General features: G+C 45.5%; 1 protein-coding gene and 1 non-coding gene across 2 annotated transcripts; one reads left to right on the top strand and one right to left on the bottom strand.

Moving 5' to 3' along the window:
* The first annotated feature begins 38,390 nt into the window (after nucleotides 1-38,390).
* TRNAG-UCC (transfer RNA glycine (anticodon UCC)) lies at nucleotides 38,391-38,463 on the top strand. Its single transcript has one exon. It is a non-coding gene; the product is annotated as a tRNA-Gly (tRNA).
* Nucleotides 38,464-84,654: 46,191 nt separating this feature from the next.
* Nucleotides 84,655-130,365, bottom strand: CHMP4B (charged multivesicular body protein 4B). The gene is made up of 5 exons (XM_020902540.2): nucleotides 129,975-130,365; nucleotides 89,811-89,988; nucleotides 87,890-88,004; nucleotides 86,729-86,855; nucleotides 84,655-85,529 (listed from the first exon to the last, which is right to left on the bottom strand). The coding sequence occupies exons 1-5, from the start codon at nucleotides 130,162-130,164 to the stop codon at nucleotides 85,465-85,467; spliced, it is 675 nt and encodes a 224-aa protein (XP_020758199.1). The 5' UTR covers nucleotides 130,165-130,365; the 3' UTR covers nucleotides 84,655-85,464.
* Between the last annotated feature and the right edge of the window lie 9,314 nt (nucleotides 130,366-139,679).

Here is a 139,679-nt window from a genome sequence, read left to right as displayed (position 1 = left end):
TCTTGCTGGATATGCGAAGAATGCAAGGCACTGATTGCCCTCTACCCAGGATTTCTCAGGATTTTGTTTGTAGGAAGCAACCTTACAGAATGAAATAATATCTTCCCCAGACAGAGTTGACTCATTACTGTTGATGATAAAAGTGGTAGATTCTCGAAGCTCAGTAGTCTCTCCTGTAACACAACTTAGCTGTGTGTGCAGGCCCACCTGTATCACCTCCTTGGGCCTTGGGAGACATGGGGAATCAGAGTAAGCCTGACTGTCTGGCTACACTTTCTCTGTAAGGGGCTCTGCCTGAAGACTCTGTTTTCTGCTAGCACCTAGGAAGCAGGCTAGCTTCGCTGCTTGTAAGTAGGGTAAATTCATAGACCCTTCATGGCTCCTGACTTGAATCATCTCTCATGAATGTTAACTGTCCCAAAGCTCTACACAGGAATAAAGTTTGTGAACTCTTTCAGAGAGCAGGATCTCCCCCACCCAGGGCAACTTTTCAGCACCAACTTGGGAAAGAGAACTTCATAAATTCTCAAATGTAAAAGTTAGAAGGGACCATTGTGATCAGCAGAAAAGCTTAGCGCAGTGATTCCCAGAAGGTGGGATGAACCCTTATGGGTCACAAGATGATTTTAGATGATATGTGAAAGAGCATGATTTTAAATTTCAGAAGCACTTGTTTATAATATGCATAAGAAAAACACTTCGAAGTATTCCTCTTTAAAGGCATATTTAAACAAAAAAAATAGATTAACAGAAATATAAGTTGTTGTTCAGTCGTTAATTTGTGTCTGACTCTTTGTGACTCCATGCACTACAGCACACTAGGCTTCCCTGTCCTCCACTATCTTTTGGAGTTTGCTAAAATTTCTGTCCATTGAGTCAGTGATGTTATATAACTATCTCATCTTCTGCCACCCTCTTCTTTTGCCTTCAATCTTTCCCAGCACCAGGGTTAGGCAAGACTAAAAGTATGTTTAAGTTAGGCTGGGATTATTTAAAGGCTGGAATCAGTAAGGACTCTTGACCACAGCATCTACACATAGCTCTTCTACGTTGCTTGGGCTTCCTTATAGCGTGGCAGATTCAGGGTAGTCAGACACCTTGCACAGTGGCTCAGGGCTTCAAGAGCAACCCCTAGGAGAGGTCATTAGGATAAGTCCTAATTCAATATGACTGAAGTCCTTACAAGAAGAGGAGATTAAGACACAGGCTCACATATGTGAAGACACAGGAAGGCCATCTATGAGCCAAGGAGAGACTCCTCAAAAGAAATGAATCCTGCCAACACCTTGATTTCATACCTTTAGCCTCCGGAATTGTGAGTAAATTTCTGTTGTTTAAACCACTCAGTCTGTGATACTTTGTTGTGACAGCGCTATCAAACTAATACAGGAGTCTAGAGCAAAGCAAAGAGATCTTAGATGTGACACTAACAGCGTGATCCACAAAAGGTAAAATAGATAAATTGGACTTATTAAAAACTTGCTCTGGGAAAGACCTTGTTAAGAGGATGAAGGCACAAGCTACAGACTGGGAGAAAATTGGTGCAATTCACATATCTGAAAAGGGACTATGCAGAATACATAAGAATTTCAATACTCAACAGTGAAAAAAAATCCAATTAGGAAATGAAAAAAAGACATTAATAGACATTTCACCGAAGAAGATACACAGACTGCAAATAAGTACATGAGAGATGTTCAACATCATTAGCCATGGGGAATTGTAAGTCAAAATTATAATAGGACATGCCTATCAGAATAGCTAAAATGAAAAATAGTGGACTTCCCTGGGTGGTCCAGTAGTTAAGAATGTGCCAGCCAATGATGCAGGTTCAATCCCTGGTCTGGGAAGATTCCACATGCTGCAGGGCAACTAAGCCCATGGGTCACAACTACTGAGCCCACAACTACTGAAGTCCATGCGCCTACAGCCTGTGCTCCACAATAAGAGAAGCCACTGCAATGAGAAGTGCTCACACTGCAACTAGAAAGTAGTCCCCACTTACTGCAGCTAGAAAAAGCCCACGCATAGTGATGAAGACCCAGCAGAGCCAAAAATAAAAACTGAAAAAATAAAGATTAAAAAAAAGAAAAGTGACAATGGCAAATTCTGGTTAGAGTGCAGAGAAATCAGATCAACGTTGTTGGTAGAAATGTAAAACGGTACGGCTACTCTGAAAATTGTTTTGGTAGTTGCTTACAAAACTAAATATACAATTATCGTACAATCCAAACTGTTTGGAAGAGCCCCACAGTAGAAACAGCCCAGATGTCTTTCAGTGGGTGAATAGTCAAAAAAAAAGAAGCTGTGATGTGTCCATGTCATGGCATACTAGTCAGCGAAGGAAGAGGCTGTTGATGCACGCAACAACCAGGATGAACCTCTGGGAATCAGGCTGAGTTAAAAGGTTAACCCAAAAAGGTTACATACTTTATGATTCTATTTGTACAGCATTCTTCAAATGACAAAATTATAGATGTGTGAAACAGAATAGTGGTTGCCAGGAGCAAGGAAAGACGAGGAGGGGGAGGCGGTGTGGTTGTGAAAGGCAGCACACAAGAACCTTGTGTAGATGGAGCTGTTCCGCACATTGACTGCGTCAGTGTCCATATGCTGGTGGTCGTTTCACACCACAGTTTTGCAAGATGTTACCATTTGGGGAAACTGGATAAATGGTACATGGTATCTTTCAGGACTATTTCTTATACTCACATGTGAATCTATGAATATTTTGTGTTAAACGAGAGAGAGAATGGAAAAGATTTCTTTACTATTGTAATAAGATCTCCCTGTTAAGCAAAACAAAAAAAGGGTCAGAAGAGAGTGTTTGCTTGCATAGAGAAATCTGGGAGGATACCTACAAAACTAATTCAAGTGATTCCCTGAGGAATCCCCGAGGGTGGGGAGAGGTGGATGCAGAAGGGAGCAGGTGGGAGAAGTATATCCATTTTGATAATGTTGGCCTTTATAGCTTTTGAGCCATGTGAAAAACAAGAAAAACAAACAACAAAAAAAGATTCTTCTAGCTGTCGTATGGAGAGTAGATTTAGAGGGACCACGGGGAGACTTGAAAAGGCCAGAAAGACTTCACCTAGCTAGAGAATAGCAGAGTTCTTCAATAGCACACTCTTCAGTGCAGCATAATCTGCCTTTTGTGGGTTTTTCTTTTTTTTTTAATTTTATTTATTTATCTATTTTTGGTTGTGCTGGGTCTTCGTTGTGGTTCGAGGGCTTCTTATTATAGTGCTTTCTTTTGTTGTGGAACATGGGCTCCAGGGTGCGAAGGCTTCGGTAGTTGCAGCACTTGGGCTTAGTAATTGTGGCACACAGGCTTAGTTTCCCCATGGACTAGGGATCGAACTCATGTCCCCTGCATTGACAAACAGATTCTTACATGCTAGATCTCCAGGGAAGTCCCTATTATTATTACTTTTTAAAATCTTTTGGCTGCACAGCATGGCATGTGAGATTTTGTTTCCCCGACCAGGGATTGCACCTACACTCTCTGCGTTGGAAGCTCTGGAAGCTTGGAGTCTTAACCACTGGACCACCAGGGAAGTCCCATAACCTGCCTTTTAAAACAAATCTGTTGGCCCCCGCTTAGAAAGGTTTTTCACCCGCAGGATTAGGAACAGCAGCCCAGCATGACACTGAAGACATTTCACAATGTGATTCCCAGCTGATCTTCCCAGGCTCATCCTCTCTCGCCACCCCTTGAATCATGATGTTCTTTTTATCTGAACACTGGAAGTACAGTTACACCTCTGTGCCTTTGCCCATGCTGTTCCTTCTGTCTGGAATGCCCTTCCGGTATACAGCATCCTTACAATCTCCGACTCCTTAAGACCAAATTCAAGGTTCTCTGTCCTTGGAGGCTTTTCTGACCCATCCATCTCCTAAAGTCCCAAACACAATTCATTGCTCTCTGTTGACTAACTGCTATTTTATCCCTTGTGACATTGGCATACACTCAGGTGTGAGTTTAATTAATTGTTTTTATTTTTTTTTAATTTATTTGTTTATTTATTTTACTTTACAATATTGTATTGTACCCACCTCCCTCCCCATCCCATTTCTCTGGGTCATCCCAGTGCACCAGCCCTGAGCACCCTGTTTCATGCATCGAGACTGGACTGGCGATTCATTTCATATATGATAATTTACATGTTTCAATGCCATTCTCCCATATCATCCTGCCCTTAATTGTTTTTGAATAATTAATTGAATTGCTTAATATCCTTCTCCCCTGCTAGACTGCCAATTCCAGAAGGGTAGGGACCAGGTCTGTCAAATAATCTTACTGACTGAGGCAGTGTCTAGGACCCTGGAGCTTGCAGCTAAGGGGTTCTTGGGATCTTGAGCCCCCATTTTCTTTTTTTTTTTTTTTTTATACGCCCAATATCATTTTTTTTTTATTAGTTGGAGGCTAATTACTTTACATCATTACAGTAGTTTTTGTTATACATTGAAATGAATTAGCCATGGATTTACATGTATTCCCCATCCCAGTCCCCCCTCCCACCTCCCTCTCCACCCAATCCCTCTGGGTCTTCCCAGTGCACCAGGCCCTAGCACTTGTCTCATGTACCCAACCTGGGCTGGTTATCTGTTTCACCCTAGATAATATACATGTTTCAATGCTGTTCTCTTGAAACATCCCACCCTCGCCTTCTCCCAGAGTCCACAAGTCTGATCTATACATCTGAGTCTCTTTTTCTGTTTTGCATATAGAGTTATCATTACCATATTTCTAAAGTCCATATATATGTGTTAATATACTGTAATGGTCTTTATCTTTCTGGCTTATTTCGCTCTGTATAATGGGCTCCAGTTTCATCCATCTCATTAGAACTGATTCAAATGAATTCTTTTTAATGGCTGAGTAATATTCCATGGTGTATATGTACCACAGCTTCCTCATCCATTCGTCTGCTGATGGGCATCTGGGTTGCTTCCATGTCCTGGCTATTATAAACAGTGCTGCGATGAACATTGGGGTGCAGGTGTCTCTTTCAGATCTGGTTTCCTTGGTGTGTATGCCCAGAAGTGGGATTGCTGGGTCATATGGCAGTTCTATTTCCAGCTTTTTAAGAAATCTCCACACTGTTTTCCATAGTGAGCCCCCATTTTCTTTCTCTCTTTTTTTTTTTTTCAGCTGTGCCACCAGACATGAGGGATCTTAGTTCCCAAACCAGGGATCGAACCTGTGACCCCTGCAGTGGAAGCACACAGTGCTAACCACTGGACTTCCAGGGAACTCCCTTGAGCCCCCATTCTCTTAAAGAAGCAGCATTCTGAATGGTGATGCCCAGAGCATGTTCTAACTGGCACTGGAAAGGACTGAATTGGCACCTCCTTGTTCAGCTCATAGGCTCCAATCGAGCCTATGATTGGACCCCTAACTAGCTAGTCACTAATCTCCCTGTGCTTCTAACAGATGTAAGCGGTTAAACCCCTCCAGCAGGACTGAGAGTAGGTGGGGAAGCCTAGAACTGCATGTACCACACAGTAGCCACTAGCTGCAAATGAGTAAATTTAAACTAATTAAAATTAAATTCAATTAAAATTCAGATCTTTAATCAAGCTAGCCACATTTCAAATGCTCAACAGCCATCTGTGGCTAGTGGCCACTGTATCCAACACCACAGAATTAGAAAATATTTCCATCATCTTAGGAAGATCTACTGAGGGTCACAGTCTAGAGAATTACACTCCCTCTACTTTTCTTTTCGTTTTTTGTCTTGGTCACACAGCTTGAAGAATCTTATTTTCTTAACCAGGGATTGAACCCATGGCCATGGCAGTGAACGTGCCAAGTCTTAACCACTTGGACTACCATGGAACTCTCAAGAATCACCCTTTACTTCGTGCTCCACACAAAACAGAGCACTGTGTTAAAGCATCTCAAAGGGCGTGCTTAGGGGCCAGACTGCCTGGGTTTGAATCCGACTAGCTGTGTGGCCTTGAGCAAGTTATTTCACCTCTCTGAGCTTCATTTTCTTCGACTGTAAATTGAAAGTCATGATAGTATCTACCTCATGAGGTTGCTGTGAGAATTCAATGAGATCATACACGTAATACACTTGGAATATTACTGGCCCACAGTATTAACTGGCTCAGAGCATTAGCTCAGTACTTGGTTGGTTTATTGTCATTTTTTGTTTTTATTTAAATCTCACAACAGTCCTATTAAATAAATGCTATTATGATTCCCATTTGTGAAGGGAGAAATTGAGTCTCAAACAGCTGAAGCTACTTATGCAAATTCACATGGTGAGATAGTGGCAGAGCTGGTTTTGAACACCCAAGCCCCTCAGTTTTCTAGGATTCTTCCTTTTTGAGGGGTGGGGATGGATCTGCCCCGAGCTCCAACTGTAACTTGGTCTAGTTCCACAGTTCTCCTTGCCAAGAAGAGCTCCTGCCAACCTTCCTACGGGCTCCAAGCACTTGACTGATGCCCCAGCCCCATCAGCGGGGGGCCTCTGCCATCAGCTGGCATCCATCAGAAAGCCTTCTCCTTCCTGCTGCCCTCGATGAGATGCTGGACCCAGAGCGCTGTGCAAATAGAACATGAATTCTGCTGACAGGGTAATAACAAGGCTCCTAAATCAGCACTTGGACTTTTTGCTTTACATATATTACTCAAATTACATGTCAGGGATTAATATACATTATAAACCAGATGCGCCAGTTACATATTTCTCTCTGGAATGTCTCTTGGGTGCCTCCTGAAACTGCTACTGGTGTTAATCACACATTCTTCCCACCATGCCTGGGCCCTGGCGGGGCCACACTGACAGCAGGAGGGCCAAGGAGGGGTCAGGAAGGATGGGAGGCCTAGAGGAGCTACGAGGAACCAGAGGCTGATTTTCATACTTTGGAACCAGCCCAGGTGTGCTGGGTTTCACAACCACAGCTGTAGCTTTCTGCCGTGCAGGCTGTAGCAATCAGCCTGCTGTGTCCAGGGCTCGGTCAAGGTCTGGTCCACAGTACCTATTCTGAGGAGGTGGCGGAGGCTGCTGATTGCCTACCCGAGGTCTATTTTCTCCTTGTTTCCATGAACAGAACCCTGATATTGTTTGGGGCTGCAATGTATCAAGCTAAAAATATTCACCTTCATAATATCTTTGTGGCTAGATATGGGTATATGAGTCAGTTCTGGCCAACGAGACAGAAGAAGAAATATGCTGGCCATTTGTGGGAAATCCTTACATAAGGGCTGTCCCTTACTTCTTGACTCCTTTTCTCTCTGCCTGGAACACAGTCATGATGGCCACAGCTGCAGCCACCTTGCAGCCATGAGGTAACAAGCTTGAAAATGAAAGCCTACAAGCTGAGATGGAGGTGTGGAAAGGTGGAAGGAATCTGGAATCATGTGGCTGTATCTGAACCTTTCTACCAGCCCTGTTCTGCTGTTTTCAGACACATTTTTACATAAGATCAATAAGCTACCGTCTTAAGTTTGCAGTCACTGGAGTTTATCGCATTTCTGACACATTTGCCTTCAGTGTCTCTGTCATCCACAGAGAAGCAGCTCTTAGGGAACATCCTCAGTCCTTGCTTCTCTTCTCTGAAATGTGCTCATCACCACATGCTTGTCCACACATGCTTCTCAGAGAGTTCTCACCACATTCCCTGTTGGGTAAGCAGTGGACCATGGCCACAGTTGATGGAGTCAGTGGACTAAATCCAACCCAACCAGATTCTCTCCCTGAGAATTTCAACTGAGCCCAGAGATTTGTATTTAGAACACACACTGGCATCAACAGCCCATAATGACCCTGGGGTGGTTTTATTTTTCCTGTATAGTGTTTTTGTCCTTGTATAGTATGCTTTCCAGGTAGTGCCAGTGGTAAAGAACCCGCATGCAAATGCAGGAGACATAAGAGACTTGGGTTTGATCCATGGGTCAGGAAGATCTCCTGGAGGAGGGCATGGCAACCCACTCCAGTACTCTTGCCTGGAGAATCCCCATGGATGGAGGAGCCTGGTGGGATCACAAGGAGTTGGACACAACTGAAGCGACATAGCACGCATAGTGTTTTTGTTTTTTAATATCAGAAACATCGTTTCCAATAAAAATCTGGATCTCTGGCTTCTCTTGAAATAGTGGAAGTTTGGCATCACTGGGTTCACATTCCATGCAGCAATTAATGGCTGCTGGTAAGAAGGGGCAATTCCCTCTAGATGGACACGTCTTCCATATTCCATAGTCCTCACTTTGCCCCGATGTGTTATTGCACATTCATGCCACTTATTCCTGTTGCCTGCCTGGCTCCTTTTGGCACTGGAGTTTACAACATCTGCTCTAATTAGTCACCATAAGGCCTTTGAATCATGATAATGATAATAATGCTGCTGGTGAAGACAACAATAGCAACAATTATTGATGGCTATTATGAGCCAAGTAGTTTAGGGAGGGCTCTACATGTATTATCTTATTTAGTCCTCAAAACAAGAAGGCCCCTAATAGGATCACTGTGTGTGTGTTCAGTCGCTCTGTCGTGTCCAGCTCTTTGACTGTGCGGGCTGTAGCCCTTTAGACTCATCTGTCCGTGGAATTCTCCAGGCAAGAATACTGGAGTGGGTTGCTATTTCTTACTCCAGAGCATCTTCCCTGTACAAAAGAGGAAGTGCAGTGACTTGACCAAAGCCTCACAGTTAGAAAGCAATATATCTGGGATTCAAATCCAAGCATTCTGGCCTCAGAGTGGGTGCTTCCCAACCAATAGATTACAGCTACCTTCTCATGAATTAAGACAAAGAGATGGAGAAGGACACGGCAGATCTGCAGAGAGAGTGGAAGAAACAGATATCAGAGTGGGAGGCAGAGAATGGCTGCTGTGGACCCTGGCTGTTTTCTGGTTCCTTGTGAAGCTTGGATGCACTCCACACAAGGAAACTTCCACCAGTTGGAGTTCACATATGCAAGCAACAGAAACAAACTCTGGTAGATTTCAGCAGAAGAGGAACCAGTGAAATAGACACTGAAGAGTTCTCAGAATTGCTGGGAAGGCTGGAGAACGAGAATGGCCATCAGGGTGGCAGAAGCACGGGCTAGTCTGATAAGGACCCTGATGACCCAACCACAGAATGTCAGACCCTTTAGCCTCGCCTTCAACCCTGCTAAAAGTTCACCCCTGGTGCTAGGCACAGCCACTGGTCCTCCTGCCTGGGCTGCAGGAGACTGAATATTGCTGCCTCTATGGCCACTAACACCAGATTGGGCTTCTCCATTGCTTCTGTGTCTTCATGTCTCTGGCTCCTCAAACCAAATCTAGTGTGTCCCTCTAAATGCCAAACACTAGCTGCAGAGGAGACTGGGAAAGCAAGTAGCTAGCACTTCCACACTGTACATCAGGAAGGGAGCTCTACTTCCCACTAAGATTCATCATGGTGGGAAATTCTCCAGACATACATATGGGTCTCTGAGTCTGAGCAGCCAGAAGGGACAACTGTGTAAGAAAACTTTCTTTCCTTCCTTCCTTCCTTTTTTTCTTTCTTTCTATTTTGGCGGTGCTGGGTCTTCATGGTGGCATGCAGGCCTTCTCTAGTTGTGGCGCACTGACTTCTCTCATCGTGGAGCATGGGCTCTACATCATATGGGCTCAGTAGTTATGGATTCTCTAGTTGCAGCATGTGGTCTCAATTGCCCCATAGTATGTGGAATCTTAGGTCTCTGATCAGGGATCAACCCATACCACCTGCATTGGAAGGCGAATTCTTAACCACTGGACTGCCAGGGAAGTTCCAAAAGTCAATGCCTTTTGTTTCCAAAATGTAGAGTCTTTTCTGTGTGATCACAGGGATTCTCCTTTGCTGCAAGTGGAAACAGTTCTCCATGCTACTCCCCAAATCCTGTGTTGGTGACTCCCCTGGGATTTTTCCACATGGAGCCACTCGTCTTTCTAAGTTATAAAATGTCTGCCCAGATCTCAGTAGCTGCCTGGTTGGAGCTGTTTATTTACCCTTTAGTGCCTCGCACATTCCCATCTTCCTCTCACAACTTGATCCTCTAGCAAATTCCCATCCTGACTTCCCACCTTCTCTTCAAGTGCTCGTCTCTCTGTGATCCATATTTTAGTCTCTCTCTCCTGTTCCTGCGAAGAACAACATCACGTCTCTACCTTAATTACATTTTAGTGATTCCATTGCCAGCGTGGTTTTAAATTGTTCTTGCCTACGTTTCTGGTGGCAAAAGTCGAGTTTCTCCTTATTCTTTAAAGTTTTGAGTGGATGACCTAGACAAGTGAGCAATGACACTATGAAGACTGAACTCAAAGAAGTGATGTTTAGCACTGTGATCATATACTGGGCACAGTTAAGACAACACAGTAAATACATGATTACAAATGTTTGATGTATGCAATAACAAGCGACAATCATATTATTTTTAAAAAATTGCACCACAATTCTTGGGGAGATGTGGCCGTGTTGTGAACTCTGATATTCCACACAGAGAGCCCAACTATCTTGAGGAATGAAGGACTTATTCTACCAGCTACTGCAAGTACTTTTGGCAGGTGACCCTTAGCTGTGAGCCTTCTTTGAGAATTTCCTTGGCAGCTGTCTTTTCGAGGCAGCCTGCATACAATGATTGACCCACTTGAGAGTGAAGAGACCTGATCCTCTTGAAGATTTATCCCAGCTTTAGTGCAAAAGAGTTAGTTGCTCACTCATGTCCAACTCTTTTGACCCCATGGACTGTAGTCCGCGAGGTTCCTCTGTCCATGGAATTCTCCAGGCAAGAATACTGGAGTGGATAACCATTCCCTCCTCCAGGAGATCATCCCTCTGGGATCAAACCTGGGTGTCTTGCATTGCAGGTGGATTCTTTACCATCTTAGCCAGCCTTAGAGTCCACCATGGAATCGGAGGCTTATGTTCTGACATCGTGGTTTGACTTCTCCCTCCTATTCTTTCCTCTTTCTTCCACAGACCACTCCCCAAATAATTTCCTGCATGCTAATCTCCATCTCAGAGTTTACTTCCCAGAGAACTCAACCTGCAATCCTCCACGCACACACACAAACACACCCCTGTGTCCACGCTCATTGGAATGTGATTTTGCAGCTTCTCCAATCAAGAGACGGGGTCTGTTTCTCCACTCCTTGAATCTAGACTGGCCTCGTAACTTGTTTTGGTCAATAGAATGAGGCCAAAGTTATACTGTACCAGTTCTGAGCTGGAGCCTCCAGAAGCCTTGCATACTTCTGCTCTTACTCTTGGAGCCTGCCACTACCATAAGAATAAGCCTGGGCTTCCCCTGTGGCTCAGTGGTAGAGAATCTGCCTGCCGACGCTGGAGACACGGGTTCGATCCCTGGTCTGGGAGGATCCCACATGCCAAGGAGCAACTAAGCCCGTACACCACAACTATTGAGCTTGTGTTCTAGAGCCCATGCCCTGCAACAGAAGAGAAGCCACGGCAACGAGAAGCCTGTGTACTGCAACTATGGGTAGTCCCCACTCGCCGCAGCTAGAGAAAGCCCAGGTGCAGCAATGAAGACTCAGCACAGCCAAAAATAAGTAAATAAATAAAAGTATATTAAAAAAGAATAAACACAAGCTAGCTTGCTTGTGCTAGCTAAAAGACATGCGGCCGAATCGCAGCTATTCCCCAGCTAACAGCCAACCATCTTCCTGAAGCAAAGCCACCTAGCTGACCATGATGTATGAATGAACTTAGCCAAGGCTAGACATACTGCCTAGCTGAGCCTAACCCAAACTGTTGACCCAGAGAACCATGAGCTAATCAATAATGTTGTTTTAAGCCAGTTAAATTTTGGGTAGTTTTGTAGCAATTACTAATGGCTACAGGAGGGAACTATATTTGAGAAACCACCTTAAAAAGATAGAAAGTAAAACTGGGGTGAGAGCATCAGGCCCCAAGTGACACACGAGATGATTGAACAAGTTTCCATGAGAAAAATGGAAGGAATTTATTTTTTGCCCCACTGAAGCGGGTAGAGAGATGAGACTAGGGGTGGGGGCATAAAAAGTAGGTAAGGAGGAGGACAGAGTTGTTTGCACGGCGGTATGTAACTGGGAACAATACGGGTTGAAGCAATAGGTAGAATCCTCTAATGGGCATGGGTCTGTATGCATGGAGATGGGATGCCAGAAGTTCATTTAAGCACAGATGAGCCTAATAGTTACTTTGAATTCCTTTGCATTTCATTGATGTAATCACTTCTCTGTTTATTTGCAACCCATCTGATCTTCAGAAAAATCTTAAACAAAACAGGAATTCTTCCACTCTATGGGTGGAAAACCAGGACAGTTACTTTGGAAAGCATTTGGTAGTATTTATCTAGTGTAGTCCAAAATGCACATGCCCTTTGACGAGCAATTCCACTTCTAGATTTTTCTTTTTTTACTTTTTGGCTGCCCCATGCAGTATGTGGGATCCTAGTTCCCTCACCAGGGATCGAACACATGGCACCTGCTTTGGGAGCTTAGAGTCTTAACCGCTGGACTGCCAGGGAAGTCCCTCCACTCCTAGATTTTTATAGAGAAATCCTTGTGCATGTACACCAGGAAATGTGTACAAGAATGTTGCATTGTCTGTAATAGAGGAAATCTGGAAAAGCCTTAATTGTCTACAAGTAGAGCTTTAGATAGATAAATTTGTAAATATTCATATGATAAAACACTATATACGTAATTATGAATGAACTACATGTGTATTTATATCTAGCTTCAAAGACAGATCAAAAAATACATGATTGCATGAAAAAGCAAGTTGCAGAAAATAAAATATGATACCATTTTGTACATCTTAAAATTACACTAAATAGTGTTACAAGCATTTATGAATACAGTATATGCAGTGAAAATATGAAAACCATTTGGAAGGACAGACACCAGATTCCTCATGGTGAATTCTTCTGGGGAGAAAAATATACATGGGAGATTTCGCTTTTAACCTTACTAGATTTATAAAATCAGGGGCAAAAACTATAAAATAATAGCATTAAATTCTGACAGTTGGAGGACATGGGTATTTGTTAGATTACTCTCTCTTCTGTTCTGTATTTAAAAATTTTATCAACTGAGAAAGAAATTTAATTTTACCCACGGATGCTTTTTGTGATTTGGGTAGTTTATTTATCTGTGTGTGAGTTTCACATCTGGGTCACAGATTCGTGCCAGAACCAGTCCCCGGAGGCAGATGTTACTGAGACTGTGGACCCCTGGAGTGCCCGGATTCTTGAAGAGTGCTTCGTGGATGTATATAGACCATGGACCTGGAATTGGACTCCATCTTACTGAGATCACTCACAGCGAGAGACCCAAGGGTACATCTGGCTACTTGTATTAATTGTTACCCTGACAATAAGACCAGTGGTAAGCTGGTCTTATTGTATAAATTATATGAGCAGTGAAAAAAAAAAACTCTTTTCACTTAGCTAATGAGGGTTTCAGTTTCTCCCCATTCACCCCAACACTTATTAGCCATTTTTCCCTTCTTTTATAGCCCTTTTAGTAAGAACGAAGTAGTTTCTCATTGTGGTTTTGCTGTGTGTTTCCTAACAGCTAATGGTGTTGAGCATCTTTTCACGTGCTTCTTAGCAATTTGTATTTCTTCTTTGGAGAAATGTTTATTCAAATACTTTGCCTGTTTTTAATTAGGCTTTTAAATTTGTTGAGTTGTAGGAATTCTCTGCTATTGTTGGACTTCCCTATGGCTCAGCAGTAAAGAATCTGCCTGCCAAGACAGGAGATGGAGATTTGATCCCTTGGTTGGGAAGATCCTCTGGAGAAGGAAATGGCAACCCACTCCAGTATTCTTGCCTGGAGAATCCCAAGGACAGAGTAGCCTGGCAGGCTACAACCCATGGGGTAGCAAAGAGTTGGAGATAACTTAGTGACTAAACAACAACAACAAGAATTCTTTATATATTCTGGCTATTAGACTCAACAGATGTATGATTTACAAATATTTTTTTCCATTCTGTAGGTTGTTTTTCCCCTATTGTGGCACAAAAATTTGAACTAAGTCCAAGTTATCTACTTTTCTTTTTCTTGTTTGTCCTTTTGATGTTTTATATATATATATATATATATACAAACTACTGTTGAAATTAAAGTTACAAAGATTTTTACCTGTTTCCTTTCTAGAAGTTTTGTACTTATTAGCTCTTATGTTCAACTACCACACAGTTGCGCTCATCTCACATGTTAGTAAAGTGATGCTCAAAATTCTCCAAGCCAGGCTTCAGCAATACGTGAACCGAGAACTTCCAGATGTTCAAGCTGGTTTTAGAAAAAGCAGAGGAACCAGAGATCAAATTGCCAATATCTGCTGGATCATCAAAAAAGCAAGAGAGTTCCAGAAAAACATCTATTTCTGCTTTATTGACTGTGCCAAAGCCTTCGACTGTGTGGATCACAATAAATTTTGGAAAATTCTGAAGGAGATGGGAATATCAGACCACCTGACCTGCCTCTTGAGAAACCTGTATGCAGGTCAGGAAGCAACAGTTAGGACTGGACATGGAACAACAGACTGGTTCCAAATAGGAAAAGGAGTATGTCAAGGCTGTATATTGTCACCCTGCTTATTTAACTTATATGCAGAATACATCATGAGAAACTCTGAGCTGGAAGAAGCACAAGCTGGAATCAAGATTGCCAGGAGAAATATCAATAACTTCAGATATGCAGATGACACCACCCTTATGACTGAGAGTGAAGAGGAACTAAAAAGTCTCTTGATGAAAGTGAAAGAGGAGAGTGAAAAAGTTGGCTTAAAGTTCAACATTCAGAAAACTAAGATCATGGCATTCAGTCCCATCACTTCATGGCAGATAGATGGGGAAACAGTGAAAACAGTGACTGACTTTATTTTTCTGGGCTCCAAAATCACTGCAGATGGTGACTGCAGCTATGAAATTAAAAGATGCTTACTCCTTGGGAGGAAAGTTATGACCAACCTAGATAACATATTAAAAAGCAGAGACATTACTTTGCCAACAAAGGTCCATCTAGTCAAGGCTATGGTTTTTCCAGTGGTCATGTATAGATGTGAGAGTTGGACTCTAAAGAAAATTGAGTGCCAAAAAATTGATGCTTTTGAACTGTTGTGTTGGAGAAGACTCTTGAGAGTCCCTTGGACTGCAAGGAGATCCAACCAGTCCATCCTAAAGGAGATCAGTCCTGGGTGTTCATTGGAAGGACTGATGCTGAAGCTGAAACTCCAATACTTTGGCCACCTCATGCGAAGAGTTTACTCATTTGGAAAGGACCCTGATGCTGGGAGGGATTAGGGGCAGGAGGAGAAGGGGACAACAGAGGATGAGATGGTTGGATGGCATCACCGACTCGATGGGAATGAATCTGAGTAAACTCTGGGAGTTTGTGATGGACAGAGAAGCCTGGCGTGCTGCGATTCATGGGGTCGCAGAGTCGGACACAACTGAGCGACTGAACTGAACTCATATCTGTCCAATTTGTAGCCACTTGCTACATGGGGCTATTGAGCACTTGAGATGTATCTAGTGTGAACTGACATGTACTATAAGTTAAAATAGCTCTCCAGGTGGCACAATGGTAAAGAATCCCCCTACCAAGACACAAGAGATGTGAGTTACCAGGAAGATCCCCCTGCAGTAGGAAATGGCAACCCATTCCAGTGTTCTTGCTGGGAAAATTTCATGGACAGAGAAGTCTGGCAGACTACAGGTCATAAGGTTACAAAGAGTTGGACACAACTAAGTGACTAAGCATGCACACATTAGCTAAAATATACATTGGATTCAAAGACAGTACAAAATAAGAAATCACACAAATGAAAAATAAAAGACGGGGGAGGGAAGAATTAAGTGTATGAGTTTAACAGACACAAACTAATATATATAAAATAGATAAGCAACAAGGATTTACTGTATAATCAATAACCTGTAATGAAATACAATCTGCAAAAAAACTGAATCACTATGCTGTACACCTGAAACTAACACAATATTGTAAATCAACTATATTTGAATTAAAATAGTAAATAAAATAAATAAAAGATTTTAAATGTAAATTGTTTTTCATGACATACATCACATTCTACATTTAATAATATTAGATTGATAACATGTTGAAATTATTGTTTTATATAAGGTCACATAAAACATTATTAAATTAATACCTATTCCTTTGTATTTTTTTAATGTGGTTACTAGAAATTTTTTGTTTGTTTTGTTTCGGCCACAGTACACAGCTTGCAGGATCTTAGTTCCTCCACCAGGGATTGAACCCATGCTCCCTGCAATGGAGGCATGGAGTCCTAACCACTGGACCACCAAGGAATTCCCTAGAAAATTTTTAATTATATTTACAGCTTGCATTTGTCGCTCGTATTATGTCTCTACTTACTCCATATATTTCTAGAAATATATTTTATATTTCCAGTGTTGACCTAGACTTTAGAAACCCAAAAGGTCTGATATTCACCTGGCAGTGATGATGTTTAGGGGATTACTTTCTTCTCCTTCCCAAGGACACAGTGATTTGCTGGTAAATGTTTTCTTGACAGAAAACACACAAATTATGTCCCCACCAGGTCACTGTGCTAGGTAAATCTTCTGTGGGGCATGTCAGTGTATATCTACAAGTTCAAGGTATCAATTATCCTCATGACCTGATGTGTTCCTCGCCTCTCCTGATTTCATCTGTTTTTGGAACAAGGTCCCCAAGCTCTAATACCTCCTGGCTGGGTCTGCAGCTTCACTCTTAGGCAGCCTGCATCTGAGTAATAATTTATTCCCTGAACTGGCTCTTCAATCTTTGCAAAGGATGTGCCAAATACATCTCAAGATAAAGTCAGTTTCCCCTACCCCTTTGTCCTTCCCTTCTATCATTTTAGAATTTGTAAGATGATATAAGTTTCTCTTCCTCTTGTCCAAGATGAAAGTGTAAATGAATAATACGCACCGAAAAATGTAAACCTTGAGGACCGCAAAGCTTCTATTTGAGAAAAACTTCAAATATCTATTCCAGATCACACACAGGCCACCCAGAGGGAGGCATCCATCGTGAAATTCAATTACCAGACCTCAGTTCAGCTGCTCCCTGGAAGACCAATTAATTCCCCCCCTTTTCTGCATGTGGAGGCTCTTTATAAAGCTGCAATTAAGGATTTTCCAGAGGCAGAGCATGTTTTCCCTTTTAGGTAAATATAATGAACCAGAAACAAACCTTTATTCTTTTGGTATGGCAAGGGCTTCCAGGGGCAGAAACCCATGGGCAGAACCCTTCTTCCAAGTCTCTACCAAGCAGGTTTCCTGGGTCAGCCAGGCGAGTGGAAATCCTGACATGTTTTCTTTCTTCCACATTTGTAGAGGTTCTCCTCTGCCAGACGCTGGGGAAACCACGGAGAACAAAGTCCCTGGAAGCAGCAGCAAAACAAGGACTAACAACACATTAGCATCATGGGATTCTGTGAGTGTGAGGGAGAACTGTGTGATAGCAGTCAGATACCTCATCTGATTGTCCCTTTTTTCCCCTTTTATTTTACTGTAGTTTCTTTCCTTACAATTTTTTTTTTTCCACTACAGAACCCTTCCCGTGAAGCAAATCTCAGGAGAGAGAAGGATAAGTTGTAAAAGAGACATCAGTGAAACTGCTCCGGTTGAAGCAAGGATGGGTACAGCAAAGCCTCATAGAATAAAGCCTCCCCTTGCTACCTAAGGCAGACCCTCAATTTCCATCAGGTGCAGTTTAAAAACCACTGGGTTGACAGGACTTCCCTGGTAGTTAAGTGGTTAAGAATCCTCCTTCCAATGCAGGGGATGTGGGTTCAATCCCTGGTTGGGGAGCTAAGATCCTACATGCTTCAGGGCAACAATGTCCACATGGTGGAACTATCAAGTCCGAATACCACAGTTAGAGAGCCCGGTGTGTGGCAAGGAAAGATCGCGCATGACACAGATGAAATCCGGAATGCTATGCCGCATCTAAGACCCCAACACAGCCAAATAAATAAATATAAAAAGTATAAAATAATAAAAGAATCTGCCTACCAATGTGGGGGATGCAGGTTCTAAGACCTGCAGGGAACTAAGATTCCACATGCCTTAGGGAAACTAAGCCTGTGACACTTCTAGAGAAGCCTAAGAACCACAACTACCGTCTAGCTCCAAAGCAAGCTCGCTTAGCTTCCTAAAATTCAAAGTACCTTCAAGGTGAGGAGGCTGCTGTTGCCTAATGCCAGGAGGAAGGAAGTAAGCAAGTTTTTTCCAAGAGTTTGTCAGATTAATGAGGCAGTCACTGGCTCATCCAAGCAGCTAAATGCCATCTAAACATGTTACAGAAGCACTTAACAGAGGCTTCAGAGACGGTTCCCCTGAGTCTGGAGTTTAGCATCCACAAAGAGTGACAGGGCATGACGGGGAAGCTGTGAATTGGACATGGCACACAGCTTTCCCAACTAATAAACAACCTCTGCTAACTTCTTCTAAGTTCTGTGCTCAGGTGTTGACAAATACAGCCACAGGAATGAAAGGGCTTGGGGACTGGCCTGAAATAAACCCATGTTTCATTCCCAAGTTTAAAAGCCACAGTCTACCAGGAAATATCCAAGGTCTCTGCATGGGCTCCCAGAAAGGCCAGATGGGTCACAGGCTAAGCAATCCTCTCCAGAAGGACAGCTCTACTAAGGCTAGTGGGTCCGTTTCCAAGATGGCTCACCTGTGTGATTGGCAAGTTGGTGCTGGTTTCTTGCTCTTCTCCAGGTATGACTCTTCTCAAAGCTGCTTGGGCTTCCTCACAGCATGGCAGCAGGGTTTCAAGAAAGAGATTTCCAAGAGACAGAAAGTGGAGCCTGCCAGTTTCTTAAGTCCTCTGCCTGGAAATTGTACAACATCATTTCTACCATAGTCAGTGCTTAAGCATTCACAGAGCCCAGACCAAAGGGAAGGGGACATAGATCCCATCATTCACTAGCAGGAGAAGCAAAGAATCTTAGTGCTATATTTTTTTAAACTGCCAGCATGAGAACTTTCTCTTGTATCCTATTATCATAGGAAAAGCATGGCAGAAAGTTTATTTGGGGAGCTTCCCTAGTGATCCAGTGGTAAAGAATCTGCCTTGCAATGCAGGGGACGCCAGTTTGATCCCTGGTCTGGGAAGATCCCTGCGGAGCAACTAAGCCAGTGTGCCACAACTACTGAAGCTGGTGTGCCTACAACCCATGCTCTGCAACAAGAGAAGCCACTGCAACATTGAGACCCACTGGCCACAACAAGAGAAAAACCCACACACAGCAATGAAGACTCAACACAGCCAAAAAAATTTAAAAATCCAAAAATAAAGAAAAAAAATTTAAGTATTATTTTTGTCTTCCTTGGGAGCTAGCTAGACTACTGTACTGAGGATTCAGACATTGTCTTTAGCTTCCATAGGAAAGGAAGAAGGCATGATTGATTACTGACTCCGTGAACAAAGGGTGGAGAGTGGAAGCATATGTGCCAAATGTTTGCCATTCATCTCTCAAGTGGTGAGTCCAGATTCTGTCTCTGGAAGACTTTTCTCTGTCTTGTCTCTCCGTTGCTTCAGAAACTTATCTCATTTACTCATGCATGCATGCATGCATGCATGCATACGTTTCTTCATTCTCACATGGATTTAAGCAATATTTATTAAGTCGTTCTTCTGCTCTAAATACAGTATTGATGAATAAAGAAGATATGGAAACTGCACCCATGGAATGTATGTTCAACATACAACAAAAATATGTAATTAAAATGTGATAAAATGGGGATTTCCCTGGCAGTCCAGTGGCTAAGAACCTGCACACCCACTGCAGAAACTTGGATTTGATCCCTGGTCAGGAAACTAGGTCCCACAAGCTGCAGTGAAGATGGGAGATCCCTTAGGTCACAACTAAGACCTAGTGCAGCCAAATAGATAAATATTTTTAAAATAATAATAAGATAAAATGTGAGAAAATGCTATGAAGGAGCCCAAAGGGGCGCTACTGTGACCTGTGCAAGAACTCAGAAATATTCATCAGCTATGGACAAGCATCCCGGGGACTACACAGACTCATTCTTCAACAGATGCATCATGTGGTAGTGAGGAGCAATGGCTATAGTGAACTGATCAGGCTTCTTTCTAGTTCCTTCAACAGATGGAATTGGAACTTTACTGAAGCCTTAAGATCAAATTTTCCCCTAGGCTTTGAAAATCTAGGCATCAGGGGAGGCCTAAAAATGGAAGATTTGGAAAAAAAAAAAAAAGGAAGATTTGGGCCCTTCTATAAATATAGGCTTCCCTTGTGGCTCAGCTGGTAAAGAATCCACCTGCAATGTGGGAGACCTGGATTTGACCCCTGGGTTGGGAAGATCCCCTGGAAAAGGGAAAGACTACCCACTCCAGTATTCCAGCCTGGAGAATTTCATGGACTGTATAGTCCATGGGATCGCAAAGAACTGGACACGACTGAGCGACTTTTTCATTTTTATAAATATAGGCACATGAGGACTTGAATGAGTAAAAAAAAATTTATAAAGTAATCATATTTGTGCCACAAGCTGGCAAAGTGTGTCATTCTGATGATTCCAGTTTAAAAAATTTCAGGCACATGACTTGAACTGAGACCCTAGAGCTCAGTGAGTAGGGTTATACGCTAAAAAAGCTAAGCCGGCTATGGGATGGGAGAGAATGTGATGAGTGAGGAGTTTCACCCCCCAAAATGGAGGTTGATTTCAGTTTCATCAGATTCCTTGTGGACTATGGGACAGAATGTTCTCTCTGAAGAAACTGGGGTCTGAAAACTAGAAGAAGGATGAATGGATGTGGGGTCCATCTGTGAGCTCCAAGAAGACACTGTATTTGGAAGTGGGAATAGGACTGTCCTTAGGGTGCATAGGCCCTTGGTCAATATGTTTTAGGGAGCCCCTTACCTATGTAAGAGCTTTGTAGGTGCTGCTAGTGGTAGAGAACCCGCCTGCCAGTGCAGGAGACATAAGAGACAATCCCTGAGTTAGTAAGATCCCCTGGAGGAGGGCAGAGCAATCTACTCCAGGATTCTTGCTTGGAGAATCCTACGGACAGAGAAGCCTGGAGGGCTGTGGTCCATAGGGTCGCAAAGAGTCGGACACGACTGAAGTGACTTAGCATGCACGCCCTAACTATGTAAACAATTTGATTAGAATTATAGAATTCCTGGGCCCATGTGAGGTATAAGGATTTATTGAGAAGATTTAGAGTAATGGGTACAGAGAGGTCCTTATATGTTGATTGCTCAATCAGCACACATGAAGATTCCTTGTGGTACCCATCACTTCCTGTACTTTATGGTCTAATGTGCTGTTCTGGGCTAATGTCCTATCTCCCACGCTGAGAAAAAGGCAGTAACAGTTTATTGTTTACAATGCCATGTTCCTCACATTCTGTTTATATTGAAACAATATACATCTGCCTCTGCATTTCTCTAAGACCATTTATTTAATGCTGCCTACACCATTAGTCATGAGGCTGCATCATCTATCGTGCTGCCAGTGAATATTGGCTTTCGTTGACCCTCAAAGATCAAGCTTCCTTGATGATGACCACTGAAAGAGGTCTGTAAAGAAAGCTGAGCACTGAAGAATTGATGCTTTTGAACTGTGGTGTTGGAGAAGACTCTTGAGAGTCCCTTGGACTGCAAGGAGATCCAACAAGTTCATCCTAAAGGAAATCAGTCCTGAATATTCATTGGAAGGACTGATGCTGAAGCTGAAACTCCAATACTTTGGCCACTTGATGTGAAGAACTGATTCACTGGAAAAGACCCTGATGCTGGGAAAGATTGAAGGCAGGAAGAGAAGGGGAGGACAGAGGATGAGATGGTTGGATGGTATCAGCAACTCAATGCACATGAATTTGAGTAAACTCTGGGAGTTGGTGATGGACAGGGAGGCCTGGCACGCCGCAGTCCATGAGGCTGCAAAAAGTCCGACACGACTGAGTGACTGAACTGAACTGAGAGAGGTCTTACCCAGAGTATGGAGACCCTGTGAATGATCATTCATTTTCTGATCATGTTAAGTTTATCATTGGAACTTTTAGTGTAAATATAGAACAACATGAGCTTCCCTGTTGCCTCAGATGGTAAAGAATCTGCCTGCAATGTGGGAGACCCGGGTTCAAAACCTGGGTCAGGAAGATTCTCTGGAGAAGGGAGTGGCTACCCACTCCAGTATTCTTGCCTGGAGAATGTCATGGACAGAGGAGCCTGGCAGGCTATAACCCATGGGGTCACAAAGCGACTGACACACACACACATCTTCCATGTCTTCTCTTGAACACTTTGGGCCCCCATCACTGCCTTCCTAAAATGGGATCTGTTTGAATGCTAACCTCATTCCTGCCTACTATACCCCAAGACCAGTGGGGAGCATAGATGAGGAGCCATTGGAGCAAGAACGGTTCCGTACATGCAGAGATTGCTTGTCCCCATCCAGCATGGGCTTTCCTGATAGCTCAGTTGGTAAAGAATCCACCTGCAATGCAGGAGACCTGGTTCGATTCCTGGGTCAGGAAGATCCACTGAAGAAGGGATAGGCTACCCACTCCAGTATTCTTGGGTTTCCCTTGTGGCTCAGCTGGTAAACAATATTCCTGTAATGTGGGACACCTGGGTTTGATCCCTGGGTTGGGAAGATCCCCTGGAGAAGGGAAAGGCTACCTGTTCCAGTATTAGTGGGGTATTCATCCAGCATATTCCAGTGTTCATATCCAGTATTCATCCAGCATAGCTTAAGGTCAAAAGAGCAGGTCTTGCTTTATCACTCAGAGGCAAGAAAGAGCACTGATAGGCTTGTGGGCACAGCAGAACAATGAGTAGACACAGCCACCTCTAGAGGACTGACACCTGAACCAAGCCCTGCAGAGGGGTTGAGGTCCAGTGGCAGAAAGTGCCCAGGGAAAGAACACCTGTTGCCACCCAGCAACCGTGGGTGCTGCAGACTGGAAGTTGGTACTGTGGTCTGAACACAGACAGGTGAGAGCCACCCCAGGCCCAAGTATATGAATCAAGCCCAAGGGTCAGTTGTAGGCCATTAATAGACCGGAGCTCCATATCCCTCCTGTGTCTCCTGTCAGTCACTCAAAATCTGTGTGTGAGCATCATTCTAGTAACTCAATCTCAAGCACTACCACAAAAGAAATGCCAGACCAGCCAGAGGCAGTGTTCTGCTCCTGTGATACCCTCCTGAAGCAGGTCCCACCGCAAGGTCATAGGACCACCCCCACAGGCACAATCCTGGAGCTCCTCAGCTCATCTGGTCGACTCCACACATGGGGGAGAGGGTTAGAGACCACTTTCAAATGAGAGTAGGAACAGGAACCCACATGGACCCCAGTTCAGGCTCAGGGAGCCCCAAACACATGGCACTGCCCACCCTAGCCAGTCCTAGCCCCCAGAGGAACTCTTAGAAAATGTTCAGGTATGTTTCTGGCAACCAGGACTGAATATAGAACTGGGTCTGGGACTTCCCTGGTGGTATAGTCAGAAAGAATCCACCTGCCAGAGCAGGGGACATGGATTCAATCCCTGGTCTAGGAAGACCCCACAAGCCATGGAGCAACTAAGCTGTGTGCCACGACTACTGAAACCTGTGTGCCCTAAAGCCTGTGCTCTACAACAAGAGAAGTCACAGCAATGAGAAGCCCACACAACTGCAACTGGAAAGCAGCCCCTGCTCACCACAACCGGAGAAAGCTCTCGCAGCACTGCAACGAAGATGCAACACAATCAAAAACAAATAAATAATAGAAGAACAACAATGAAAAAAAATGTTTAAGGTTTTTTTTTTGTTTTATTGTTTTTTTTTACTTTTTAAAACCATTTTTAAATTAAAACATAGTTAATTTACATTGTTGTGCTTCATATGTACAGCAAAGTAATTCAGTTATCAGTTCAGTTCAGTTCAGTCGCTCAGTTGTGTCGACTCTTTGTGACCCCATGAACCGCAGCACGCCAGGCCTCCCTGTCCATCACCAACTCCTGGAGTCCACCCAAACCCATGTCCATCGGGTCGGTGATGCCATCCAACCATCTCATCCTTTGTCATCTCCTTCTCCTCCTGCCCTCAATCTTTCCCAGCATCAGGGTCTTTTCCAATGAGTCAGCTTTTCGCATGAGGTGGCCAAAGTATTGGAGTTTCAGCTTCAACATCAGTCCTTCCAATGAACACCCAGGACTGATTTCCTTTAGGATGGACTGGTTGGATCTCTTTGCAGTTCAAGGGACTCTGAAGAGTCTTCTCCAACACCACAGTTCAAAAGCATCAATTCTTCGGCGCTCAGCTTTATTTTTTTATTATATTTAAAAAAATTTTTTTGTTCCATTTATTTTTCTTAGTTGGAGGCTAATTACTTTACAATATTGTAGGGTTGTTTAAGGTTTAAAACAAAACAAAACAAAACCCACAACCAGATCTGGGCTTACAGCATCAGGCCTGAATATTACTGCCGGTCTCAGACCCAAAAGGAGACTTCCTTTGAGAAAGGCCTTCTAAAAAACAAACAGAAAAAAAGAGAAAGGCCCTCCAAAGTGCAGGGCCCTTGAGGTGTAAGCCTGGAGCAGGGCTTGTCTGGGTCTCAGAGCAGTATTGAGTGGGAGGTAGCCGAAAAACCAGATTCACAGTTCAGCTTGACATGTTCCCGTTCACAGAGCTCCTGCTAAGGGCCAGGTACTGGGTGGAGACAAATTAGAAATCTGAGAGGCCACAGTTCATTGCCTGTTAAGGTGCTCCTAGAGGAATTACTCCCAGATTGCATGGCATCACTCCACTCCCTTTCCAATAGATTCCAGATCACCTGAGATGGAGAGCAGCCCCCTGCATCCCAGGGCATGTTTACACCTCACTGCATCCACTATTTCATTCCATTCCAAAAGTATTAAATAACAGGAAACACCCCAGTTTATTCTGTGTATTTCGCGTTTGTTTACACCTCGTTAGTTTCCAGATAGAGCTCTTGGGTGGGGGGTAGGGAATGTGGAGACAGAGAGAAGCTAAAAGAGGTGCCTCCTGAGGAGCCCAACCCAAGACTGGGGAGTGTCAGTGGAGACCATTCTCTTTCTATCCTCCTTTCTCCTGGGATCCTTTCATACCTCATGTGTTAAAAAAGAACGTTGATTATAAGGGGCAAAAACAACTCAAAAAATGAGACTCACAAGGGCTCCTGTGAGGCGGCAAAGATAATCTCTAGTCAGATAACTATGGCACTTATGTTCAGCAGAGAAGAGGCTGAATAGCTTGAAAAAAGGGGAAATTCTCTTGAAATTCAGAGAATTATTGAGGAAGAGAAGGAAAGTTACAGGTGCAGTGTGGGAGGGTAGACACCAGGAATTCTCACTAGTGCTTGTTCTGTGATGTAAGAGGCAACTTTCTTCTCTGTCTCCCATGAAATCTTCAGTAAAACATCTTTCTCATTAATGTCCTGTGCCTTTCCAAAGCTCCTTCATTCCAAAGCTCTACCAATGCAAGGTTGTTGGAGACTGTATTTCTTCCCTAGGGTTGCCATAGAAAAATCACCATCAACTTGGTGCCTTAAAACAACAGAAATTTTTTCTGTCACAGGCCCAGAGACCAGAAGTCCAAAATCAAGATGTCATCAGGACCTTACTTCTCCTAAAGGCTATAGGGGAGCATCCTTCCTTACCTCTTCTGGCTTCTGGTGGCCCCAGGTGTTCTTGGCTTGTGGCCACATCACTCCAATCTCTGCCTCCATCTCCATCTCTATCTTCTTGCCTTCTCCTTTATGTTGTCTCTTCCGCTTCTGATAAAGATACTAATCATTGGATTTAGGTCTTGCCCCAATGATCCAGGATAATCTCATCTCAAAATCCTTAATTATACTTGCAAAAACCTTTTCCCCACTAGGTCACATGCACAGGGACTGTGGATTAGAAAGTGAGCATGTCTTTTTAGGGGAGCCACAGTTCAGCTCTTTTGCTGGGGTAACAACTGATACTGAAGATTTGGGAACTGTTTAAAAAAACAAAATTGAACTGAGTGAATTTTAAAGGTTTTATTGGTTTTATTTTATGGTTCATGAATCGGGCAGCATCCAATCTAACAGACAGAAAGGAACTCCGAGGAGCTGTACAAAATGAAAGAATTTTATAGGCAGAAGTGAGCAGGAGCAAGAAAGTTATAAGAGGCTGGGGCTTTCCTGGTGGCTCAATGGTGAAGAATCTGGTGAAGAAGCCCTGCTGATGCAGGGAGGTGTGCGTGCTCGTTTGCTTCAACCACATCCAACTCTTGGTGACCCTGTGGACTGTAGCCCGCCAGACTCCTCTGTCCATGGGATTCTCCAGGCAAAAATACTGGAGTGGGTTGCCATGCCCTGATGCAGGGGATACAGGTTCAATCCCTGATCTGGGAAGATCCCACATGCCGTGATCTAAAGAGAAGCCACTACAGTGAGAAGCCCAAGCATTGCAACGAAGCACAGCCCCCACTTTCGGCAACTAGAGAAAGCCTGGGCACAGCAACAAAGACCCAGCATAGCCAAAAATAAACAAATAAATAATTTTTAAAAGAAACCAAGTTATATGAGGCAAACAATGGGTTGATTATGGCAAGGTCACTGTGGTTTACAGGATGGCAGGCATCTATCAGGCAGGTTACCTAACTAGTGTTGATCAGGTGATTCTTAATTGACTCGGTTCAAAGATTCGTTCCTGGGAGAGTCAAAACTCTAAGTTAACTCTTGTTTTAACTCTTAGGTTCTTGGAGCTTAGCATAAGTGACTCCATTTTGTATTCTTTTTATTTGTTTTTTTTGTTTGTTTGTTTTTGTTTGTTTGGGTTTTTTTCAGGCTGTGCCTTGCAGCTTGCAGGATCTTAGTTCCCTGACCAGGGATCGAACCTGTGTCCCCTGCAGTGGAAGTATGGAGTCCTATCCACTGGACCACCAGGGAATTCCCTGTTGTCTTTTTACCAAAACAAAGAAAAGGAGGTGTCACCGCAGAATGAACAATGTGTTTAAGCCAAGCATTAGTTCCCCACCTGGGCACAACTTACTGGGTGCCTGACTCTGTTCGCCCGGCCTGTTGCCAAGTTATCTCTTCCCCATCTCTCCTTTGTATATTACTACAAAAATCTGTTAAAACAGTACTAAATAAAGGTTAATGATAAGGGAAAGATAAGAGGCAAATACGAAAGACAATACTTAGATAAAAGTTTGCTTAGTCACTAACAGCAGAACAACAAGGCTGGACTCTCAGCAGGAGTCCTTTGCATAAGCATAGGTCTCTTGAAATACTTTCCCAAGCCAAAGAGCAGTTCTCTTTCAAGGAAGAGCTCTAACATCTGTCTGTAGAGAATAGTAAGTGCAGACTGCTTATAAAATAACAAGTTTTTTCCCAGCACCTGAAAAACCTTGAAACTGGCTCCTACTGTTTCCTATGAATCTGATCAGACAGAGAACTTGGGCTTCCCTGGCTCCTTGTTCTGGAAGAGATATTGCAGAGACCAGGAGCATTCTCCATCCAGAGATTGTTCAGCTAGGCTTTGCCCATCTGTGTTTACTCTTGAGGCTTCCAAGTTGTTCCAAAGAAAAAAGCAACCCTGTCCTCTTTACGTCAGTTATTTTTGAGATTGGGGTTATGTGGGGAAGGGACATCCCCTCTCTGGGCTCCCTTTTTCTTTCACTAACTGTGACATTGTGATTTATAATAAGAAATATATATTTGGTCTTCATCCTTATTTCTGGCACAGAGCTCCTAAAATTTGAGGAATTTCCTAGTGAGAAGAGCTATAAAAGTGAAGGGAGTATCTTTTGATATCCACAACAAGCCCCTCTGAAGCACACCCAAGTTGAGTTTTTTTAGTTTTTTTTTTTTTTTTCAGCTATGCTGTGTCTTGCAGGATCTTAGTTTCCAGACCAGGGATCAAACCCCTATAGTGGAAGCACAGAGTCTTAAGCACTGGACTGCCAGGGAATTCTTAATTTTTTAAATTTAATATTTATAACTGTTTCCCCAAATACAGGAAATATATCAATGGTGGTAAATGAGATCATTTTAGGAAGGACAAAAAGTAGCTGTGTTTTATTTTTAATAGTTATGTATTTATCACAAGTATTTTTGGTTTTCATTTTTAGTGGTATATACAGTAATCTTTTATAATAAAAATTTTTAGGTTTATAAAATAAGAGTTGACTTAAAGTAAAATACTAACTAGATTAGTCATGGTGATACACACACACAGCAAATGTGAAAACAGCTCCCAAATGCCTGAGTCTGGGAAACGTTTGATTTGGAAATCCTTTGATTCTTTCCGACCATGAAATACTGCACAGTTTTCATGTGCCTGGAGAATCCACTCAGAGTTGTAAATAGAATGTTGATGGTGCTATGTGGAAGCCCCTCTGTATCCATCAACCAGTGCAGTGCTGCCTCGAGGAGCTCACAGAGCTGGAGGGAGCAGCCCACCAACCCCCAAGGCCCAGCCAGTGGCTCAGCACTCGCTCAGCACCCCAGAATAGGACTCCACTCCCTGCACCCTAATAGCGATGATTTTGCAAAAATGGCAGTTGTGTTTGTTTTTCCACTGAGAGCTGGGGAACCCATGTCCTGATATTCCTCATCCTGGCTACTTCCCTTATAGAAGAGAAGTCCTTTTTTTCTGGCCTCGCTGATGGCAACAAAAGAAAGGGTTTCCCTGGGTGGCCGCCTGCTGGTCAGGGGTGGGTGCCCAGGGTTCCCTCAGTGGCCTGGGCCCCCCTTGCCCATGGTCAGCTTCCTGCTGATGAATATGCTGTTTGTATTGTTTTAGGAAACCAGAGTGTTTTGTAAATAGAACAAATGCATGTTTATGTCACATACACACACACAAATTAATAAATTATTACTGGTAGTTTATGTCATAGGGTAATTTTTTTTCCTGAAAAATACATCTCACATTCCTTAATTTAAAAAATGAGAAGATTGGAACCAAATTCTGACACTGATTTTGCAAGTTACCTTTTAAAAATGCATCCCTGTGAAGTCTACCTGAACATGACTGTCCCCCCCCTACACCCCACCTCTCCTACTCTCATGGAACTATGTCCTGCTACTATTTCAATATGTCCACCCTGAATTTTAGTATGTTATCTTCCTGTCTATCTCCCCTTTGACCTGTGAACTCTTTGAAGTCTGGGAGTGTGTCTGAATTCTCGGAGGTCAAACAGGGCTTGAATCAAGCTTTAGGTACAATCAGTCTTTATTGAATAACCAATGAACTTGGGCTTGGAGTTTAATGGGCAGGGCAACAGGACAGCCCTGGCAAGTGGCCGGCACCAGGGTGTCCAACATGTGTGTCTACAGGGGGCCTGAAGTTGACAAGGTAGAGTTTTTGCAACATCCAAAATGGCAGGTGGAAGGCAGACTTAAATCCTAGAAAGATTAGTGTCTCAAATATCTATCACTATTTCACAAGCCACTCCATGCCTCTGTGGCTTAAGACAATTTTCTGTTTCTTACGATTTCAAGGGATGGCCAGGCACACCGGGGCAATTCTTCCATGGCATGTTTGCTGGGGTCACTCATGGATTCTGCTGGGGCTGGAACATTCTAGATGGCAGCTGCAGTGGCTGGGCCTCACTTCAGTAGGTTAGCTGGACTTCTTTCTCAGTGGCTCAGTGCTCCAAGAGAACAGAAGCTGTCAGGTCCCTTAAGGGCTAGGCAGGAAAGTAACACAGCAGGAGATCAAAGCCAAGTTACAAGGCCAGCCCAGATTCCAGGAAGGAGGCACAGCGCCGCCTCTTTTCAGGAAGAACAGTGCCCGTGTCCAAGGCTGGGAGGCATTGTTGGCAGCTGTCTTTTGTCCCACTGTTGGAAAGAAATTCTGGACCTCTTCTTCCAGGTGCCAGAGTTTATAGTCACTTTATCTAGATCTTAGGTAGGAGACTGATGGGAGAGGACGGGTGATTTGTGATGCCTATGGGAGAGGCCCAATGTTTGTAGGGAGAAATCTAGAGTGGTCAAGAACTGCCAAGGCCATCAAAAGGCAGGGGTGGGGGTGGGGGGGTATGTGCGCAGTTGAAGGGAATATAGAGGCATGGCAACAGTAGGAGGGTCAAGACTGAGGTTTAGGACCAGGCCCTGGATGGTGGAGGGGATTCTCCTTACATGTGTCAGAGATGAGCTGGTGTCTGTCATGTCAGAATCAACATCCACAATCTGATTTTAGTCAGGGGAGGGGAGAAGCAGCATCTGGGATATTCCCCACCAACCCTCCATTCTGACCTGTCACCCTCCCCCACCCCACAGAAATTACTCTGATCCACTAACCACCCCCAACCCCCCATCCCCCCCACACCCGCCCTGACATCATTTCTGAGCCCAGCTGCCCCATGATGTAAGGACAGATACTTCCTTAAGTTTCAGTTGACCTCAGTCATAGAATAAAGATATCTGTCTGGTCTCTCCTGCTAATAAATATTTGACCAGAGGTTTGTTAATTTTTCTTACTCTCTGCGACAGAGATTAATTGTTATTTTACATTACACTCAACTTCTATTAGTTTAGGATTTACTTCCTCAGTGATAGTGCTGGCGTTGAGCTTGAATAAAACACTTTAACCTAGACAAGCTCATTAAATTTTTGAAGGTGAGTGGACAGAAGGGAGGGAGAATCCAGCCTGGTTTTGCAGTTTTGAGGGTATCAATTTAAATCCACCTAGGGAGGAACGTAAATCCTTAGAGCTTTCATCACATGAAAAAAACCTTTTGTTTATCTTTTCCATTAAAAAATCTACACGAGATAATGAATGTGAACTAAATTTGTTGTGGCAATCATTTCACAATATATGTTAATTAAATCATTATGCTCTACACTTTAAAATTATACAGTGCCTTACATGAATTATGTCTTGGAAAACTGGGGAACAAATTTTTGAAATACATAATGATTCAAGAAAGTTGATGGTAAAAATAACAACAGTTAAAATACTAGAGCATCTATAGTCAATATGATAAGATATGAATGAAAGTGTCATTTGAGTAAAAATAATTGATTTTGATGGAAATAACTTCAGCGAATTAAAAGCAAAAGTGGATAAACTAGATTTTTCTTCACTGTGCTATCTTAAAAAAAATTGACCAAGGAATTAAAAAAATCTTATTATTACCTCTGAAAAATAAATTCTCAACAAATATTTTTACTCTTTCATATAATTCTGATTTCAAGGATTTAATAGGCAGAGATTCAGACTATTTTTGCAGTTAAAAAAATAGCTGAACCAAAGTCTCAGGTTAAATGGCTGAGACAAAATAGCAAGGTCAAAATAGAAGAGCAAAAAGAAAAAAGAGTAAAAGTTGCAAGACTAAATTTTCCTCTGTTCATTTCTTTGCATTTGTACTTTTTCAATAAAAATACTTTTTACTGATGTTAAAAAAAAAGTAAATAAATCCATCTAGGGAGTGTCAGGCAGGGTAGGGGCCGGGGAGAGCTGGATGGTGCAGGATGGAAGCCACTTTGAAGGACAATCCTGCTCAGGTCCTGTTAGCCTCCGGCCACCAGAACTAGCCCTTTCTCAGAGGTACCCCCACTTTCAAGTTGGCTTCTGACATCCTCAAAGTTTTCACAGGCTTGGTCCTAAACAGCTCATCCTGCCCCAAATAGGACTCCAATGCCCATTCTGTTTGTCATCCTACTTTCTGCCTATTGAATCAGATTTTTCAGGGCCTGATGTTATTCTCTGGACCTGATACTACCCTGCTGAGAGCTGTGAAGTTTCCTTCCCTATAAACAGGAGATGTAATGACAATGATCCCATTCACCATCAGAGTCACTGTATTTATTACGAGCTCCCTGACCCAAGGGCCAGAGCATGCTTTTGAGACGTCCCTCATCGCCTAGGGCACACTTCCTTTGTGACTCTATATTGAGCACTTCTCAACCACAGAAGCCAACTGCTCCCACCCACTTCTTTCAGATTCTAAACCCTACCCCTATTAGCTTCTATTCCTCTCTCCCTCTGCATGCAATGTGTTATAAACGTACTCATCCCACCAAACGTTGAGAAGTCTAATGAATTTCCATGAAAGCAAAGTGAACAGTGTCAGCTGCTCAGTCATGTCCAACTCTTTGTGACCTCATGGACTGTAGCCCGCCAGGTTCCTCTGTCCATGGGATTCTCCAGGCAACCCACTAATACCCAATGGTGGGTTGCCATTCCCTTCTCCAGGGGATCTTCCCAACCCAGGGATTGAACCTGGGTCTCCAGCATTGCGGGCGGATTCTTTGCCATATGAGACACCAGGGAGAAGGCCAGTGAATTTTTAAAGGGAGGTCCTAAGCCAAGGGGAAAACATGGGAACAGGTCTTTTCACTTTAAAGATCAAAAACTAAGCACCTCGCTAACATCAGCTTCTAACTGTGCTAGAACAAGTGCTCGTGTTGAAGACAGGTCACCAGTGTTGACTCCCTTCACAGTTACGGCCATTTTCCCTGTGTCTCTTTATGTCATTTCTTTCAGGAATTTCAACTGGACTCATCCCAGTCAACCAGAAAAGCTGTGATCATGTATTATCTCAAAAAGAAAGGGTGCAGGAGTCTTGATTCCTGACCCTCCATGTTAGCTTCTGGCTCACATGCAAATTTGCCCAATTCATACCCAGCTTCAGCTCTGAAAAATCAAGGGTCTACTTGGAGGGGCATGTTGACGAAGCCACGGAACGTACCCTGTGACACCTTTCCCAGGAGCAATAGGTATCAATTCACCATATTATTGCACATTTCAGAGGGAAGTTTCTGGAAGAGTCCAAGAGAATCTGCTGCATCTGGATAGGGAAGTGGCTAAATCATTTTGTGTTCCAGAACACCCAACATCCTAATTTACAAGGACAGTGAGGAGATCAAACCAGTCAAATCTAAAGGAAATCAACCCTGAATATTCATTGGAAGGACTGGTGCTAAAGCTGAAGCTCCAATACTTTGATCACCTGGTGTGAAGAGGAAAAGACCCTGATGCTGGGAAACATTGAGGGCAAGAGGAGAAGGGGGTGACAAGAGGATGAGGTGGTTGGATGACATCACTGACTCAATGGACATGAGTTTGAGCAAACTCTGGGAGATAGTGAAGGACAGGGAAGCCTGGTGTGCTGCAGTATACGGGGTCACAAAGTGTTGGACATGACTTAGAGAATGAACAACAGCAACTTGGAGAGCTATGGGTGAGAAATGCAGGGCAGCGCTCCCAGGGACGAAACTAGAGCCTGTAAAACACAGGAACCCCTTCCCTCTCTTAGGATCCAATCTTTCTCTCTCCCCAGTTTTCGCTGCTTCTTTTCCCTCATTAAGTGGGATCTTTGTTTGGGTTCCCTCAGAAGCAGACCTGGAAACAAAGATTCAAATGCAAGTAGTTTCTTTAGGAGTTGATCCCTGAAAATACTGACCAGTGAGTGGGACAGGCCAAGGACAGGAAAGGTACCAGTTACCACTGATCCTTCCAAAGAGCTCCAGAGACAGTGTAGAGCTTGGGTCAGAGTTATCCCAGGACAGGGGCTTCCCAGATGGTGCTGGTGGTAAAGAATCCGTCTGCCAACACAAGAGATGCAAGACACATGGGTTCACTCTCTGGGTCAGGAAGATGCCCTGGAGAAGGAAATGTCAACCCACTCCAGCATTCTTGCCTGGAAAATTCTATGGACGGAGGAGCCTGGCAGGCTACAGCCTATGGGATTGCAAAGGGCTGGACACGACTGAGCGTGTACACACACACACACACACACACACGCACACACACACACACAGAGTTATTCCACCCGAAGGGTTAGAGAGCTGGGATACTCATTGCCCCTCCCTGCGACTTCCATCTTTCGTTAGTGGAGGGAGGGCTGCTCCCCGGGTATTAACCCTCTTTGTTGTTTAGTCACAAAGTTGTGTCCGACTCTTTTGTGACCCCATGGACTGTAGCCTGCTGGGCTCTGTCTATGGGATTTTTCAGGCAAGAGTACTGGAGTGGGTTACCATTTCCTACTCCAGGGGATCTTACCAACCCAGGGATCGAACCCACATCTCTTGTGGATCCTGCAATGCAGGCAGATTCTTTAATGCTGTGCCACCATTAACCCTCTAACACTCTAGCTTTCCTTGTGTGCAGGTGTCTGTGTCCCCAGCAGAATGTGGCCAGGTAAAAGTCCTCAGATGGAAGGTGGCAGGTCCCAGGTGTTTTTAGTAAACAGTGTTCAGAGTGTCCAGCAGAGGGCCTCACAGTTACAGGTGGTGCACTGACCATGACTGCCCTCTTGCCCCAGCCCAGACACTATAAGAGTTTTCATCACTGGTTCTTGCCCTTTGCCTTTTTTTTTTTTTTTTGCCACAGTACACAGGATCTCCCCGATGAGGGATCGAACCTGTGTCCCCTGAAGTGGAAGCAGAAGTCTTAACCACTGGGCTGCCAGGAAAGTCTGTTCTTCCCCTTTTGTTATGAACTGAATGATGTCTTCCCACAACTGGTATGTTGCAGCCTAACCGCTAGTACCTCCAAAAGACACTATTTAAAGAAGTGGTCTTTAAAGAGGTGATTAAGTTAAAATGAGGCTTTTAGGGTGAGCCCTAATCCAATCTGATTGTCATCCTTACTAGGAGAGGAAATTGGACAGGCAGAGAGACTCCAGGGATGCTCACACACAGAGAAAAGACCATGTGAGGACGCAGTGAGGAGGCAACTATCTACAAACCAGCTCTCTGCAAACCAAGGAGCTAAAACCTCAGGAGGAACCAACCCTGCCAGCACCTTGATCTTAGACTTTTAGCCACCAGAATCTTGAGAAGTAAATTTCTGTTGGTTAAACCACCCAGTCTGTGGTACTTTGTTATGGCAGCTGTAGTAAAGCAAACCCTTCCCTGGATCTGTTTCTCCATCCCCAGTTGGCCCAGTCAAGTTGCCTCTGGTTGACCCATCTCATCTTTTTGAGCCAGGCCATGACCAGGGCATCACTGACTCGATGGATGTGAGTTTGAGCAAGCTCTGGGAAATGGTGAAGGACAGAGAAGCCTGGTGTGTTGCAGTCCATGGGGTCACAGAAAGTCAGACAAGTCAGACTAAAGGGTCAGAAGTGACTGAACCATCCTTGGGTCCGGTGTCCATCGCAGTCCATCTAGCCATTAGGGGGAGCAGGATTGGACAGCAAGGACCATGAATGAGAAAGGGAACATCATTGGGGAAAGCACCAAATGTGCCTTGGCCTTCTGGAATGGTGCTAGGCTGATGTGGCCAGGCATCCACATACTTGCTTTAATCTGGGTCATCTTCAAACTACTGTGTCTTTGTCCTGGAAACAGATCATTGGGGAAAATAAATCAACACAAGTCTGAGCATCTAGACACTGCCTCGGACAACCCAAACCTCAGATCACAGTTTGGCTAGTTTCCTGGCATGGAGATTGTGACTGTGAAAGCCTGAAGCTCTGTCCACCGGGGCCGAATAAGAAGCTAAGAGGCGCAGCTCGCCTTGTCTGGAAACCAGCAGGATGCGAGGCTGACAGTTAATTAGATTAATTAGGAAACCATGCCTTAAAATGTAATGTTGTTTTCATGAGCTCTTAAAGCCGATCAAAATGTTTGCTGAGCTTTATGGCTGGTAATTAACAACCTTGTAAAAATACACAAGGAAACAAGGAGATGTCAGGGAGCTAATGAATGTGACAGCTGCCAGACACACAGACCGAGCCTGGTTCCAGCCTTAATGTCAGCTGGCTTTGAATCCCAATGCCGCTTCAGTTTGCTGTGGCCTCAGACAAGTGTCCTCACCCTCTCTGGTCTTCTACTGTCATCTGCCTAGATGATGGCCTCTAAGGCTAGATAACCTCTAAGCCCTGGACCAGCTGCATTTCTCAGATGCTCCCTTTCTGCCCCTTCTCAACAGCTCCATCCTCCTGCAGCTCCACTGCTCTGAGGGCTATTCAACCCTCAAGAATTCTTAGGTCAAAGCCTAACTCTTCCACCATAGGGAGACCCTTAGCATACCACTCCTTGGAAGTGGATGAACAAAGCTTTCACGGCTAAAGATCCATTCAGCCGTCTTTGGCAACAAGTTTTTCCTTTAGGAGAGCTCTCCCTCCTGGTTCTCAGTCCTTGCGCCCTAGGCAGAACTGATTCCTTGGCGCTAGCGTGGGCTGGTGTCTCAGCTATAGCAATAAGAGCATCTCAGTCCCCTGACCACAGTGATTTGTTCAGGGATGATCACCTGACACAATTGGAGCCAATGAGACACAACAGAGAGAGAGACTCTCCATTCAATTCCACTGGGATGACGGGCCTGGGATCGCAGGCAGCCCTTTTGGCACCATGTTCAGTGTGAACGCTCTAGCATGGAGCAAGGCTGAGCTAGATGATGGAGAGAGACCAAGCATGGGCGCCAGTTGTTTGGGCCCCTGAGTTCAGTGACATCCTAAATTTATCCCTGGAGTTTTCAATCACATGAACCCAAGAGTTTCCTTTATTAGTTTAAGCCATTTCGAGGTGAGTTTTCTGTCATTTGCAAACAAGACTACTACTTGACCTTCCTCTGTTTAAAGCTTGGGGAGATGAGAAGGAGTCAGTGAAAGAAGACTGAGCTGTGGCCAGTGATATAGGAGAAAAATCAAGAAAATAAATGTCTTGGAAGACAAATGAGAAAAGGATTTTAAGGAGATGAGAGCAGTCATCTATGTGCAGTCACATGTTGTGTTTGTGAATACAGGGGTGTGAGAAAGAGAGGGAGAGAAACAAAATCATAAAGCCAGAGGAAAAAAGAGAAATTTTATAGTGAAAGTACATGCTAGAATTAGTTCATGCTGTTTCCTATGCATAAAAAAGTCATTTGTCCTCTTTTTCCCTTCCAGAATTTTTTTGTTTATCTTCTCAAAGCCCACCTCAAGAGCATCTCCTCTTTCCCAAGTCCCAAGGCAGGGTTAGTCACGCCTTTCCCAACGCCCCCTTGGCGTGTTGACCTGTGAAGTTTCTCTATACACATTGCACTCTGAGCCCCTTCATAATTGGACTGGAATGGATACATAAGATTGCCACTTGTTCATGGGTTAAACTGTCAGAAGGAAAAGAAGAAAATACCTTCAACTGCTGTTGACAAGATTCATTGTTTACCCGATGCATTCTTCGTAAGAACTCACATTAAGAATTCCCAGGAAAAAAAGATGGGGTGTCTTAAACAACTGGTAGATTTCCTCCTGGAAGGTAATGAGAATTATTGAGTATATTGAGTCTCCTTTTTGTTTTCACCTCCAAGGCTCTCAAAGCTAATCAAATGCTTTTGTCAACGTCACCATTGACCTCCATGTTGCTAAATCAAGTGATCAGTCCTTATTTATCCCATTAGCAGCACTGCACATAGATGACCACACTCTTCTCCTTATCCTTTCCTCATTTGGCTTCCAGGACATTTTATTTTCTCGATTTTTCTCCTATATCACTGGCCACCGCTCAGTCTTCTTTCACTGATTCCTTCTCGTCTCCTCAACCTTTAAACAGAGGAAGGTCATAGGGTCTGGTCCCTTGCCATGTTCATCTCTATCACATTACCTTCACTGGAAATCTCGTATCACCTCATGAATTTAAATACCATCTCTCTGATGATGATGCCCAAGTTTTTATCTGTATCCCAGACAGATTTGTATCCGTAGCCTCCCTGGACTTGGGCTCATATGTCCAACGTCAATTTCATCTCTCTCTCTTTTTTGACTTGCATGGTGCAGCATGTGGGATCTTCCCCAACTAGAGATCAAACCCATATTCTCTGAACTGGTAGGCAGATTCTTAACTACTGAACTACCAGGGAAGTCCCCCCACATCTCTTTTTAGACATCCATATTAGTCAACTCAGGCTGCCATAACAAGATGCCACAGAGTGGGTGGCTAAAACAACAGGCATTTATTTTCTTACAGTTCTGGAGGCTGAAAGTCCAAGATCAAAGTGCCTGAAGGGTTGGTTTCTGGTGAGGCCTCTCTTCCTGGTTGTTGATAGTCATTCACTATGTCCCCACATGGCCGTTCATGTGTGTGTACCTAGAGAGAGATCTCTGGGTGTTTCTTCCTATAACAACACCAGACTATCAGATTAGGGTCCCATCTTTTCTATCTCATTTAACCTTAATTACCTCCTTAGCAATCCTAACTCCAGTACTGTCACACTGGGGGTTGAGGTCTCAACATATGGATTTTAAGGGGACACAATTCAATCCATAACATTATATCCAACAGCCCTCTCAAACTAGACACATTTGAGATTAAATCTGTTCTCCCCAGGCCTGCTCCACCCACAATCTTTCTTGTTGCAGAAAACGAAAACTCATACCTTTTAGTTACTCTAGACAAAAACCTTGGGGACATCCTTGATTCCTTTCTCTTTTTTCACACCCTCCTCCAATCCATAAGCAAATCCTACCATCTCCACCTTTAAAATATATCCTGGGGAACTGCCTGGTGGTCCAGTGGTTGGGACTCAGCACTTCCACTGCTGAAGGCCCAGGTTCAATCCCTGGTCAGGGAACTAGGATCCCAAAAGCTGTGCAATGTGGCCAAAAAAAGAAGAGGAAAAAAAAAGTAAAATATATCCTGTACCCAATCACTTCTCACCTCCTCTCTGCTTGTACTCTATCCCAAACTGTCATCATCTCTTGCCTGGATTATGACAATAGTCTTCTAAATGGTTTTCCTGCTTCTACCCTATCACCCTCCAGTCTATTTCAATCACAACCTCCAAAGATATTTTTTTCAAGCCATAGGTCCTACCGCGCCTTCCTCTGCTCCTGCAGTGGCACCATTATGCTTAGAGTAACAGCCGAAGTACACCCATGGCCTCCACAGTCTTTACAAAGGACCATCATAGTCAGTCCTCTTGTTTCCTCTTTGACTTTCTGTCCTATTGAGTGACTTCTCAATTCACACACCAGAATCAATTGACAATCAGTATCCTATTGACACACCTTGGTGCAAAGATGATGACTAGTTATCTCAGGAGTGGTGCGGTCCTCAGGGTAAGGGTGTTCAGAGAGAAGAGGGGAAGGGGGGCTGCCCTGGTGGTCCAGTGGTTGATCCACCTGTCAATGCAGCGTACGTGGGTTTGACCCCTGGGCCAGAAAGATCTCACATGCCAAGGAGCAACTAAACCCACATGCTGCAACCGCTGAGCCTGAGTGCCGCAGCTACTGAACTCACACACCTTGAGCCTGGGCTCCAAAATAAGAGCAGCCATTGCAATGAGAAGCCCATGCACCACAATGAAGAGTGGCCCCCACTCACTGCGACTAGAGAAAACCAGAGCACAACAATGGAGACCCAGTGCGGCTAAAAACAGTAAATGAAGAGGGGAAGGGCGGGGACAGGAAGAGAAAGAATGGAGGAGGAAAGGAAGGGACTCGGGGAAGAGGTTGAAGAAAAACAGCCTGAGAAGCCACAGCCAGAGGAACTAAGCTAGGAACCAGCAGAGATGGGTCCACCACAGCCCACGAGAGAGATGTCTCCAAGAGGAGTGATCTCTCGCAAAGGGTCCACAGGGTTGAGCATCCCATCTTCAATTTCCCTTTCGTGCTGTTAAAAATTTTAAACCTTTTTAGATGATGAGCAATTTGTCAGGGAAGCACTTGGCAGCCAAGCAGGGTAAGGAGAAAAAATATTAGCATCTTTCGACTGGTCATTTTTTTCCCCTTTTCAGCATAAGCAGGCCAGAATCAGTATCCATTATTAATAGATGCATGTTTTATTAAAGGTATAAAGACCAAAGATTTGTAACTTTAATAATCCAGATTCTTATTTTAAATTCTCCAACATTATTATTTATTGATTGGTGGGGATGTTTCTTTTGCTATCACCGATCTGCCAATTCCTGGAGGGGAAATAGAAGTGGTGGAATTGGGGGAACTAGCAGCGACACTGACTTACTGGAGGGTATACGACGAAACGCCCATGAAATGAACTCCAGCTCTGTGCCAGGCCCTGGGCCACACATGGTGTAGCAGAGGCAGGATGACAAAGGCACAACCCTCCCCTAACAGGGGAAGCAGAAAAATAAACAATACGTTGACAATGCAGTAATTTGGTTGTATAAGGGGGGATGATTTGAGGGGTTAAAAGCGTTCCTCTGGAATTAGGAAGGTATAAGTCTCAGTGCCACAACTTAACGATCTTGGGCATGATACTTTCCCTCTCTGAGCCTCAGTTTCCTCTTCTGTAAAATGGGGATGATAAAGGGTTATCAAAAGATTTAACTGAGACACTGATGCATAGAGCTTTTTTGGCCCAGTGCTCAGCACACATTAAGCACTTGTTTAATAGTAGCTCACGGGTTGCTGGTGGTGATGTCAAAAGTGTCTGGGGCACACACTCTGAGCATCAGTCTTTTGGAGAGGGAATGAGAAAAGCTTTCACAGGAGGGGATACATTTGAGCTTGGTCTTGAAGGATGATTAGAATCTCAAAAGGCTGACTAGCTGAAAGGAAAGACAGTCCAGGTAGAGAAAACAGCCAGGGAGAAACAGGTTGGTGAGCAAGCATGAGCTTTGGGGAAAGCTGGAGAGCTTGTTGGGGGCAGAGGATATGGTGGGGTCAGGTGGGAGGTGGCTATGAAGGAGCGTTGGATGATGGTGCAGGGGTCCGGGAGGCCAGGCAAAAGGGTCTGGCTTTGCCCAGAAGGCTATGGGGAGCCTTGAAAGTTGTTGTTTCACTTGTGGCAGGAAAAAACCCATGAAGCATAAAATTTACCATCTTATCCACTTTTAACCATATAGTTTAGTGGTATTAAATATATTCACATTGTTATGGAAAAAAAAAACCTCTAAAATATTTTCATCTTGCAAAACTGAAACTTTATATCCATCAAACAACAAATCCCCGTTGTCCTCTCACCAGAGCACCAGGCAACCCTCACTCGACTCTGATTCTATGAGTCTGACTACTTGAGAGGCCTCGCATAAGTGGAATCACACAGTATTTGTCCTTTTGAAACCGTTGGTGTTTCCACATGGGCTCCAAAGAGCTCTAGTACCATACTTCTTTATGTCTCCATGCAGAGATGAACTTAGTGAGAGCAAAGTGGTAGATAAGAAGTGATTTATTAGAATAGGATGCTTGTGAGACTTACAAGTGTGTGGGTGAGAAATACCACACCCCGAAAACGTAGTGGGCTACAGTTTTATAGTCAAAGGAAAAGGGGGGAGGGGGAGAAGGCCTTCTTTGTCTTTCCTGAGTAGGTATCATGTTTTTGTTGTAGCCACAGGTTCTGGGAAACAAACTTACTCAGAAGGACAATGCAGATAGTGGAGTGCAGTTTATTACACTGGCGGGCCCAAGGCAGAGTTTCCTCTTAGCCAAGGACCCCAACCAATTTTTGTGAAAACCTTATATACCTTAAAAGTGTATAGGTTCCCTGAAACTAGTCTGAACAAAGGTAAAAGAAAGATACAATCAAAGTTAACCTGCAATCATATGCTTTAAGCCTAGGTAGTTAACAGTGGCGGAGAAGACAACGGCACTCCACTCCAGTACTCTTGCCTGGAAAATTCCATGGATAGAGGAGCCTGGTAGGCTGCAGTCCATGGGGTCGCTAAGAGTTGGACATGACTGAGCGACTTCACTTTCACTTTTCACTTTCATGCATTGGAGAAGGAAATGGCAACCCACTCCAGTGTTCTTGCCTGGAGAATCCCAGGGACTGGGGAGCCTGGTGGGCTGCCGTCTATGGGGTCGCAGAGAGTCAGACACGACTGAAGCGACTCAGCGGCAGCTGCAGCAGGTAACAGTGGACAGTTATCAATAAGCCTGTGGTCATACCCCAATAAGCATAATAGAATGTATGATTCGATTCGGTTACACAGATAATTAGAGTATTCTTTTAGGCAACGGAGAGCCCTGGGGCTCTTCCTTGCAGGGGTCTGGTTTTCCAGTTGGTCTGTCGTTTCTGTACATACTGGGCCTATAGCTCAAAGTCCACAGTCCGGCAGAAGACTGAGTCCTGCTTTCAAGATAGAGCCTGTTGTTTCCTTCTTCATTTTCATCATGAGTTTCTCCTCCAGGTTGAGCAGGGCAGTTTTCTTGTCCCTATGTGATCAAGCTATGTCCACAAAATATTGTTTTCTGGTCTACAAAATACTGTTTTCTATGTGTGCAGGGAGCACGTCTTAGGGATCACTGATTTACTGAGTTCACTGGGCAGGCTGTGGGGCTCATGTCACCATTGTTTTATTGTTGTGGGTCATGTCCCGTGCTTCTGTTGCATGGTTTTGTTGCTAAGCAAACCTGCTTGGGTTTTGTGGTTAAGAAAACCTGCTTTCTTGAGTGATCATTAAGTTACAGGGGTCTCCCATATATATATATATATATATGTATGTATGTATTTTTTTTACTTACAATCCCCTAGGATTAACTATTTAATCACCTATTTTGTCCCTTCATTCTGTCCCTATTACTTTTGTGACTGGATTATTTCACTCAAGCTTCATCTGTATTCTCTCATGTGACAGGTATTTCTTCCTTTTGAAGGCTGAACAATATCCCCTCGTATGTATATACTGCATTTTCTTTACTCAGGCATATCTTGGAGGGTTTTAGGATGGTGACCCAATTTGGTCTGTGATTCAGAACAAACGATGGGTGTGGGGTGATTCTAGAATGGTATGGAGAGCAGCAAGTGGTGTCAGGGAGACCAGGGCGGCAGTGGTACAGATGTCCAGGCATAAGATGAGAGTAACCTAGTCTCAGGTGTGGCCCAGGGCTTGGATTCCAGAGGTGTTCTAGAGGAAGAATTGGAGGGATCTAGTAATGGTGACAAGATAGGCATTGTAATTTTAGAAATCCAGAGATGGCTCAGATCTTACCAGCCCTCCCACCACAAAATGAGTGGGAAAAGCTGGTCCCCTTCAAGGGTGAGAAGGAGGACAGGGGAACGCTGTGGTGGGTGCAAGACAAATGCCCACCCTCAGCTCTGGTAAACCTTCAGAAATCTCCTTCCCTGAAGACTACAGCCACCGCCTCCACCCCCAGTGTGTGACCGGGATGTAAGGGAATACAAATAATCCTAAAATACTCAACCTCTCCAGTAACCCAGGAAATGAGAATTAAAGCAACAAGGAGATGCCTTGGAAGGTTCTCAAGAAGGGACCAATATGGTCAGATACCTCCAACTAAACTCGTCCCTCCTCCATTTGGAACTTGAATGTACTTGAACACTCTGCGGGTATGCTCAGTCGCTAAATCCTGTCCGACTCTTTGCGACCCCATGGAGCAGGCTCCTCTGTCCATGGGATTTTTCCAGGCAAGAATACTGGAGAGCTGCCATTTCCTCCTCCAGGGGATCTTTCCAACCCGAGGATCGAACCCACAACTCCTGCATTTGCAGGTGGATTCTTTACTACTTGAACCACCTGGAAAGTCCACTCAAACACTCTTAAGCATTAAATTAGTCCACTTTTTTTTTTAAGAGAGTGGGAGTGCACACTATCATATTAGTATTAGATCCCCAATTATCTTGGCATTTGGTTATTTTTTGAAAGGACAACATACTATTGAACTAAATACCAACAACCAGTAATCACTAACCACTTTTCACCATTTTTAATCTAAAGAAGAGTTCAGGAACACTGCTATACGTACACAGGATAAATTTCTTTTTTTTTAATTATTTATTTATTTTTTCCATTTATTTTTATTAGTTGGAGGCTAGTTACTTTACATCATTACAGTAGTTTTTGCTATACATTGAAATGAATTAGCCATGGATTCACATGTATTCCCCATCCCAGTCCCCCCTCCCACCTCCCTCTCCACCCGATCCCTCTGGGTCTTCCCAGTGCACCAGGCCCGAGCACTTGTCTCATGTACCCAACCTGGGCTGGTTATCTGTTTCACCCTAGATAATATACGTTTCAACGCTGTTCTCTTGAAACATCCCACCCTCGCCTTCTCCCAGAATCCACAAGTCTGTTCTATACATCTGAGTCTCTTTTTCTGTTTTGCACATAGGGTTATCGTTACCATCTTTCTAAAGTCCATATATATGTGTTAGTATACTGTAATGGTCTTTATCTTTCTGGCTTACTTCACTCTGTATAATGGGCTCCAGTTTCATCCATCTCATTAGAACTGATTCAAATGAATTCTTTTTAATGGCTGAGTAATATTCCATGGTGTATATGTACCACAGCTTCCTCATCCATTCGTCTGCTGATGGGCATCTGGGTTGCTTCCATGTCCTGGCTATTATAAACAGTGCTGCGATGAACATTGGGGTGCACGTGTCTCTTTCAGATCTGGTTTCCTTGGTGTGTATGCCCAGAAGTGGGATTGCTGGGTCATATGGCAGTTCTATTTCCAGCTTTTTAAGAAATCTCCACACTGTTTTCCATAGTGGCTGTACTAATTTGCATTCCCACCAACAGTGTAAGAGGGTTCCCTTTTCTCCACACCCTCTCCAGCATTTATTGCTTGTAGACTTTTGGATAGCAGCCATCCTGACTGGCGTATAATGGTACCTCATTGTGGTTTTGATTTGCATTTCTCTGATAATGAGTGATGTTGAGCATCTTTTCATGTGTTTGTTAGCCATCACACAGGATAAATTTCATAGACAAAGCAGATGAGTGAAGGAGGCCAGATAGGAAAAAAACTAGATACCAGGTGATTGCATTTATATGAAATTCAAGAATAAAATTAACCTGTGGTGATAAAAGTCAGGATAATGGTTACCTTTGAAGGGTATTGACTAAGAGGGAAACTTCTAAGGGGCTGGAAATATCCTGAGTCTTGACCTAGATGGGGATTAAGGGGATGGACACAAAGTAAAGATTCATTGGGTTATACATTTATAATGTATGCACTTTACTGTGTATAACCCAAACCTTAATACAAATGTTTTGAAGAGTTAGCTTGTTGTTTCTTCCTGGTGATCCATGTATTTCACTAAAGTTCAGATGGTGAATCAGTACTGATTGAGGGCCTATAGTGTACACAGCCACACATATGAGAAAAGTAGCAGAAGTAAAGGAAGGTTAGGGCTTGGCTTTCTATCCACAAGGAGTTGGCACGTGGCTCTGCAATTAGAGCAAGGCTCATTGCTACCCAGGACCAACTGTATCTGATGCCATTGAGAACCCCACTCCCACACACACATGCCAAAGAAGACAAGACCAGGCCTGGGCAGCCTGCTCCATCAGGCGACAGGACCAATCAGAAGGTAGCCAGATGCTGGAGGCCAGGATAACTCAGGGTTACTATTTTTTCTGGTCACACCGCACAGTGTGTGGGATCCCAGTTCCCCAACTATGGACCAAATCCACACCCACTGCAGTAGAAGCATGGAGTCCCAGCCACTGGATCACCAGAGAAGTCCAAGGGTCACTTAGAATGGGAATAGGTGAAGCGTTAGTCAATAGATGCTCTGGCCACAGGGACCTTTCTGGATCAAAGACAACAACGGGTCAGTCCCAGTTAGCAATGTTGAGGCCAGAGCAGGCAGGAGAGTTAGAAAGGACTTCAGGTCAAGTTGCACAACAGCTCAGAGATAATAGGATTCTCCTTTCCTATTGGGACCACATGCCAGGAGGCAAGGGAGGCAGGTGGTTGGATGGAAGGTGCTCAGCTAACCCAGATAGAGACCAGAAACATCCCGTCCTGCTCAAGCTTACACAGCAAGAGAGGGACTGACCCAGGCTAAGACTCCACACATTCTGTACCCTATGGGCTTCTCCGAATCACCCAGCAATACCCCAAGATCATTTCTATTTGACCATTTGGGTGCTCTATATTCTACATATGCTGTGTTTTCAGCTTTAAAAAAACCAAAAAGGCTTACTTCCTGATTCATATGACAACTTACATCATCTTGAAAGTGGCAGAGAAAACTATCCCACACCACCCACTTTTAATACAGATCTTTGCCATATTGAGAAGTATAAGCAAACCTAAAGAGCGATAATTAGCTCTAAACTCAGGCGAGGTTTATGGAACGTGAACCGTTTGGGTAATCGGTTGGGGTGGTGCCATGAAGGGGTAATTAATTTGTTTTTTTCCTTAAAATGTTTTACTTAATTAAGGGAGGAGCTGATTTATATACACCCATCCCCTGGGGATGGTTTGTAAGGCAAAAGAAAATTCCAACTGTCTCCTTGCTGTGTTTCTCATCGAATTATTTCATTACATTCAGATACACTTTTGCAACACTGATTGTGACATATCCTGGAGTTATGAGCTCATAAATACTGGGCAGGGGGGAGGGGGAGCTGGAGAAGCACACTTAATGGAAAATGTTCTCATAATCAAAAGAATATTTCAAGCTGTGACAATGCAGGCCAAGAAGGGGAGAGGGAGCCACTTTTTCTTCAAAGAATAACGGGATGCTGAAATCAACCCAACACCTGCAGCTCTGTCTCTTTCCAAGTCAGCGGGCTTCTGAATCTCAGCTTGCAGATGGTGGAAGTCAGGAGCATTTGGATCTAGTCCTAGCTCCACTGTAACTTACTTTAAAATTTTTTAAAAATTTATTATTTACTTATTTTTGGCTAGTCTGGGTCTTCATTGCAGTGCGCAGGCTTTCTCTAGTTGCAGCGAGCGGGGGCTTCTCTCTAGTTGCTGGGCACATGCTTCTCATTGCCGTGTCTTCTCCTGTTGCAGAGCACAGGCTCAAGAGCCCACTGGCTTCAGTGGTTGTGATACTTGGGCTTAGTTGTCCCTTGGCCTGTGGAATCTACCTGAACCAGGGATCAAACCCAGGTCCCCTGCATTGGCAGGTGAACGCTCAACCACTGGACCACCAGGGAAGTCCAGTTATTACTTACTTTGAGCTGATAGTAGCTTAGGTTTGTTCTTTCATTTAGTCAACAGATTTTTATTGAGCACCTACAATGTGCCAAGCACTGTGCTACATGCTGGGAATACAATGGTGAATAAGACAGGCTGTTTCCTACCTTCACAGAACTTAGAGTCTAATGGGAGAAAAATAATACAAACAAGTAAAAGAGTAAATAGCTGATAAGCATATTCTTAGTTTATGATCTAGCAATTCCACTCCCAGGCATAACCCAAGAAACACGAGTACATATCTCCCAAAAGATATGCATAAAAATGTTCTGAGCAGCGCTTGTTATTCAGTAGTTCCAAAGCAGGAACAACCGTCAGATCTGCCATCAGCAGAATGGGTAAATAAAATGTGGTCTACTTACAGAATGGAATAGAAAAAGAAAAGTGAAAGTGAAAGTTGCTCAGTCGTGTCTGACTGTTACCCGTGGACTATACAGTTCATTGAATTCTCCAGGCCAGAATACTGGAGTGGGTAGCCTTTCCCTTCTCCAGGAGATCTTCCTGACCCAGAGATTGAACCCAGGTCTCCTGCATTGCAGGCGGATTGTTTACCAGCTGAGCCACAAGGGAAGCCCGTAATGGAATACTTCATAGCAATAAAAAAGAGCCAACTGCTGTTGTGTGCATCCATGTACAAAAACATGGATGAATCTCACAGAGATGAATGAAAGAATTTGGACACAAAGAGTGCAAACCATCTGATTCCATTAATATGAATTTCAAAAGCAGGCAAAACTTATCTAGGATAAATCAGATAGAAATTAAGAGGCAGAAGGAACTATCTAGAGTGTTAGAAACAAGCTGTGTCCTGATACGGGAAAGGGTTATTTGTATAACATTTGCAAAAATTCATTGAGCTGCAGTCTTGAGATGTGTATGCTTTACCATGTGCATATCATGCATCAATTAAGACAAACTTTTAAAAGAGAGAATGAGAGAAGAGAAAGAATTTAAATGATAGTTTCAGTTAATTTCACATAACAATGAGAGACATGAAGAAAATAAAACCAGATAACACGGAGAGTTACTTGAAGGTGGGAGTAAGGTGTGAGCAATAATGGGTGCAGAGGCCAGAGGGGGCTTAAATCTGAGACCAGAATGTCAGCAAGGAGGCTGCCCATGAAAATCTGAGGAAAGAACATTTCAGAAGCGCATTCCAGCAAGAGTGAAGGCCCTGAGGTAGGGGCGTCATGGGAAGTCTCAGGAAAAGCATGGAGGGGACTGGAAAGGCTGGAGAGAGAGGACAATGGAAAAAGGGGCCAGAGGGGCTGTCAGGAGCTGGTCAAGAAGCTCCCTGGAGGTCGAGGAAGGGTTTGGGTTTTATTCTAGGTGTGATATGAGTCACTGGAGGGCTTAAGTAGAGGAATGACATGACCTTATTTTAAAAATTGAGGCCACACACCCAGCAGAAATGGAAAACAAAAAACAAACCCTGATACTACCAAGTTGGTGAGGATGTCGAGCAATAGGAGCTCACACATGTTGGTGATGGCAATGTAAAACAGTGTAGCCTCTCTGGAAAACACTTTGGACCATTTCTTACAAAGATAAACATACACTTATCAGGCTACCCAGAAATCCCATTCTTTGGTATTTACCCAAATGAAATGAAAGCCTATATTAAAGCAAAGACCCATATGTAAATGTTTCTATGAGCTCTATTTACAATCATCAAAAAACTAGAGACAACCTAAATACCTAAGTGTTCTCAGCTGAGGAATGAATAAACAAACTGTAGTATATATGTAGACTATATATAGACTCAGCACTAAGAAGCAGCCAGCAATTCATACCTGAAACAACTTGGATGAATCTCAAATGCACTGTGTTAAGTGAAAGAAAAGACGAAAATAACCTACTGTGTGATCTCATTTATAAGACATTCTGGAAAAGGCAAATAGACTCTCTGGTGATGAAAGACAGTGGTTGTCAGGGGTTTCAGGGGGAGGGGAGGATTTGACTACAAGGGGTCAGCTAAGGGAATTGAGGGAGCATAATGGAACTGTTCTGTATCTTGCCTGTGGTAGTAGTTGCCAATTATATATATATTTAAAAATTCTAAGAGGGACTCCCCTGGTGGTCCAATGGTTAAGACTGTGTTTCCAATGCAGGGGGTACATGTTCAAACCCTGGTCAAGGAACTAAGATCCCACATATCGCATAGTACAGCCAAAAAATTAAAAAATAAATAAAATAAAAATTAAAAATAAATTTAAAAATTTAATTTAAAAAGTCTGTGTAGGACCTCCCTGGTGGTCCAGTGGTTAAGACTTTGCCTTCCAATGCAGGGGGTGTGGGTTCGAACCCTGGTGAGGGAGCCAAGATTCCACATGCCTTGCAGCCAAAAAAACCAAAAACATAAAATAGAAGCAATATTGTAACAAACTCAATAAGGACTTAAAAAAAAAAAAAGTCTGTGTAAAGTTTTAAAACACAAACAAGTAAATCAATTCTGAGAATTATATACCAAAAAAAGAGTGAGTGTAACTTTATGTAAGTTTTAACATAATTTTTAGTTTCATCATTTATTATTTTTGGCTGTGTTGGGTCCTTGTTTCTGCAAGGGCTTTTCTCTAGTTGCAGCGAGCAGGCACTACTCTGCAGGTGTGGTGCACAGGCTTCTCACTGCAGTGGTTTCTCTTGTTGCGGAGCAAAGGCTCTTTGTAGTTGTGGCACGTGGGCTCAGCTGTTTCCCGGCTCTAGAGTACAAGTTCAATAGTAGCAGCACACAGGATCATTTGCTCCGCAGCATGTGGGATCCTCCTTGATCAGGGATTGAACCCGTGTCTTCTGCACCGGCAGGCAGATTCTTTACCACTGAGCAACCAGGGAAGCGCTAACATAATTTTTAAATGTAAAAAGTAAATTCTCAATACATTGGGTTATACTTTCCTATTGAACATAAAGACTATCTGAAAAGTTGAAGCCATATTGATTTAGGGCATCCATCCAAGAGTGGAGGGCGGGGAATCTGGGCTCTCCAGAGCATGAGTTGAAGAAAGTATCAGACACTCACACCCTACTTTGCTTCTGGATGTTAAATGTTGCTAGAGCCACTGACCCCTTCATAGAGGACTGTCTTAGAAACAGCTCCAAAGACAAGGATTCTCTGCAAGTAGCTTGTTAAGGAAGTGCTCCTATAGGAGCTGAATAGGTGATGTGGAAGAAAAGAAGGGAGGAGGAAACGGCAAGCAAGAGTGGGGTTTCAGGGGAGTCAGCGTCAGCCTAATCCCACAGGGGCCGAGGAATGTGAGTTAGACCTCAGGGTTTGCTTCTGGAGGCATGGGAGCAGGGCTTTCACACTCCTGCGCCAGGTGGTCTAAGGCCAAGGGCCACCCAGAGGAAAATGCCCCAGACGCTTCTAGATCCCTGCAGGTGAACGGCTCTTATAGCCCAAGGGCAATCAGCTGAAGAAAGTCTTGACTTCCCTGGCGGTCCAGAGGTCAAGACTCTGTGCTTCCATTGTAGAAAGCGCGGGTTCTATCCCTGATTGGGGAACTTAGATCCCACAAGTCTTGCAGTAGCACGGCCAAAAAAAAAAGAAAAGAAAGTCTCACAGGACTCCTGTCAGAAGAAAGCCCCCAGAAGTAAGGGATGGGTGTGCAGAAATGGGCAAGTCAGACCTGAGGGCATTTGGTGGGACACCAACAGTGTCCACTTTGCTAACTGCGCAGCACCCACAAGATATTTGCTCCCAAAAATTGCCTGCTAGAAAATACCAAGCCTGAGAGGATAGCTCTGGAATAGTAGCCAAACAATCTGGGTTGGAATCCTGGATCAGACTAGCTGTGTCACCTTAGGCAAGTTACTTTACCTCTCTGAGCCTCAGCTTTTCATTCGTAAAATGGGGACAACAATAAATCTCCTCCTCTGGGTTCCTAGAGGAAGGCTTGCAAAGTATCTGGCTTGGGCTTTCCTTCTATTTTTCAGGAATTATTTGTTCCTGTGCTGGTCCCCACATTCTTAGAGACACAAGAAATCACTGGAACTTGTCGCATGGGTAATGAAGCTGGCACAAGTACTCCTAACCATCTGTGTGTAATTAATTGGTTTACCATTTGGAAAAAAAATTTTAATGATCCACTTAGATCCTCTCTTCAAAAAATATACAAAAAAAAAAAATTCCAGATAGAATACAGTTAATCCACAATCAAACATTTAAAACCTAGGAGAAAATAGAAATGGATATTCATCAAATGGGGAAAGACACCCTAAATTTGAAAGCAGTTGGGGGGTGGGAAATCACAAAGGCCAAGACTGATAGATTTGATTCATGAAAAACCACCTTCACAGAAACAACTCTCAAGTGAAACATATAGGCAAACAACAGATTGGAATGTTGGGGGCAGAAACATCCTTGGTAATTAGAGAGAGTTCTTACAAATCACAAGTAAAACACCAAGACTCTAACAGATACATGGACAAAGAGCATTCACAGTGGATACAAGAAAAAATATAAATGACCAATAAATAGTGTGTGAGTGCTCCATCCTGTCTGACTCTTTGTAACCCCATGGCCTGTAGCCCGCCACACCCCTCTGTCCATGGGCTTCTCCAGGCAAGAATACTAGAGTGGGTTGTCATTTCCTCCTCCAGGGGATCTTCCCAACCCAGAAATTGAACCTGAATCTCCTGTGTCTCCTGCACAGTATTGCAGGCGGATTCTTTACCAATGAGCCATCGAGAAAGCATGACCAGTAAATATTAGATTTAAAATGTCCAGTCCTACTAAAACATAAGAAATTTGAAGAAAATAAAAAATGTAATAATCGTTTTTACCCATCAAGTTAGCAAATATTTAAAATAAATAACGCAGTGTTGGAAAGGGACATTCTCATACAATGTTAGCATGTGTAAAAATTGATTTTAAAAAAGTGGACTGCTCGTATAGATCTTTCGACCTTCCCCTCTGTTCTTCATGGGGCACCTCAGTCCTAGATGCTACCCTTGGGGGTCTCTATGGCTGTTATGTGACTAGTAGGATATAAGTGATGTTATAGTATGGGCTCTTTGTAAAAAAATTGAAAACAAATGCAAAAATTTATAAAAGGAAGGAATTTACTGGCAGTCCAATGGTTAGGACTCCATGCTTTCACTGTCAAACACTGGGAGCTCGATACCTGGTCGGGCAACTAAGATCCCATAAACAGTGCAGCCAAAAGAAAAAAAAATTATAAATGGACACTGCATACATTATTATAGCCTGGCTATCAGTCTGACATGTTGAGGTCAATATATTTATCAATCTGCATTTATCATTTCATCAGAAAATTTAATGTCTTCAAAAATAGGAGCTATTATTTCTAAAATGTTTACAACCCTTGGACCCAGTAGTTAAACTTCTAGGATGTGAGCCTAAGGAAATAATTTGAAATACAGCAAAAACACTTTACACACAAGGTTTGTTTTAATCACAGCATTGTGATGCAATGGTAAAAAATGTAAAACAACCCAAATGTCTAATTGGGAACAATCAGTAGACAATGGTGTATTACACAATCATTACAAGTAAAAATCATGTTTTCAAGGAGCTTTTTTAATAGTGTGGGAATATTATATATTCACTCTGTACTCAATTATGGGAAAAAAATGAATGGGAAAGACAGAAGTAAAAGTTAATAGTGGTTGTTTCTAGGAAGAGGAATTATAGGTAATTCTTATCTTCTTTCTACTTGGCTATACATTTCCAAAACCTTTCATAATGTATATGGATTACTTTTCTACTTTAAAAAAAAAGCATATTTTTAAAAGGGAATTAAAAAAAAGAAATGACAGATATCTTGTTCTACATAAGGAAAAAATTTATCCTTGTGGGAGGAGCAGATCACTTCTGGATGATTCCTGGGGGCAGACCAAGGACTGATGTGGTGGGATGGGGGGAGAAGACGGGAGAGGACCTCAGAAGGACAGAGTTGTCCTCTGGTGGAGCAAGCTGTCCCAGGAGCAAGGGAGCACCTCGTGGCTGGTGCATTCAAGCAGAGACTGGATGATTCCTTGTCAGTGGTGTCATAGAAGGGATTCAAGTAGCTGAAAGAGGATTAGAACAAATGAGGAATGTATCCAACCTGGGAAGGTGGGCAAGTGTGAGTGACAGGGGTAGCATCTCAGTCAGCAGGGCAAGGTGGCCAAGCAGATGTTTTTGCTCAGATGGGGAAACTTGGAGGGTCAGGGTCCTTCCAGCCTGGGAGCAGGAATGACCTGGGATGCCCAGGTGCTTTAGGCTTTCCATCCTGGACTCTCCGCTGGTGAGGGGCGGGGCCCTGAGTGTGGGCTCTTAAACTTACTGAGCAGGTTTCAGCAGCAGGTATTTTCTAGGGTAAGCGACATGACTCTGTCCTGCCTCAACTTCCCCGTGTGCAGAGGGTCTGTTCATCTGAAGCCCAGGCCTCAGGGACAGGGTGAGTATGGCTATGTCTCTGGGCTCCATAAGAAGAAGTGTGTGTATTAAGTCGCTCAGTCATGTAAGACTCTTGGTGACCCTGTGCACTGTAGCCCACCAGGTTCCTCTGTCCATGGGACTTTCCAGACAAGGATACTGGAGTGGGTTACCATTTCTTCCTCCAAGGGCTCTTCCTGATGCAGGGATTGAACCCAGGTCTCCCGTATTGCAGGCAGACTCTTTACCATCTGAGCCACCAGGGAAGCCCATAAGGAGGAGGTCCCAGCAAATAGGCACAGCACACTACAGTTTAGCGAGCACCACCCCTCACCCCTTCCGTAGGACCTCACATTCCCCCTCAGCCATAGCCAGTACTGTAAGCTGATAGGGTAGGGCGTCCCCAGGGAAAGAGAAATCAGCATGGCTTTTTTTTTGTTTTTTCACTTTGGCTGTTCTGGGTCTTCTTTGTGGCACACAGGGGCTTCTCTAGTTGTGTTGCACAAGCTTAGTTGCCCCTTGGCCTGTGGGATAAGTTCCCCGACCAGGGATTGAACCCACACCTCCTGCATTGGAAGGTGGATTCTTAACCACAGGACCACTAGGGAAATTCCAGGCATGGCTTTCTTGGCATAACAGAAGCCTTTTTTTTTTTTTTTTTGGCCATTTAAACCATTTTGTAGTCTAAGCCTGGCCACAATGCTTGCCCTTAAACAGGTCTCAGTAATTACTGAGACCTGATCTTAAGGGAAGTAAGGGAATGCAGGAACAAACAGAAAACTGTCAAAAATCAATAGCTCAGCACAAAACAGTTCCTCCTCTTGGGATAAACATAACAATCTAATACAGTCTTTGAGTTCTGCAGGAACAAGGGTCCCCCAGCCAGGTGGAGGATGGAATGACGATATTAACCCTCAGAGACTTCAGTCAAATAAAGCTTGGACTCTGTTGACCTTGGCGCCAATTCTGTGCTGAATTCTCTTCTGATCAACCTTCTTCATGAATATGCATGTATGCTTAGCTTAAAACTTCCCCAGTTTTGCTGCTCAGGAAGACACAGCTTTGAGAAAGATCCCCTGTGTTCTCCTTACTTGCCGCAAGTAATAAGTCCTTCCTTCCTTCTTCTACTCTTTGCCTTGGTTGTATCTTTTGGCTCAGCAGCCACCAAGAGGCAAACCAGTTTTTCCGGTAACAGTATGTTTATCACCCAGAAAAATCAACAGAAGCCCAGTCAAGACTGGCTATGACAGTGAGTTTTATGTGTCAGCTTTATTGGACTGGGGCTTTCCTGATAGCTCAGTTGGTAAAGAATCTGCCTGAAATGCAGGAGACCCCAGTTTGATTCCTGGGTCTGGAAGATCCCCTGGAGAAGGGAAAGGTACCCACTCCAGTATTCTGGCCTGGAGAATTCCATGGACTGCATAATCCCACTGAGTCACAAGGAGTCAAACACAACTGAGTGACTTTCACTTTATTGGACTAAGGGATGCCCAGATAGCTGATAAAACAGCTTCTGAGGAATTCCCTGGAGGTTCAGTGACGAGGGCTCCACATTTCCATTGCAGAGGGCATGGGTTACATCCATGGTCAGGAAACTAAGATCCCAAAAGCCACATGAAGTGACCAAAAAAAAAGAAAAGAAAAAAAATTTTGTTGGGGATTCTCTGGCGGTCCAATGGTTAGGACTCTGCTTTAACTGATGAGGGAGAGGGTTCAAACCCTGAACCAGAGTTCAATCCCTGGTTGGGTCCCACAAGCCACCTGATATGGCCAAAATAAATTAATTAATTAAAATAAAATAAAAGCACTGTTTCTGGGTGTGTCTATCAGAGTGTTTCTGGGAGTGATTAGCATTTGAATCAGTAAACTGAGTAAAGCAGACAGCCCTTCCCAAAGTGGGGGAGCATCACCCAGTCTGTTGAGGGCCTGGATAAAACAAAAAGGGGGAGGAAGCGTAAATTTCTCTGCTGGAACTGAGACCTGCACTCACACATCACCACTCTTGGTTCTTAGGCATTCAGACATGTTGGGACTCAGACCATCAGCCACTCCCTCAGTTCTCAGGCCTTGAGATTTCACACGGAATTACACCAACTGCTCTCCTCATTGCTGGGACTTCTTAGCTACCACACTGTGGGAACCAGGATTGGTTCTGAAACAGGAGGGAAGGGAACAGGTCACGACCTTTAAAAGAATGATACAGCCCAAGGATGCAACATAAACTTGTTGTCGATCAGTCCCTAAGTCACATTGGACTCTTTGCAACCCCATGGACTGCAGCACACCAGGCTCCTCCATCCTCCAGTATCTCCCAGAGTTTGCTCAAATTCATGTCATTGAGTCAGTGATGCTATCTAACCAGCTCATCCTCTGCTGCTCCCTTCTCCTTTTGCCTTCAATCTTTTCCAGCATCAGGGTCTTTTCCAATGAGTTGGCTATTTGCATCAAGGGGCCAAAGTATTGGAGCTTCAGCTTCAGCATCAGTCCTTCCAATGAATATTCAGGGTTGATTTCCTTTGGGGTTGACTGGTTTTCTCTCCTTGAAGTCCAAGGGACTCTCAAGAGTCTTCTCCAACACCACAGTTCGAAAGCATTAATTCTTCGGCATTCAGCCTTCGTTATGGTCAAACTCTCCCATCCATCCGTAACTACTGGAAAAACCATAGCTTTGACTATACAGACATTTGTTGGCAAAGTGACGTCTCTGCTTTCTGATACACTGTCTAGATTTGTCATTCCAAGGTTTCCTTCCAAGGAGCAAGCATCTTTTAATTTCATGGCTGCAGCCACTGTCTGCAAGACTGTGGGCAAAGTCTGAATCTGAGGGTAGAGCAAGATCGTTAAGGAAAACACCATCCAGCAACCCAGCTCCCATCCTAAACACAAAGCAATGTTAGAGGAAGGGGAAGCCTGTAGTGCACTGAAGAGAACCATGGTCGCAACAAAACCGAAACCCAGCTCAACTGCTGCCCACATAGATTGAACCCTCTGTGTTAAAAACTTGGCAAAAGAAAAAGCATGATCATCTCCAGGCATGAATACTACTTCTTTCAACCTCTACTGTACTACATATGAGGTTTAACTTACAGCAAAAAAACTAGAAGACACAGGAAGCAAAAGAAAATAACCTACAGTCAAGAGATGAAATAGTCAACAATCAGACTTAGATAGCACACAGATATTGAAACTAATCACACAAGGATAAAAAATTATGATTTAAATAACTATGATTACTATGTTCAAGTCTCCAGTGGAAAATGTAGGCAATATGCATGGACAGGAAATTTCCATAGAGAGGCAGAAAGTATAACAAAAATATCTAAAGGAAATGCTCAAAGTAAAAGGCACAGTAACAGAAATTATCTTCAATGGACACATTAGTAGATTTAATATAAAATGGAAAGAATCAGTGGACTGGAAGACAGGCCAGTAGGAATTACCCAAATTAAAACACAAAAGGGGGGGAGGTGGGAGGGAGGTTCAAGGAGGGGTGGACATAGATACACCTATGGCTGATTCATGTTGAGTTTTGGCAGAAACCAATACAAAATTGTAAAGCAATTATTTTTCAATTAAAAATAAATATATTTAATTACAAAAAATTAAAACACAAAAAGAAAAGCATTGGGAAAAAAACTAAAGCAGGATGTCCAAAAGCTATGGGATAATATTATGGAATATGGGACAATATAACATGCATATACTCTGAATCCCAGTAAGAGAAGAGAAAGAATGGGACAGAAGAAATACTTGAAGAGATAAATGGTGGAGAATCTACCAAAATTAATGATGGACACCCAACCACAGATCCAAGAAGTTCAGAGAACAATAAACAAAACTAAAAGAAGGAAGAAGGAAGGGGGACAAGAAGGAAGGAAGGAAGGGGGAAGAAAGTAGGCAAACAAAAAACGCACAACCCTGAACACATCATATTCAAGCCGATGAAAGCCAAAATAAAGAGAAACTCTTGCAATCTTGAAGGCAGCCAAAGAAAAAAGGTACCTCACATTCAGAGGAATAAAAGTAAGAATTGCAGCAGACTTCTTATCAGAAACTATGCAGAGCAGGTATCTTTATTTACTTATTTTTGGCTGCTTCAGGTCTTAGTTTTGGCACACAGGCTCCATTTCCCTTTGGTGTGTGGGATCCTAGTTCCTTGACCAAGGGGTCAAACCCATGTCTCCAGCATTGGAAGGTGGATTCTTAACCATTGGACCACCAGGGAAGTCCCAGAACAGGTATCTTTAAAGTGCTGAAGAAACTTTCATTTTTTAAGTTTGGAGTGCAGTGGCATCTTTAAAAAGCTGAAAGAGAAAACAATAAACCCATGAACCCCAAATACTATGCCCAAGAAAAACATCTTTCAGATGTGAGAGAGAGGGAGTTCTCTGGTGGCCTAGTGGTTAGGATTATGGGCTTTCACTGCCATGGCCCAGGTTCAATCCCTGGTTGGGGAGATGTAATTAACTAAGATGAAGTCACAGTGGAGTAGCATGGACTCCTAATCCAATATGACTGTGTTCCTGGGAGCCCAAAGTGCTAGCTCTGCTCAAGATGTTCTCAGTCTCCTGCAGGGCCACTGGGTCTGTGACTTGAAGATGCATTGCCCAAAGCCACCATTTATGTAAAAAGGTGTGTGTGGGAGGGATAGACAAATATGACTACTTATTTGATAGTCATACATAAAAATGTAAAAAAACCAAGTGTTTTTACATTTACATGAAGAAACTCTGGAAAGAGACACAAGAAACTAAACAATACAGTGGGTGATGAGAATTGGGTAGTTAGAGATGTGGGAGTGAGAATTTTTTTCACTGTGCCTTTTTTGATTTGATTTGTGAAATCTGTAATTGTGTGTCTCTGGACTGTTTTTCTAGTATCACCCAGCGATTCTCCAATTCTCAGTGGGCACTGGCCAGTGTCCTACAATTTAGCTCAACTCTGACACTATCTACCTAGAGATGGCATCAGACCCCACAGGTTAAGAGCTCAGTCGCACAAACTGCCCCCACTTTAGTCACCAGTCTCAAGTTAGGGTTGTCACCTGTGCTTCTGACTAGCTGGCGGTAAAATGGAGGGTCCCATGACTCCCTCCTCAGGTTCCATTAATTTGCTAGAGAAATTGGCTCAGAGAAACATTTACTTGTATTTGCCAGCTTATTATAAAAAGATATTAGAAGGGATGCAGATGAAGAGTCAAAATGAAGAAGTACACAGAGGAGGTCCAGAAGGGTGCTGAGCATAGGAGCCTCTGTCCCCATGGAACTGACCTTCCTCCAGTATATGAGTGTATGCACCAACCTGGAAGATCATTAAATCCTGTTCAAGAGTTTTCAGAGAGCTTGACTTCTGGCTCCATCTACTTCCCAAAGGTCGGTGGGGTGGAGCTGAAAGTTCCAACCCTCTAATCACTTGGCTTTTCTGTGACCAGCTCATCCTATGGGACTTCCAAGTCACCTCATTAATGTAATAAACTCAGACGTGGAAAAATAAATAAATAAATAAATAAACTTAGGTGTGGTTGAAAGGGGCTTGTTAAAAATAGCAAAAGACACTTTCATTGAGCTGATCACTTAGAAAATTTCAAGAGTTTTAGGAGCTCTGTGCCAGGAACAGGATAAAGACCAAAGATGTATTTCATAACATCACAATAACCCTTTCCAAAAAGTTGAATAGCAAACAGAGCAAGAGTACAGAGGATGAGGAACAAGAGCTGAGGTCAGCAGGGCTGAGTTTACTGTTTTTCATGCAAGCAGTAGGGAGCCATCAATTCAGTTCATTTCAGTCACTCAGTTGTGTCTGACTCTGCAAGCCCATGGACTGCAGCACGCCAGGTCTCCCTGTCCATCACCAACTCCGGAGTTTACTCAAACTCATGCCCACTGAGTCGGTGATGCTATCCAACCATCTCATCTTCTGTCGTCCCCTTCTCCTCCTGCCCTCAATCCCTCCCAGCATCAGGGTCTTTTGCAATGAGTCAACTCTTCGCATCAGGCGTCCAAAGTACTGGAGTTTCAGCTTCAGCATCAGTCCTTCCAATGAACACCCAGGACTGATCTCCTTTAGGATGGACTGGTTGGATCTCCTTGCAGTCCAAGGGACTCTCAAGAGTCTTCTCCAATACCACAGTTCGAAAGCATCATTTCTTCAGCGCTCAGGTTTCTTTATAGTCCAACTCTCACATCCATACATGACTACTGGAAAAACCATAGCCTTGACTAGATGGACCTTTGTTGGCAAAGTAATGTCTCTGCTTTTTAATATGCTGTCTAGGTTGGTCATAACTTTTCTGGGAGCCATCAGTTCAGTTCAGTTTAGTTGCTAAGTTGTGTCTGACTCTTTGCGACCCCATGAATCGCAGAACGCCAGTCCTCCCTGTCCATCACCAACTCCCGGAGTTTACTCAAACTCATGCCCACTGAGTCGGTGATGCCATCCAGCCATCTCATTCTCTGTCATCCTCTTCTCCTCCTGCCCCCAATCCCTCCCAGCATCAGGGTCTTTTCCAATGAGTCAACTCTTCGCATGAGGTGGCCAAAGTATTGGAGTTTCAGCTTCAGCATCAGTCCTTCCAATGAACACCCAGGACTGATCTCCTTTAGAAGGATGTAAAAAAGGAGGAGGAAATGAGTGTGATCCAACCAGACTTGGAAGGGTCAGCACAGACGGTGGGGGACACAGAGAGCTGGGGGACTTCCCTGATGGTCCAGTGGTTGAGAATCCGCCTTGCAATACAGGGGACATGGGTTCAATTCTTAGCCCAGGAACTAAGATCCTACATGCCGTGGGGCAATGGGGCCTTTGCCAAACAATGACTGAGCCCTTGCTCTAGAGCCTTCACAACTGCTAAAGCCCTCACACCCTAGAGCCTATGCTCCACAATGAGATAAGCCACCACAATGAGAAGCCCACGCACCACAATAGAGAGTAACCCCTGCTCACTATAGCTAAAAAGAACCTGCAAGCAGCTAGGAAGAGCCTACACATCACAGCGACAACACAGCACAGCCAGAAAAAATAAAAAAAAAGACCAGAGCTGGAAGATCAGTGCATGGCCACTGATCCAGGGCAGAGATCCAGGGCAGGCAAATGAGTCCAAGCAGAGAGGGACAATCAGAAAGGAATGGGTTGGGCAGGGAGAAACACGTGGTAGAAAAACCAAAAGGCGAAGTTAAGGAGGCCTCCCCTGTGGGGCAGGGAGGTGTCAGCCAGCTCCTTCCCTCTCAGAAGAGATGTGAATGTCAAACACTGAGCTTCCTACAACTGTGCTGGCCCCTGATAAACACCCACTCCCTCTCCAGTGGCCAGCATTACTCATCCCCTGTGGGGCCCCCTTATTGCTTCAAAATGAAGTGACTGAAGCTGCCCTCTTGCCATGTGACAGCTGCCTGTCTGAGCAAGAGCTGGGGGAGGGAGGGAACAGGACAGATGGGGTCCAGTTCAGCTTCCCTGCACCCAGATCCCCAGGCCCTGCTACTCCTGTGGGCTTTGGGAACAAAAAATAAATAAATAAATAAATAAATAAAACCTGTGTTTAATGAGGCTGCCTGGTTATCCATCATGCACAGTCAGTGCACTGTGACCAGGGAAAACCCAGCAGCCCAGATTCAGGCCAGGATCCCTGAGTCAGAGCAGGGTGAGAGTGGGGAGGACTCAGCAGAAAGAGCACGGGCCCAGAACAGTTAAATCCGGGCTGTGGACATCACCACCCCTCTCTCACCTAAATGAGGATAACATTCGGTGTGGCAGATGTTACAAGTTGGCCGCTCCATACCCACTTGCTCAACCACCTTCCTAAGAGAACCGCAATTGTTATGGTGGGAAGGAACGGTCCTTACTCCTTCAGCTCCCCTTGCAGGTAGAGGTCACCACGTGACCCAGTTCTGGACAGTGAGGTGAGAATCCATGGGGGCATTTCAAAGATGGTGCCTGGAAGAGAACAAGAGGGGTAAACACCATCCTCTGAGGTGACGGAGTGGAAAAATCTAAGGTGAACGAGGGGCTTCCGTGGTGGTCCAGTGGTTGAGAATCCACCTGCCAATCAGGGGACATGAGTTTGATCCCTGGTCTGGGAAGATCCCACATGTCTCAAAGCAACTAAACCCACGAGCCACAACTATTGGAGCTTGAGTGCCCAGAGCTCGCGCTCCACCAGAGAAGCTGCCACAGTGAGAAACCCCTCGCACCACGACGAACAGTAGCCCCGGTTCACTGCGACTAGAGAAAGCCCCAGCACAGCAACGAAGACTCGGGGCAGCCAGAAATAAATAAATAAAGTTAATCATTTAAAAAAAAAAAAGGTGAAGGAGTTCCAGCAGCTTCACGGAACTGAAGACCACACAAGACCAGGGCTGCCATACCTGGACTCCCAATTGGAAAGCATTAAGGTTTTAGGGTTTTAAGGTTTCCACCTCTGTAAGGGTGGAAGATGAAGCTCTAGACTCTGTGAAAGTCTAGGAGCTGGAACTAGGCTTCCCAGATAAAGTAGAAGTTGGAAATTGAATTTCTTCCTTGAATGATGGCTGGATAAGAACTGCCCAATAGCCCTGCATGAACTGTGGTGTTGGAGAAAACCCTTGAGAGACCCTCGGACTGCAAGGAGATCCAACCAGTCCATCCTAGAGGAAATCAGTCCTGAATATTCATTGGAAGGACTGATGCTGAAGCTGAAGCTCCAATACTTTGGCCACCTGATGCAAAGAACTGACTCATTTGAAAAGACCCTGATTTTGGGAATGATTGAAGGTGGGAGGAGAAGGGGACGACAGAGGATGATGGTTGGATGGCATCACTGACTCAATGGACATGAGTTTGAGTAAGCTCCGGGAGTTGGTGATTGACAGGGAAGCCTGGCATGCTGCAGTCCACGGGGTCACAAAGAGTCGGACATGACTGAGCGACTAAACTGAACAGCCCAGAAACAAATTTCCTACTCTGAGCCATGGAAGGAAAAAAGTCATCTAAGATAAATTGAAATTAAAATAAACTCCACAGATGAGTTTGACAGTAGCCTGGGCATAGTTGTTATCTAGAAGATCTAGATACTCTGAGGCCACTGCTAGAATAAAACACACAGGAGAATAAAGAGATATGGAAAATAAAAGGTAAGTTAAGGGAATTTCCTGATGGTCCAGCAGTTAGGACTTGGCATTTTCACTTCTATGGGATCAGGTTTGATCCCTGGCCAGGGAACTAAGATCCCAGAAGCTGTGAGGAAATTTAACGTGAAAAAGACCAGCAAAGAAGAAGCAAGTCCCTCAGCCAACAGCTTCAATCAAACTCCCAGCCAGCAGTGAACACAACTGCCAGTCATGTTAGGGTTAGAGAGGCTTTTTTGGACCCTTTTGCTGTCTCAATACCTCAGTCACCTGAAGCAGAAGAATTGATAATAAATTGTTTTAAGCCACTTATGTGGGATGACTTATGCTGCAAAGGATACCTGAAACCATAAAAATAATACATATATATATATATATACAACTTCCAAACAAATAGACGAAAACAGCTAAATAAACAAAACTTGATCAATCCAAAAGGAAGCTCTGAAGAAGAAAATTTAAAGAAGCAGAGAACAGGGACTCCCCTGCTGGTCCAGTGGTTAAGACCTAGCCTTCCATTGCAAGGGGTACAGGTTTGCTCCCTGGTCAGGAAGCTAAGATCCCACATGCCTCTTGGTCAAAAAAAACACAAAACATAAAACAAAAGCAATAGTGTAACAAATTCAATAAAGACTAAAAATGGTCCACATTAAAAAAAAAAAAAAGTTGGGGCTTTTTTAAAAAAACAAGCAGAGAACAGAAACTTTTTACTGCTCCATGTTACCTCTCACAAACACCCTTTCTGAAAAACAATGAAGACTGGGGATTTACTCTGATTGGGGTTTCCAGGGAGGCAAGGCCTGGCTACGAGGATGGCATTGGAAGAGTGAGGATTTGTGTCCTTTATCTGCAACTTCCTAGGCTCCCAGCTGCTGGCTACAGCTTTGCCAGCAGAGTCACGAAAACCCTCTGGCCTAATTAAAAAATAAAATCAAAGAGAGAAAGAAAACTTTTTATTACACTTCCCTAATGGTGGAAAATAGTTTCAGGCATAAAAAAGCATTCAGCTGGCATCAGAAATTAACAACCACTACATTTTATTCTGAGGAATTAATGGAAAATTTTACATGGTGGTGTAAAATGTAGGGGACAAGATGAAGGACATGATTCTTCATTGAAGAGCTCACTCCCTCACTTACAGCAAAACACGGGTTTGGCCACCAGCTCCCAGCAGGAGCTGTAGGTTCACAGAGGACCAAGTGGGTGATGTGGGGCCTCGCTGTGATGGCGGGGTGGGTGAGGGGGGCGGGGGCAGGGGAGGGGGCAGTGAGAGGACCAATGGGAAGGTTCCGAAACCCTCATTGCACAACATTCGAACCCTGGCGCTGTCAAACTGGCATCTTTCCTGCCTTCCAGCCACTTCCTCTGTGCCACTCAGTCCATCTTCCGCCAAGAAATGGCTGGTGGTGAGCACATCAGACTTGGAGACAGCAGACCTGACTTCTACTCTCCTTTCTGCTGTGGACTTGCTGGGTGACTGCTCTCAGGGCCTCAGTCTCTCCACCTGTGAAATGGGCGTAAGAGCCCTGGGATCCCTCTGGATTCACCCAACGTAAAACAAACTTGGTCTTTGTCTTCATCTATGAATATGGGTAAGAACCTGGGCTCTGGAGCTGGGCAGTGCCAGCTTTGAATCCCAGTTCAGACACTTTTTAGCTTCATGGCCTTAGGCAACTCACCACTCTGAGCCTCAGTCTCCACCTCCGTACAATGGGAACAACAGTACATGGCCTCCAGGGTGACTGTTTAATCTAGATGTCAGGCTGCTTCATCTTCTCTGGCTCTGGGATCCACCCCCCGACCGACCCCCACCCCCACCCCTGCCTCAAGTGAATTACCAGTGACACAGGCCTAGGCTCCTCTTCTTTTCCCACAAATGTGTTTTTTGTTTGTTTTTTTGGCCATGCCAGGCAGCATGAGAGATTGAACCCGATGCCCTGCAGAGGGAGTGCAGAGTCCCAGGGAAGCCCTCCACAAAAGCGTTTACTCTAAACATCACTGTGAGCAATGAGACCTCTACAAGGTGGGGAAGGGAGTGTTTATATCACCCACACCATAGCAAACGAATGAAAATCCCCTTTGGACCAAATGCCAGGTACTCTTTGGGGAGTGGGATGGAGGTGGTAGGAGAAGCACAAAGGTTTTTTTGTTTGTTTTCATTTAAATATATTTGAGAAAAACCAACACATAACTGACTGCTACATCATGTCCTTGTTCTTTATTTGAAATGTTTCTGAATCCAAATTTTAAAATTTCAAATATGTTTATCTTAAAAGTAAATATTTCTATTTTCAGTAATGTTGATGATTAATTTATCAGAGGAGCAGTAACCCCGGAGTAAAGCCACACTCCTCCTGGGGGTTCTGTCTGCCTCCCACACAGGGGGCCACATCTGCTCCTATTGTCCAAGCCCAACCACAGCTGCAAGAGCCCGGGTCCTGGGGGCTGTCCTGACTTCCCCTTCTACTCCAACAATTCCAACCCCCTCGATTCTACCTCTGGAACCTCGCTGGAGTCTGTCCCCTGCTCTCGAGTCTGCTGCCCCCATCCGAGTTCAGGCTCCATCGTGGCTCATCCCCTCCCTGGTTGTTGCCCAGCTGGAGTGAGCTTTCTAGACACAATATCTGATCCGCCCTCCCTCCTGCCGCTGAAACACTTTCACTGGCTCCGAGGACCCCGGACAATATCCACCTAAGCACCAACATCAATACTCTCAGACCCCGAGATCCTGGGTCTCTCCAGACCCCTCACTCATGACTCCACGCCTGGACGTAACATAGGGCTTCTCTGGTAGCTCAGAGGTAAAGAATCCGCCTGCCAGTGCAGGAGACACAGGTTCATTTCCTGATCAGGGAAGATCCCACAGGCCCTGGAGCAACTAAGCCCATGTGCCACAACTACTGAAGGCCACAGGCCTAGAGCCTGTGCTTCACAAGAGAAGCCACAACAGCGAGAAGCCTGCACACTGCAACTGGAGAGGAGCCCCTGCTTGCCACAACTAAAGTCCAAACAGCAACAAAGACCAAGCACAGTCAAAAATAAATAAAAAATTAAAAAAAAAAAAACCCACCTAACATAGCCAAAGAAATCAAGGAAGGCTTCCTGGGAGAGGTGAGCTTTGAGTCAGACCTAGAAGAAGAGGAGGTGTTCAACCAGCAGAGAAGGAAGGGACAGCATGACAGGCAGAGAGCACAGCCTCCAAAAAGCCCTGGGGGCCTTAAGAGGTCCTCTCCTGTGGCTCATTTGCTGTAACTTGGGCTGGGAGTGTTTCCAGGTCTTCGGAGCACTGCCCAGAGGAAAGCGCTCTCTGGGGACGAAGATTTATTTATTTGGTTGTAATGTAAAAGCCAGGTTGGGGTTGGGCATAAAGAGGAGAGAAGGGATAATAAAGAGGCAGGCAGAGGACCGAAATCCTCCAGCTCCAGTCACCTGAGCCAACAGATCCTCTGACTCCTCCAACAAGGTGCCGGCCACAAGCATACAGTGAGCGCTTACTGTTTATCAGCTCTGTGCCTGGCGCTGGGGGGCAGCTGAGTATGAGGGGTAAACAAGTCAACAAAGGCCTTGCTGTCAGCCAGAGACAGACACATTCCAGCCAGGGACAGGCCAGAGGGACTGGTGCTGAGACCCCTGGGGGGTCCCAGCCTGGTGGGTATGGGGGAAGGGAGAGAGCAAACAGACAGCTTCTGGGGGCAGAGCGCCAGGAAGAGGAAGAGAAGGTGCAAAGATGCTGCCCAGCCAGGTGCTGATCCCCTGGGTGAGGGCAGGCCTGCAGGCCTCGGGGGACGTGGGACGTGGCTTTGGCCCCTTCTGCCCCCCAGCTCCCTGGCAGCCCCCTCCCAGACCTCCTGATGCCCCTTGAGTCCTTGTCCCAGCAGACAGCTCCAGGCACCCCCTCAGGGTCTGCAGTCTGGCCACAGCCTCCTCCTCACAGCCCTTCCCGACCAGCCCGTATCTTGTCCAGAGTGGAGAAGCCATGTGAATGTCTAGGCAGAAGCCATCCACACCCCCTAACGTGGCACAGGATGCCTGCCTGCCGTTCTGATGGGCCCCCTCTCTGCAAGTGCCCCCTTAGAGATCCCCTCCCCCCTCCCACAGAGAGAACCTGTGAACCCCCCACCTCCAGGGCTGACAATTTACGATCCAATAATTCTCTTCTCTGTCTCTCACTAATTTTGTGCTTATAGAGACGAGACAAGGCGGTAGGGGCTGGCGGGGTGGAGAGTCAGGATGACAGAACTTGCCGGACTATCTTTTATAAGCCCTGAAGGTTATGTCTGGCCCCAATTTTAACTGCACTCTTTTTGTTCTTGCTGTTGCTATTATTTTTTCTTTTTCATTTATTTTAAACTGTATTCTTTATTTATTATCATTGTCCATGCCATGCAGCACGTGGGATCTTAGTTTCCCAACCAGGGATCAAACCTGCACCCCTTGCAGTGGAAGCTCAGAGTCTTAACCACTGTACCACCAGGGAAGTCCCTAAGTGCAGTCTTTCTTAAAATTTATTTATTTGGTTGCACCAGGTCTTAGTTGTGGCATGTGGGGTCTTTAGTTGTGGCACGTGAACTCTTAGTTGCAATATGTGGGACCTAGTTACCTGACCAGGGATCGAACCCAGGGCCCCTATATTGGGACCGGGGAGTCCACCACTAGACCACCAGGGAAGTCCCTTAACTGCACTCTTGAGGATGTGTGAGACTTGCTACCTTTGTCTGTACCTATAGTCTCAGATGGGCTTCCCTGGTGGCTCAGAGGGTAAAGCGTTTGCCTGCAATGTGGGAGATCTGGGTTTGATCCCTGGGTTGGGAAGATCCCCTGGAGAAGGAAATGGCAACCCACTCCAGTACTCTTGCCTGGAAAATCCCATGGACGGAGGAGCCTGGTAGACCACAGCCCATGGGGTCACAAAGAGTCGGACACGACTGAGCAACTTTGCTTTTGCTATAGTCTCAGTTGGGCTTCCCTAGTCACTCAGATGGGAAAGAATCTGCCTGCAATGCAGGAGACCCAGGTTCAATCCCTGGGGTCAGGAAGATCCCCTGGAGGAGGGCACGGCAACCCATGCCAGTATTCTTGCCTGGAGAATCCCATGGACAGAGGAGCCTAGCGGGCTGTCATCCTTAGGGTTGCAAAGAGTTGCCACAACTGAAACAACTTAGCATGCATGTTGGTCTCAGTCATCATTGTTGGGCCAACAGGAAACCCTGTTCCGTACCTCATACTGGCACATGTGCAAAAGCACTCACTGCCCCATTGTCGGCAATTATAGAAAACTTGAAACAACCCCGGCGCCTATCAGTAGGGGAGGGTCATAAACACGACAAAAGCAGGGACAACACCTGCCTAACCCTCAGGTGTTATACCCTCAGTGCCTAATGTGGTACCTGGCACATAGTAGGTGCTCAGGAAACATTTGTGAAAGGAGGAAAGGAAGGAGAGAGTGAGGGGAGCAAAGCATTTCAAAGGGTCTTGCAGGATCCCAGAAAGCAAACCCTTCTCCCTCCAGCCGGGTGGGAAAGACACACTTTGGAGGTTGTTATTGTTCATTTTAAAAACTTCCATCAAATGACTTCTGGATTCAATTCCCTCTTGAATGTTTCTCTTTTCTCATTTTCATCATCTCCCATCTTTTTAATACTTGTTGTTGAGTTCCCGTTTGCAGCGGTTGATTGAATTGAGGCTCTGGGGACTTGCGACAGTCACTTTAGACACTTAGAGTTCCAATCACGCTGTTCCATGCTTCCCCCGCCTTTAGCACCGAAGAAACCATTTCTTATGAGAGCCGAGAATATCTTTACAGCCCAGAACACCACACTCTAAAACACAGATGGTAAAAGTCAGAATTCTCCGTGACTAATGTGTGTCCAATGAAAGTATTAAAATGCCCATTTAATGGGAGAAGGCTGATTGAAAAAATCCATGTGCTGGTGAAGTTCTGACTGATGTCATATGGGGTCCAGGCCTGGAAAAGACACGGAGCTCATCAGTCCAGGGGCCAAGCTGTACAATGTCTCCAGTCTCAGGAGGTACCCATAGTCCCCCTCCCACAGGGAGAGGCAGCCTGTGGAGGCAGACAGAGGGAGGCACTCACGTCAGCTGGTTACCTCCTGGGACTTCCCTGGTGGTCCCGTGGTTAAGAATCCACCTTCAAAGGCTGGGGACTCAGGTTCGATCCCTGGTCGGGGAGTTAAGATCCCACATGCCTTGGGGCAACTAAGCCCATGTGCCGCAACTACTGAGCCCAAGTACTCTAGAGCCTGTGCTCCACAATGAGAGAAGCCCCTGTTTGCCACAACTAGAGAAAGCCTGTAGGCCACAGCAAAGACCCAAGACATAGCCAAAAACCCCCGCAAAACACAAACAAAACAAACCACAGAAACCAAACAGGCAAACAAAACTGGGGCATTTCCTGTGTGCCAGGCTAGGTCTTGTGCAAGGCATGACCTCATGGACTCCTGAGAACAACTCTGTGAGGTGAGATTTATTATCACACTCTTGAAAAGGGCACTTCCTGTGGGATTTCAAAGGTGGAAGAGGAGTTAGCTAGGAGAAAGGAGGGCCCTGGAAAGGGATTACCCAAAGAGGAAACAGTACCTGCAAAGGCAAGAGGCAGTATATAAAAAGAAAAGCAGTTTGGTATCGCTGAGGCTTAAAGTGCCAACAGTGAGAGGAAAAGGATGAGGCTAGAGTTGTTGGTGGGAACAGATGACAATTTCATGGACCTTGCTGGATGGGGCAGGGACTGGGAGGCAGGAGCCAGAAGCTGGGAGACTCTGGAGTGGCTGTCAGAGTCATCAAGGCAAGAGATGAGGGAGTTAGAGAAACTCACGGAGGCATAGATAGCGGGACTGGCTGGCTGATTGGACTGGATACCGGAGGAGACTGAGGGGAGGAGAGGACCCAAGGATGATGTCCAGATTTCTGTCTGCAGAGCTGATGATGTGGCTGCCTGACTCAGGGACCCAAGGCAGACATGGGGAATAACACAGCAATGCACCGTGGACATGCTGAGCTCCAGGCAATCAAAAGACAGGAGGAGAGGGTGTGGCCTTCCTGTGGCCTAGGCCCAACTTAGAGGCATAGCTATCGATTGTCAGCTTGGCAATGATCCCTGAAGCCACAGAGCAGCAGGGCTCACCTAGTTCAGTACGACCTGCACTGTGTTTAAAATATGAGTCCATGTTTAAAAATCAAGCCAAGCTCAGTTAAAACACAAACATTTGTCTTTTGGAAAATCAGAAGATTTGGCCTCATGGGCTAGAACCCCCTGAGGGCAACCATTGCTGAGAAGTAGCTAAGAAGTTGGACTTCCCAATCTGCCTGCCAATGCAGGAGACACAGATTCAATCCTTGGGTCGAGATCTCCCTGAAGAAGGAAATGGCAACCCACTCCAGTATTCTTGCCTGGGAAATCCTATGGACAGAGGAGCCTGGTGGGCTAGGGTCTGTGTGGTCTAAGACAGGACTTAGTGATGACACAACAACAAAGCTAAGAAATTGGATAGCTAACAGGACTTCCCTGGTGTTCCAGTGGCTAAGACTCTGCTCTCCCAATGCATGTAGCCCAGGTTCGATCCCTGATCAGAGAACTAGATCCCACATGTCACTACTAAGAGTTTTCATGCTGCAAGATCCTAAATACTACAACTGAAATTACCCTGTATGCTGCAACAAAGATCCCATGTGCCACTACTAAGACCTGGTGCAGCCAAATTAATAAAATAAATATTAAAAGAAAAGGAGTAGCTCAGAACTAAGTAGTTAAGACAGAATACATGCTCTTCCATTTAGCACAGTCCCCACCCTTCGGATTCTCATAGAATCCGAAGTAGTTCTGTTGTCAGTTATTGCACTTGCAATGACTTCAACGTCCCACACTTTTATCATAAAGGACAGTCTCAGAGAGTTGAAGTTCAGTGTTTCAAGTAAAACAGGAGCGCATATATCCTTGCAGACACCAAGACAATTCCTTTGCCTTTAATATACAGAACGAGTCTGTGTCAAAAGTCTAACCCAGGCCAGACGCTCTTCTCTTATCCACAGGTCTTGCTAACAATCCATGGCCTAGAGGGAAAAGAGAAGAGGGACACAGGGAGAGAGTGATCAGACAGGGAGGGCGACAGGGGGCATCGCCAGGAAATAGACTTTTAAGGAGGGAGTGATCAGCAATATCTAGTGCTCACAGAAGTTGAGTTAGACAGGCATGACTCATTTGTGACAAGGGTTTGTGCACACAAGGCCACACATGTATCCACATGTAAAAATGAGTGCACACAGCCATGTGCACACAGGCACATGTGTACACACACATACACAAGAGCAAGCATGCCGACCACTTACACTCCCAACTTACCTGCCTCTGCACACACAGAGACACATGTTCAGTTCAGTTGCTCAGTCGCGTCTAACTCATGCGACCCCATGGACTGCAGCACACCAGGCTTTCCTGTCCATCACCAACTCTCCAAGTTTACTCAAACTCATGTCCATCGAGTTGGTGATGCGATCCAACCATCTCATCCTGTCGTGCCCTTCTCCTCTCGCCTTCAATCTTTCCCAGCATCAGGGTCTTTTCAAAAAAGAGTCAGTTCTTCGAATCAGGTGGCCAAAGTATTGGAGTTTCAGCTTCAGGATCAGTCCTTCCAATGAATATTCAGGACTGATTTCCTTTAGGATGGACTGGTTGGATTTCCTTGCAGTCCAAGGGACTCTCAAGAGTCTTCTCCAACACCACAGTTCAAAAGCATCAGTTCTTTGGTGCTCAGCTTTCTTTATAGTCCAACTCTCACATCTACACATGACTACTGGAAAAACCATAGCTTTGACTATTTGGACCTTCATTGGCAAAGTAATGTCTCTGCTTTTTAATATGCTGTCTAGGTTGGTCATAATTTTTCTTCCAATGAGCAAGTGTCTTTTAGTTTAATGGCTGCAGTCACCATCTGCAGTGATTTTAGAGCCCCAACAAACAAAGTTAGGGAAAAAAAAAGAAAAAAAAAAAGTCAGCCACGGTTTCCATAGCTTCCTCATCTATTTGCCATGAAGTGATGGGACTGGATGCCATGATCTTTGTTTTCTGAATGTTGAGCTTTAAGCCAACTTTTTCACTCTCCTATTTCATTGTCATCAAGAGTTTCTTTAGTTCTTCACTTTCTGCCTTAAGGGTGGTGTCATCTGCATGTCTGAGGCAATCTTGATTCCAGCTTGTACTTCATCCAGCCCAGCATTTCGCATGCTGTACTCTGCATATAAGTTAAGTAAGCAGGGTGACAATATAAAGCCTTGACATACTCCTTTCCCTATTTGGAACCAGTCTGTTGTTCTATGTCCAGTCCTAACTATTGCTTCTTGACCTGCATACAGATTTCTCAGGAGTCAGGTCAGGTGGTCCGGTATTCCCTTCTCTTGAAGAATTTTCCACAGCTTGTTGTGATCTACACAGTCAAAGGCTTTGGCATAATCAATAAAGCAGAAGTAGCTATTTTTCTGGAACTCTCTTGCTTTTTCTATGATCCAGCAGCTGTTGACAATTTGATCTCTGGTTTCTCTGCCTTTTCTAAATCCAGCTTGAAAATCCAGAGGTTCTGGGTTCACATGCTCTTGAAGCCTGGCTTGGAGAATTTTGAGCATTACTTTACTAGCCCGTGAGATGAGTGTAATTGTGTGGTAGTTTGAACATTCTTTGGCATTGCCCTTCTTTGGTATTAGGATGAAAATTGACCTTTTCCAATCTTTTAGCCACTGCTGAGTTTTCCAAATTTTCTGGCATATTGAGTGCAGTGCTTTAACAGTATCATCTTTTGGGACTTGAAATAGCTCAACTGGAACTCTAACACCTCCACTAGTTTTGTTCATAGTGATGCTTCCTAAGGCCCACTTGACTTCGGACTCCAGGATGTCTGGCTCTAGGTGAATGAACACACCATCATGATTATCTGGGTCATGAAGATCTTTTTTTGAATAATTCTGTGTATTCTTGCCACCTCTTCTTGAAGTCTTCTGCTTCTGTTAGGTCCATTAATTTCTGTTCTTTATTATTATGACCATCTTTGCATGAAATGTTCCCTTGGTATCTCTAATTTTCTTGAAGAGATCTCTAGTCTTTCCCATTCTGTTGTTTTCCTCTATTTCTTTGCATTGATCACTGAGGAAGGCTTTCTTATCTTTCCTTGCTATTATTTGGAACTCTGCATTCAAATGGGTATATCTTTCCTTTTCTCCTTTGCCTTTCACTTCTCTTCTTTTCTCAGCTAATTGTAAGCCCTCTTCAGACAACCATTTTGCCTTTTTGCATTTCTTTTTCCTGGGGATGGTCTTGATCACTGCCTCCTGTACAATGTCATGAACCTCCGTCCTTAGTTCTTCAGACACTCTATCAGATTTAATCCCTGCAATCTATTTGTCACTTCCACTGTATAATCATAAGGGATTTGATTTAGGTCATACCTGAATGGTCTAGTGGTTTTCCCTACTTTCTTCAATTTAGGTCTGAATTTGGCAATAAGGGGTTCATGATCTGAGCCACAGTCAGCACCCCTTCTTGTATAGAGCTTCTCCATCTTTGGCTGCAAAGAATGTAATCAGTCTAATTTCGGTATTGACCATCTGGTGATGCCCATGTGTAGAGTCTTCTTTTATGTTGTTGGAAGAGGGTGTTTGTTATGATCAGTGCGTTCTCTTGACAAAACTCTGTTAGCCTTTGCTCTGCTTCAGTCTGTACTCCAAGGCCAAATTTGCATGTTACTCCAAGTATCTGACTTCCTACTTTTGCATTCCAGTACCCTATAATGAAAAGGACATCTTTTTTGGGTGTTAGTTCTAGAAGGTCTTGTAGGTCTTCATAGAACCATTCAACTTCAGCTTCTTCAGCATTACTGGTTGGGGCATAGACTTGGATTACTGTGATATTGAATGGTTTGCCTTGGAAACGAACAGAGATCATTCTGTTGTTTCGAGATTGCATCCAAGTACTGCATTTTGGAATCTTTTGTTGACTATGATGGTTAATCCATTTCTTCTAAGGGATTCTTGTCCACACTAGTAGATATAATGGTCATCTGAGTTAAATTCACCCATTCCAGTCCATTTTAGCTTGCTGATCCCTAAAATGTTGATGGTCATTCTTGCCATCTCCTGTTTGACCACTTCCAATTTGCCTTGATTCATGGACATTATATTCCAGGTTCCTATGCAATATTGCTCTTTACAGCATTGGACTTTACTTCTGTCACCAGTCATGTCCACAGCTGGGTATTGTTTTCTCTTTGGCTCTGTCTCTTCATTCTTTCTGGAGTTATTTCTTCACTGATCTCCAGTAGCATATTGGGCACCTACCAGCCTGGCAAGTTCATCCTTCAGTGTCCTATCTTTTTGCCTTTTCATACTTTCATGGGATTCTTAAGACAAGAATACTGAAGTGGTTTGCCGTTCCCTTCTCCAGTGAACCAAGTTTTGTCAGAACTCTCCACCCTGACCCATCGTCTTGGGTGGCCCTACACAGCATGACTCATAGTTTCACTGAGTTAGACAAGGCTGTGGTCCATGTGATCAGATTGGTTAGTTTTCTGTGATTATGGTTTTCATTCTGTCTTCCCTCTGATGGAGAAGGATAAAAGGCTTATGGAAGCTTCTTGGTGAGAGAGACTGACTGAGGGGGAAAATGGGTCTTGTTCTGAAGGGCGGGGCTATGCTCAGTAAATCTTTAATTGAATTTTCTGTTGATGGGATGGGCTGTGTTCCCTCCCTGTTGTTTGACCTGAGGCCAAACTATGATAGAGGCAATGAAGATAATGGCGACCTCATTCAAAAGGTCCCATGCATGCACTGCTGCACTCAACCCCTCAACCCTGCAGCAGGCCAATGCCGACCCACGCATCAGCCGGAGCCTCCTGGACACTCGTGGGCATGTCTGGGTCAGTCTCTTGTGGGGTCACTGCTCCTTTTTCCTGGGTCCTGGTGCACACAAGGTTTTGTTTGTGCCCTCCAAAAGTCTGTTTCCCCAGTCCTGTGTAAGTTCTGGTGGCTCTATGATGGGGTTAACAGCGACCTCCTCCAAGAGGGCTTATGCCATACCCAGGTCTACTGCACCCAGAGCCCCTGACCCTGCAGGAGTCCACTGCAGACCTGTACCTCCACAGAACACACTCAAACACAGTTCTGGCTCAGTGTCTGTGGGGTCTCTGGGTCCTGTTGCACACAAGGTTTGAGCTCTCGGAGCGTCTCTGGCGGGTATGGGGTTTGATTCTAAATGCGACTTCACCCCTCCTACCATCTTGCTGGGGCTTCTCCTTTGCCCTTGGACCTCCAAGTTGGCGGAGTAGAAGGACACGTGCTCATCTTCTCCTGTGAGAACTCCAAAATTACAACTCGCTGCTGAACAACCATCAACAGGGAAATGTTGGATCCCACCAAAAAAAGACAACCCACGTCCAAGGGCAAAGAGACACATATGCACACACACAAAGAAGAATGTGATGAAGAGGCGTGCACACACAAGCGGGCATATGAACACACATGTAGGCATGTGGACACACCTACTCAGGCACAAAGACATAGTGTCCGCATAGACACAGGCCCATGTACATTCTCAGAGTCATCCAACTCTGGGCACCCTCCCGGGTATCCATGCTCACACCTAATGAAGCCCTGCCAGTTCCAAACTAGCAACTCGTAACTAAATAAATATGATAAACAACTCCCCTCCAGATGGCTCCGCACGCACACCCACTCCTCCCGCTCGGAGGGATGGCACATTCTATGCCAATAAATCCTCCTGTTTGAAAACATTTGCCTTCTTAATTGGCCCGTTTACGGGTAAAATATGTTTCTGGGTAGTGCTCTGCCAGAATGGGGTGCAGAGATGCCCCACCTTGCCCGGGGCTCAGCCGGGAAAGGGGTCTTGGAGCTGTGGGTGTGCCGCCACCCCGGCCTAGGAGAACAAGCTTGACCCATGCCGAGATAAGGCTGAAGGGAAAGGCTCTCCCCGTGGCTTTTTTCCTCCCTGTGTCTCGAGTTTTCTCTGGGTTCACATTTATTGAGCTTGCTGCAGGCAGCACTGCCATCAGAGACACCCTCTTCTCTCCATGTTTGTGTCCCTGGCCAGGCGCCTGTGAGATGTGCTGACTGTGACGACCCCATAGTGGGGTGAAGGGTGATTCTCCCAAAGTTATACCCACATCTAAATCCCCAGAACCTGTAAATGTGACCTTCTTTGGGAAAAGGGTCTTTGCTGATGTAATTAAATGAAGGACCTTAGGATGATATTCTAGATTACTCAAGTGGGCCCTAAATCCAATGACAGGTATCTTATAAGAGACCACAGATGACACACGTGGAGGGGAAAGCGGCAAAGGGCCGGCCTGTGGCTCAGCAGCCCGGGTCAGAGTGGGTAGATTGTTTGATTCACCCACTGTGTGACCTTGGCCAAGTCACTCCCCACCTCTGAGACTCCATCTTCTCATCTGTGAAGTGGGGAACATAATAACAGCCACTCCTAGGGTTACTGAAAGGATTGATGGAAATAAAACCCCAAATAAAACCCCCAAACCAGTCCAATAAATAATATAAAATATAACAAAATGAATAATGGTTGAAAAAGAAAAAGCCTCACAAAGCCCTAAGTAGCACACTGAGTTCTCAATAAGTGCTCGCTGGTGTTAGGTGAGCTTAGCGGCCAGTGAGAGGGAGCACAGGGCCTCTGGCCACAGAACATCACTTTATGGCTAATGGCCAGGATGACAGCATAGTAGGCCAAGACAGGCTGGTCCCCTGACAGATGGCTGTAGCGGCGACCCTGTGCTCACCATGAGCATCCTCCCCAGGGGACACCCAATCCTCTGCTCATGACAGCCCAGCCGCTGTGCTGAGAGGTGGCCAAGGAGGGTCTGCATGGCCAGGGACACGGCAGGCTCCCACTGACACCAGCCCATCTTTCCTGGCAGTGTGCAGTAGGTGCTCAGAAGAGGCAGCCTCAGTGACTTCCTCTCTCTCTTCATGGGAACATCACCTAGATTTTTAACCAATGTGACAGCTGTAGTCTGGCCAATATAAATAAACCTTAATGTTAACCATGAGGGGTTGGCTAAGTTTAAATGTAGGAAGAAAAGGGAAGTGACATTGTCACCAAACCGGATCCATTGAATTATCATTGTTCTGCAGGGACTTGATCACGCAGGGTCCAAGGTCAGGGCTCCACTCCTCCCTGCAGGCAAAACAGTCAATTATCCTTTTCATCAAATAGCTCATTTCTTCAGCTAGCAACCACTGAGCACCTAGTAAGGCAGACACACAGGGGTGCTGAGCACAGGAATACAATAGCTTCTGCTGTCACGGAATTTAGTGCCGGGAGGGAGAAACAGACATCCGACAAGGAAATGGAATACCTCTAAGGTGATGAGAACGAGGCAGGGCTGTGCATAGAGTTATGAGAATATGGAGCTGGGGAGTCAGGTTTGGGAGAGCAAGCCAGGCAGAAGGGCCTCTCTGCTGTTCCGGATAAAAGGCAGGAAGGGGAGCTACAGCACCTGGCCTAGATATGAAGAGGTACCCCTGGCAGCTGAGTGGAGAATGGTTTACAGGGGACCAGGGAGACAGGGAAACCAGTGAGGAGGCCATGACAATCACAGGGATGAGGGTGGCCTGAGTCAGAGCCAAGGCAAGTTCATGGGTGTGCAACCTGTGTGACCACACAGGGCCTTCCCCCAGAAGGGCCCCCCACTTGGCTTAATACTTGTCACTGTCTTGAAATTGCTGACAATTTTTGAAGAAACGGCCCTGTGTGTTCATGTTGCCCTGGCCCCTGCAAATTACATAGAGGGCCGAAGAAAGCAGAGAAAGGATCTTTCTTAAACGCTCAAAGTCATAAACCTTTTTGCACCAGTGCGCTGTAATAGGGCTTGTACCATCTCTGAGAGCCAGCTTTGAAGAATTTTGTTGTCTTGTTGGTAGCCTGAAATTGGCCTTGCTGGGAGTACTTACACCATGGAACTCAGCAAACATTACAAGTCAGTCTTATTTTTTCAAAGACATTCATTCATCAGCATTTCCCAGAGTGTGTCCAAGGCCACACTTGGGTAGTGTGCTAAAAATATAGTTTCTGGGCGATGCCTGAGCCCCCTGAGGCTGGAAGGCCAGCGCAGGAAGGCTGGGGCCCACCGCAGCGCGTCCACATGCTTCATAGGAGGGAGGGCTAGAGAAAACTGGATTTGTGGAGTGGGAGAGTGGGGGCAACCTGCTTGGGGTCAAAAACTGAAGTTCTGGGCCTGGGACCCAACCCTACCATCCCACGTGGAGGCTGAGCCCATAGGGGAGACATCACCCACAAGGTTGCCCACTTTGCAGGACTCCTGGGGCGAAGAGGCGACCAATACAGAGCCCTCCTGGACCACGAGGGAGCGGCGCACACCAGCCCCCCTCTCCTCACCCGCCCGCCCCTGGCGCTCAGTAGATAATGACTATTATATTACGAATGTTGTGGCTATAATGGCCCCACCTCCTGGCTGGCTTCCCTCCCTTCTGTTACAGCCTCACCTCTCAGGACCTCCACACAGACTTCAATCTCATCCCGCCCCAAACCCCCTGTCCCCGCCCCCGCGTCTGTCTCATCAGGCCCAGAAAGCAGGCAAGTGGGGATGGCTGGGGGTGGGGGTGGGGGCTGGGGATTCTAAGCGCATTCCTATCCCAACTTCCCCACCCCGCCTCCCCTCGCCCTTCCCTCCTGGAGCGCAGACCCTCCTGAAGAGCCCACCCACCCCACCACCCACCAGCCCCGAGGTTCCAGCGCAGCGCGGGGCCTCACTTCCGGGGAAATGGCGCCACCTGCAGGCACCCGGGCGCGCTGCGGCGTCGGCTCCTCACGCCCGGGGCCTGGCCACAGCCTCACCCCGCCTGCTGAATGGAGCGGTGGACCGAGTTTCCCATCAAGTGTCCGGTGGACCCTACACAGGTTGATGAGAAGCTTGGAAAACGCCCCCTGGAGATTCTCCGTCTACATTTGCCCTGAAGTCCGATTTGAGTTAACCCTTCAGTTCCCAAACATGAACGCTGAGGCCATGGGAATGTCATTCTTTCTAGGCCTCAATTTCCTCATCTACAGCATGCGGGTGAGGGTCAGAAGAGATTATGTCAAAGGCTTGGTGGAATGCTCAAACTTTTCATGAAAAGAAAATCTTTTGGAGGCATGTTTAAAATGCAAAATCCAGAACTCCAAGAAATTCTGATCCATGCAGGAGCCTGCATGTTCAGTCAGAATCAGAGATTCTGATGCAGATGTTCTGCCTACCCCAGCGTGGGGAACACTGCCCAAGGAATGAGCCTTCAGGAAGCTGGAAAAGTGGGCGGCAGCCTTCCAGAGCACACCTTGGAGGTGACTGTACAGAAGGCAGTGGAAGCCATGTGTGTGTGCTCAGCTTCTTCAGTCGTGTCCGACTCTTTGCGACCCCGTGGACTGTATGTAGCCACCCAGGCTCCTCTGTCCATGGAATTTTCTGGGCGAGAATACTGGAGTGGGTTGCCATTTCCCCTCTAGGGCATCTTCCCGACACAGGGATCGAACCCATGTCTTCTGCATCTCCTGTCTCGCAGGCAAATTCTTTACCGCTCAGTCACCTGGAAAGCCAAATGGAAGCCATGGGAGCTATTAATGGAAGAGTGACAGCTTTTTAGAATGATCACACTGGCTCTGGCTACTATGAGAGGGGTTAGTAAGGGTCCATCATGGTGGTGGCAATGACCTCAGAGAGGTAACTGCTGAAGTTTTCCAGATGAGATTCAGTGGTGTCCTGGACCAAGTGGAGGGGAGGAAAGGGGGACAGATTTCAGAGGTAAATCTTGTGTCTCCTTTCAAACACAATAAAAATAGATTAGAATTGCTGATTATATTCTTATCCCAGCATTTTAAAACTTCAAGGGGTTGTGTATGTATTATGTACACAATATATACCACTCTGTGTGAGTGTGTATGTATAGATATACAGATGGTAGAGATACAGATTCAGATATAGATGTGGCATGGATTCAAAAAAATTTCTCTGGATGGTATATCAGAGACTGGATGAGTTAATTCAATACCTGGCACATACTAAGCATTCTGTGTCAGCTCTCATGGCAGATTGTGCCTCCCAAATATGGCCCAAATGATATCTCCTGTTCCCCATGCTCTTTTGTCTTTTCTTCTTAAAAAAAATTTTATTGGAGTACAGTTGATTTGCAATGTTGTGTTAGTTTCAGGTGTATGGCAAAGTGACTCAGTTATACATACACATATATCCACTTTTTTAGATTCTTTTCCCATATTGAGTAGACTTCCCTGTGCTATACAGTAGGTCCTTATTTGTTATGTATTTTATATAGTAATGTGCATATGTCTACTTTATGTCTATGAGTGAGTGAGTGTTAGTCGCTCAGTCATATCCAACTCTTTGAGACCCCATGGACTGTAGCCTGCCAAGCTCCTCTGTCCATAGGATTTTCCAAGCAAGATTACTGGAGTGGATTGCCATGTCCTCCTCCAGGGGATATTCCTGATCCAGGGATCAAACCTGCGTCTCCTGTGTCTCCTGCCTTGTGGGTGGATTCTTTACCTGCTTAGCCAACGGTGAAGCCCACTGTATGTCTATAGTAGTATGTATATGTCAATCCCAGTCTCCCAATTTATCCTTCCCCACATCCCATGCTCTTTTAGAACTAACCCTGCCCTCATCAGGAGGTGGAGTCTAATTCCCCTCCCCTTGAACCTGGATGAATCTGCAGCTCATATAACCAGTAAAACACAACACTGTGACTTCGCATGACTTCAAGGCTAGGTCATAAAGGTGATAGATACACCATCAACAACACTAGCTGGGACCATCAACTTTAGAGCCCTGACCTTGGACAACACCAAGGCCTGCATGCTGTGAGGAGGCTCGAGTCACATGGAGAAGCCATGTGTTCCTGCTGAGTCCCCAGGGGAGGTCCCAGCCCGCAACCAGCACCCACAGCCACACATACCACGCAACTGAAGACGTCTCTGTGTGTTCCAACCGATGACATCACCAGCCTTCCGGGGCTTGGCAGGGGAGGCCCTAATTACCATGGAACAGAGATAAGCCATACCCTCTGGGTCCTTTCTGAGTTTCTGAACACAGAATCTGTGAGCATAAGGAAATAGTTGCATTTCACAACTAAGTTTCAGGGTGGTTTATTGTGAAGCAGTAGGTAAGTGGAACTGCCATTGTGTATACCACAGAGTCTTTGTCCACACTTCCCGCAAGGGGACCAAGTGCCCCCCATGTGGCTGCCCGAGCAGAGGAGGGAGAGAAGGAAACAGAGGCAGCACCAGTGAGATGGTTTGGGGGGGAAGGGGAAACCAGCCCCAAAGGAGTCCTGTCTTCAAAGCTCCTGTGGGCACCTACTTTGTAGCTCGGGGAACTCTACGCAGTGCTCTGTGGTGACCTTTGCGGGAAGGAAATCCATCCAAAACAGAGGGGATATGTGTATTCGTGCAGCTGATTCACTTTGCTGGACAGTAGAAGCTAGTACAACATTGTAAAGCAACTATACTCCAATAAAAATTAATTTTAAAAAAGCCCCTTGGGGAAAGTGAGGAGCCCAACTCCATCCACTGTTTGGATGACTGTGACCCACAGCTCCATTCCAGGTCAGCTGGATGATTCCAGATCCTGTTGCCTGTGGCCTTTCTACTCTCAGCAGGAAGATTTTCAAGAGAGTTGGCCTCCTCTTTGGGCCTCAGCACTTGGTCACGTTCAGAGTTGGCACCTTCTACGGGAGACAGGAGTCTCTGAATCTAGCCCTCCCCCACCACCACAGCACGGAAGGACTTGGGGCTGGATTCTTGCCGCTCTGCTGCTCACCAGCTCAGTGACCTGGGCCCCTAGTCACTTTATCCCTCTGAACCTGTTTTCTCAACTGTAAAACAGGGCAGTGAGTGGTCCATCCCTGAAGCAGTTCTTGTGTGGATTAAATGAGATGAGATGAAGCAGATTAAGCGCCTGGTCTTAGTAAATGCTCCCTTAACGTTTGTCATTCTTTTGAGACTTGTTCTTGTTGAAAACCAGAAAGTCCAAAAGCGTACACACCTCTGTTTTCTCCTGCTGCAGCCTATATTGCCCTGTGGGAATTTGGGCACTGGTTAGCCAGAGCCTCACAGAAATCTAGCCTGGGATTGGTGCAGAGCCTGGGCTGCAGGACCCGAAGGTTTGTGCGTTATCTCCCAGCTCCACCTGCTTCCTCTGCTTACTGGGTAAGGTCAGAATGCAGCTTAGCAGGAAGGAAGGAAGCTCTTTCTGCAAGGTGGGTACCCAGGGCAGACAGGAAGAGATCTGGTTGGGGAGACAGGGACTCAAGTTCGGCCTGTACTTACTATGGGTCTTGAAGTACTTTGGCACCTCAGTTTCCTCACCTGTCATTCATTGAATAAATACTTATCAAAGGTCTATTGATTCTGTGTCATTGTCCCACTCAGACCCAAAAGCAAGCCCAAGATGGCCTCCGGGCCTTTGCACATGCTGTTGAAAACTATCCTCCTAGTTCCATGTCTTTCACAACTTTTCCCTTGCTGAGTCCTTAGCACCCCTCAGTCTTGGTTGAGAGAGCACTTCCTCCTACAAGCCCTCCTCGGTCAGGTGCCTCCTTTTTTAAAAATTCTGACCACACTCCAAGGCATACGGGACCTGACCTGACCAGGGACTGAACCTATGCCCCTGCATTGGAAGGTGGTGTCTTAACCACTGGACCACCAAGGAAGTGGTGTCTACTACTTAGCTGGTTTAACTGATTTCACTGCATTGATTACCCAGCCTGTGGTGGCAATGATGATGAGGAGGAGGATGACGATGGTTTAATTTTCTCATCAAGAGCTTTGTGAGAGCTGGCACAAAGCTGCCCAAAATACAGATGTTGGATAAATGGCCTTCATAGGACAAGAAACTCATTGGCTGCTTCTGTCGCATATTAGCGTGGAACCAGAAGCTTCTCTAAGCCATAGTTTTCACCTCTAGGAAATGAGGCTCATAATAACCTGTTCTTCCCACCTCTACCCACCTCAAAGAGCTGCCAAAGCCCTGATGGGTGCTTTGCAGGCCTTGACCTCACAGCTGTGTGAGGCACCATTGTGCACTGAACAGTAATGTCCATCTGGAACCCTACAATGTCACTTTGCTTGGAGATGGGGGTCGTTGCAGATGTAATTAAAGATCAAGATGAGATCACATTGAATTAGGGACCCTAACACATAATGACAGGTGTCTTTATAAGTGACAGAAAAGGACACACAGAGACAGGGAAGAAGGAGTGAAGATGGAGGCAGAGACTGAAGTGATGGAGCTACAAGCCAAGGAATGCTAGGAGCTCCCTGAAGATAGAAGAGGCAAGGAAGGATCCTCCTTACTAGGCCTCTGAAGTGTGGCCCTGCTGATACCTCGATTTTGTACTTATGACCTCTTGAACTGTAAGAGAATAAATTTCTATAGTTTTAAGGCACCTGTGCACTCAATAAATATTTGTTGAGTAAGTTTTGAATGGTTAAGTCAATGTCTTTACTGTTTGTACCAGTTGAAATCTTCTGTAGCTTATAGCCAAGGAATCCTGACACGGTCACTTCTCTCTCCATCCTGAGAACCTCAAGAGAGCAGGAAAAGGACTGGGCATTACTGAGCACAGCATTCCACAGGCCTGGGACAAAGCCCACACCAAGTAGGAATAAGCAGCTGTTTCTCACAGGGGCCTCAGACACTGTCCAGGAATCAGCTTCAGGCCTGCTAGAGCTGGATGCTTGGGTCTGCCAGCTCCCCTCTCCTACTCCCAGGGTGAGACACCCCTGAAGTGGCTGATTAGAAAAGTATAATGGCCACTGTGCATTTCCCACACCAAATGATGCCTGCAGAACGCCAACTGTAGGCTGAGACAGGGGAATCTGGCAGCAAACCCTGCCATTAGATTCTTCTTAAGGTGGAAAGAACTTCTGAGAACACCGCAGGCAACATCCACTCGAGCCATAAATCTTCAAGCCGCCGTGGTGAAGTCCCGATTCTAAGTGTGGCAGCATGGGTGGAGGAGCAGTGAAGGGTGAGGAGCAGGGCAGGAATAGCTTTGCAGACAGAACATCTGAAATGATCTGGTCCGGCCTGGCTGTTTCACAGGCGGGAAAATGACATTCAGGGCAGGTGGGCAGCTTGCCACAGGGTACCCAGTGAGCAATGGCATGTTTAATTGTGAACTCAGGTTGGGGTTTTTTATGACTTTTTTTAAAATTAATTTTTAAATTGAAGTATAGTTGATTTACAGCATTGTGTCAATTTCTGCTGTGCAGTAAAGTGATTCATTCACACACATATATACATTTTTTTATATTCTTTTCCTTTATAGTTTACCCCAGGACACTGTGCTATTCAGCATATCCTATACATATATATACTGAATGTGCTATACAGTATCTGCTATGCAGATATCCCTGTGCTACACATAGGACCTTGTTTATCAGGTTGGTTTTGATCTCAAAAGGTGTAGAGATGGGCACTGGAAGGGGATCCTCTTGATTCTGCCAATTTGCATGCAGAATAAAGGATTAATGTGCATAGATCAACTTTTTTGAAGGAGAGGGTCCACAGTGTTTATCAGATTCTTTATTTCTTGAGTGACTGATTTTTGGCTGGGCTGGGTCTTCATTGCTGCGTGGGCTTTTCTCTAGTTGGGGCGAGCGGGGGGCTACTCTCTAGCTGCGGTGCGCAGACTTCTCACTGCGGTGGCTTCCCTCCTTGCAGAGCACGGGCTCTAGAGCACAGACTCAGTAGTTGTGGTGCACCAGCTTAGCTGCTCCGCAGCACGTGGGATTTTCCCAGACCAAGAATCGAACCCGTGTTTCCCGCATCAGCAGGTGGATTCTTTACCACTGAGCCATCAGGGAAGCCCTTCATTGGATTCTTAAGACAGTGTAAGGCTAAAGAAAACCAGAAATGGTGGAAGAGGCCGGGTCAAAATCAGGGCAAGTCACAGCAGACCTGAGACTGGCATTTGCCTCAATTTTCGGTCACTGCCCTATGCCTTCCACCCCACAGGAAAGGCTATTTTCTGCAATACACAGATGGGCCTGGTCCGTGGGCACACCAATGCTTCCAACAGGTGAAGGGTCTGTGGTCCTGCGGGCACTGCCCATGGACGCTGACAGAGAACTAGAGAAGATCTTGGAGCCCCACAAGCACCAACTCACTCCTGAAATGTGCCCAGGGGGTCCCCAGACAAGGTGAGGGCTTCTGGAACCTAAACATGTCTCCAGTAAGACACACTCTGCTCTTGGTTCAAATTGTTGATACACATCATGCTTGGGTCTTCAATGTTTCCAGACTCCCCTGGACAGCACACTAGCCTGGAAAGGGTCACCTCCCAAAACCAATGATTGATTGATTAAACACAAAGGCAAAGTATGAAAATTAATCGAGATATTTAATAGACAGTGCAAACCATAATTTCATCTGAATATAAATGTATGCACATGTTTCCAATGGGTTATCTATCAGTTATCACAAACAGCAACAAGGACCTTAGAGCTATGTTAGAAAAATGTATAGCTGGAATTTAACTCAAACAATCTCACACACTCTCAAGAGAACACCATCCATTTCAAATCAGTGTCACAAACTCCAGAAAGACTAGGGGAGTGGGAGTGAGGAGTGGGCCAGAGTGGGAAACACAGGGGCCAGTACACAGGTGATGGACAGAAATACAGCTCTCGAGGAAAACAAAATAGATGCATTATTACAGCTAAGGACAAGGAAAAGCCTATGGCTTTTAAAAAACGACTCTTCTGCCAGTACCATACACGTCTTACAAAGAGATGTGCGACAAGTCAGCTGACTTAAAAGGACAGAGGCTACATTTTCAGGTCATTTTGACTGCAAACGGTCGACCCTTGCCATTGAGGTTCAGCAGTGGAGTTAGCGTAGTCCAGAAGCTCAATGTTGGATTTGCAAATACAGTTTATTTTACAGAAATTGAACATTATAAACAGCAGGCACCTCCCATCCCACCCCCCACCCCCTCCCCCCCACCACCTGTCCCGCTGGGTGCAGACCATGCTATGCGGAGTGAGCAGTGATGCGGCCCTACTGCTTGGGAGGGAGATTCGAGAGCGATGGAACCTGCCTGCACCACGTCCGGCCTGCCCCGCACACACACGCGCCTGCCCGCCGCGCAGGCCACCAGAGTCTGTCTGGGCCCAGCCCGCACTGGACCGGTTAAATGGTTCCAGCCCAGGTCTCCAATTCCTTCATGTCGTCGTCTTCCTCTTCCTTCTTCTTGGCTGTGTGAAGACAGAAAAGGCTGCTTAGGAAGGCTGGCTGCTGTGTTCTCCACGCGTTCTGGCCGGATGCCAGGGCTGCGCTACCCCATGGCTACAGCCCTGCCCGTGCAGCCCGCCACGTCTCCAGGCTATCAGCAGACTGCCTCTCTGTGCCTAAAAGCTGCAATGCAGAACTCCAGATAACCAGGCACAGCTTCCCCAGCACCTCCCCTTCCTGACACCAGAGCCAGACAAAACGGGGAGGATTCAACACCCAGAGTCTAATAGGATCGACATGCGGCCTCCAGCCAGAGCATCCAATGTGGGGGAGAGAGGGAAGAACCCAGAAGAGCTCTAATCTAAGGCACTTCCCTCCACCTCAAGGGCCTAAGCCACCTCTGTACACCACAGGCAGTTGGCCGGACAGCTTTCAGACCCCCTTCAGCTTTCAGGCCTGCACCCCACCCCGGGCAGCCAACTTGACCAGAGGGCCACTTCCCCTTGACCTGTGGGAGGATGAGAGGACACAGCCTGGTCACACCCTGCTCTCTGGGTTCTCTCTCTGTGCCAAATCAAGCTGCTTCACCTCTTCTAGAAGTTCTGGGTGGAATACTTCTATCCAAAGGTGAAATAACGGGGGAGGAAGGACTCAAGGAAAGAAATGAAGGTTTTATAGAACGAGGTCTCTAAAAAACCCAGAGCTGTTTCCTTCCCGTGGGGCTACCTATGAGCCCCAGTTGAGCGTTACACAGATAGCAGACGGTGGGAGCAAGAGCTGTCCTGGACGTAAACTCCCACCTTGTTTGGTGACACAGGGAAAGCAGGTTCTAGAACAGTGGTCCTCAACTGGAGATTTCTCCCCTCCCCCTCGGCCCCCGGACATCTTGCAAAATCCGGTGACACGGTTGGTTGTCCAAACCTGGGGAGGGGGATGCCACTGGCATCTAGAGGGCAGAGGTCACGGGCGCGGCTCACCATCCACAGGGCGCAGCACAGGCCCCCGCCCAGTTCGCACTAAAAGAACGGTTCGGCCATGTCAACAGTGCCAAGGTTAGGAGACGAAGGAAGAGCGGCTGACACTGTCATCAGGGCTGTCACAACGGATGCTGCCTGGTTCTCAACTCTGGGCGACTCAGGGCCCAAACCGAAGCCAACCGGCCACAAGGTCACCTACCCCATAGGCTGTGGGTGTGTCATGACTGTGGATGAGAAGTACTCACCGGGTTTTGATGGTAGGGATATAGAGGGAACACTTGGTAGAGGGACTGTTTCCGGTCCACTGATTTCCAGCAAATTCTTGTCTAGTTCCTCCTGTTCTAGTTCTTCTAATTCTGCCATGAGCTCATCCTGGGAAAAGCAACACAAAAATGAGAGAGACCCTGGGGAACCCCAGCCCCTCCTGTGGTGCCTCTTACCCAACAGCTCAGGGGACACACATCCCTTCTGAGAAGGTCAGGGCAGACGGACTCCAAGTGCACACTCTGTGACTCATCCTAAACACACTTCTACTGGTGAACGGAGCACACTATCGAACAATCGCTGATGTCTATGTGGGGTCCCTGCACCAGGCTGGGAGCATCTTGAGAAAAGGGATCGTATGTTTTCATTTCTATCTCCATCTCAGAATTGGGTGCACTGAGTGAATGTTCAGAATGTCTGCTGAATTGAAACGAACTTGACTAACCCATCGAACTCCAGTCTGAAAACATGAAAACTCTGGCGCTAGGAGCCAAAGGTAAGAGCTACAGGCTGCTTTCTCAGCTATACGGCGGCGGTTAGCACAAAGGATGAGGCTCGGTGGAGAGGCCCTGACCTTCAGTGGACTCAAATCTAAGGCAGAATGAGGTACAGAGGCTGTAACTGTATTTTAAAAACCTAAGAGCTTCAAGGTTCCAATTGCTACAGCAGAAATTGGTAGCTGGCCAAGTTCCAGATGAACCCTTCAGGGATCAGATACAAACATTCCTTCCCTGGTTTCACCTTTGTCTCCCAGCAGAGCTGGGAGGGCTGTCTGAGGGAAACCCTGTAAATCCCTCAGGGCATGGTGACCTCGGCTGCCCCTGCTCTGAGCCCAGGGGCCCACCACGGAAGGGTGCAGGGTCACTGCTTGCTGAAACCAATATTGACCTGAAGTCCGCTGAGATATCCCGACAGAAGTCCCTTTACTCTACCTTAGCTCCCCCAAACACTGAAAGCATCCCTCAAAACCCAGAATTCGGGAGGGTTCATGCCACACCTTATGTCTATGTTCAGGTCTCTGGAGGGAGGAGACCTGGTGATTTCCAGACCATATACTCCCTGCCAGTGAGGCCTCAACTGCACATCAGAGGCAGCCCAGGCATCATCTGAGAAGCTGGTATGATCAGCACGAAACCACTCACCTCGTCAAACTCTTCTCCAAACCCTACAGGTTTTGAAATAGCTGTTGAAATCTCTTCTGCAAGTTCCTGCTGGTCAGCAATGTCCTGCATTAACTCATCAACTTTATCGATGTCCCTTTAAATGAAATGAGCACTGTGTTAGTCTATGTACAGAGGGTCTGTGAGGCAGAAACAAGGATCTGCTGCCCAGTCTCAGCCCCACAATCACTCCCTCTGAGGAATTCCTTTTTTTTTTTCGGCTGTGCTGAGTGGCATGTGGAATCTTAGTTCCCTGACCAGGTATCGAACCCAGGCTCCCTGCAGTGGAAGCACGGAGTCTTAACCATTGGCCCACCAGGGAAGTCTCGTGGAATTCCTTTTTTGTCTTTGTCTTCTTCCCCCTCTTTTAAACTAGAGAATGACAGAATCAAGAGGACAAAAGCATCCTTAGACGTCACCCAGTCTAACACTCTGAGGAAATAAAGCTGGCAAAGTTAGATGCCATCGTGAGAGTCTCTCATGCAAGCTGGTAAACTCATTAGATGAGACCGTGAGACTTGGGAACTCCTGAATCAATAGCTCTTCAAGTTCAAGGGCAACTCTGCACAGTGATAGGTAAAATCACAAATCCTACAACAGAACCACACAACGTGACCAGCGCTTCCCATCTACACAAATCCACTATGGCTCCTCTACAAGGCCCCAAAGGAAAAGCAAACAATGCAGATTATTTCCTATGCACTGTCACTAATGTCAACAAACTTACAATCAATCAATGTCATATATACACGTGTATTTCCAAGCACAGTATTCACTAAGAGGTGCTGTGCTGTGGGGAACACGGACATGAAGGGGACACGCACCTCACTCAGGAAGCTCAGTCTGACGAACATCCCCTCAGACAGTAGCTCAGTTACCTGAAGGCCACTTTTCCTGTAATCCCACACTTCTAGGGCAGGGATCAGCAAGCTTTTCCCGTAAAGGGTCAAATAGTAATAAATGTTTTAGAATCTCTGGGCCACACGATCTCTGTTGCAAAAATTCAAGCCTGCTGTGTGCCACAAAAGCAGCCACAGACGGTGTGTAGGACACAACTGTGTTTCAATAAAATTTTATTTACAGAAATTGGCAGCAGGGGACTTGCCTGGGGCCCACAGGCCAGATTCTGCCAACCCCTGTTTTAGAGCATGGCAGAGGACCCAAAAGGAAGCAAAAAGGCTCCCAGCACCCGCAAATATATGATACCAAGTTAGAGCACTAAAACAAATGCAGAATTCTGTTCTATTTGGGAGAAGTCCTCATTTGGGGCTTAATGTTAACCTGGCCTTTAATTACAAATATAACAGCTCAGTTATCTGGTGTCTTAGGCCACAGAATATGAGAAGTAGCCACATAAAGGAAGGAATGCAGAAGTCAAGAACACTTGTCAATACGAGAGCCAAAACCCAAGAGTGACGAGGAGGGAAAATCCCACCAAAAACAGACCCAGGAAGAGAAAGACCTAAAGCCCTCAAATGTACCACACCTTTCAGGGCCCCTGACAGCTTCAGGAGAGTCACGGGAACTGATTCTAATCCCAGTTCTATCCAAGTTCCCCCACAACCCAGGGCAAGTCACCTCCCCTCTCTGGGACAAACTTCCCCACCTAGATGATCAGAGGCCCGGGTAAGAGAATCTTCTAAGAAGACAAAGCTTTCCAGCTTAAAACTCTACATTCATTCCAATAACCCTGAATGACCCAGAAAACAGTTTCATTCCATGAGATCTGCTTCTGGGGGTAGTGGGGCACATAATCCATTTCAGAAGAGCTCCAGAAAAGATGCAAATCAGAACAAACTTGGGTGCTTGAATGGATAAATCAAGGGGCCTAGGACTGAGGCCTTGCACAGCCAGCGCTGCCGTTCCGCGTGTGCGACCCCCTCCACCAGCGGGTGCCACATACATGTTGTCGTGGGCAGCCTTCATGGCCTTGGCGGCATAGCCCATGTTCTTGAGCACCTCGGTGTTGGTGTTGGCATTCTCCAGGGCCTCTCGCTGGAACTCGATTGTTGACAGCGTGCCATCGATCTGCGCCAGCTGCTTTTCATACCTCTTCTTGCGCTTCAGGGCCTGAAGTGCCGCTGCATGGGGGGGAAGAAAACAGGGTTTCAGACAGCCCGGACACAGGGCAGCATCCTAGAGTTCACTGAGTTGTCTTCCTAATTGGGATGGATGCACTTCAGTTTCTGCTTTCACTACAAGAGAGGGCTAATACTCTCTTCTCCACAAACAGCATATTCAATACTCAGAGAAAACTACACAAAATTCACATTCTTCAAAATGCAGCCAGGCACTAAGCCCAAGTTCACACTCTCTGGGAACCACACGCATAAATCAAAGCATGGTCGGCACCCCAAACAAGAGAGTGCTTTGAAGTCAGACTGCCTTGAAACCCCAGCTCTCAGCCTCAATGAGCTGCTGAGCCTCCCTGAGAGGTTGATGTGAACGAGATAACATATATGCAAACACTTAGCACAACATTTAACATAGAGGACACTCCCAAAACCCCTCTAATTATTATAAAGCGGCTTTAAAGTATCATTCTATGTCAACTAAATTACAAAATAATAAATAATGACTATAGCAAATACTGGATCATTTAGGGTTAAAATGCCATCTCACACACAGCCCACAACAGTAAATTGTTATAGTGCTTCTGGAAAGTAACATGGCAACACACAGCAACAGCCATAATGTTGTTCTGGCCCTCTGACCCAGTAATTTCCTTCTGGAAATGTATTCAACAAGAGCAAGGCCCTTGTGATTCAAGCAAAGGCTCCATGCCTGAAGATGGTAACTACAGCATTCTTTATCATAGAAAGGACTGAGCAACTGAAATAAAGACAGAATTCCCTGTCAGGGCCTCATCTAGAGTCTGACCACTGGGTCAAATCAATCACCTCTCTTGGCCTCCCAGCGTGTTAAGGCTGTAGTGATCACCTTGTTTTAAGATCCAGTCAGGGCGAGCACTTTGATCAAGGTGAACTGGTAGCAGAGCAAGGGCCAAACCACACCTCCCTACTCAGAGCCCAGGTTTTCCTCTCCTTACTATTTTAGCTTCCCTCTTTACACTGAAAAGTATCTTAGCTGAGCATAAAGCTCACGAAGGCTCTGCGCAGACTCAAGCAGAAGGAATGGTGGGGCCAGGGAAGCTGCCTGGCACCGCCTGGGCCTGGACAGCACTAGCCTCACATATGTATGCAGACACACACACACCCGTGCGCTTGTGCCCACCGCGTCCCCGAGCTCTGCACCAGAGCCACCCCCTGCAGGCTGTTGGCCACGGCCAATCACCTCCTCAACAGGGCTGTGGTTTCTCCACATGTCATTTGAATTGGTCCTGTACTCCTTCCACTCAAGTGCCCTGTGAGCTTAGGACTGCCCCCTGAAAACCATCTGCCAAGGGAAAAGGGCCTTGGCTTACATGTAAGCAATCCTGAAGTCCACAGTTCCTCCAAAAGCAGCAGGCAAAACCGCCAGGAAAATTCCTCCAGCCAAAAGATATAGCAGGCTAAAGAAACGCTGCAAAAAATCCAAACATGAAACGTGCCTCATTAAAAGCTGAAGAGCCATTCCACTTGTTAGTTCTCTGATCCTGGTGTGAATGGTCAGACCGGCCTATGACGTCAAGAAATTCAACCTGCAGTCACATCTAGGCATCCCCAAGGCGTCCCCTTTACTGAACACCTGCACCTTCTGCTAGTATTAAGCCATGCCTGCCAAGTAATTACCTCACAACAGCAACCCTTTCAAGTAGAAATGACCACTCTTTATCAGCGGAGGAAACAGGTTCAGAGAGGTAATTCAGGTTACCAGTGGTAGTCGGCAGAGAGTAGATTAAGCCAGGTATGGAACTCCACAGTCACGGGCTGCCACACTGACTGCTATGCCCCCCACTGAACAAACCACGCAGGACCTCGCCACGAGGCGCAGTCCAGGCTAGCAGGGAGTGTCGAGGGAACTGCAGGATCACAGAAGAGGGAACACTAACCCAATCATGGCATTCCTTTGCTTAAGAACCCTCAACCCTCCCTCTGCCTGCAGGACAAAGCCTCTGAGTGGTTTAACGAGGCTGGCAATGGATTTGGATTCTCTCCTTGAACCAGGGTCTGGAAGCCCCAGCCCCAAGTCCGGATCCCTTTGCCACTGACCATCGAGGCACAGGGACGATACCCTGGAAGAGTCTTGTTGTACAAGTGCTCAGGGCCTGGCCTTGCTTCCCCCTGACTCCCTGGTGCTGAAACTGACTCAGACACACCCCAATCAACAAGTGAGTCTCAAACCTTCTCAGGCCAACGCCTCACATGTGCCCCCTTCCCAGGCCCTCCTCAGCTGCCCTCACCACCCAGACATAGCCCAGCCTAGAACTTGTTCATCAGCTGAGATTCAACAGGTGTTCTGAGCGCCTGCTGCGTAGTACCATCTGCCTCCTCATTTAATCCTCCCGCAAAGTCCTGGGGCACAGATCAGACAGATCAGAAAGGTGGAGTAGCTCAACCGAGTCAGCCGGCTGGTATGAGAGGAGCAGGGGGCTCAACCACTGGCCTGTGTGAACCCCTGGGCCCCTGCTTCCCACACAGGCTCCGGACGATGGTAAGTGACACGGGGACAGTTCTTAAGAACAAACAGCGAGGTGACATCTGCCCTGCTTCTCAGTGTCCTGAGTACAGTAGGAGCCGTGATTTTACAGTCAGCTGTGTTCTGACTTTTAAAACCAAATTTATTCTTTCCCTGTTAACATCACAGCATATTTAGAACTGCTTTAACTTTTTCTCTAATACATTCTCAATTGGCAGGGACTCCTTGTAAGCCAGTCTTCCATTTCTCTGATCTGCACCCCACTGCTAAAATCCCCCAGGCAATAAATTATCTGGAAGCAAATACCCAAACATATCAGGGGGTAAGCCAGAGACCCCCACGAATGAAATAATGTTTGTATTATGCATCTTTACAAGCCATCATCCAGCACAATGCCTGGTACACAGTATGCTTATTATATTAAACTGAATCTCCAATTTCATCTATTTTAAGTTTTTCATATATTCTCCGCAGGGCTCCTCATGTGGGGTACACCCATATTTTATCTCCTGTGTACCTCTGATTCAACAGAGAAAAGATAACATCTCATTGAAACAGTGGCTAAAACAGTCATCTGGCAGGATTCTTTCCCTGCATTTGTCCTGACAAATGAAACAGGAACTTTGGCAAGTGCTTGCCCTTCCCCTCTGTTCTTGCCAAGAGGTGTGCCCTGAAAGGAGGAAAAGGTTCTGAGCTAGAAGCCTCTAGGGCTCCCCCTCCAACCTGCAGGGTTCATATGGTCTCTTCGCCTCTGCACAGAAATCTCCAGAATGGCTCCTGGCAGAGACAGTCCATTTGTTTACCCCAATCTAACTCCTGTTCTATTCTCAACTAGTTGAGAACCCTAAAAAGAAAGGGTATGTGATTAATTTTCCCCTCCATACATGGTTCACCAGTAGAGTAACCTTAAAATGAGACATGGGGCCAGCCTTTGGGCTGCAAGAATATGTGTAAACATAAATATTCACAGCACTTGACCCAGCCCTCCTTCACCATCTGCCCCATGTCTAAACGTGTGGCATGGTGGTGAACTATAACTCAGGGCAAAACAAATGAGTAACACGCCACTCTTCCTACACACTGTTCCACTTCAAGTAAACATTCTCCATTCCAAGCTTATTGCTGACCACAAAAATTTGCTTCTATATAGCCAAAGCCTAAAGGGTCAGACTCAATGTTTTACATATGTTTTGCCTTACTTATACTTCTCCAAATTCCTGAGTTAAAAAAACAAGTACTGAGTTCTCATTACGAGGTTTTAAAAAATTTAATCATGAGAGGTGATGCATGTCAACTAAGTGTATTTTGATAATTATTTCACAATATACATATATATTAAATCATTAGGTTGTGCACCTAAAAAATAACATAATGTTATATGTCAATTATATCTCAATAAAACTGGGGTAAAATGGGAAAAAAGATAAAAACAAGTATGGGGAGTTAACAAGGTTAACATCCAAACCAAATATTCAAAGAAGAGGTGTCCAAATAACCCCCTTTTCTGCCAAAGAACCCCCACCCCGTGTCATTCATAAACACGATGCTTTAACAACTGAAATCTAACCCAGTCCAACAGAAGTTTAAAAAGCTGCTTTTAGCTGGAAAAAAATAGTCCTTGGAATCTCCATATTTAATTACGCCTTTGCTGGTTCCAAGAGAGTAATTACAGCAGCAATTACAGAATCTAATAACCAGCTTTATTGGCTCTGAAAGCTGAAGCAAAAACAACTCCAACCATGTTGAAATAAACATTGGTCTCCAGACAGTTGCTTCATTAGACACTCTAAAGACAGCTATTTGAAGAAAAAATACAGAAGAGATACCCAAAGAAGCAGAGATCAGTAGAAAAGACATTCACCCAGGACAAGAAACTCCTTCTGCAAGGTATCTGTTAGTGACTGGACAGAAACCATTTTCAAAGAACACATCAATCAGTTCAATACAACTACCAGGTGTATTGTACCTTTGCTCCTTTCTCCTCGGCAAAGGCAGACATGACTTCTCATTGAAGAGTTGCTGAGGAAGGAAAATTTGCCTGCCCTGATCTGCAGGCATTCAGAATAGGGGCCTTTAGCCCAGGGTATCTCAACAGATGCTAAGATGTCCTAACTGTATACTAAGACTAAAATTAGTACACTGAGATTCAGGCACTGGGGAGAAGGAGGGTGCAGTGATATTTTCTCACTGAATGAATGGAGTCCTTTCAAAGACTCAAGATTCTACAACTGAATTCATGCAGCAGAAGGTCCAAGAGCTGGGAGAGGAAGAGAGGGCTGGTCCTTTCCCACTCTCAGCATGAACTACATAGAAAACACAAACACAAAACACTTAGCCACACACGTAATGCTAAGTGAGAATTCTGAAGAACCCTCAGCAGCTCAGTCATGGCAGGGCTACTGGTAGGCAGGGAGCTGGTGATGCTGCAGAAGCCCTGCTTTGCCCACCTCCAGCAATTAGTCAGATGCTCGCTCCCTGCTCTTTCTGCCCACAAGTAAAGCTCATATGTTCAAGGTACCCTCAGCCAAGAGAAGCACACCTGGCCCTCAAGCCACTAGTTGCTTTGCTGGGGTTGCCTGTCATCTGCCCTGTGTTTGCATACAAGAAAAGACTCAAGTCAAAACTACAAGTTCACCAATGTCAAAGAAACCATCCTCCTGGAGGGACGGCTATGTGTATGCATCCTTGCACCACATGGCACTGGATGTCCCACCAAATCCTGACCAAATAAAAGTTACAATCTTGGCATCAAAGGCTGAGGGGGCCTGAAGGACTCTCAGAGACCCTAAAGTCCAACCTATTTCATTAGAAACTGAGAAAAAATGCTCAGAAAAGGTGACAGAGCCTACCAGGAGCCCACAGTGAGTTAGAGGAAGAATCAGGACTAGACCCCAGGTCTGCAGCCAAGGGCTCTTTCCACCACCTCAACTCTGTTATCTACTTTGGAGAAAGTAAGTCATCATAAATAGATCAGCAGTTCACTTGCCATTAGGAAAACAGTCTCCTAATGCTCTTTTAGCCAACCTCAAACTCTGCCTTTTGCAAACTCCATTAAAAGCACACGCTAATGCAGAAAAGAACCAGGAAGCTATCCAATATGCTTTCCTAAGTCCCCAGATGGAAGAAAAAGAACAACGAATGGAAAAGAGGTGCTGGTCTGCTTTGTTCCAGAGGACATTCCCTAGAACAGGTGCCCGCAGCTTCAGAAGGCAGGGGTAGGCTGGGCTCTCAGTTCTCCACTCTGTATAAAGGTGGCAGAAACCTACAGAAAAGGCTTCCAAACCAAAATGCACCTTTAAGCCCAGACAGTCAGTCTTGTGCTCACCGTTACTCAGCGTTCCAGGCTCACCTGCAGAAGAGAGGGCCTCATCCCGCCACAGCCTTGGAACACGGTCCCTGACGTGCTCTGTTTACCCCCCACAGCTGGAGCGTTCAGGCTGGAGGTACAGACGGCATTTTTTCAGAGCAGCCTCCTTCTCTGTGATCTATCTCCCAGTTCCCCTAATTTGCTCTCCGTGGCCTGGAGCTAATGCACTGCATTTAGTGATGGTAAAATAAGTACTTGTGTATGACCAGGAAAGCGGAGTCTGGAACCCTGCTGACTTCATCAGCAAACACACAGGGAGTACAGCACTCCCTGTGAGCGAAAATGCTAGAGAGAAAGAAAAAAAAGCCCCTTATCTGTTAATACGGACAAAGCAGAAGGAAATAAGCCCCCACTCAATTAACAATCTAACAGAATGACAAACTGCTCCAAAGTCATTTAAACAACACACAGGATGTATGTTCTGTAAAAGGAAGGTGAAGGCAAGAAAAGACAAGTTCGTATAAGCCCAGGAAATGCAAGGTCACATCAAATTAGAACGGTCACTAAGGGAGTCCCAGCTGTCCAGCTGTGAGTTTCAGCTCCACTATCAAGTCAACCCTAAGCAAATCACTTAACCTCATTCATCCTCAGATAATAAACAACTCACCTCACAATTACTGTGAGAATGAAAAGGAGACACGTATGTGAAGCTCCTGGCACTGGGCCAGACATGTGTACATGTTTAGTCCATGTTGGTCGCCGGTATTACTAACTACAGGACTTCTCAGAGCCTATTTTAGTAGAAAAAGAACTAATACCATTATGATTCCCTGCCCTCCACCCCAAAAACAGCTTGGAAATAAAACAGTTTCAAGTCACCTTGATGATGTAGCCAACACAAGCATCAACAACCCTGGGTGACTTGCACCAGCACTGAGGCACAGAGGAAAGAGCACGGGGCTTGGTGTCAGAATCCTGGCCGTGGGTAAGTTATTTCATCTCTTTATCAAACATTAATAAACAGGAGCAATATGGCTACCCCAAGGACAGGTAAAAAAGATAAATCCCTTTGAAACTACTGGAGGGACTTCCTTGATGGTCCAGTGGCGAAGACTCTTCGCTCCCCACACAGGGGTCTGGATTCAATCCCTGGTCGGGGAACCAGATCCCACAAGCGACAACTGAGAGTTTGTGTGGTGTAACAAAGATCGAAGATCCCTGTGCTGCAACTAAGAGCTGGTGCAAATAAGTAAACAGTTTTTAAAAAAAGAAAAGGAAATTTAAAAAAATAATAAAAAGAAAAAAGAAAAGGAAATGCTTGACAAACGTAAGCATCCTCTCCATCTTGCCCATTTTTTCCTCACCGGCCCCCTCTCTCCTTGCCTGTGTCCTAAATTCTCTCTGAGGAGCTCTGTATCTTCGTGTCCTTCCCCCAGCCTTGCATGTCTCTTTGAGAAAGAGTATACAGCTGTGGCCCAGTGGAGAGAGATACATAACAGCAGCTAACATTTAGGAGAGGTTTCTTGGCTGCCAGGCACCATGGCCTGTGCTTTACGTGTTCACTGGCCTCCCCCCAAAAACCCTACGCTGTGTGGTAGGTACAATAGTGCCCCATCTCAGGTCAGGAAATTGAGGCTCAAAGAGTTTATCGCCTGCTGGAGTTGTAGTTAAGCAGTGGCAAGCATGGGATCAGTGCCAGGCAGCCTATCTGCAGAGGGCATGTTTTTACTCCATGGAGGAAAGTCTACCCTGCTCCAGCTGGCCTGCTCCTGCCTGAGTCTGGGGATCTGAGCACCTCTGTGCCCCACCACCCACCCAACTGAGGCTCCAAGCCAGCAGTCTGGCGCCAAGGGGCAGCTCAGTCTGCCCAGAAACTCTCGACTAATTGGTAATCCATGCAAGCAGGCAGTAAAAGCCTCTGACTAAAACAAAAAAGTTCTAGTGGATTTTAAATTGGCTAGATGTACACGTGATAAAACCCAACCATTTAATCGGCCCTTCTGCATTTACGATGACAGTTCTACATAGTTAGGGAGTTTGTAGTGAGGGCTTTTCTCTGTTTTAAAGAATAAATGTCTTCTTTGCTTGTGCCTGCCCTATCTCTTTGCTAGACCACAAGGTTCTCAAGGGTGGAATGTGCATCTCTGAGGTCCTAACAGCACTGAGATAAGGCGAGCAGGGGGCACTCCAAAATGCCCAGTCGTTTCTTCTGAGGCCAGTGGGCTGAGCCCTCTGTCTTCTCACTCTGTAATGGCCTCCAGATCTTTTCCAAGACCTAAAATGACCTTCCCTCTTTTTCTAGAAGACCCAGAGGCCACAGCTACAAGAACTTGGTAAGGCTTCTCAAATTCCTGTCACTTGCCCACTTTTTCGTCCATGTTAACTAAACCCTAATGGAATGCCTAGAACTTTAAAATCAAAGGGTCCAGGACTTGTCTGGCAGTCATTAAGACTCTGTGCTTCCACTGTAAACCCTGGTTGAGGTCAATCCCTGGTTGGGGAACTAAGATCCCGCATGCCACGTGGCACAGCTGAAAAAACATACACACACACACACAAAACCCAAAGGGTCTGGGGCTTGTTTAAGGGACAATGAGCCTAGGACCTCCCTGTGACTATGTAAGGAAGTGACAGAGAATGAGAGTAAACAGCAGATCATTCCAGAGCGGGCCAGTCTGAGTGGCCAGGGCCATAGGAGGAAAAGGAAATGGCCAAGGGGACTCGGGCTCACCCAGCGGAATAGTGTAAAGGCCTGTGTGGCTCTGTCCTCTTGTTCCCTAAAGGGCAGATGATGGCTTCCCCTGGCTCTGCTAAAGCTGGGTTCAACTCGGGAAGGAAGAAGAGATGTTTCACTTCCCACAAACAGCAGGCATCCAGGAATTACCTCTTTGTGATAAGGGAACTCAAGGCCAGGCTGGGGCACTAGAATCCCAGGAGGGAAAGTGATCTGCCCTTGGTTACTGAGGACCACAGTCAGATAACCTATGTTCTGGGATTTAAGGCAAGCCTCTTTCCTGTATGGCACCAGGTCATAGAACTTCCTTTAAACAACTATCAGAGGCTAAAACTGCACACACATACAGCCCACAGATTTGTCTTAGGTGCACCATGTCTTAATGCGTAAATCTTATTTGAATGCACACTTCACACAAAAATCCTGATTTCTGGCTTCCTTTTGAAAATGCAGATTATCTGGCAACACTGAGCCCACACTGCTGTCTGGCAACAATCGAGTGGAGCCAAGTAGCAGTTGTCCTTTTAGCAGGGGCACATACTGCCCTCGGAACCCACCACGGCCCACCACCTTACACCTGACCACCCCATAACATCTTAGTTCTGGAGGACAATCCATTGCCTTCAGCCAGGTGGCACCAGTGGTAAAGAATCCAGTTGCCAATGCAGGAGATACAGGAGACGTGGATTTAATCCCTGAGTCAGGAAGACCCTCTGAAGGAGGGCAACCCACTCCAGTATTCTTGCCTGGAGAACCCCATGGACAGAGGAGGCTGGAGGGCTTCAGTTCATGGGATCACAAAAAGTCGGACACAACTGAGTGACTGACCATGCAAAATTTGAAGACGGGCAACCGAAGTCGCAAAGGTTCAAAATTGCTCAAGGTCACATGGTGAGAGGTAACAGGAAAGGAAGAACCCAAGCCAGGTGCCGTACCTATGGACCATGCCCCTTCGACTTCTCCTAGGGAGACTCCTAACTAGGCAGAACTGCAACCTGGGCCCTGTGATCTAACTCTGCCAAGACCAAGTTATGTCACTTAGCAAGGACCTTCCTTTTTTAGGGCCTCAGACTCCTCATCAAGGATATGAGAAGAATGGATCCATTCCCTCCTAAGGTCTTCCTTCAGCTCTAACAATATATGAGCCTATATAGTCCTAAGATTTCTGGTAACTGGTAGAAACAAATCCAGGTTTTATTCTGATTGACCCTATGCGATCTTGAAAATGTCAGTCAGTTCAGTCGCTCAGTCACGTCTGACTCTATACAATCCCATGGACTGCAGCAGGCCAGACTTCCCTGTCCATCACCAACTCATGGAGCTTGCTCAATCTCACGTCCATCAAGTAGGTGATGCCATCCAACCATCTCATCCTCTGTCATTCCCTTCTCCTCCTGCCTTCAATCCTCCCCAGCATCAGGGTCTTTGCAAATAAGTCAGTTCTTCGAATCAGCTGGCCAAAGTACTGGAGTTTCAGCTTTAGCATCAGTCCTTCCAATGAATATTCAGGATTAATTTCCTTTAGGATGGACTGGTTGGATCTCCTTGCAGTCCCAGGGACTCTCAAGAGTCTTCTCCAACACCACAGTTCAAAAGCATCAATTTTTTGGTGCTCAGCTTTCTTTATAGTCCAACTCTCACATCCATACATGACTACTGGAAAAACCAGAGTTTTGACTAGATGGACCTTTGTCGGCAAAGTAATGTCTATGCTTTTTCATATGCTGTCTAGGTGTGTCATAGCTTTTTTTCCAAGGAGTTAACTGTCTTTTAATTTCAAGGCTGCAGTTACCATCTGCAGTGATTCTGGAGCCCAAGCAAAAAAAGTCTGTCACTATTTCCATGTTTTCCCATCTATTTGCCATGAAGTGATGGGACTGGTTGCCATGATCTTAGTTTTTCAAATGTTGAGTTTTAAGCCAGTCTTCTCATTCTCCTTTTTCATTTTCATCAAGAGGCTCTAGTTCCTCTTCGCTTTCTGCCATAAGGGTGATGTCATCTGCATATCTGAGGTTATAGATATTTCTCCCAGCAATCTTTTTTTAATTAAATCTATTTACTTTGTAATTGAAGGATAAATGTTTTACAGAATTTTGTTGTTTTCTGTCAAACGTCAACATGAATCAGCCATAGGTGTACATATGTCCCCTCCATCTTGAACCTCTCTCCTGTATCCCTCCCCATCGCCCAGCAATCTTGACTCCAGCTTGGGATTCATCCAGCTCGTCACATGATATACTCTGCATATAAGTTAAATAAGCAGGGTGACAATATACAGCCTTGATGTACTTCCTTTCCCAATCTTGAACCAGTTTGTTGTTCTATGTCCAGTTTTAACTGTTGCTTCTTGACCTGCATACAAGTTTCTCAGGAGGCAGGTAAGGTGGTCTGGTATTCCCATCTCTTGAAGAATTTTCCACAGTTTGGTGTGATCCTCATAGTTTAAGGCTTTAGCGTAGTCAACGAAGCAGAAATAGATGCTTTTCTGGAATTTTCTTGCTTTTTCTATGATCAAATGATGTTGGCAATTTGATCTCTGGTTCCTCTGCCTTTTCTAAATCTACCTTGTACATCTGGAAGTTCTCAGTTCACATACTGTTGAAGCCTAGCTTGAAGAATTTTGAGCATAACCTTGCTAGCATATGAAATGAATGCAATTGTATGGTGGTTTGAACAGTCTTTTGGCACTGCCTTTCTTTGGGACTGGAAACTAAATAACTATTGCTAAATAACCCATGGGCCAAAAAAGAAATAAAACAAGAAATTACAAAGTATTTTGAACTGAATGAAAATGAAAACACAACATATCAAGATTCACGGGATGCCATGAAAGCAGTACTTAGGGGAAATTTTATTGCACTAAATGCCTATGTTAGAAAAGAAGAAAGACCTCAAATCAGTGACCTCAGCTTCAACCTTAAGAAATCAGAAACCGAAGAACAAGTGAAAATCCAAAGAAAGTAGGAAAAAGAGAATGATAATCAAAGTGAAAATCACTAAAATAGAAAATAGATGTTATCTAGACTAGTATTTGCTGCATACTGTGCTAAGTCGCTCAGTCATGTCGGACTCTTCACGACCCTATGGACTGTAGCCCACCAGGCTCCTCTGTCCACAGGATTCTCCAGGCAAGAATGCTGGAGTGGGTTATCATGACCTCCTCCAGGGGATCTTCCCAACTCAGGGATCAAACCCGCCTCTCTTAGGTCTCCTACATTGGCAGACAGGTTCGTTACCACTAGCACCACCCTGGGAAGATTTGGTATAGTGATTATTTATTGGGTCACCACTTATTATGGTGATTATATATACACACCAGTCAGTATTGGTACACCTAAAACTAATGCAATGTTATATGCCAATTACATCTCAATTAAAAATTAAATAAATGAAACAGAAACACTAGATGTCAATGAAAAAAAACTTAGCTCTTTGAGATGAATAAAACTAAGCTTCTAGCCAGACTGACTAGTGAAAAAAAAGTTACCAACATCAGGAGTGACAGGTGTAACATCACTATAGATTCCACAGATATTAAAAGGAAAAGAAGGGAATATGAACAAATTCATGCCAATAATTCTGACAGCTCAGAATGACAAATACCTTGTACAACCCAAAACTATGATCCTTCTACTATGCCAGGAAATACACTTTGTAAATTGACACTCTGCTCTGAAAGCAGGGACAAAAATGATACAGCCCCAAGGCTGAGGGCGCTCACAAACCAACAGACAGATGGACAATGTGATATGATAAGAAATAAGCACTGTGGGAGCCCCAGGGAGGAGAACCCAACCTTTGGAGTTATTGCATTTTAAAGAATGATAAGAGATAGCCAAGAGGGACATAACCCAGCCAGGCAAGAGGAAGGGAGGGCCAGAGAGAACAAGGGAGGAAGAGAAACACCCAACAGAGAAACTCAAGAACAGGCTTTATGTCTTGTTAAGGAATTGCTGGATTTTATCCCAGAGTCAGAGGAAAGCCATTGAAAGATTCAAAGCAGACCAGGAACGTGATCAGATTTGCATTTCAGAGAGACCAGCCCTGGCTGCTGGGGGAAAAAGGACTAGCAACCCACTATAATAATGTAGAGGGTTTGGATTTCAGGGCCTGAACTAAGGCCACAGCTGAGGGACTGACTAGGAGAGGATGAACTTGAGAGATGCCAGAGGGAAGACTCCATGGGCCTATATCACTTGTTTGAATGCACAGGGGAAGGACTTGGGAAGGAGTCAGGAACGACTTTCAGGCTCCTGGAAGGGGCAACCACATGACTCAGATACCATTTCTCAGGGAATCTAGTGACTCAAGGAAAAGAAGGTGAGGCAGGAAGGGAAGGATCATTCTCAGTAAGTCTTTCTGTGGAGATATGAACTTAAATTCAAATTGGCACCTGAAATTTGAATAACATTCTCTAAATCCTTATGATGAAGAGAAAAAAGTTCAGGGACTCCTGGGTGGGTCACATCTAAGTCATTTCTTACAAAACTGTAAAGAGCACAGGATTCCAAGGTAACCTGAATTGCTACCATTTGTCCGTATGTGTCAGGAAAATGATAAATACAGGTATATGCTTGTAATTTCCCCAGACTATTTCTTGGCTTTTTTTTTAATCGGTTGCCTCATGGAGGGGCACTGCATGGCTGGGGCGGAGGATGCACTTTAAAAACCATGTACCATTTACATGACTATCTAATCAAAATAAAAAGAAGTAACTTAAATAAAAAGGCCAGTTTCCTCCTCACCCGCAGATATGGAAAAGCAGTTATATTTAAAATAGTAGACGCTTACTAAGAACAACTTCATGATGCCCAGCACTGCCACTGTGGTCTGGTCCAGTCAGTGGAGTGAAGGCACTCACGGTGGAGCTCCTCCCAGTATCACCAGGTCTAGGTGGGCTTACTCAGGTGGACCAGGTTCTTGGCTGGGACAGAGGGGAAGCAGAGCCTGCCCTTGGTTTCTTTTCCCAGGCTGGAATGAAATGTTTCTTTTCCAGCTGGTTTTTCTTCCTCTGCTTCCGGCTGAACCCATGCCAGCAAGGGCCCCTTCTGCTGGAGCAAGCACGATGGCACCCTGGCAACTGAGATGACAACAGAGGGCTGGGGGCTTAGTGGGGGAGGTGAGGGGGCTGTATGGGGAGGGAGGGAGGGAGTGCCAACAGAAGACACTTTTCAGGGTTTCTCCCAAGCAAGAGGGGACACCAAACCAGCTTTTTCTCCTTTCAGAATCGGAGGCACAGGAGAGGGTTATAAAGACAAACCATCCTTCTTACCCAAATGGCAGCACAGGATGGAGGGCAAGGGGGGCCATAGGAAACTGATGCCTTCCTGGAAAAAGACAATCTCAGGGGCACAGAACCTCAGAGTCCTCGAACCCTATGAAAATATCTCCATTTTTATGCTGCCTGTAATTTTTTTTTTGGGGGGGGTGGGGAGGAGCTGCGTTGGGTCTTCATTGTGGCATGCAGGCTCTTCCTTGTGACATGTGGGCCTTCTCTAATTGCAGCACACAGGCTTAGTTGCCCTGCGGCCTGTGGGATCTTAGTTCTCCAAGCAGGGATCAAGCCCAAGTCCTCTGCATTGGAGGATGGATTCTCAACCACTGAACCACCAAGGAAGTCCCTCATACTGCCTGTTAGTCAACTAGAATGTGACCTCCTGGGAGGAGGGACTGTCTCTCTTCACCTCAGTATTCTTGGTACACAGTAGGTGCTCAGTGAGGGATCGATGGCTGGACAAACACATCCTTGGGGAATAAATCCAACCTTGTTTGCACAGAGGAAACTACGGCCAAGGGATATTTAGGCACAGAGTAAGTGCTTAGTAAAGCCCTACTGAACCCAAGCCTGGTGCAAGGGTGGGCCCAGGACCAGAACCCAGGTCTTCAGTCCTCCACAAGCCCTACTGGAGCTGGGGGAAAAATGGATGAGCACCAGCAGTGAGCTCTACCAGGGACGGTGAGAAAAGTGCAGGTGCGGTTATTTTCCTAAAAGACCAACCCCCTCAAACTCCAAGGCTTTGCAAACAGACCCTGCCTCCCTTGCCATAGGTGTGGAATAGGTCTGTGATGCAAGCTGGGCTGCAGAACAGCCCCCACCTCCAAAACAGAGATTGATCCAGTCATGAGCACATGACCCAATCAGCCAATCAGATTCCTTCTCCAAAATCTGCTGAGATTCCAAAGGAGAGAAACAAGGGTAGAATGCAGTAAAGACTCTTTTACACCAGGATCCAAAGAGATAAGCCAGAGAAGCCTTCGGCCATGGCCCAGATTCACGGAAAATCAGTCAATAAATCAATAACCAGCAGAAAGAGACCAGCTCCATCCTGCCCTGCCCCACAGTCATGACTCAAGTTCCCCCTCACCAGCAACTAAAAACAGACTGGGCCATTCAAGAAAGGAAGCAGAACAGAAAAAAAAAAAACAAAGGGAGAGAAGCTGGAGCAGGGATTCTCAACCTGGATTCCAGAATCCCTAACACAACATGCAAAATTTCCCATGCATATTGTATGCGCAGTTTTCTGAGGCACTCACTAGATTTTTGAAAGAACCCATGACTCCCAAAGAGTTAAATATGAGGGAGCTAGAGCAAAAAGAGACAGATATTCCCGAAGAAGAACCCCTGGTCCACCAAGTTCTGTAGGTCAACTTCCTTACTATTCCATCTCCCGGCCCTGCTGCCCCAAACTTCCTCCATGCCTTCACTGCTGCAACAGCCTCTGCACAGACCTTATCGCCTCCATAAAGATAACGACGGAACTGACGTTTTCTTCTAGCTCTCCTCTGCCCTCAGGAACGTACGTGTGTGTGTGTGTGTGTGTGTGTGTGTGTGTGTGTGTGAGAGAGAGAGAGAGAGAGAGAGAGAGAGAGAGAGAGAGAGAGAGAGAGAGAGAGAGAACTAGGTTATCATAAGTTTCTGGCTTTCCTGGGAAAGTTCCAGTTTCTATCTGTTGTACCAGAGTAAATATTAATGGCATCCCCTTCCACTCTCGTAAGTGTTCTGTTTGGATAATATAAGGTCACCCTGCTTTCCAGGATGACAGCCTCCCTCTTCTCTCTTCTTTCAGTCACAGATCCTGTCCTACGGTGGAGAGATGCATACAGTGAAGGTTCTGAGGATCTCAGGGCAAAAGGGAAGTGGAGTTGAAGTGCATCTCAAGAAGACAGGGCCATTTCTTCCCCTACATGCACCCTGCCAGCCACCTGGGTCACAGGGCTATGGCTGGAGTTTGATTAAAGACTTGTCTCCTGCCTCTTATTTCTGTACTCACTCTCCCTAACTAAGAAGCTAGTTGGTCAGCAATCCCCACCTCCTCTCCCATAGTCACTTGCCACCCCTCCCAATTCTGGCCAACCTGAATCAAGGCCAGAACACAGAAGGCAACTTCCGCTCCTCTCTCCTTAGGGGCTCAGAAAGCCCCCTGCCCACACACAGATCATCGGCCTAAGCCGAAGCTCCCAGCTCCTCAGCACACCAAGGGAAGGCCCTCACCCCCGCCCCCGTCCCCAGCAGCTGGAGCAATGAAGACCCAAGAGCAAGAGTACTGTGTCCAGGGCAGGACCCTGTGGGATTAGGGGTTGCCAGGCCGTGCCCCCCACACTGGTCCCTTCATCACTTGTCACCAGTGGTCTTTCCAAACACAGACTTTAACATTTCACTCCCCTGCCAAGAAAACATGATACTGACTTTCATTCTCTGCAGCCTCCTTAGGCTTCCAGTTCTCCCCAGATGCTCTTCTCATGCATCATCTGGCTATCCTCCACTGGTCTTACAGGACTGTCCAGGCAGCAGCAGCTTCTTCTTTTTTTTAAATGAATTAATTAATTTATTTTTGGCTGCACTGGGTCTTCATTGCTCTGTGGCTTTCCTTTGCTTGCAGGGAGCAGGAGCTAGCTACTCTCTAGTTGCGGCATGCAGGCTTCTCTTGTTGCGGAGGCTTCTCTTGTTGCGGAGGCTTCTCTTGTTGCGGAGTATCGGCTTCAGGGCGCATGGGCTCCAGCAGTTGTGGCCCCCGGGCCCTAGAGCCCAGGCTCAGTAGTTGTGGCGCATGGGCTTAGCTGCTCTGCGGCATGTGGCATCTTCCCAGACCAGGGATCAAACCCATGTCTCCTGCATTGGCAGGCGGATTCTTTACCACTGAGCCACCAGGGAAGCCCCCAGGCAGCAGTTTCTTCATCACCCAACCACCACTGCCCCCGTGCCCTCACCCCGGCCAGGCTAGGACCCTTCCCCACATGCTCTTGCACAGACACTTGCTGAAGGCTGCTCAAAAGCCCTAACACCGGGCTATAGCTGACGTCCCCCCAGACAGTCCAGTGAACCTCCTGGGCACAGTCCCTGGCACAGGTGAGGTATTCAAGCCCATGTGTCATTTGAATGAATGACGAGGAAGCAATGCCTGTAGTCTGGGCAGTCACTCTGCCTCCGTCAGTGGTTTTCTAGGACCCCTGGGCTTAAGGAAAATGTTTTAGAAGCTTGTCAAGCAACCAAACATTTCCTACCAAGCCAGGATTTAAACTGCCCAAGGACCTGCCATCACTGCTTCTCCATAAGAGTTTACTTGAATCATGTCCAGTTGCTAAAAAAAATTTGAGAACTACCTCAAAGGACTAAGTGAAGTGAAGTGAAAGTCACTCAGTTGTGTCCAACTCATTGTGACCCCATGGACTATAGAGTCCATGGAATTCTCCAGCCCAGAATACTGGAGTGGGTAGCCTTTCCCTTCTCCAGGGAATCTGCCCAACCCAGGGATCGAACCCAGGTCTCCCATATTGCAGGCGGATTTTTTTTACCAGCTGAGTCACAAGAGAAGCCCTAAAACCCCCAACAACAGCCTGAGCTCTTGAAAACTTTGGGAGCAAGCTCTAATAAGAATTTTATCCTTGCCAGACCCCCATAGGTTTACCTCCCAAGGTCAATGAGAGAAGAAAGAAGGAATCTGTCTCTAGTTCCAACCTCCTGAGACTATAAAACAAAGAATGATAGCTTCTTTATTTCTGTTCTTTGCAAAGCTTCTGAACAGGCATGCTAATAATGGCTGAGAAGGCCTCTTCCTTATCCCCAGCCCCACTCCAATACCTTTTATTATTTTGTGACTCAAGTCAAATCTCATTGCAATTAACTTCTTGGGACTAGCCAATTTCTAACAATGGAATGAAATTCACTTTTATCAACAACTGCTTGAAACAACTGGGCCACAATCAGGCCATCCTGAGGTACAGGCTTCATTACTATCTCTCTTGCTCTTTTTTTTTTTAAAGACATTTATTTATTTATTTATTTTTGGCTGTGCCTGGTCTTCACTGCTGTGCGGGCTTTTCAGAGAGCGGGGGCTACTCTCTACTTGCAGTACTCAGGCTTTTCATTGCAGTGGCTTCTCTTGGAGAGCACAGACTCTAGGGTGCATAGACTTCAGTAGATGTGGCCCGTGGGCTCGTAGTAGGAGTAAGGCATGGCTCTATCATTTATAGTCTGGGTGACCCTGGGTGAGCCTTAATTTCTTCATTTATAAAATGGTAATAAGACTATAAAATAATCCTGGCATGAACCAACCATGCCTATCACCTGAGAGAGATTCAGCAAACATGAACTGAATCAGAATCTATATGAGGAAAAAAAGCCCATTTCAGAAAGTACCATGACAAGTCACTTCTAAAAGGCTCTTCCTAAGACTGATTAAGTGGGTGACCTTGGGCAAGTCACTTAACCTCTCTGAGGCTCACAGTCTGTATGTGTCAAATGAGAATAATAACATCTGCATCTCACTGGGCACCAAGGCAGCACATACAAGATACTTGTGTAGCATGATACTTTATAGTGGATGTTCAGTAAACCTTCCTTCCTCTCCCCTTCAAAATGGACAGAGTGGAAACCGAGACTCAGAAAGCTAAGTAACTTCCCCAAGATTGCAATTGGAAAGTAACAGAACCTGAGGGTTTCCTCGGTGGTCCAAGGGTTGAGAGTCCACTTGCCAATGCAGGGGACACAGACTCGATCCCTGCTCCACGAGGATCCCACGTGCCACAGAGCAACTGGGCCCCTGCGTCACAACTATGAGCCCACAGACTGCATCTACTGAAGTCTAGGCACGCTAGAGCCGCGCTCTACAAGAGAAGCCACCGCAATGAAAAGCCTAAGTACTGCAAGTAGAGAGGAGCCCCCACTCTCTGAAAATAGAGAAAAGCCCGCAGAGCAGTGAAGACCCAGCACAGCCAAAAATAAACAAATAAATGTATTTTTTTTTTTTAAAAAAAAGAGAAAAAGTAAGGAAGCCTGAATTGAAAGCCAGTTTGTCTGACTCCAAAGTCCTTATTACTCTTATTATTCCTCCCATTTTATAGATAAGGACACAGACACTCACAGAGCTTCTTTTAATGGCAGACATCAAATTTAAGCACCTTTCTGCTGAATGGTTAATTCTGACCCACCAAAATTCGAAAAGTAAAAACAGACCAGCCACAACAAAGTGAATGTACTTAATGCCACAAAACAGTACACTTGAAAATGGTCTACATGGGAAAAAAAAAAGAAAATGGTCTACATGGTAAATTTTATGTTATGTATAATTAATCACCAAAAAAAAAAAAAAATCCCAGATAGGTTCATGGGTTTGCTATCTGGTCTTCTCTCTTGAACACTGTAGCTTGTAACCATACATGCGAGTGAGAATAATAAAACTGGAGGATCTACTCTAAAGTGCACAGAATTAGCAGAACCTGAAGACCATCTCTATTCCCTGAAAACTATACAACAGTTCTAGATTATAGTCTGATTATTTAGAAAAGAATGTAAAGAAAGGAATGTCAAAAAGCAAGCTTCCTGTCAAGGAAAGCAATATGTACCTCAAGTGTCCCCAAGCAGTCAATCAGAAAACGAAAAGATAAGAAGGATAACCACTAAAGATTCTCCAGCCAATTAATATCCTTAATCATGACCACCGTAGCCCCAAGGCCCCTTGCTGGGGGGCTCCTGGGCCCTTCCCACAGATGACTGGCTGCCTCTCCACTCTCACCTCCCATCTGCCTCAGCACTTTGGTTCTCCAACTCCAAATGTGGGGAACCATCCAATGCTCCTGCCACTCTGTTCACTGCATCACCACCACCCTCTTTCAGCCAAGCTTTCTTTCAAGTCCTGCCGAACACTCACTCTTCGAGAACATCTTCATATGCCAGCAGATGTGAAACTGGCTCTGGTTCCACCTCTGGTCAAATCAAAGTCTTAGTTTCTCCATCTTGAAAATGAGGATGCAGAAAAGACACAGAAGATCTAAGTCAAAGGTTCCTAACCTTTTTGGCACCAGGAACCAGTTTTATGGAAGGCAATTTTTCCATGGATGGTAGCGTGCGGTGGTCTTGGGATGATTCAAGTGCAGTAGGGTTCGTGCTCCGATGAGAATCAATATCGTGGGATATTGATCTGACCAGAGACAGAGCTTACGCAGTAATGCAAGCAATGGGGAGTGGCTGTACATACAGATGGAGCTTCATTTGCTTGCTCTCCTCCTGCTGTGTGGCCTAGTTCCTAATAGACTTTGGACTGGTATCAGGTTCATGGCCTGGGGGCTGAGAACCCCTAATCCAAGTCTCTTTCCAAGACACAGTAATTTATCAGAACCTGAACAAGTTTCAGTCAAACTAAGGCTTCTGCCCCTCCTTCTTCCCTAGCTACTGTTTACACATGAACCAAGATATAGCCCCGTCACATCCAGATGTCCTAGCGTGTTATCTCATCATGATGACCGTGTCTCAGGTGTTGGTCTTCACCGCTTCAGGAACTCTTTAAAGAAAAGAAACACCTGGTGTCTACTTTGGAATGACCTTCTGCCCTCCTGTCAACCAGAGCTATATGCCTTATTAATTAATTAAGACAGAAAAAAAACTTATTGCTCACACATTGAAAAAGATCAGAAAAGTCTGTTTAAGAGACAGAAAATTTCTGTTTTAACTATTCAACCACAGAGGGCAGAGAAATTCAGGCCAAAATTAACATTAACTCATGGAAGACTTGTGGCTTTATGAGTCTTAAAACCAAAGAGAGAAGGGAAGTCAGCTCCTGAAGAGCCTGGGGCCAAAGAAGTCAGGGGGTGGGGGTGGAGGGGGATCCCTCTTGGTTTTGCTTTCTTCCACATTGCTGCTCTCTCTCCTGCTTCTCAGCAGAGAAGGTAAAGCTGAGCAAACCCCACAGACGGGGATTTTCAGCTGGGCCTGCACCTCTCCAAGTTCCCAGCATGGCTTGAGAATGTAAACAACTGGCTGAGAAGAGACTGAAAGTCTATAATCTGGCCCCTTTCCTGTATTTCTAGAGAGTAAGGGAAGTGGGTAAAAATCTGCATCTACAGAATACACACGTCCTCTCCCCTCCCAGCAAGGATTAGCCTCCCTCCTCCGCACAGTCTCTCACAGCCTTTCTCTTTGTCCCTTGGATTCTATAAACCCTGATGGGCTGTGAGCCGAGACAGGACACTTACTGCTTTCTATACTCCCAGCACAGAACCCTGCACTACTCGGTGTTTAGGAAAACAGACGCTGAGTGAGCAACACAAGGAAAACAGAATGGCCTCTAAGATTCCTGAAAGTAAACAACCACCACTCTCTTCTCAGGTCCTGAGATCCAATGAAAGCAAGACTGCTGGAGTGCTGAAGTATTCAATATCTTGATCTGGGTGGTGGTTACATGGGTACATACATTTGTAAAAATTCACTAAGCAGTTCATTTTAGACGTGTCGCTTCACCATAAATAAACTATACCTCAATAAAAAGAAAAAAAAATCAAGAAACACCAAAAATTGCTATTTATATGCCAACTCTTTCCTAGATCTCTTAATAGGCTTCCTAGTACTCCGGAGTCCTGTAAAATGGGCCAGAGGTTGGGACTGTTTAGACCCCTTGCACAGGAGGATCCTGAGAGGCAGGGAAAGACAGCTGGGTTACACAGACTGTCAGGAATGTAGCAACAAGACCCTGAGGTCTGTATACTCCAGGCAGCCCACAAAACCACCAACAACCAGTTATAACTCAAAAGAAAACAACCCTTCAAAATAGCAGCTGTCTGCTCCACCTCGCCTGTTAGCTGGCTTTCTTGCATGGTAACTTTATTTTCAAGATCATTCTGGCAGGGTTGGGAACATGCCACCACAGCATTTGTTGAGAAGCAGTGAGGCACAACTCACTGAAACGAGGAGACAGGAGCTGTGGATTCCAGTCCCAGGTTGGCTTTCATGAACAATGTCACTTTCAATTGGTCACCAAACTCTCTGGGCCTGGGACGCCCCTCTGTACACAAGACAGAAGGGCTCTAAAGGTGTGTGATCCTCCAGAGCTGTTTAGGAGACAAGAATGTAGTGTGGAAGTTAATAAAAGGGAGAGAACTGTTTTAATGGGCACTAGTAGGGACTTGAGGTTTTAAAGGCCTTAATTTAGAACCAGGTAAGTAAATGTCTTCCATATTCCTAAGAGGCATAGCTGCTTGTGGTGGTAGCAGATTTACACTAGGCACAGAAAGCCTTTGCAGAGAAGGCCATGGCTCTTCCCAAGGCCCCCAGGCATCATCTACAACTGCAATCCTCAAGAGCAGATTTAATTTAAGTGAGTCAAGTCAGGCCAGTCTTGGTAGCTGGTTCTTTTCTCCACTCCCCTCACACAGGAGACAAGTCCCCTACATTCCATGGCCTCAAAGCTGGGTCAGTGAGGAAGTCAAGTCCTACTGCAAGGGAGCACTCTCAACACGCTTAACTGGTCAGAGCTGAGTTTTTGTCCAGCCGGGCTTGAACCTGCTGGACAGAAACCTGTGGCTCTGATTTGCCAAAAGGCTGGCAGTCTAGTGAGAGGCAGGCTACTGATCCAGACGAGGAGAGATGCCCTCCGGCATCTGTGCTGTTGCCTGGATGGAGCCTCAGGGGAGCACCTAAATGCCATTATGCAGCTCCGGCCTCTGAACCAGAGAACTGAAATGGAAAATGACCTTTTACAAAATAGTCTATAGCTTCCCCAACTTTTACAATGAGCAGGGATGAATGCACGCTGTTAACACATGAAACAAATGCTGAGCTACTCCATCTTTTTACACAGCAAAACTGCTTGGAGCAACACCTGGTTCTCTGGAGGATTGCTGTAATATGGCACTTGTTGACTCAGAGAATGTTAGAGGAGGAAGGAACCTTAGCATTCATTTAATCTGTCCTTCTCGTTTTATTGTTGAGAAAACAAAGGCCCAGAGTTGGGCAGGCACTCGCCCAAAGATACCAGCTGACATAGTCAAAACTAGAACCAGGCTGCCCTAAGTCCTAGGGCTCAGTTCGACCATCCTGCATGGAGGCAGCACCCAGAGAACAGGAAAACTAACAGGAGTCCAGGAGCTCAGCAAACAAAAGGGGGGGTTGGCGGGGAAGAGTTAGTTCTCAGACTTTTGTGACTAGGAGAGAAGAGTCCAGGCTGAACTTGAAATATATGGCCTCTTAAACAGAGGCCCTTGTCATCAGCCAAGGGAGTCATCAGCTCTCTTTTGGCTCAAAGATAAACATAAAGAGAAGATTAAATAATAGCAAAGATCACAACTAACTGAGTGAGCCAGCCAGGCAACTGGGTTGAAATGCACTATATGAAGCAGCAAACGATCTGATTAAATAAAGGAGGCTGGGTTGAGCTAGTTTAGGCAGGAAATATTTATGAGCCTGCTTACCTTTGGCATGTAACCTGAGATTCACTCAGAGTGGAAAAAAAAGTTGCTTTTCTGCCTCTATCCAGCTGCCTAGGGTGTGCTGGGCTTTGGAAAAAGCAGAAGGGGAACCAGGAAGAAGTAACGGAGAAAAAGGGTGGTGAGCCATGTGTCTTCTGTTATAAGGCAACAGCCCCTCTACCCACCTCATTCTCTCAAGTAATAACAGGCAGAAAGTCTGCCGGTGGGGAACCTCACCAGGTGCTGGAGAAACATGGCCACTCAGTTCTCAGTTCAGTCGCTCAGTCGTGTCCGATTCTCTGCGACCCCATGGACTGCTAGGCCCCACCAAACTGCTCTCCAGATAGAATGTGTCTCTCGGGTATGTGCCCCACTAAAATCAATAACACAGATTCCTCAGCTTGGCATTCAGGGCTTCCTCAGGGCAGCCACAGCCTACCTTTCCAACTCTTACTCCACCCGGGGCCACCCCGCCCCCCACCCACACCCCATAATCCTCCCACCCCTCCCAGGCACACATGGCACAGGCTGATCTCAGGACCTTGGCTCCCACGATCCCCTCTGCCTGGAATGACCCTACCCCCTCCCTGTCCCAAATCCCTTCATCTGTGCCCCATTCAGCTGGGGCCTGTACAGTCCCTTCACATGGAGTCTTTCACAGAACACTCAAAATGTTGGCCAAATTGGGTGGAACTTAATCTAACCACCCTTTTCCATCACCATGTGACAGAAATGAACAGCTACATCCTGGGATGCCAGCTAGAGTGCCAGCTCCTAAACCTGGGATTAGGGACCATTTGTGTGGCCTGGCCTCTCTGCCTCTTATCTCTGAAATAAGAGCACTAGTTCTTGTCAGAGAGGCTGAGTGCCTGAGATGAGAGGCTTTGGAAACACACATTCTCAAGTACAAGGTCATTATTTTAAACTCCCCTTAGGCCCACGCCCCATTGACCAGCTAATGCTAAGAACTTAAAGCTTGTTTCCAGCCAAATGCCTCTTCTTGTTCCCCAAATGCCCCAGTGCAGAGCTGTGGAGAGGGCTGCATTGAGGACACGGGGTAGCCTGCTCGCTTTTTATTCCCAGAGTGTAGAGATTTCCATCTCGAGTGTGGCTGTCAATTCGTGGTTTCAAGAAGAGCCTGGGGTTTGAAGCTTGCTGTTCTCTCAAATCTCATAGTATAATGTGTCAACTGGTCCCCAGCCTACGGGTGTGGGCCCATGGGGTTCACAGTTATCACTCCACTGCTCTGTGAATGCACCGACCCAGCACTATCTGCACACTAAATGATGAATATATTGCACAATAACTAAAACCGCCACCACTGGACCACCTACTACCATTCATCTCAGACACAGTCCTAGGATAGAGACACCAAACAGCCGGTATTCAACAAATACTGGTTGAAGGGAATAATGTACCTTCTCAATTAATGGGTACTAAAAGCCCAACTATTATCACATGACCGTACCAAATATTTTTTGGAACTAGATAAGGGTCCTCCAATCTGAAAAGACTGAGGGTCTCTGGGGTGATGAAAGAGTCCTGGTGGGGAAGGATTCAGGTCCAGATCCTGATACTACTACACTCCCAGAAAGCAGAGCCAGGAGGCCCTGAGCTGTTGTCAAACCTTGGCTTTCTCAGCAGAACAACAAAAAAGATAGTCGAACAGGAAAGGCAAATGAAAACTACAATGAGGTACTACCTCACACTGGCCAGAATGACCATCATTAAAAAATCTACACACACACACACACACACACACAAAATCTACAAATAACAAATGCTGGAGAGAATGTGGAGAAAAGGACACCTTCCTACACTGTTGGTGGGAATGTAAATTGGTGCAGCCACTAATGCAAATAGTTCGGTAGTTTCTCGAAAAACTAAAAATAGAGGGGCCATATGATCCAGGAATCCCACTTCTGGGTATATATCCAGACAAAACTATAATCCAAAAAGATAACTGCACCCTTGTGTTCACAGCAGCACTATTTACAATAGCTAAGACACGGATGCAACCTAAAGGTCTGTCAACAGATGAATGGATAAAGAAGATGTGGTAGATATATATACAACGACATGGATTGGACCTAGAGATTATCATACTAAATGAAGTAGGACAAAGACAAATACCATATAATATCACTTATATGTGGAATCTAAAATATGACACAAATGAACTTATCTATGAAAGAAAAAAAGACTTACAGACCTAGAGAACAGACTTATGGTTGCCAAAACAGTGGGGGGTAGGGGAGGGAAGGGAAGGACTGGGAGTTTGGAGTTAGTGAATGCAAACTATTGTATATACAATGCATAAACAAGATCCTACTGTATAGCACAGGAAACTACATTCAATACCCTGTGATAAGACATAATGGAAAAGAATTTTTAAAAAATGTATGTATAAATGTAGCAATCACTTTTCTGTACAGCAGAAACTAATAAACACTGTAAATCAACTATCACAAACCAACTCTTTGCGACCCCATGGACTGTAGCCCACCAGGCTCCTCTATCCATGGGATTTTTTTAGGCAAGAATCCTGGAGTGGGTTGGCATTTCCTTCTCCAGGGGATGTTCCCGACCAGGGGCTGAACCCATGTCTCCTGTGGCTCCTTCATTGCAGGCAGATTCTTTACCCACTGAGACAACTGGGAAGCCCTCCCTTCACTCAATACCCTGTGATAAAGCATAATGGAAAGAGTATGAAAAAGAATGTATATAGGTATCACTTTGCTGTACACCGGAAACTAATAAACATTGTAGATCAACTATACTTCAACAAAATAAATTTAAAAATCACTCTAACACTCTAACAGGTGTTCCCAGCTCTGCTCTTTAAGATTCCTCCCCCTTAGGCCAACCTCTGAAGCTTTAGAGCTGTACCTGTGTGGCTTCACCAGTCCTAGAATAGTGGTCCTCAACTCTAGGAGGTTTTGTCTCCTAGGACATTCAGCAGTGTTTGCAGACATTTTTGGTGGCCACAATTTGGGGTGGGGATGTGCTATGGACATCCGGTGAGCAGAAGCCAAGGGTGCTGCTAACCAGCCTGCAATGCACAGGACCACTCCCCATCCAGCCCAAAATGTCAACAGTGCTGAGGTGGAGAAACACTGCTCTAGAGACCACTGAGAGAAGGAGCTTACTGCTGTAGAAGAAATGGAAACGAGGGTGGGAAGTGCACAATGCTGATGTTGTAGCAGACTGGGAATGAATGAATACAGTGAATGAAAAAAGCTCTTAAACCATTCCAGACACGTAAGAACAATCTCCTGTCTTCTCTCTGGCACCCACTGTGTTAAGATGATTCAGTCACTCTAAGAACCCACTACCTTGTTCCTCCTCAACCTGACCCATGCCCATTACTGACACACAGCCTTTCGAGACTGAGCATAAATTAGAGGGAGTCAGGATGGTGCAGGATGTGGCAGGAAAGCACGAGACTTGGGGCCTCATGAAGGCTAGCCTTGGCTCAAGCCCTAGGGAAAGTACTTAATTGCTCTGGGCTTTTAGTTTCTCCCTCTGCAAAATGGGTTAAAATCACTTTGTCCCATCTGTCTTACAGAACTTCTCTGGGTTTCAAAATAAGATCATGGATGTGGAAAGGGTTTTGAAAGCCACAAGCCCAGCACAAATGTGAAGCACTCTCCTGCAGAGTAACAGGTGCTCATACTCTGGAGGGAATATTGTAAAAATTAATTTCCAATGACAAGACTTTGTCCAGTGGTAAGTTATAAGCACTCAAGGTTAGAGAGTCCTGGTCCTATGGAACACCAAAGATACTACAGCCCACCATGATGCAGCCCATCTCAGGATGCCCAAAGTTCCTGGGTCAGCCCAGTGATTCAAGTAACCTGAACCTTGGCTTTCTCGTCTCTAAAAGTGGGAGGGTAATACCACTTCATATACGAGGTTGTTGAAAAGGTCAAATGTGATCAAGTTTGTAGAGTCCATGCCATTTCCAAAGGTGGGGGGAATATTTTCATGTTCTGAAGATTTTTCCCCTGAAAAAATAATGTTTTGCTTCAAAAAAAATTTTTTAGAATGATAAAAATAACTTAGGTGTTTCTATAGTGTTATTTGTCCTTTACAACTCTGAAATTACCTCTAAAATCACCTCTAAAATCTAAGCATAAGAAGAGTGGTCAGGGACTTCCCTGGTGGTCCAGGGGTTAAAACGCCACGCTTCCACTGCAGTGGGCATGGGCTGGATCCCAGGTTGAGAACTAAGATCCCGCATGCTGATGATGTGGCCAAAAGAAAGGGGTGGGGTGCGGGGGGTGGGGGTGGGGGTTGTCGCAGCCACCAGCCCTGCAGCCCTGACTCCTAAGAGCAACAAGCTGAATGCCAGGTTGATAACAACTCCCTCCTGGGACATGGCCACATAGGGCTCTCAGCACCCACTACAACTCAACACCTAAATCTTTTAACTCCAGACCTGCCAAGCAATCTACAACCACTGACTGCCCTTGTGCAAGATTATAAAAGGAGAAAATGCTCTGGAGAGGTGAAAGCAACTGATCCAGCTAACGGAGAATTAAGAAACTAGTCTCATGAACTCTGGGGACACTGAGCTAATCAAACTCCTCACCCAAATGGGGAGATTTTCAGATGGTTTCATCTGAGTGGCAACTCCTCCACAAGCCTCTGCAGAGACCAGGAGTCAGGCCAGTCATGTGTAGTTCTTTTTTTTTTTTTATTCAGTGTGTACAAGTCTTATGTTTGCTTTTACAACTATCAAATCTACACATATTACAGGTCTTACACAGATTACAAAGAGCTGACAGTTTCTGCTTTAGCAGACAGTAAAGAAGCCATTCCTCAGGTTTATTAGTTACTATTTCCTTTTATAGGAAGTAAGAATAAGCTACACTTCAATATTCTAAAGCTAATTATTTTTATCACCCAACTAAGTTAAACATTTATCCATTCTTTCGTCCCTGCCAAAGGGGCTTCTGATTCAAATAAAGTACTTTTTCAAAGTACTACACATATTACTATAGGGTTTCCCTGATGGCTCAGTGGGTAAAGAATCCGCCTGCAATGCAGGAGCCAGGGTTCAGTCCCTGGGTCAGAAAGATCCCCTGGAAGAGGAAATGGCAACCCACTCCAGGGTTCTTGCCTGGAAAATCCCATGGACGGAGGAGCATGGTGCGCTACAGTCCATGGGGTCACAAAGAGCTGGACACGACTGAGCACATGGCACATTGTTATATATTACCATGCTCCTGGTTTTCCTTTCTCAAAACTTTTCCTATTAAATGTTTCAAGCACTCATACATTTTGAGTTCCCTACTGCTTTAACATTCTACTACTCTCCAAAATAACTATTTAATAAAACACAGATTGAAGTAACACATACACACAGAGCTGTTCTGACTCCCTCCACTGCATATCCTGTACTGTGAAATCTAAGTATGCTTCTAGAACAGATCACACTGTACCTTGATTACATCTGTTTATTTGTCTGTCACTCTGGCTAGATTGTGAGCACCTCATTGGCAACGACCTGACTCCATCTGCACTTACCCAGTAAACTTACCCATCTGCACTTAGGACAGTATCTGGCACACAGCTCAAGCTCACATATATTTATCAAATGGGTACGTGAATGGAACAAAAGTTTCCAGCAACCTTCTTTCATAATGGACTATCTCAGGACTTCCCTGGCAGTCCAGTTAAGACTCCACACTGCCAATGCAAGGGATACAGGTTTGATCCCTGGTCAGGGAACTAAGATCCACAAGCCTGCCCTGTGGTGCCATCAATAAATAAACAAAAATAAATTTAAAAAAATAAAATGGACAGTCTGAAACGAAAAATGAAATGCAAATGTCTTATCTAGACAGAACGAAGACCGAAAAGATTTGGGACCTCAACAGCAGAGTCCGGAAACAGTGCACAATCTCTAAATTCATTTCAAAACCCCTTCCCTCAAATACATTCTCCTCAAATAGCCAGATGAGAGCAAAAGTTCCTCCCGTTGTAACTAGAGCTGAGGTGGTGTCATATACTAAACATGAAAGGCTTACACCCAACCCCCACCTCACCCTGCCCTACCCCGAAGCTACCAACTCCTTTAGAGTGTAAGTAGCTCTCTACTTGCATCCCATGGACTATACAGTAAATGGAATTCTCCAGCGTAGAATACTGTAGTGGGTAGTCGTTCCCTTCTCCAGGGGATCTTCCCAACCAAGGGATCGAACCCAGGTCTCCCGCATTGCAAGTAGATTCTTTACCATCTGAGCTACCAGTCTAATGCAAAAAATCACATTGCCATCCCCAAGCCTAAACTGGGGACCAATCTCCCAAACTCAAATCTTCACCAAGCTACATTTAGGGTGTTCTCGTGGGTGGCGCCCTTGGCCAATTTGGGACTTTAATTACTGCTGTCCGGGGTGTATCCCTTCATCAGGAGTTAGGCCTCCCGGGAGCAGGACTATAAGGCAGGGCCCCACATTTCAGCAGGAAACCCTGATTGGGTGAAGGCCTGAACTCCTGCTTTGGGACCACAGAACCTCCTGGCTCTGAGCAAACTCAACCACCCTGATTGTTCAATGGGAGAAAACTTAACCTCAGCAGGTTGTGCCAAACTCGAGGCCAAGACTCCTAAGCAATCTGATGCTTGACGCTGGGGCTTTTTGTTTTGTTGTGTTGAATTTTTTAGTATGTTGTTGCTGTTGTTTTATTTTGAAGGTGAGAAAGAGATGACAAAGCTTTTTGCTGGATTTTAAACCCAATCAGGAATCCCTGCTTAAAAACTCACTAACACCTTAAAATTCAGAAAAGATGTCATTTTACAGAATCAAATAAGGCAATTTTGATGCTGGAATTCCCTGTTTCATCATCCCACCTCACTCCTTCTCGCCTAGCTGAGAAACTCCTTGCATTTTTCTAGCTTTACTTTATCCAAAAACTCCTGAAAGAGACACTTTACCTAAGAATGGTTCTAAGACTCCAGTCAGAAAATGCATGCGTTATTTAGTTGTGATAACTTCTTTCTCTGAGAAAGCCATGGATCTGTCCAACGGTAGGATCCACTGGGCCAGGCTAAGTCTTTTTCACTGCCTGGAAATCCACGCGGCACCTCAGACAGCTCCCAACACAGAACAGGCACTCGAAGAACATCTGTTCCTCCTGATGCAGAAAACTGGTGAACCAGAACAGTATCAGGGCCAGATGAACAGAACAGGAAACAGTCATAAAGCCACTGAACCAAGAAATCAGAACTCACTGAAAAAAGATTTCTGGTGGAAAAAATATGACTTTAAAAAACTCCCTTCCTAGCCCACTCCAGGTGGAGTTATCTTTGCACCTGGGGTCCTTCTGGTGCTCTACACAAGGTCACTGGGCGAAAGAAAGTTTTTTCTTTACCCCCTGGTCCTCCACCCAGGGAGTGATGCTCACCGAGGAAGGGAACTACCTTTCACGTAACAGCAACTACCTCTAACTTATGAGCAGTACCAGCTGGGGTTGCTGGCACCTGGCAGTCAGTGGGTCCTCATGACCGACAGCTTTATTGAATGCATGTCAGTTATCTAGACGGCAGGCTTCTTTCATGAAGAAGGCTGCTACCCCATCAGCAGGACATGTGTTCTAGTTCTTTTTCAAGGGAAGGAAAGCAGACTTCCACTGAAATCTCCAACCATTCTGTGGCCTCATCAGATGACTGAAAGTAGCTGGGAATAGGCTGAGCTCAATAAGAGTTCAATCATTAAACCACAGAACGAGTGAGCAAATTAGCCAGTACAGAGAATTCCTGAGTGTTCAGGAAAAGAAAGAACACTGGCATGGACATATGAAAAATGCCCAACATTCTCACCTAATCCCTACAACATAAGGAAGAGGGAGGAGGGAAAACTATGTAACTATAGAGAGGCGTCTCTTTTACGTGCATACAAACCACCTGAAGATTTCATAAAAGTGCAGGTTCAACTTCATTGGGCGGGGCTTTAGCATGTCTAACAATTTCACAATGTTCCCACAGACCACACTTTGAGTAGCAAAGTTCTGCGGTTATTGCTGCTGTTTTCAACTTTTTAAAAACTGAAGAATAGTTTGTTTTAATTGAAGTATAATTGACCTACAGCACTATGTTAGTTCCAGGTGCCCACATAGTGATTCAACATTTCTATACGAAACAAGCACCATGATAAGCCGAGTTTTCATCCGTCACTATACAAAGTCATTACAATATTACTGACTATATTCCCCATGCAGTGCACATTTCCTCCAACTTTTTTTTTTAATATTATTTTATTTTTGGCCGCACTGGCTCTTTGTTGCTGTGCTCGGGCTTTCTCTAGCTGTGCTGTGCAGGCTTCTCACGGCAGTGCCTTCTCTTGCTGTGGAGCACGGGCTCTGGGAGCACAGGCTTCAGTAGTTGCGGTGTGTGGGCTCAGCAGTGGTGGCACAGGCTTGGCTGTCCTGCGGCACGTGGAACCTTCCCAGGCCAGGGATCAAACCCGTGTCCCCTGCATTGGCAGGGGGGTTCCTAACTCTGGACCACCGGGGAAGTCTAGCTCATTTATTTTTATAACTAAAAGTCTGTGCCTCTTAATCTCCCTCACCTATGTCACATCCGCACACTCCTGCCCTCCTCTAGCCACCACCTGTTTATTCTCCGCATGAGAAGCAAAGTTGTATAGTAAATACTGTACCCTGTGTTTGCAGCTGAAGCAGCTGATGGTCAGGGACAGGAGACTTTTACCAGCAAGCAGAGGTGGAATGTGAACTCAGGTCGCCTGATTCCAAACGTAGAGCTTTTTTTTATTAGACCATATCACTATCCTCCTGAGCTAAACATCCAGGACCATGAAGACATATAGCTTTCCTGCATCCCTCAAGTTAGCCCTCCCACCAGCTCTGCCATGTAAGGTAGAGGGAGGAGGGAAAGCTAGAAATAGAAGCTACGGGAGAATCAAGCCAGCCAGATGCTCGTGTTAAGAACTTAAATCATTCAATCCTTCAGCTAAGGCTCCTTAAGAAGGATCAAACGAACTTTGTGTGTGTCTCACGTGCTCAGTTGTGTCCTACTCTTTTCGAACCCATGGACCATAGCCCATCAGGCTCCTCTCTCCATGGAATTTCCCAAGCAAGAATACTGGAGGGAACTTCCCTGGCAGTTCAGGGGCTAAGACTCTGTATTCCTAACACAGGCGGCCCTGGTTCGATCCTTGGTGGGGAAACTTTATCCCATATGCTGCAACTAAGAGTTCACATGCCACACCTAAAGATCCTGCATGCTGCAATGAACATGGAAGATTCCGATGCTGCAACTGAGACCCAGTGCAGCCAAATTAATAAAAATAATTGGGGGGATTCCCTGGTGGTCCAGTGGTTAAGACTCTGAGCTCCCAATGGAGGAAGCATGGGTTTGATCCCTAGCTGGGGAACTAAGATCCCACATGCTGTGTGTCCAGTAAATAAAACAAAACAATTTAAAATAAAATAAAATAAAAATAATAAATATTAAAAAAAAAAAAAAAAAAGAATACTGGAGTGGGTTCCATTTCCTCCTCCAGCGGATCATTCTGAGCCAGGGATCAAACCAGTGTCTCTTAGGATTCTTTACCACTGTGCCACCTGGAACAAATTTTAGGGGCTCCTAGATGCTTGCTCCTTCACTAATGAAAGGCCACAGGAAAGTGTAATCATTAAAAAAAAAAAAAAAAAATTCTCAGTGATATGGAAATTATCAGGGCCATAGAGCACACAGAACGAAATTAATTCCTAACAAACAGCCAGTCTTGCGTGTTCTGGGCTGCAGTGCTCAGACCTCAGCTGGCATATTTATAGAGTGGTCAGCTCTGCCCACTTCCCACCTTAAGAGCGATACTGATGAACAGGAGCCAACCCAGAGGAGGGTAACAAGACAAGAACAACAACACCAGGCCAGGGACAGTCGATGGAACACAGAAGGCCTGTCCAGGAGGGGTGCAGGTTGAGACGTAAGCCCCATTTGCCTTGATCTATCTTCCCAAAGGGGGATTAGACCTGTTTTCTGAGGCAGAATTCACCACCTGTTTTTCCAGCTGAAGCAAACAGTTCACCATTGTCTAGTGTCAGAGGTGGCATTTGCCCCTAAACCTTCTAACTCCAGATCCCACATTCTTTCCACCAGCCCAAGCTGCCTCCCTGCGAAGCCACCACCCCAGCCTGTACCAGAGGTCAGCACTACAGGAAGACAGATCTCAGCTTCAGATAAAAAAGGTGGTTTAATAGTCAGAGCCGTCCAAAGGCAGACTATGCAGTAGTGTGAGAGGATAGGGCACCTAGTACAAACCCTGTCGGCAGAGAGGTTCAATCAGAGGTTAATCGCTCAGCAGGAACACCGCGAAGGGAATCTGGGTACTGGCTGGGTGGCTGTGTGAGATGAACCTGCCAACCCTCAGAAATGAATTCATCTCTTCCTGCTGGATTTTTCTCTAACACTTCATTTGTACATGGTTTGCCTTTTATCAGTTACTTGCACATGTGCGTGTACTTCACTGAACTGTGTGCCCTGTAGTGTCTCACCCATCTTTCTAGTCGTAGTGTGCCCGAGACTATACCTCGGAAACCAAGGAAACGTACGCGCCTCCTCTGTGCCGGGCGCTCTGCTAGGCACTCTGCACATGTCACTTTATTCTACAGCTTCACAAGAACCCAAAGAAGTATTGTTCTTACTCTGTGTTTACAGATGGAGAAACAGACTCAGACAGGATAACTGCCAAGGTATTGCTGGTGAGGGGTGAACTGGCACTCAGTTTGGAAATCTACCTACACCATCATGCTTCCTTCCTCCTAAAAGGAACTCAACAAATGTCTGCTGACTTGAGCCAGACACCTTAAAAACAGGCCAGTACTATATCCAGCTAGGTCTCTTGTTGTTTCCTGTTGCTATGCTCAAATTTTCCTTCTAATTATAACCATCCATCCTCAAAGGGGGAAAGGAAATGGCAACCCACTCCATTATTCTTGCCTGGAAAATCTCAATCCATGGGGTCGCAGAAAAGTCAGACACGACTTGGCAGACTAAGCAACAAATCCTCAAAGTGACCAATACAAAGTTGTCAATTTTTGGATATCCTCTTTCCCACTTTTTTTAGACAGTGGCAGAGGACAAAACAACTCTGGGTAAGAGGATCAAGTTTTCACAAACCTTTTCTATGCAAAGGAATCTCTCAAGGCCCCAAGAACCCCACTGTCTCCTCCCAGCAGGCCGGAGCTCCATCTCAGGACTCTGGACCACTGTAAACATCAGGCCCCGGCTTTCTGTTCCAGAAGTATATGACTCAAACACATCTTCACAGGCTCTTCTCTAGAACCTAGCTCTCCATACTCAAACCCAACTCAGAACTTCCCTGAGCAAAACACTCCAGCTCAAAGGTCCTCACGTTTAGCTAAACTTCCAAACAAAATCTATCTTGAATTTCAAATCACACTAGCAACCCACTGGCAAGCACTTTAAAAATATTTAATCTTAAAAAAAAAAAAAATTTAATCTTCCCGCCCAATAGGGAAAAAAAATTTTTCTTTGGTAATTTGAATCAAAGGCGCCAGCATGTTTGGAGAGCCAACACATAAGGCCTCTCTGACACTCCATCTGTCTTAAGAAACAAACCAAAGCCAATCTGGCCAACCATCTCTTTAAACAAAAAACTTAAGCAGCACCAAGGGAAATCCCCATTGCTCAGTTCCCTGGGTAGGTTTCAGGTTTTCCAACCCTGGGCCTCTGGGATAGGTGCTCCTGCTGGCATAAGTACTATTAAGACTCTGTACTTTTCAGCCTGAAATCTTGATTACAGAGGACCAAAAAGCCATGATCACTATAAATTTAACTTATGAAGATGTCTTCCCATGTGCTAACATTTTAGAGCAACTTTATTAAACATGAGAGAGCCACCCTGGCTCCAGCAATGAACAGGACTTAATGAAGATCTATTTCCCATGAACGTCTAGCCTATCTGCCTCCATCAGACATTTTCAACAGAACCTAAATGAACCTATAAATGAACTGATTCGCATCCGTAAATCCAAGAGAAATATACCAGTGTAGGGGGAGATATCCAACCTCCATTTCTCAATCTCATATAAGTCTCTTGTTAAACTAAAAATACGATCCTTTCAACAACTGGGTTTCATCTTTATTAAAATGGGAAAAGAGAGAAATCTGAGCCACCAAGGGTAGATTATTTCATAACTAGTTACAATGCCTTAAGAAGAAAACAATGTTTGCTATATGATCATCTTTCTTAAGGAGAAAACCAACCAAGCACTGTCTAGAAAGATACCAAAAAAGACCTAAGCTGGGGAGACTTTTGTCAGTTCACCTACACTGCAATTCTGGTTCCCATCCAGTTCTCAGTGAAAGAACTTTTCCACTTGACAACTGAACCCAAGAAGTTGGATCAAGGGGTTGGATGGGGTGGGAGATGGGAGGGAGGTTTAAGAAGGAGAGGACATACGTATATCTATGACTGATTCATGTTGATGTATGGCAGAAACCAACTCAACATTGTAAATTTTTTAAAAAATTTGATCAATAACAACTTTATCAGAAAAGGATAAAGTTTACTTACACAATATTTACAATGTGCCACACTCTTTCTTATATTATCTTAGCTAATCCACATCATGGTCATGTAAGATGAATATTATTTCCACTTGAGAGAAAAAGAAAAATGATATTTAAGTGCCTTGAATGTATCTGTTTTCTCTATGTTCCCAGTACTAAGGTCCCCGTGTTGAGCATGGGACCCAGGACACAGTTTAAGAGCCTGCCACATGCCTAAGAATGAATACATAACTAAAGAAAATGAAAAGAAAGTTGGAAAAAAATATGCAATCCAAACTTTGCTCTAGGCCCCTAACTAAAACCACTTATTGGAACATACTTGCCTGATGCAAATAATTGGCTTAAACTGCAGAGGTTTGTTTCAAAGAACCATTTGTCATCTTTCCAATATGTACATCACAAAAATAACATCCATGTTTGGTTACACACTTCACAGGGCAGGGCCTAGTCCTGTCTCACTTCTTTTTCCCCAATTCAGCACCACACCTTGCACAGGTGGGTGTTTAATGAGCTAAGCGATGACAAAGGTCATGATGAGGCCTACAGCCAGCATGGGAGTAAACAGAACACAAGATGCCCATGGCCACTGGAAGACCTCGTCTCTGAGTCGAGTTACATCCTCTCTCCAGCCTTGGTTTCCTCTCCAGAAAATAGGAATAACAGAACATATCCCCAAGACTGTTTGCCTTCATTTAACAAATACTTACTAAGCATAAACAGTACATGCAAGCACCGTGCAAAGTCCAGTGGACACAGTAATAAACATGACTATCACATCCTGTCTCATGGAGCTCAGTCTCAAGGAAGTATCATGAGACTCATGAGAGAAAAGGAGTTTCACAAACGTCAAAGGACTCACAGTTACGAAGTACTGCCCCTCCTCTGTGTTTCCAAGTTTGATTAATGGCATCACTATCCACCCACTGTCTGAGCTGTAAACTTAGGAATCAACTTCAACTCCTCCCTCTCCTTCATTGTGCCCACAGTTGTGATCAACCACCAGCCTTCTGATTCTCCTTCAGAAAAGTCTCTGATGTTTATTACTTCCTGTCAGGTCTTCCATGCTTCTCTAGGCCGTGTGTTCCCACCTGGAGTCTCCTTGTAATAATGATAATGGCCACCATTTATTGGTCACTGTATGGCAGCCATTCTACTAAGAGCTTTACATGCATATAATAAGTTAATCCGATAAGGCAGATACTAGTACCCCTACTGATAGAGGAGGAATCTGAGGTACATAGTGACCTGCCCAAGACACAGTTCATGACAAAGCTAGCTCAAATGCGCTGTCCATGAGATTCCATCCTGACCCTTTACTGGATTCCTGCTCCCGGTCCCTTCCTGGTCAGCGGAGAGTCCTTCCTTTATTGATACTGCTGCAGTGCTCTTTCAGAAATCCAAGCTGACCAATCTCTTCTACTTTAAGACGGCCAATGCTCCTCACCATCTCCAGGTCAAAGTCTCAAGAATACAGGTCACTCCCTAGGGTCACCCATCTGCTCTCCTGCCCCGCAGACTCCTACCAGGGGATGCTCTCACTTGGGGCTCCCCAATCCCCTTGCTGACCACTTCACATCTCCCTGCTCAGCGAAGCTGCTTTTGCCCTTTGCCCTCCAGACAAGAGTCTTCTCCTCAGCAGCCTGAGCCCCATGTACACACACACTCACATCTCAGCACTGACGGGTGTTCTTTCCTTCTTCCTTTCCCACTCTTCCTCCTCTCTCATCCTCATCCTCTCTCTCACACACAAACTAAACACACACACACACCACCACACACACACCTCCAAAAGGAGGGCAGGCACAGTGTATTTTCAGCTCTTCCAAATCCTAGCACAGTTTGAGTCAATCAGTGACTGAATGAATGATAGGCTGTGGTGTTAACACCTCATAGCACTGTCCCTATAAGCAAACACAACCTTTCCCCCGGAGGACACTAAAAAAAAGGGGCAGTAGCTCCTGTCCTCTCAGGTAAACTCAAGAAAACAGACTATTTTCCAAAATGTTCTCACAGCTAGCTGAGACTGGTAGTCTCATAGTTGGCTGGCAGTCTCTCTCGAAGCCTCCTGCAAGCCAATTCAATCACCTCTGAAACTGCAGAAACAAAACTAGGTCCAGACCAAAAGACCACAGGAGATGAGAGATGATGTAAACTGATGCCCTCCTCCGCCCGGCAATGGGCAAAGCCCTCCCCAAATGCAGACTGGCCAAAACACCGACTCTCACTACCTCTGTGAACAACAGAGGATCCTGACTGAGGGAGAGTCATGAAAGAAAAATGCTAAAGACAGCAAAATCTAACCCTGCTTTCCATCTCTGGAACTACAACTGGAGTCCAAGCCGCAAATACCCAGCTGCCTCTGTCCTTACCCGTCTCCCCTCTCCCATTCTCAACCCCCATTCCCATTCTCACCCCCACAAGTCTATTTTCCAAAGAGAGGCCCGATGGTGTTTTTAAAACGGTGTGAATGATTAGGACAGCCATAACTACCCTCCAACAGTTTTCCATCCACTTGGAATAAAATCTAAACTCTTCACCAGGAAGTTCAGAGTCCACTCCACACCCACTTACATTATACCACTCCCCTCTTCAGTCACTATATTCCATAAACAGAGGTCTTCTGTTTCTTAAAAGAGGCCAATCTCTGGGCCTTTTCCACTGCTGTCTGCTTGCCTGGAAGGCTTCTCCCCTAGACTTTTACAGAACTAGTAACTTCTCAAGGTTCAGTTCAAACTTGACCTTTTCTCAGAGGACTTCCCTGACCACCTTATCTAAAGTGGCACCCCTTCCCAGCCCATCACTCTCAATCCGTTTTGGTTTTTTTTTTTAGCACTTTCCACCACTAGACAATATTTTCTTCATCTGTATTCCTGTTTTCTCCCTCATAAGGGTGGAAGCTGTGTTCTGTTCACCCTCTAAATACCATGCACATAGTAAGCCCCCCAAAAGAATTTCCAGAGTATCTGTTGACTATCATCAGCAAACGAGCATCCTCAGGATGGGTTATTTCTCTCCTCTGTTAGAATGATGAAAACATCTAATTATAACCCCTACTATATGCTGGGCACTGTAAATTCACGATCTTCCTTTCAGAGGTAAATTCACAAGCTCAAGGTCACACAGCTAGTGACTTGCAAATTTCTCAGTTAAATACTTGTTTATAAAGCTCCTAAACCCCTCTCACCTTTCCTGCTTCTCAGGGGAAGGGTTGTCATGCTATGGTTCACCCTCCTCTAGTCGTAACAACGAGAAAAATCAAATATTTCTAATCTGCTTTATAGTTATTAAAGCATTTTTACATTCACCTGACTTAAGAGGAATACAAACCACTTGCCCAGAAAGCCATACAACAGTAAGTAAAGTGCCTCAGAGTTCAACAGCCCCGCCCAGAACCACAATAGTGGGAACTGGGGGAGGAGTCAGGGCCAATAGGGGAAAGGAATCCTTATTTCTGGTACACAGGGATCCAGAAGCGGTGAGTCACCGGGTGAAGGCTTGCGCTACGTGAAACTCTGATAAAGCAACTAGAAGTGAATCACAAGAGCTGGAAGGCACTTTAGGCCTACAGAGGACAAACCCTGCCTGATGGATGGGGGAAATGAGGTTCAAGAAGAAAAGTAACTTGCTCAAGTTCACTCAGCAAGTGAACAGAGCCGGAACCAGGGAGTCTCCTCTCCCCAAGTTCCCTTTCCTCTCCATCTAGGCTTCTCAAGGAGAATTCTGAGTCAGGAGATGGGGACAGGCCAGGGACAGCTCATGGACTCCACAGAGGAATCGGGAGAGGGCAGGGGTGAGACCAGGAAGGACACAAGTGTTGGGAGGGAGGGCTGAAATGAGCCAAGGCGGCAACGGCAGCATCTGCGAAGGGGGGCTGGGGGTGAGGGCAGGCAAGAGGGAGGAGGAAAAGGCGGAAGGGAAAGAGTGAAGGTGGAAGAAGAAGAGGAAGAAGTGCTGTGAAATTAGGGTATGAAGGGGCCTGGCAGAGTGGGGAGAGCCTGAGACGAGAGGGCTGGAATGACAGTGTGATGATGGAGGAGTCCAAGGCTCCGGGAGACACTGAAGGGAGTCAGATGGGGAGGGGTCCCGGACCCAGGAAGGCAAGGAAGGGAGTCTGACAAGGTAAGAGTTCCAGGATCCGAGCAAACACTGGAGCAAGTCTGACGAAGGTGGAGTCCGGCCAAGGGAGTCTGAGGGGGCCCGGCCGACTCACCGCGCTTGTTTTTAGTGCCGTGCTTCTTGGCAGCCGTCAGCTCCTGCTCGATCTTCTTCTCCAGGAATTCCTGCTTCTTACTTAGCATCTCCTCCGTGTCCCGAAGCCTCTGGATGGCCTCCTGGGGGGTCGGGCCGCCCTTGCCGGCCTTACCCCCTCCAGCCCCGAACAGCTTCCCGAACACCGACATGGTTGCTGCTAGCCGCGCCGGCCTGCGCCGCCCGCTCCGGCTCGGCTCGGCTCGGCTCGGCTCGGCTCGGCCCCGGCGCCCGATCTTCTTCCCGGCGCTTTCTGCCGCCGCAGGCCTCTCCGCCACCTCCGCCCCGCAGCTCGGCCCGGCCGCGCCACCTCCCACAGGCCCCCACGCCCGGCCCGGCAGGCGTCAGGGAAACACGCCGCTGACTACAACTCCCGGTGGGCAACGCGCCGGCCGTGCTTCAAAGCTAATGGACGGAGGCGCGCTGCATGCCGGGAGGCTATAGTCTTCCGGCTGAAGGCACTCGGCGGCGCGTCTTTTTGGTCTAGCTAGGATCAAAGGGCGGGGTGGCATGCTGGGAAATGTAGTCTCTTTGGAACTAGTTTTGTGGGGTGGGGTGGCGGGTAGAAAAACAGGAAGAGAAGTAAGAATATTTTATAAAACAGTAAGTAACGTTATGCACTTTCTATGATCCAAGCATTGTGAAAAGTGCTTTACTTGCATTATCACATTTAATTATCACAAGCTTGTGAGAGAGAATACTCTTACTATTTTCAGTTCAGTTCAGTTCAGTTGCTTAGTCGTGTCCGACTCTTTGTGACCTCATGAACCGCAGCACGCCAGGCCTCCCTGTCCATCACCAACTCCCGGAGTCCACCCAAACCCATGTCCATTGTGTCGGTGGTGCCATCCAACCATCTCATCCTCTGTCGTCCCTTTCTCCTCCTGCCCTCAATCTTTCACAGCATCAGGGTCTTTTCAAGTGAGTCAGCTCTCCGCATCCGGTGGCCAAAGTATTGGCGTTTCAGCTTCAACATCAGTCTCTCCAGTGAACACCCAGGACTGATCTCCTTTAGGATATACTTAATATTTTGTAGGTGAGTAACAAGACTCAGGTTTCCCTGGTGGCTCAGTAGTAAAGAATCCACCTGCTAAACAAGAGATACAGGCCAGTCACTGGTTGGGGAAGATCCCCTGGAGGAGGAAACGGCAACCCACTCCAGCATTCTTGCCTGGAGAATCCCATGGACAGAAGATCCTGGTGGGCTACTGCCCAAGGGGTTCTCAAATATTTGGGTACATCTTAGCAACTGAACAGCAACAACCAAGACTCAGAAATGGAGTGACTGACTAGCTTAACTTACTAGCCATGTCTTCACATCTTCTGTTCCTCTACCTACAGTGCCTTTCTATGCTTTATTCACCTAACTGATTCTTTGAAACCTAGTAGAGGCTAACAGCAAAGCTAGACTGCAAAGGTTCAGAACCCTCCTTGAATACTTACTTGGACACATTACTTCCCTTCCTGTGTGCAGCCCTTTCCAAAACTGTAAACTGGAGATAACAACAGGACCACCTCTGAGCTTGTGTGAGATAGGGAGTGTTCGATGCTTATTTAGCATAGGCCTAGCACAGTAGGTGCTCGGAAATGTGTATTTTATTCTAGGTCATCATTATGCACAATAGCAATTAAACCAGGAGAAGACTCAAAACTCTTTCAAAAGTAGCAGAAGTATTGAGGGTCGTTTTTATTTTATTTTTTTGCCCATTCATTACAAAGGCCAACTGGTTATGGGTTCACATATCATTGTTTTCGTTTGTCTTTTGCTGTCAAGAATCATTTCTCTGTCTATTAGCAGTGAGTCTAGTAGCTAATATTTCCCTCAAGCCCACAAATCTAATTTGCTGCTTCTAGTCTTTTGCATTAGTAAACCAGTTCTAAGTCAACCTGTTCTGAATGAGGAGCTGAAGTGCTTGCCTATGAAGAAAAACTTAACTTCTTTTTTTTTTTTAAATCACTTCCTGCCTGGACTCTGTTGCCTAGGAACAGTTTCAGATAAATGAGAGCTTAATGGAACTTCTCCTCTATTATTTCACATATAGGAATCTTGTCTCCTCCCCAGACTATTATCTACATATAGACAAAAACAAGTTTTGAATGTGGTCCTTGATATTTTGTTGCTGTAGCTGCCACAACCCCAGCCTGCACCTATAGGTAACTATTCCCAGAGGATGAGAGAGTCCATCTCACCCAACTTTCCAGGTTGGAAACACTTTTTCAAATGTAAGAGACATGCTAGAATTGTCAAGAATTCTCAGCAACATAAATTGTGAAACATAAGCCAGACTTGAGTTTGTTTTGTAATTGAGACATTGCAGTATTTTAACGAGCTTTGCCAGTGGCTCTGCGGTAGAGAATCTGCCAGCAATGCAGGAGACTTGGGTTTGATCCCTGAGTCTGGAAGATCCCCTGGAGAAGGAAATGGCAACGCACTCGAGTGTTATTGCCTGGGAAACCCCAGGGACAGAGGAGCCTAGTGGGCTACAGTCCCATCAGGTCACAAAAGAGTCAGACACTATTGAGCGACTAAACAACAATGACAATATTTTTATCAAAATAAAAAACAGAAACAGGGAGGTTTCCATCAAGTCATCTAATGGGTAGAGCAACCCCTCCATATCTAAGCAATCAGCCTCTCCCCTCTTATATAAGTCATGCTGCAACCACACACACAGGTGGCAAACACTTGCTGGGTTTAAGCCATGACCCAAAGAATATATGAATGAGCAGACTCTGTAGACCTCACCACCACCAGTCTCATATTGCTGTGGGGAAAACCATGGATGCTATCAGAGCCCCTCATGTCATAACTCTGGGAGCCCAGAAAAACATCTTGGGGATATGACAGCAGAACCCTTAGATTTATTTATTTTATTTTTTAGAACCCTTAGATTTAATCTTTAATACCAACCACAATCAATTGGTGTGGGTCACTCAGGTTATTCGGTTGAGAAGTCTGAGTCTGCATCAGGACATTTTGTAAAAATATACTGAGATCAATTCATGATGTCTGCCTAGTGTGTGTGAGATGGGAGGTGGTGACATATGGGCAAGGTAGCTGCCATCATGTGTGAGGATTCACCTGCCTTGGTAGAGATTCTCAGGGCAATACTGGGCTTCCCTAGTCTTCCTTTTTTCTGGTCTCTGGTCTCTTGGACAAATGCATAGTCTTTTCAAACTGAGGACAACTGCTATTGACCTCAGAGGGAGAGCAGTGAGCAGTCCTGAAGGAGATCTTAGTTCCCTGCCCAGAAATTGAACTGGGTAACCTGGATGAAAACCCAGGAATCCTATCCATTAGACCACTAGGGGCTAGAGGCTAGAAGCAAAGGGCCCTGACTCTTTACCAAGCTTGAAAGCAAGAATAGTTCAAGGAGGCAAAAAACTGTGAAAATAGGAAAGTTTATTATTAAAGACACAGCATAACATGTGGGAGAGCGCACAGAGAAAGTTTGTTTAAGACAGAAGCAAGGCAGAAACATGCATCCAGAGAGAAAGGATATGGGCCTCCTCTTCAAAGAGGAAGAGCGCAGTAAGTCAGAAGCTAAGCAGGTACACACACCCAGTGAGGAATATGGGTGTCCGGAATGAGGAGCGCAGTAAAAAGGTGATTTAAACCACTCATATAGGGAAGGTCCCTGGTGGGCCAGTGGCTAAGACTCTGTGCTCCCAATGCAGGGAGCATAGGTTGGATCTCTGATCAGAGAACTAGACCCCACATTGCTGCAACTAATAGTATGCATGCCGCAACTAAAGATCACAGCATGCCACAATGAAAACCCGGCACAGCCAAATAAATAAATATTCAAGTCACTTATATAAGACAGTGTTTCCAGGTTTTTGTTTACATTTGGCCAATTATCTTGTTTCTTTCTTCACACCTAACTGGTCGACGCACCCTCCTCAAGATGCATACACAAATTTTCTCTAAGATGGATCCTACCTCAAAACACTTTGGGCATGTGCCCACATTTATTATGGGTGGGATTGCCTCCCTTTCCAACCCCCCAAAAGCCTTCCTGTGCATGTGCAGATAGGGAAGTCTTCTTTGACCTCAGGAGTGGGCACTCTATCTCTCTACTTAAGCAAAGCTCAGCTTCTGACACTAGCTTTGTCCTTGGAGTGTCTGGGTGAGAACAAACTGAATTTAACTCCACTTAACAAACACCAACTGTCCAGCCCAGGGGCCCATCTACCTCCTACCTCAGTATTAGTTTGTTAAAAACTATGTGAAAAGAATGGGCTACCATGACTTGCAATAACTTGAGTAACTTGCATGTATTATGCTAACTGAAAAAAATTAGACACAAAAGCCTGTGTGATTTCATTTACACAAAGTAGAAAAACAGGCAAAGCATGCATAATCCACGGTGACAGAAGTCAGAATAGTAGTTACTTCCTGGGATAGTATATACCAGGCAAAATTACCATTGTGGGCGTGCTGATAGGTTCTATATCAAGATCCAGTGGTGTTCACATGGGTGTATACAAATATATATTTTCATACTTAAGATTGGTGTCCTTTGCATACTTTATACACTTAACTAAACATGTTACATTGCAGTTTTTAAAATGTCCCTAGTAAAAGCAACAATAGAAGCATATAGAGTTTTGATTTGTTTACCAAATATCTTGCACTCAAAAATCTCATCTCTATCCACTAAAGCCCCATGAAAGAAGTATTACTATACCATCTCCATGTTACAGTTGAGGAAACTGAGAACCACAAAAGTAGAAACCACCCAAGGTCATGTGGTTAAAGACACCCTGCCATATATTTGGTACATTGTAGGCATCATTCTAATGGGGGACACAGACCTTTGGTTTTACTTCAAAACCTACACTTGGCCTTTTCAAGATGGCCACCAGAGATAGGGCCATCCTCCTTCCACGCCCCTCTTTGGGCTCCTTTGTTGGAACCTCTGACCTACATCCCATGACCAGTGGTAGCTCTCGGGTAATTAATATTCACCCCGAACGACGCCCTGGCAGCCACTCAGCCAAGCAGGTTGCCCTGTGGCTCTTCTTCCCAAAGAGAATCTGTTTTAAAGTTCAAGTGTACATTCCTCAATTCAGAGTGGGAGTCAAGCGACCTCTTCAGTGAGCCACCAGCATGGTTTAAGGTGGTTCAGGGGGACTAGGGGGAGGGGATCTGGAATTGCTCTTTAAAAATATCTTCAGCACAAGAAAAAAAAACAATTTGTAACTACATATGGTGACATATACTGCGATGGTGACTGCAGCCATGAAATTAAAAGATTATCGCTCCTTGGAAGAAAAGCTATGACAAACCTAGACAGTGTATTAAAAAGCAGAGACATCACTTTGCCAACAAAGATCCATCTAGTCAAAGTTATGTTATTTCCAGTAGTCATGTATGGATGTGAGAGTTGGACCATAAAGAAGATGGAGCACCGAAGACTTGATGCCTTTGAATTGTGGTGCTGAAGAAGACTCTTGAGAGTCGCTTGGACTGCAAGGAGATAAAACGAGTCAATCCTAAAGTAAATCAATCCTGAATATTCATTGGAAGGATTGGTGCTGAAGTTGAAGCTCCAATACTTTGGCCACCTGCTGCGAAGAGCCAACTCATTAGAAAAGACCCCGATGCTGGGAAAGACAAGGCAGGATGAGAAGGAGGTGACAGAGGATGAGATGGTTGGATGGCATCACCAACCATGAAAGTCAGGGAAGTCGACCCCCAAACTCCTCCTTCCCCAGTGAATATTCCACCCCTTTACTTGTATGCCCCTCATAACCAGATTGCCAAAGAGGCCTGGGGCAGCAGTTCTTCACCTCTGCCCCCTCTGCCTCTGAGAGTGTATCTTTGCTTAAATAAACTTTCACTTTACTTTCTTAACTTCTCTGCTTGTCTCCAAATTCTTTCCCAACAAAGAACCTCAGGTTCGCCTGAGTCACTATGACCCTTTAGGTCAGGAGAGCTGGATCTGAACTCAGTGAGTCTGAGAAGACCCTTCCCTTTTCTGGGCTTCAGTTCACTCTCTGTGATTCGACACAGTGAAGTTGGGCCTTGACCTCCTGCCTCAGCTTCTGTGACGAACCATACACCAGCCACCCTTGGCCAGTAGAGGGGGTCACCCCCAACCCTGATGTAGAATTGCTAAACTCCCTAACACTAACCCCGTCCAGGTCCTGAGAACCTGCAGGGCACTTGCTAGCAATCCTGGGGGTTGGGAGCATCTGCAACTGCTATGTCACTCCCTCCTCCCCAGGGGTGATAAAATTGGTCCAACCGGTTCTCCTGGGCCAGACAGGATACCTGCTCTGTCAACTGAGACTTCCAAGCCACCGCCTTTTCATTTGTCCCAGATATTCTCAGCTCCCTTTTAAGACAAAGGAAAGAGTCCCTCATATCAGGCATTACCTTCTAGCTCTCTCTCAGCCTACATGGAGGATTCTTACTGGGGGAAGCTTGGCCTCTGTGAGGTGGGAGGAGGGGATTGTGGAGGGGACCTTGTTTTCTCAGAGTATCTCAACAAATATTGATTGAGCAATTCCAGGGAAGTTCTGGGCACCGTAGATATACCAGTGAACGAAACAGACAAAGGTCCTTGAACTTGTGGGCTTCTAATGAGGGGAACAGACAATAAAGAAATGTCTAATATAATGTCAAAGATAATGAATAAAAATGAAGCAGGCTAAGGGACTAGAGAACAATGGGAGTGGGTGGGGTTTATTTTAAACAGATTGGCCATGGAAGACCTCTCTGCAGAAATGACTTTTGGACAACATAGGGAAGGAGCCAGCTATAGGAAAATCTGGGGAAAGAGCATTCTAGACAGAAGGAACGGTAAGTGCAAAGGCCCCGAGGCAGAAACTGTCAGGGGAAGCACACTGACTGAAACTGCCCACCCTGGCCAGGCACCACAGTAACCATTTGCATGAGTTGTTTTAGGACAGGAGGTCCTGGTAAGGAACACGGAACTAATAAGCCACCATCAACGGGACTGTTCAGGAAAGATCAAAAGGGGACACCACATGTCTGACCACCTCCCAGAATCCTTCTCTGTGGCATCCATCTAGGCTGAACAAGGCTGCACCACCAGGAAGGACTCTGAGTCAGAATGACAACCCGGAAACTAATCCTATCACCATAAAACACCCGACACTACAAGTGGCAAAGCTGTTCTCCTGGGCTCTCTTACCCTCCTGCTCTCCACCCGGGTGTCCTTTCCCAATAAAATCTCTTGCTTTGTCAGCATATGTGTCTCCTCGAACAATTCATTTCCGAGTGTCAGACAAGAGCCCAATCCTGCAACAAAACTAGTTTATATGAGAGAGGAACAGCTGGAGGGCAGGTGTGGCTGGAGTGGAGTGAAATAAGAAGAGTGGTAGGAGACAAGGTCTGCATTATGTAGAACCTGGATATCTACCGGGAAAATCTTAGAGTTCATTCTCGGTGGGATTGGAAGCCATTGGAGGGTTTTCAACAGGAAAGTGCCATAATCTGATCAGGCTCTAGAAAGATCACTTAGGTTCTTGTGGTCAAAGTGGTGGGGATCGTGGTGGAGAAAGAGAGAAAGCAAATGATGCCAGAGAGAAGGCTGATGATACAGTCATCCATGCAGGAGAGGCTGGTGGCCTGGAGAAGATAGTGTGGCCGAGCTCTGATTGGAGCCTCAGAGAAGTGGTTCTAAAAATAACCGTCTCATCAGAGCTGGCAAGACCTTTAGAAGTCCTCAGACTAGGCAGGAGCTCTGGGGTCTATCAGTCCTGGACTGGAGGCCCAGCTCTACACATTCCAGCAGTGAGTCCTTGGGCAAGCTGCTATACCTCTCTGGGCCTTGGCTTCCCCACCTGTAAAATGGGTATAACGGGAGAGCTTGCTTCCAAGGGCTCTTAAGGACTCCAGTAACATGTAAATAAGGTACAGAGCACAGGGTGTGGCACTTAGTAATCAGTCAGTAAAGCCATGACTGAACTCCCCACGTTTATTGATAGAGAAACTGAGCGTGGCTCTGGCTTAGGGGCAGAAAACTGGAAGAGAAAGAAAGATTTACAGGGTTCCCCAAAGTCACATGTGTGTGTGCTTAGTCACTTAGTCGTGTCTGACTCTGTGACCCCATGGACTGTAGCCCGCCAGGCTCCTCTGTCCATGGAATTCTCCAGGCAAGAATATTGGAGTCGGTTGCCATTCTCTTCTCCAGGGGAATCTTTGCAACCCAGGGATCAAACCTAGGTCTCCTGCATTGCAGGCAGATTCTTTACATCTGAGCCAGCAGGGAAGTTCAAAGTCATAAACCCAGAGTCTATAAACAAGACGAATGAGTACAGTGGGCCAGGAACATGAAAACTCACGTGGCCCTGCTTGGCCATCTTGCTTTTCCACTTTTGAGACATAAGTGCTCACCTGAAAGGGCTGACTAGCCCAGCTCCACCTGACTGCTGCCCCCTAGTGCCAGATACCCCATTTTCCTTTCCTTTTCTTTTTTTGGCTGTGTTGTGTGGCTTGAGGGCTTGTAGTTCCCGAACCAGGGATTGAACCCACACCCTCAGCAGTGAAAGTGTGGAGTCCTAACCAGTGGGTTTCAGGGGAATTCCCTCCCATTTTTCAAAAGAAGTCAGAAACTCGGATTTTTATGTGAAATCTCCCAACTTTAAATTACATTTTCTAATCACTTCTGGAGTACAGGAATGCAGTAAATTTTTATATATTTGTCTTGCTGTTACTTAAGCATCCTTACTATTATTTCCTCCTTTATAACCTAACACCATTTATTTTCCTTGCCTTGTTTCTTTGCTAGGCCTCCTACATAACATTTAAGTCATGACAGCAGGCACCATGGTCTTGTTCCTGATGCAGAGGGAATGCCTCTTACTTCTCGATTGTAGGTCTTGAATTTCATAACTTTTAAAGGCTGGTTCATTTTTTCCAAACACTGTAAAAGTCAAAGTCTATCAACCTGTAGGCTGCCAATTTGTGATCTCTGTGTTACCTCAATTCTCTTAAGTTGCATCAACAATCTCATTGGGTAGATGCTATTAATATCATTCTTCCCATCTGACATATGAGGACCCCAAGGTTCTGAGAGGTGAAGTAACTTGCCGGTTACACAGCTGGGAAGAGGCAGCACCAGGATTCAAACCCAGATCCGCCTGATGCCACAATCTGGATTTGACAAGCCTGGATGCCCAGGTGAGTTCCTCTTTCTACTACAGCCTGTCCTACAGAAGCTCTGTCATCAACTTTGAGTGACCCTTGACCATGGGCCTTCCCCTCTCTGGGTCCGAGTCTCCCACATGCCAGCCTAGAACAGATTTAGCTACAAGAACCCCAATATTGCCCCAGCCTCCTCACCTGCAGTCCACTCCACATATTTTAAGTATTAGACCTGGTCTTGATATGGCCCTTGTTTGGGGGCCTGGCTCTGCCACTTACTGCTGTGTGACTTGGGGCTGCTTAACCTTGCCTTATCCTAGCTGTAAAATGTGATTAAAAGTAGCACTCACCTTAAAGTACTTAGGACACACCAGGCATGACCTAAGTGCCTAGTCAACTTTAGTCCTCATGATTATTGATAAGTGCATGCATGTGTACATTGACAGGAAAAAAAGAGAAGTATAATTTAAATAGTTGTATTAAGATGGAGATGTGGTTGTTCACATTTTTTACTGTAACAGTTACAACTTTTTAAAAAATGTTTAA

This window comes from Odocoileus virginianus, chromosome 9 (assembly GCF_023699985.2).
Source record: "Odocoileus virginianus isolate 20LAN1187 ecotype Illinois chromosome 9, Ovbor_1.2, whole genome shotgun sequence".
Classification (NCBI taxonomy): Eukaryota; Metazoa; Chordata; class Mammalia; order Artiodactyla; family Cervidae; genus Odocoileus; species Odocoileus virginianus.
This window is presented reverse-complemented; position numbering and strand designations above follow the sequence as displayed.

Bases quoted from the DNA above. Each gene is read 5' to 3' on its own strand.
- CHMP4B (XM_020902540.2), bottom strand. From the start codon at position 130,164: ATGTCGGTGTTCGGGAAGCTGTTCGGGGCTGGAGGGGGTAAGGCCGGC. The intron at 89,989-129,974 runs GTGAGTCGGCCG...CCCCCCATGCAG, and splicing joins CGGCACTAAAAACAAGCGCG to CGGCACTTCAGGCCCTGAAG. The intron at 85,530-86,728 runs GTGAGTACTTCT...GTCTTCACACAG, and splicing joins ATCCCTACCATCAAAACCCG to CCAAGAAGAAGGAAGAGGAA.